Source organism: Indicator indicator, chromosome 1 (genome assembly GCF_027791375.1).
Source record: "Indicator indicator isolate 239-I01 chromosome 1, UM_Iind_1.1, whole genome shotgun sequence".
Taxonomy (NCBI): Eukaryota; Metazoa; Chordata; class Aves; order Piciformes; family Indicatoridae; genus Indicator; species Indicator indicator.
In genome coordinates, this window is record NC_072010.1 from 77,940,799 (window position 1) to 78,055,529 (window position 114,731).

At 38.4% G+C, this 114,731-nt stretch overlaps 1 protein-coding gene across 1 annotated transcript; it reads right to left on the minus strand.

Annotated features, from left to right (window-relative positions):
- Positions 1-19,111: 19,111 nt before the first annotated feature.
- On the minus strand, positions 19,112-98,804 carry PUDP (pseudouridine 5'-phosphatase). Its single transcript, XM_054384417.1, has 6 exons — positions 98,703-98,804; positions 91,839-91,935; positions 90,394-90,606; positions 71,577-71,795; positions 61,101-61,330; positions 19,112-19,288 (listed from the first exon to the last, which is right to left on the minus strand). Exons 1-6 carry the CDS (start codon positions 98,802-98,804, stop codon positions 19,112-19,114), a joined length of 1,038 nt encoding a protein of 345 aa, XP_054240392.1.
- Positions 98,805-114,731: the final 15,927 nt, after the last annotated feature.

A 114,731-nucleotide genomic window follows, 5' to 3' on the forward strand; every position in this document is an offset into this window, starting at 1 on the left:
GTGTGCTTTTCTGTCCCAATGGAGATAATCTTTACTAGATTCACACTTTTACGACCTATGGGCTAATGTTAAAGCTGTTGGGCATTTTTTACCATGCCCTAAAATACATACTTCTTTATTTTTAAGTAATTTTCCCCTGCTTCTCAGATTGAGATGTTAATATTCAGCACACACTTTGCTTTATACACAGTGTATTACATGCCTCCATTGAGAATTTTGTCTTTCATGATTTTTGTAATAACACTCAAGTTTTTATTGCTAAAGTGTACTTGGTTTGTATGCCAGTAACATTTCATTCAATTGTATCTCTCTGTCTTTCCCTAGCATGATTGCTATGAGTTATCATAACTGTCATATCACTTGCATTTAAGACAGTGTTAGTTTTGCTTCCTTGAAACATGCACAAGTATGTGATGCATACCTGTACCAGACAGGAAAGGGGCAATTCCTAAAGACAATATATTGCAAATACACCTTAGTTTATAAATATGTGTAGCTATCTTATTTAGCAATTTTTCTTTTCTTTTTAGAGATGTATTTATGGATAAAACCTCACAATAAAACTGCAGCTATTGGCTAGGATTACAAAGTAGGTTTCTTTGGAAAATTAAATCAGTATGATCATGGTAAGTATAACTTATCTTTTTTTTTAATTACTAATTTATTTTATTTATTTCAGTCCTGGTCACAATATGTAAGATAAACTTTTTGTTCTACCTTTAACTCACACATTTCACTCAATTTTTCTTCTTAAATTAGATTAGAATCTCTTGAGTGGAAGCAATTATACTGATTCCTTAAATTCTCTGTCAAAGAAAGAAGGTCTTGAAACAGAGTGGAAGGAACCATCTTCAGGTTTCCCTCTCCTTTGTTGTGAAATCTGACAGTAATTTTTCAGAGCGGATGTGAAAATAGGAAGAGAAGATGAAAGAAACAAACAAAAGTAAAAAAAAGCATGAAACCTCCCCTCAAATATTTCTGTTTGTATTTCACATTATAAGTTCATGGTCATAAGGTAAAAACTGTAATTATTTTACATTTGTGTAATTTGCAATCTTTTAGACCTTTCCGTTTGCCTGCACTGCTCTCAGAAGGACACTGCCCTCGGTTACTGTAAACCACAATAGCACCATAGAGGATGTATGAAGTTGATAATCAATTATACATTTGAACTTTCAGAGTCACAGGCATATAACAAAGTCACAGGCATACACAGAAATGTAGCTTGCAGCTTTCTTATCTTCTCCAGATTTGTCTACCGATTCTAACTGACTTAAGAGACTAAACTTGCTTGAACTGCATATAGAAAGATTGAGAGGGATGTAGAAGGGAAAGCAAATGTATAATGCATATGCATCAGTTCAATGCACAGAAGTGATCTGATGAATACTTTATAAGGCTACTTTATAAGTGTACCCAGACTCCCCCAGTGTGCATTGTTTAAATTCGAAGTTTGTACATCCTGTGTGGCATACTCAGATTGTATCAACACTTCAGAGCATTTGCCTGACTGCCAACAACAGAATGTGATTCTTGCATACAATTTGCAGAGTAAAATGAACTCCAACGCTAAGATGCATTAATGTGAACTTCCAATGCTTATTGGCTCATTTCTTTCAATTCTTCTTAGTTCTTACAAATCAAATACATATGAGAATTTTTGTTACTAATAGTCACTTGATTAAAAAGTTGCAGATCTCATACACAGTTAATGCAGATGAAAACAGAGCAGCTCAGTTACAAGGACTACATCAGTTAATGTGTTATAATTTACAGATCTGCTGCCTTCTTGAAGCATTGCTCCTGAAAAATAAAAGATGGACATTACTTGCTTTCTTGAAGAAGTGTGTCCTGGTTTGGGGCCAGACAAAAGAATGACACTCACACAAATGGATTGGAGAGTGATGAAAAGTTTAAAAGGAAAAGCAATTGGTGAAACTACAAAAACTACAAAGCATAGTAACAAAGAATCCAAAAGTGTACAGAGTCCCTTCTACAACACCCAAAGGCCTCACAACCCTTCCCTTCTCCCCACCTGAGGGTCTACCCAAAACCCCCAGGGCTCTTTCTTCCTCCCCCCACTGCTAGGTTAGTCTCAGGCTGGCCAGGTCTGAGACTGCCTTCCCCTCCCTTCTCCTCCTGGCATTAGGCCCAGACAGGCCTAAGAGGCCTTGAGATACTCCCCCACCATTACCCAATAGGGAGCATCTACCACGGGAGCAGAGAGGGAAGAAAGAGGAAGAGAATGACTTTGCAGATGGATTGATAGGGTGCAGGATTTATGGGTAGAAATACGCCGTTTCCTGTGTCCACCCCTATTGGGTTGGACACTCAGGATGCCGGAGGTGTAGCTTATGTGGTGGCAATAGGAAGCACCCAGCCTGAACTGCCACAAGGTGACAGGGAGAGAGCATTTGTCTTTATGAAAGAGTGATATTTCCAGAAGCATACCTTAAAAACACCTTTACAAGCTCAGAGGAAGTTGTGTCTCCTCATCCATGGACAACCAAACAAAAAAAACTAAGCAGTGCCTGGAAAATTAGAGGTACATAATCCTTATCAGGCAAGAGATTCTTAAGTGAATTGGTTGCATTAATTTTCGGATCAAAAAAGAATTAACTATGCACTGAGAAAGATTTTTACCTTCTCAAGCAATGGTTAGCCAATTCATAACTACCATCTTCACAAGTGTGTGAAATGTACAAAGTGAAGGATACAAAATATTATGGGCAAGTCTAGGGAGCTAACCATAGGAAATATGACATGAGCATCTGATAAAGTTATTTTAATCACTGTCTAACCAGTAAAGTGAAACTTTAGTTAAATCAGAGGTATCAGGGTCTATATCCTGCAGCAGCAAGAGTGAATCCAGTAGCAGTGTTGCCAGAATGCTCTAAGAGCATAAACAAAATAATATTTGTAGGGAAAGGGGATGACTGCCAAATTAACAGTGCAAAGATGAATCTTAAAAACCTCTAAAGAGAGATATTTAACAGTAGTCTCTGGCCATTTTTCTTATAGCATGGAGAATGAAACCCAGAGCAGCAAGTCGATAAAGCTCCTACTTAGCAAAGGTGTGGCCTGGGCTTTCATGCCTGTGCAAACTAACACACAGTTTCAGATCTCAGATCTCTCTTTTGGGAGCTGCCAACAATGAAGACCCTGTGACTCTTTTGGATCTATGAAAATTCATACTGCAAATTCAAGCATCTGAAAAACTGTAGATTTTAGAAGATCCACTAGAGAAGGTTTCCTTTTCTGTTTCTACTGGTGAGAGCAGAATCAGAAAAAATCTCTCAGCAGAACATTTTGAAATCCATAGTCCTTTGGAGAAATATGATATTTTCTATGGAATTCTGTGCTACAATAGTAACATAATTATCTAGACTAAAATACATGAGGCAGGTACACACTCAAGGACATAATAAATGCATTATAGAACAAAGGTGAAATGTCACTGTAGCACAAAGAAGTTAATAGAGGTGATTCTCTGAAAATCTTTCAGATCTGAGTGAGGTAGGGAAGGAGGTGTCAGTTTTGCCCACTATATTTTTTTCCATTTTTTCAAGTCAATGTCTTTACCGCTCAAAACAAGGTGGAAGGAAAAGATTACTCTGGAGAGTAACATAATTGCTTTTTAATTCTCTTGCTTACCAAAAAAAAAAAAAAAAAAAAAAAAAAGGTATATTATGAACACATGTAGATATGTAAGGTACATACATATGCATAGAAATATAGCATTATTTAGGCTGGAAAAGATCATCAAGTCCAATCACTAACCTAGCACTGGAAACTCTATCAGTAAATCATGTTCCTAAGCACCACATTTATACATCTTTAAATACCTCTAGGGATGGTGACTAGGTTTTCCCTAGTCATTCTGTTTCAATGCTTGACAACCCTTTCTGTGAGCAAATTTTTCCAGATGCCCAATCTAAACCTCCCCCTGTCACAACTTGATGCCATTTCCTCTTGACTTCTTGCTTGTTCCTTGGGAGGAGTGACTAAGTGACTCACCTCACTACACCTCACTAGAGTGTGAGATGGTCTCCCCTTATCCTCCTTTTCTCCAGACTGAACAATCCCAGCATCCTCATAATACTCATTCTCTACACTCCTCGCTAGCTTCACTGCCCTTCTTTGGAACTCCACAATTAGTCAGGATTATTGGTAAATGATTGAAAATGGCTTGATGAGCACTTCCACCAGCTCACTCAGTACACTTGGGCGGATCACATCAGGTCCCATAGATTTGGGGGTGTCTAAGTGGTGCAAAAGGGGACCTTTGGATTATAGGGGCTTCACTCTCTTTCCCATTCCTGTCTTCCAGCTCAGTAGACTGGGTATCCCAAGAAGATCTTGTCTTACTATTAAAGACAGAGGCAAAGAAAGTGTTAAATACCTCAGCCTTGTCACTATGTTTTGCCCCACATCCAATAAAGGATGGTCCTCCTTTTGTTGCTAATATATTTATAGAAACATTTTTTAATGTCTTTTGTGGCAGGAGCCAGGTAAATTCTAGTTGGGCTTTGGCCCTTCTAATTTTCTCCATGAATAACCTCATGGCATCCTTGTAGACCTTCTGAATGGACTGCTCCTTCTTCCAAAGGTCATAAGCACTCTTTTCTTCCCCTCAGTACTATGTAGTATTTGTTATTTGAATTATGAATGATTTAAAATAATGATATATTAACCTGTTGAAATTGAATATGACATAGGGAGTTTGATAACATTTAGCATCCGTGGTCCTCATTCATCAAATTTTTAAGTATCATTACAGATTAGATAGACAAAATATTTTCCCCTTCTCATCAGTTCTGGTATGACTATCGACAGCATTTTTAATTGTTTCTTCTTTAATATAAATAAATAAAATGTTTGGGAGGTTTTTTCCCAAGAAAATAATAAAATTAACCCTAGAATCCTTGCTTCCTCTCCCCAGTCATGCTTTTCAGCTTTAGTTAATGTCCTATTAAAAGCAACTGCAAAAGGATTAGTCATTTCATAGAGCTTTTATGTCATTGCTTGCATAAGATCATAATGGGGGGTTGACCTTTTAATTTACTTTGCTATTTCTTTCTATGAAATGAAAAGAAATGATGTCTTGTTTTTCTTGAGCGAGGCAAATCTGGTGGCTATATTGCCACCACTGTTCTTGGCATTCTTGAGAGCAGGGGCATTTCTGAAATTCCTATTTGGACAAAGAAACCCCACAAAAAAACCAAACCCATGAAAATTCATTGTCAGGGTATTTTCTGAGATACTAGGCTTTACATATTAAGTCTTACTAATTTAGGGGATGTAAAACTGAATTTAAGTTGGAAAAGAGAGATTGTATTTTATAGTGAAAATGCCACAATAGAGTGATGTGTTTCTAATGCCCATAAAGAAAGATGTTTGTCCAGATAGCTATGCTATACTTTTTTAAAATTACTGAATTTCTTTTGAGATTAATTAATATATCTGTTAGTAAAAAATCATGAAGGACTATGCTTGGCTGCTTTTTGTTAATAAAAATCATCATTTAGCAGACCTGAACATGATGTAAAAGGATTTTTCAACTGAATGGTTCAATGAGAGTGAAGACTGGGAACATTTTTCAGCAAGGACTAAACAGCTCCTAAAGTCCATTTTCATAGATTATTAGGCAAAGTAAAATTATTGTAATCTTCGGATATGACCTATTCCCTTGCAGACAATTAAATATTTCCCTGAATTAGGTCTCATATGAATTAAATGATTAAATAAATAACCCCACAAAATTTTTGGTTCTGATTCCAACATTTTTGAGAAAGTCAATTCAACATACCACTGACAAGTTCTCTTAGCAACAATATCCTGTTCCAAATAGGCATACTTTCTAATCTTAATTTATCTAGCTTCAAATGTAATACTTCTCTCTTACAAATACCCTGCTACACTGAAGAGCTTCTTAAAGTTACCTGTCCTACAGTGGTGGCACCAATTAGCCCACAGGCTACTCTCTACCCCTGCTTCACATCTCTTGGGGCCCTTGTGCAAGGCTGGCTCCAGCCTTTGTGCTCATGCTCCTCTTCTCACACACCCTGGAGCATGGGTGCCCTTCTGGACAGGGGAGGCCAGTATGGCAAGTGTCTTCCAGGCTGGGGGGCAAGCATGGCTCTGCTGGAAATAGGGACATATGTACAAGTAGGTGGTGTATTCCCAGTTCTCCCTTGAAAATTACTGTGTTTCAGGGTCCCAGAGTGCAGGTATTGTTCAGTTGTGTAATAAGAACTCTTCTAGACAGGCTGGCTGAGCCCACCTGCTGGAAGGACCCACACTGCACACACACACATGTATATATTCTCAGTACCCAACCTCCACTTCGCTTTGGTGTAGATGGGGGGACAGGGTGAGTTCGTGCAAATGTTCTGTGTGCCCATTTGTGTTACCTGTTCAGCTACCCATTTACTGACCTGTACTATACTGAACATTGTCTGTGGTGTGTACATGTGGCCTGTGAACATGTGCCTGCTGGGAACATACGCTCAGCCTCTCTGCTGGTTGGAGTTGGAGGCATGAGGCTGCAGCTGCCTCCCCACTGAAGGATTTGGTAGGTCCTAATGGATATGTCTGCTTCTGCACTGGATAACTCATTTCCTTCAGATCCATCCAGTGTGATCTTGAGTGGTTTTGAAGCTGTGGCTTAATAGGACAGAGCTCTCTATCCTGTGGGAATGGACTACATTCATAAGTACTTTGCTAGGAAGAACAGCTAGTAACTTGTTAATTTTTTCTGGACCAGTATTCAGTTATCCTTCTGCCTCCACTTGCTTTTTCTCTGCTGTAATATTGTGGTGGTTTGGCTCTGGCCTGGAGGCCAGATGCCCACCAAAGCCGCTCTATCACTCCCCCTCTTAAATGGACAGGGGGAGAGGGGAGGAAGAAGAAAAAGAAATTGACCAAAGCTAATAATAAGATAGAAGCAAATTTAATAACAATAATAGTCAAAAGCAATAGACCGCGTAGAAGCAAGAGAGAGATGTTAGTCTCTACTTCCCATCAGCAGGACGATGGTCGGTCTCGGGAAGTAGGGCTCTCTAAGCTTGGTAGTTGCTTGGGAGGATAGACGCCATGGACCAATCCCCCCACTTCCTTCTTTTACTTCATTCTTATATCTGAGCTGACGTCATATGGCATGGAATACTTCTTTGGCCAGTCCAGGTAAGCCAGCTCAGCCATGTCCCCTCCCAAGATCCTGCCCATCCCTCAATGTACTCTTGGGGCAGGGAAACATTGAAAAGACATAGCCTGGGTACTTATTCAACAGTAGCCAAAACATTGCTATGTTATCAACTGCTGCTGCAAAACACAGCACTGGAGAATTAACTCCAGCTTGGCCAAACCCAATACAAATATGCATCATTTGAAGACAGTATCAGTAATTATTTTTGCCCAGGACATTCACAACCTTGATAAATAGCTCAGAGTCAAAAACTGATCATTGCAACTCAATTTCTGTAGCCTCTTCACAATGATTCCTGCTTATAATTACACTCAGCTACAATTTAGATAAAATTTAATAAACTTTATGTATAGCATGGAGATTTTTATTTATTGTTTTCCATTATTTTAAAGACATTATGCCATATCAGATAAGAACAGAAAATCAAGAATATTACAGCAGCAGTATCTTTACAAGTCAAATTTGTAATTGTCAAAGAAGCCCTCAAGTTACTTTGACAAGATCTATTTTCCAGAAACATGTGTTGCTTTGCATTAAATTATTATCTTTTAATTCTTTATAAATTGAGTCCCACATTATATGTTTCTTTTTTTGCCCCTCAGACTAATTTTACGATGACAAGTTTATAATTAAATAGGTTATTCTGCTTATTCTTTTTAAAATATTGGCACAACATTAATTTTTTTTCTTCCAGATGTTTTTCTGAAGGTCCTCCACATGCCAACACTTTTGAAAATCAACAGAACTCCTCTGATATTTCTGTTATAATTCTGTGATGCAAATTACAGAGACATGCTGATGGTACATCCAAATGAGAAGGAGAAAGAGCTTAACATCCTTCAGAGTCACTTTTGTAATGGAAATTTTTTTATTATCAACTATGGTGGGACTATATTAGCTGGATATTTCTCAAAAGAGAACAGAACTACTGAAGGAAACCTTTTACTTTATCTAATGATAATTATTGTGGACTCATTATATTTTATGTTATTCTGTGTTCAGACACAAAATAGTCATGCCTCAAACAGAAAACTACACACACGTTTTCTTTGCCAATTTTCTACTCTGAAATACTTGAGTCTATGACTTAGGACAATGTGTTGAAATCCTTACTGTGATGGGCACGGATGGCAGCTATCCCAGGAGGTATCCTGAAGCTCCACATTCACATTAGCATCCATCACATAGCAGGGAAAGGAGCAGAAACATTAGTTTCACTAAAGGAGCTAAAGGGCTGCAATTACATTCAGCTTACTTCACTATTTCTTTAACTTTTACATTGCAGTTGGTCACATTTGTACTGGAACAAAAATGAAAAAGCAGCTGAGTCAACAACCTAAACAAAACCCATGGATCTTAATCCTAATCAGGGAATCTTAATCCTTCTCCATCCACCCTGAAGTATGCACTGCTCCTATCAACAGTGCAAAAAGACAGCTCAACTGCACTGCTTCCATTTACCCTAGCTTTATGAGGCAAAGTGACTTCCCCCCCCCCCCCAATCTTTAATACTTTTTTATTATTCTGAGATGCTAACTTCTTACTGTGTTGATCAGAGGGAGTATACATAGTAATCCTAGGTGATTAAGCTCCATATTTGAAGGGATAAAAAAGAAAGAGGGATAAAGCAAAAAGGGATAATAGAGCTGTCTCTTTGTAAAGGGAATGGACAGCTAGAGATTTATGTTTATTGTAGATTTAGAAGCCTTTTTCATTTGTTTGGTTTGGTTTATCTTACAGGTTTTACTTTATTTTATATTAGTTTTTAATCTTAATCAGAAGTTTGTCATTGTAAAAAATTTACAGCTATAATTAAAAAAAAAAAAAGAAAGTATTTGAAATATGGGTAAAACATAGCATTTGGGTAAATTTGACATTTTCCTTTCAGTGGTCATTAGTTGTGCAGTTATAGTATTTCTGAAAGCAATGGTCTTCTAAAAACTAATTAAAAACTGTTTACTTAAAATATTACAAATCAGTATTAAAGCAATTTTCCTCTTACAAAAAATAATAAAATCCAAATGCATCCCTAATATTTTCCTAATATTTCAAATCCCTGTTTGCATTCTGGCTTACAAGTTTTTAACTTTTATGATGCAGAGCTATATTTTTGTCTGCATTTCTTAATTAATTGCATCTGCAAAGCTCATGTCTGCTGAATGTTTACATGAGTAATCAGCTGTGCAATCAGATGACTAAATGAGCTGAATAACTCAACTAGTTTACATGCACTTCCAAAAAAACCCTGCAAGTACAAGAGGGGAAAAGTATCACACTATCATCAGTGAGCTATAATCAAAGACTTCACAGCTATGCTTTGGACTTTAGGAAAGGATATAACTCTGAAATGGTGATGATTCTTACTTCAAGCAATTTGCACATGCAGACAGTTCCGCTCTCCTGACACAAGGAGTCTGTGCACTGAAGGCAGCTACCGATACTGAAAGGGATTCAGCGATGTCTGATTTGCCATCTGGCTGCTCTGCAGTGATCAGTCGGTCACCAATAGTAGGCACATTTTGCTCATAGCTGTTGACACCTTTTCCCTGTCTTTCCCTGCAGACAACATGACTAATGGCAGATATTTTGTCATGTAGAAGCTCTTCTAGCATACAACAATCTAGTTATTCACCCTGACTGAAAATGACAAGTGTGGCCATGGGTGGACTTTGTATTTCCAGGACTTTCGGTGTGTTAGTTTTAATCTTCAACATCTAAAGTGATTTGTGTTCGGACCACTAGAGATAACTCTGCCAGCCTGCTGGGTTGCAAACAGAGAAATCTGAAAATGAGATTAATGGTAAAACAGAGATCTAGGTGTTGTTTCCCTAAAAGACCCCTGGATGAGGTAACAAATTTTACCTTTTGATAAATAAATCTCAGATTGTTTTAAATTTAATTATTAGAATGCACTTTCCCCCTTTTGACATTTGAAATAGTTTGTGTTTCTCCCTGGGTACCTTTTAAGTCACCATCTGATATCAAAGACAAGGTCTCTGTCTAATCAGACATAGTTACTTGGCATTCTTGAAATCTTCACTTTGAAATGGATTGTCTAAAATTATATCTGACATTTCTTTGGACATTTTACTTATAAGTAGATGAGTTATCAAATAAAACTGATAAGAACTGTACATTTTTACTTTTAATACAGGTACAAGCCTCAAATATATACATATATATATATATATATATCTGGCAAAACCTGTTTTTTTTTTTAATTATCAAGGCAGATAGGGTATTTATCCAGATGAACATCCATACATTTCAAGAAAGCATTTATCTTAATAACTTTTATGTAAAGCTAACAGAACTGCAATGTACTGTGTCAACAATGACACTTCCACTCTGGAACCCAGAAGAGAAGATGGCATTTAATCACAAGTATTAGAGTCACATATATATTGATGACTACTTACCTTCAGAGATTAATTCCTATGAGCCATAGTGTTCAACCATGCCAGGAATACTAAACCCAAATGTTTGTATGTGGCAGGGTGAGGGGAAGAAGGTAGAAACAGAGGAGAAAGGGAGATGAGCTAGAAGGAAATTGCCTGTATATACTTGTGTGATGCATAGCCCATTTAACAGAGGATTTTATGAGATGCTATTACCTGTACCTCTCACGAGAGGCCTTTTTCTCTCATTCCAGCCATCACAGTCAAAATAGAAATGTGTATTGCATCCTTTTAGTCTTATCACTCCCACTGAACAAGGTAGGAAGAGGTATCATTGTATGTCATAAATCATCATAGTCTGCAAGAGTTGTTTTAAATTTTTCTATAGAATTATATAAAAAATTCTATGACAATATTAATTTTCATCAATTAAGTGTTAAGTTTGTCTAGCATCATGGTAGAAAGTGGATTAAACAAGCTCAGTGCAAAGCAGTATTAGAAGTCTTCAGTAAAACTCAGCCCTCCTGCAGTCAGTGTTTTTTCTAGTCTCTTGATGTTCACCAGCCCCTAAGTGGGGCTTAGAAACAGTATGTCTGAGAAAATACATTTTACCAGCACTTGGAGCAAATCCAGTGTGTAGTGTGACATACTGCTGGTTTCCTTTTCCCTTTCCCTATTTTCCTCCCTTCCTTTCCTTTCTTCCTGATTTCACCATTCCCTTCAAGAAAATTTCACAAAGGTGTGAACTTCACTAAGGATAAAGCACTCTCTGCTGAGCTTATGAGAAGTATTAATTTCCTATCAGATACAGTAAATGGTTTTCAGATGACAGGTGTGCACTAGCTCCTATCATGTGGATGTCAGAAAGTCCTTCATATCAAAAGCTTTACAAGCTGTTCCTAATACAGTTGAGTCTTACTAGAAAATCACAGTTGAAAGGAGCTATGCACCATATGCAATTTCATAACCTGTCTTCCTCCAATCATAACCACAAAAAAAAATTAACAATAATTTGATAAGATATCCATGGAATGTCCTTAGTACACTCCGGACAAAAAAAAAAAAAAAAAAAAAGAAAAAAAAATTCCAATCACAAATTTCAGTTACCTTACATGTTCTGTAATTTTGATAAAATGATTACTAACCAGAGCTATATAACATAGGCTAAAGAAATATGACAGGATGAAATGATGCAATTAATAAATTCCCTTACAGTAAGATTTGCTTTAGAGAAGGAAAAGAAATCCACCAAATTGCACTGAAAAACATAAAGTTACTTTCCTAATGTTTTCAGTCTGAAGAAAGTGAATGCCAGGGGGTTTACAATGTTTCAGATGCAGCTATCAATGAGAATAACATTGAGGACAATAATCAATAAGTTTACAAGGCTGCAGTCATAGGCCACCAGGAAATCCATTTTGACTTAATCAGCTTTCCAATTTTTTGGGTAAAATATAGCACTTCTGGATCATATCCAAGCAATGCAGACACAGCAATAAAATTATTTAATACAGTTTGCCCGGTCTTCAGATTTTTAAATCAAGATAGCATCATAACAAAGATTAACATTTGGTTTCCCTCATCTTGTGTACCTCATTCCTGTCTTTTTCTTGGCAGGGCAATGAAAACTGCGCCCTCTATACTTACATCTGACTTACAACATTCATGTCTCTGTGGATATGCTTCAGGTTAAATGTGTGAAATATTTGTGTGTGATAAAACTGCAGTTTGCTGTAATTACATTCTGCCACAACAAAAAGACATTTCACAAGCTACAACACTATTGAATGATTCTCAGCATTTTCTGAAAAGAGAAAACATTCCTTTCTTTATTTTATCACCCAGTGTAGTGCTTACCTTCTATTTTTCTACCAATGTTCAGTGCTTAGAGGTGCTGAGTGTCTCAGCTGACTAACTAAAGAGCACAAAAAGATGTAGTTGGGGGCACCACTGAGAGCAGTGGTTACACTGGTATGTCACAGAGGTGCCTCTTTGCATTTCTGGCAACGCGTACAGATAATTTGCTTCAGCGGAAGCCTAACTGCATTTCATGTATTTTTGTGTACCTCTAAAGTTCATATACAATGAAGAAAACCGTGAGAACAGAGATAAAATTTGTGTATCTGAATACGTTATGCCAAAGCAATACTTTGGGTAACAGCTAGAAGAAATTCTGTCCTTTTCTTGGTCTCAAGTACTTGTTCTGGATGAATCAGAGGAGGCTTAAAATGGTTGATGTGTAGGTATCTTCCTCTTGCCCCTGCACGTTTCTGCCTTGCCTTTGGAAAAAGTTATTAGGAATAAAACTATTTTGTGGAACCATCATGTTTAGAGTCTTCTCCAAGAAAAGATGTGTTTTTGCATGAGGAGCCTCCATCTCTGAGTGAGGAGGTTGTGGTATGTTTACCTGACTATTAGTTGTAGATCTGCATGATCCCTTACTAAACATGTTCTTTTCACAGAAAGTAGGAGGATGACCTGGACAATGAACCTCTAGTTTGAAGTTCCTAATTCTTTGATGTTATCACATTTGAACATAAGTTAGCATTTTTGTCTGCAGTCATACAGTGCTTTGGTTTGGATACATTAGTTGCATTGCCCGTGATCAAGGTATGTAGGTATTAATAATCAATTAAATTCCTAGCAAGACATGCAGATGATACAGAGGCAGCTCCTTTGCCACATCTGCAGGTACATAATTAAACCCCTGTTCTACAACTTACAAAGTTCTTTAAATGAGAAGGAGTTGCTGGCTATTGCTGTTGAGGTTCTTTGTGAAATGAGGAGTAAATGACACCACCACAATACACTTTTGTTAAGTAACCATGGTATCATGGATGAAAGACAGTTAAAAGTCTATTTCCAATACCCTTTCTATGAGAAAATTGATGTAGTTGCCACAGGGCTGTTGAATTCAAAGAAATGAAGCATTCACTCCATGAATATACAGTCTGAGCTAAGGATGATGGAGAAAAATGGTATGTAGCAGGTTTTCCTGAAGCTGATGACATATTCTTCCACTTTGTAGCTGTTGAACTAATGAAAAACTTTTAAGTCAAAACTGATTTCACAACCTTACTTGAACTATCTAGTGATATATTTTCTAGATTTATTTGTGCTCTGATGCTTGTCAAAGGTGACAGTTCTTTTTTGATTCTATATTTCAATTGCTTCATTTTCTTTAGACCTTGGTTTTAAGGAATATGCTTCAGGAGTTTGGCTCCTATCTCTGTAAATCTCAGCGCCTTATAACACTGTCTTTGAATATGTTTTTGATCTGGGGTTTGCTTCTGTTAATGCAAAGATTTTTCCCTCCATAATTTCTGTTTTTACATTTTTGCTAAGAACAAGTGGAAGACTTAATTATTGTTTCCTCTTAATTTCATTGGAATGTTTGGTTCTAGATGGTTTATATCATAGGTTGCTTCCTTGTCTCCAGCTCCTTTATTCTAACATCATGTTTTTCTCCATTAAAGAATGTCCTCTCCACTGTTTTTTGAATCAAAGGAGCCTTGGATATTGACAATAATCCTGTTGATATTCCACTTCATGTTTTGGTTTCATATTGCAGATATTCTGGGTAAAGAGCTGCAAAGAGAAAGACCTCAAATGCTTTCTCCCTGCTCAGGCTTGTTTTAATCAAAAGAATGATCCAACTCCTATCATTTTGAATATGATGGTATAGGTCAAAGGGCTGAGGAACAGAAGAGACCAACAGTCTATCTCATGCCATTCCCTACCCTCTAAAATACACATATAGATATACATTTTAATTTTTGTTGTTGCTGTTGCACTCAACCACCTGGCATGGGCACAGCAGCTGGCACACTGAGTGAGCCCTACTGCCAGGGAAAGTTCATCAGCACTTGGAAGTTCTGTTACAGGGTTTAGTTTGAGTTCTTGTCCTCCTTCTGTTCTCCATTTTGATAAGGTGATTAGATGCACAAAGGGAAGCTTAACATAAAGTATTGGTGGCAGTCATGTTTCTCTTGGGACAGAGAAGTGGTCTGAGAGAGCACCTTTTCCTCTTCTCCAGCCTTTTCATTTATTTCCACTAATTTGTCAATGTCAAAACACAAGTAGTTCAGTGAAGTTACAAAGTGGTAAAAGAGAAACAAACAAATGGAAACACAGTTATTAGATAAAGGTTTCTGCTTTTTCCATATCTTTTTGGTTTGCTTAATAGTATCCTATTATTAACATATTGCCTATGGTACTGTGGAATTCAGTGTCTACCTAGTGGTTTTGGTGTCAAGATTAAAAAAAAAAATGTAGAATTTTTTATGCACAACTAATATCTAGAGCTAGTAATAATGTAGAGAATTTCAAGGTTCCTTCCCTAGTTGTTAAAGATACGGATTAATTTTAATGCAGTGGATTGTATGAATGCAGTTGTAATTTTTTGATGAAGACATTTTTTGGACTTTATGCAACATGAGCTTGATTCTAGGCAGAGGTTTTCATGGTTTAACTATAGCATTCTTGAGAAAGACATCTGGTCCAAATGAAGGATGAACATCTCAGCTTGTTCTCATCTTTATTTGTAAAAGGCATATGCCAAGCTTCACAGAAGTTAGATTGCATTTTGAAATTAATCCTGTTCCAGTGCACTGAATTGTCACCTTAACATATTTGACACAACTCCTATTTATGTATATGTTTGCAGCCCAGAAATTCTACCAAGATAAATCCAATTCGAGTTCAGAAAAACGTAAAACCTAATGCACTTCTGAGGCAGAAAGGATTTAAGTGTATGACACTTCATACACTTTGTACATTACTTTTTATCTTTTTTTCTTTTCTTTCTTTTTTTTTTTTTTAATAGACTTTCATGGGTAAATTTAGCTCCGTCTTTTTGCACTCATCCTACTTTACAATGGTAAAACCATGGTCATGAACATTTTGCATTTATTCTGCAGAGGCTGAAATTCTTCTCAGATTACACCTGAAGTACATGTTCTATATTAAGCCAAATAAAGGTAAACGTATCCTTAAAATTAAGATGGTGCTCACTTTCTATGCTTAATAAAAATGAATTAAGCATGCACTTAAGTATTTGCTTGAATCGAAGTCTGGTTGTTGAGTTAGAGTTTTTGGACTAGTTTTTAACAGTCCTCTTCATACAAATACAGATGGAGAATTCAAATGTCCTGATTGCTCACATGTCCTCATGATCTGTAGCCAGGATCTGGCATGATGTTTTTTTTTAGTTCAGTTAGAGCAGGACTTCATCTCGAAAGCAGCAGATGGAAGGAAGGGAAGGGATCCAAGTTTTTGATTCTTTTTTTTTTTTTTCTTTTCTGAGCAGATGTTATTGAGATGATCAAGCTACAGAGCCACAAATCCAACCAAGAACTGGGTGAAGAAATATATACAAACATATGTTTATATTTGGTATACAGTTAGTCAGGCAGGCTACAGTCACCTACTGCTGACATGAATATCCACCTTGCATATGATGGAGATGACAGGATTTTTAAAATTACTACAGAGGAAGAATTTAATTTCGTGTATTCGATTTTTCATTCACTCAAGAGAAAAAACAATCACAACTCTGATATTTACTTTAACAGCAGTCAAATGGTTCAGCACAGGACCAGAAAGTTGGCCAACAGGAAGCAGTAAAGTACATGGAAGGGAATTTTACTAAAAAGAGGGGAGATTATAGCATATGGCTCAGGTTCACAGATTTCAGTTTGGGCAAACAATTTCACTGACAACTGCCAGGTGGAATACTAAATGCATGGAAAGACAATTGTATAGATTAGGATTTATTAATGACTTAAGAGGTGATAGTTTTCTGTCTATTAGTTCTCTGCACGATATAAGGGAAGCAGGATGCCCCTGCTTGCTGCAGAAGGGGTTGACTTGGATGACCTTTGGAGGTCCCTTCCAACCCAGACCATTCTGTGATTCTGTAAATTAGAGTTGAAGGATATGCTGATCTCATCCTTATGGTCACGATGAAGTAATTCTGATTTAGTTAATGATCTATTTATTAATGTCTCTAAATCTTAAAAAAAAAAAAATTAAAACTATGATGACAGTTCCTTAGAAGAAAACTGAAAATGAGATGTGCTTCCTTTTATTAAAAAAAGCCAAACCAAACCAAAACAAAAAACCCAGTTAAATTAAATATATGCAAAGCTTTGAAGAAGTTACTAATTACAGCTTATAAAAGCTTGTTCTACCTAGTAACTTCCTTGATGGAATTGAGTAATTATGAACAAAGAGGATCCCAACAGACAGCTGTTTTACACTTGAAAGCCCAGAATTACTGCTCTATAGAACACTTGGTGTTATATTACATAAGTCAAAGGAGGAATTATACAGCAAAATTTCTGCTGTCTTGTATGGAAAGACCAGAAATGGAATTTGTATTAGATGGGACAGGTTGCTGTCGCTGTACAAACACTGATGACTGCAATATCCAAAAACATAAGAAAATAATACAATAAGCAAAATATCTAGGCTGAAACAATATTTACTAGTCTAAAAAAAAAATTAAAAAATTCCAGATCCGTAGGTGAAAAGCATTTAATTGCAAACCATTATACTATACATACTAAAAGTTTTCTGGTACCATCCAGGTCATATTTGACTGATCATACGGAATAAACTTTTCTTAATTTTTTTGAGGTGTGAACAGATGACAAAACCAGGAAGTAATAACAGTCTACATAAGAGAAATAAAAGCTTAATCCAGTAGGAAAAAAATGTAAGGAAATTAATTTTGAATACTGCAAGGTCTCTGATTCTTTAATTTTTGTTCCTAATTAAAAAAAAAAAAAAAAAACAAACAAAAAACTAAAATAGTTTTAATAGTTTTACACCAGAAATGCTTAGAGAAGAGTTTTGTGAGGAAGGTCATAGATAAAAAAGATGATAATTTAAAAAAGTGAGGTCAAAGAAGTCTTCTCATAACACATGGAAATTCTCTTATTTGACATATTTCATACTACTTGTATTTATGGAGTTAGACATTTAACCACAAATGTGGAATACCTTATAGACACTCAATTAGAAATTCAGTTTTCAAAATGATGAATACAGTCATTCAATTTAGAAAACAGTTATAAACTCCACATAATATAGCTTTCTTCAGTTAAAAGACACTGCTTCCACCATGTCATAGATGCACTTGCAAATTCCACCCAAATCTGTCTACACAAGTTGCTTTTTCTAACCAAACCCTTACCTTGTCCTGACGATATCAGAAACAGATTTGTATTTGGTTTGCATGGTAACATTTTGGTAGTGGAGAGGCTACAGGGGTGGATACTGAAAACATGCTGGAAGCTTCCCCCACATCCAACAAAGCAAATGCCTGCTCTATGACAGACTTGCTGCTGACTAAGCCCAAGCCCATCAGTGACAGTGGTAGCACCTCTGTGATAACAAATTTAAGAAGGGGGGAAAAAGCCTGCACAGCAGCAATTGTAGTCAATGAGAAGAGTGAGAATATGTGAGACAGTTCTGACAACACCAGGTGCCGGAGCAAACATTGCACTGCAGTTCATAATGAAGATTATCATGAGGCAGCCAAAGAAGTGAGAGGAGCAGCTATGCACCAATAGCCCATGCAGGAGCAGGTGGATGCACGCAAAGGAGAACTGTGACCTTGTGGGAAGCCCACACTGCAGCAGGCTCCTGGCAGGACTTGTGGACCAGTGGAGAGAAAAGGTCATGGATGGAGCAGGTTTGCTGAAAAAACTTGTGACCCCATGCGGACCTACACTGGAGCAGTCTGTTCCTGAAGAACTTCAGCACATAGAAGGGACACACATTCTGGAGCAGTTCATGAAGGACTGTCTCCTTGTGGGAGGGTACTCATGCTGGAGCAAGCGAAGAGTGTGAGGAGTCCTTCTCCTGATGAAGTCGACATGGCAGAAACAACATTAGATGAACTGACCCCAATCCCCATTCCCCATCGTCCTGTGCCACTGAATGTGAGGAGGCAGAGAAATTGGGAATGAAGTTAAGGCCAGAAAGTGAGAGCTGAGGGGAATATGTTTTAAGATTTAGTTTTATTTCTCATTCTCTCTGATCTGATTGGTAGTAAACTGATTTCCCCAAGCCAAGTTTGTTTTGCCCATGACAGCAACTGGTGAGTGATCTCTCCCTGTCCTTATCTTGATCCAAGAGCTTTCTGCTGTATTTCCTCTCCTCCATCCTGCTGAGTCAGGGAGTGAGAGAGCATTTTTGGTTGGCTCCTGGCATGCAGGCAGGGTCAACCCACCACACCAGAAAACACTATGATGTGCAGAGAACAAGGCTGGATTCACTTCACAAGGCAAAATGCTGCTTTAATTTAGCATTTATCATGAGGAGAAATTATAAATTTTCCAGTCAAATTTCAAAAGTACTGTGTAGAAGACTTGGCGTTAACAGGATTTTTGTGCTCTGGTTTTGAGGAGGAGAGGTAAAGATGCAAAATAATCATATAACAAAATTGCATTCCACTTTCCTATTTTTCAGTCAAGTGCATCATCATAGATATTAGGCATTAATCATATGCTGGTAAACCAAATAGTTCTGGTTTGAAATCCTCCATGGAGTTCAGCAGTAGTGTTGCCTCCTTTTTAAGATCTGGATTTAATTTTTCATCTGGAACCATAACCACTTGCATTCCTGCTGCCAGGGCTCCTTTGACTCCAAGTGGTGAATCTTCAAACACAAGACACTATAAAAGAAGGAGGTGAAGGGAAAACATGAAATAATAATGTTACTATGAACTTTTAATTGTTTAAAAGATTGAATGATCCCAAATAAAACTTGAGAAATACAATTCCCAGCTTAGATACCCCTAATTAGAACAAGGACAAACTCCTCAATTTGAACATCTGCATGGTAATTAACCTTACATTAATCTCAATTCAAAAAAACATGAACACACTTACTTAAATCTCAGCAACTGGTTATCCAGATGTTCTTAAGTGATTTGTTTTACAGGGATGGGTTTAAGCACAAGCTTAAAGTTAAGTAAGTACTTAAATACATTTATAAGCAGGCAATTTTACTCTTCAAGATCAACTTTACAACCTGCAAAACGGCGAAAGCAGTGCTTTCACTTACAGGTGTGGAAATTCCTACATACACAAGAGGGGAAAGATAACACTACTTAGGCCAGTATTAGGCCTCTAGATGAATGAAGAGTAAGATAGAAAACACTTGTCAGAAGAACACTGTAGAACTCATGTTTCTAGAGTACGTTACAGAATATGTGCAATGAAACATCTCTTCCTGACATTACCCACTCATGAGTTTGAATTTTTTGTCATGGACAATCCAAAGCAACCTTTGGCATCCAACTGAAAAATCTGACTTATAATGACAATGACTTCTGCAATACAAACTCAGTATTATTAGTGCTGCTTTTACTACTGTTAACCAAATTACTGCCACAAGTAATTTCAGTAACTCAGCACAAATATTGGAACGGTTAGTACAATTTTCCTCACACTCTTCAGACAGTACAACCCTGCCTTGTGGGAAACTGTGGCAGGTCCGCAGATTCCTTGCCTGGGAAAGAAGAACTTAACCTTGGGCAGATTACTGTGTAGCAATAAAGATATGGAATGTCCCAGAGATGCAGGCGGTTTGCAAGGACGAAGAGTGCCTGGGAAACTGTAAGATAGAAGGTTTGAATCCTCCCATGTGTGGTTTAACATAAATAGCTATTACCATAGTGATATAGCAATAACCAATAAGAATATTAAAAACAACCCATTAACCAATTAGAAGTAGCCACAATAGCATAGAAAACATACAAATGTGTGTTGTTAATAATAATAATAAAAAAGGCTCTTTTGTGCTACTCTGTTGATGAATATAAGTGTGTACGTGTCTCTCAGTCCGCCACAACAGCAACATCTGGTGACCCCTGATGTGATTTGGATAGACCACTGGCAATTGTGGTGGTGGCGGAGCCTGGTGAAACTTGAGAGCAGAGGGGAATCTGAGTGGTCCGGACCTCAACTTACACACCTATTAAGGTGAGCCACCAGGAACTTAATGGGACAGAATTTAACAAAGGAAGAGGACTTACTCCTCGGAACCTGGAAAACGCTCCTGAAGTGTAGAGGTGTAGAAGTTAGTGACTATGAACTAAGGAGGCTGCTTTTATGGGGTAAGCAGCAAGGATTTGAGTCCTCCTGCAGCACTGCCTTTATTTAGTATTGCTGCATGGCAGAAGCTGGGTAGTCATTTATGGGATGCTGTAACGAAAGGAGATAAAGAAGTTGTAGATATGGCTACTACCTGGTGAATACTTAATGAAACGCTAAAAGATACCAAGTGAGAGCAAGATAAAAAGGAGGAGGAACTGAAAACAGAGATAAAAGAAAAGGGAATTGAGTTGGGTGTGGGGGAGATAACTAAAGCGTTAGAGGGAATGCCAGCACCTTCTGCCCTCCCCGCGACCAGCTGCCCAGTCGCTCCGTCAGCACCGGAGGAAAAGGGTGCTGGTGAGCAGAAATATCCTTCTCCTAATGAGCAGCTCAAGATCTCTATGAAGTGGAAAAGTCCCTGAGACTTTGCTCAGCTGCCATTGGTCTATCAATCTCCAAACGATTAGCTGAAGGAGCACTTGACAAAGGAGGAGTGTAATGAGCCTAATGACCCCCAGACGCAGCAGCAGTTTCCTCCCTCGCTGTCTGACAGTGAGGAAGAAAGCGAGAAGTGGGCTATGCCCGTGGCTTACAAAAGACTGTGGGGGGAGGAGGATGTCAACCTCCTGGTGTGTCTACTTCATGGACTTTGCCCCCCTGTGGCGTAACTGTGACCCCTCGATTGCCAGCGAGATTTTGGCAGGAGGTTCATCAGAAAGCTGATGGAGAGGGTGATTGGGACTTAGTGGAAAAGCTGGAAGTGCACATTCAATCACCACTCCAGTGCAGACACATTCCCTCATGAGTGTTTCTGATGACTTTAGTGAGCTTGAGCCCTTGGCTTTTCCAGTAGAAAAGGTGGCTCTGGGGACTGGTCAGCAAGATAACCGCCAAGTTTTGGGCTGGAAAGTTGTGCAGGACTTGCGTGAAAGAAGGAAACTGTTTTGAATACTCTTAGGGATATTGTTAAAGATCAGAAATAAACCATGACTCAGGGGCAGAGATCTGCCTTAGAAGCCTTTCAGAACTTCTCTAAGTAATATAGGAACTCTACTGGTACCTCTGCTCTTCAGCAGATGCTTTTTTCCACTACTAAGCACCTTTTCTCTGTCACTAGAAAAACAGGGTGTGATCTAGGGATCTAGGATAAGATCAGAGATAAGTTTTGGGACTGTGCTAAGAAGAAGAGTAAGATCAGAGAGATTAAAGCAGTGCCTGACACTGAGGCTGCCTTGGAGAAGCAAGTGGGAAACATTGCCAAAGAGTTTTGTGTGCCTTGGGAAATCCTGCTGTGAGTGATGTGCTGACAGCTTGCACACATCAACATCCAGAGACTTTGGCAGTGGAGGCTTTTGCTGCTTCTCCCCCAGCCTTTGATTTTTCAAACAGAACGGACAGCAGTGTGGAGCAGGGGGAGGAAATGGCCCTTGGTTGGGCCATTACGAGCCCTGATCAGAGCAGCAGTGCCAGCCACTGCAGGGAGCCAAGCAGCGGCAGCGGCGGCTCCCACAGTGGCTTTGGCTTGTCCCACAGCAGAAGAGGTAGCAGCTGTGGCTCCCATCGCTCTCGTACACCAGCAGCAGCAGCAGCAGCGTTTACAGCCCTTCATTCTTTAAAGAAACGTCACTCATTTTTTTCATAGCCAAGAAACTAGTGAAAAGGCAGCTTTGGAGCTGAAGGCAGTATTCATGCAGTCAGAACCTTCATTCCAAAGCTTGAAAATCTGCACGTTTCTGAAGATAACAGCTTGTGAACAACAAAGAAAAAAGAGTGCTTTCTCCGCTGCCGTTTGCCACTCCTCACCCCCCCTTCCCTCCCTTTCCTTCTCCCCTCTTTCCTTCTCCCCCCTTCCTTCCTCCCTTCTTATCTCACTCGTTTGCAGCCATTTACAGTCTGCAGAAACCTGTTCTGATTTTAAAGTAACAGTGTTAAGTTTTGTCAAGAAAGGTATTTCACCGTTTTGTGAACGCGAACTTGATATATATATTGCTTTTACCATTATTTCTGATTGTAAGGGATTTGGGAAATTTATTATTTTAATGTTTGCAATCGTTGCATTTTCACAATAAGCATAATGATTAGTAAGTATTTATAAGACAAATATGGTACTTGTAATAAGGTATGTTAAGTGCTATAGATAATAAGGATTGCTTTTAAGTCTTTAGTGATTTAGTTAAAGTATGTTCCCTAATCAATAAGCATAATACTGTGTAAGTGCTACTGGGTAATGGAATAAGCTGTTTATGAGTTCATAGGTTAAGGGGATTTTTTTCCTTTTTTCTGGTTCAAACTTCTTTTTTTTTGGAGTGTGCTGGCAATTTCAAAAATAGCTCTCTATATATGGTAAATAAGTTCTCGTTTTGAAAACTGTGTTTTATATAATATACCATCTTCTTTTTTTGTTGTTTCCCTGCACATTACTTTGATGGTTTAATTGTCACGTAGTTCTTTAAGTTTTTAGGACTTTTTTGGTATTACCATGACTTAGGAGTTTATTTTAGGAACGTTATAGAATGTTGTTTTGGGTTTTGTGTTCACAAAGGTTTTAAGATAAGGATTATAAGAATATGAAAAACTTTTTTTTTCAATTTTTTTTTCTTTTTGATACAGAGCTTTACCCTAGAGAAAAGTAAAGCCTAGGAAAGGGATTCATCTTTTCCCACCTACAGGTTTTCCTGATGCCAGCATGGCAGAGTCCACCCATATCATGATCTGCAAAGATCAGCTCTGCAAACATCTCAGCTGACCATGCAGGAGTCAACACACGGGCAGATCACCACAGCCAAATGAAGGCTGTTAACTGCATTGTAAATCAGCTAACCACTAAGACTGGTCACAGTGGCTGTTCAACTGAGATCAGAAGCGTTAATCCGAAGCTGATCGCATGAGTGTCCCCTGAGGAAACCTCTCATTTGGGAGTGAATGTCTCAATGCCTTAATGTCATGTAATTAGGGAATATGTTCATGTGGATTTATATGTTAACTCACCAGAATGTTATAGTTAATAATGTCAAATGGTTACTCAGGAAAGACTTTCTGGGATTTTAAAGTTGCTGTGGACTGAGATCCAAAGGCAGCATTCCCCTTATTATGTTCTACATATTAGGAGCCACATGACCGTTCCTGGGTTTTTGGTGGAAGGGAATGTAAAAGCAGATGCACTTGTATCACACGTAGCAATGGGATCTACTCCACATATTAAACAACAAGCCATAGCTTCCCATCAATTTTTTCATCAAGGCTATCGTGCCCTGAAGCCTCAATTTCATTTGTCCAGTACTGAAGCCTGTGCTACTGTTGCCACATGCCCTGACTGCCAGGGCCAGCATATCCCTCATTACTATGGGATCAACCCCAAGGGGTTGCGAGCCCTCCAGATCTGGGAAACAGATGTTACTCATATTGCTGAATTTGGCAGGTTAAAATTTGTTCATGTAACTATCAATACATTTTCCTCAGTCATCATTGCTACTGCTCATACAGGAGAAACTGCCGAAGATGTCATTTGCCACTGGCAGCAAGCCTTTTCAATTGCTGGAGTACCACATCAGATAAAAACAGACAATGGTCCAGCCTACCTATCTGGTAAAGTTAATTCATTCTTGCAATTGCAAGGTGTCACTCATGTTACTGGTATTCCCCATTCCCCCACTGGTCAAGCCATTGTTGAACGTGCATATGGCACACTGAAACGGCTTTTACAAAAACAAAGAGGGGGAATGGTGGGGATTCTACAGAGGCCCGGTTAAACAAAGCTATGTATGTTTTAAATTTTTTTTTGCAGCTCAGTGATGGTTCCCAGGAAACCCCAATGATATGTCATTTCAATTCTTTGACCACCACCAGTGCAGTAACCTCAGGTGTCAAAGCAAAAGTTCGGCATCTACAAACAGGTCAATGGTCATATCCTTGTGGATTAATAACCTGGGGCAGAGGATATGCTTGTGTCTCAACAGGTTCTGGACCACGCTGGGTCCCAGCAAGATGGGTTTGGCCGGTGCTTTCATCATCCTTTGGATGCTGACTGCAGTAGAAGCCTTGCAGATCCCGAAGCAGCCACAGCAAAATGTGTGGGTCACGCTTGCCAAGGCCACAGGACAATACGTGCTGTGCCTCTCTGTATCGACGCCTGCCAATCCCTTCAACACCTGCCTGGTAGGCATACTGGTGAATGGGTGGAAGGACATCACTGAGAAAACTGAGCCACTGAACTTGAAAAGATCATTTTACATGTGCTTCTTGATACACTTCAATATGATACATGGGGGACTTAAAAGCTTTCATGGTTTTGGGTGGGAAGGATTTGAAAAGACAAATTTGACATTAGAATATATAGCCAAGGGTTGGAACAATTGGACTCAGTACTTTCCCTTAGCTGAATTAGAGCCTCAAGAGAATATTATGTTAGCATCAGTAAAAATGGATTACGGTGTTGTATTTAACTTTACATTGGACAGAGCCACAAATATCCAGGACGTTACTCCAGAAGGGAGGGGGTACAGAAATTATACCACATGGTGCAATCAGACTGAACTCATAGAAGTGAAGAGGCATTCTCATCCTCGTCGTCTGCCTGCAGGTGCTTTCCTGATTTGTGGGGATAGAGTCTGGCTGGCCCTGCCCTCACGAATTAGGGGAGGACCTTGTAGTCTTGGTCGTTTAACCATGCTGACATCAAATGCTTCTATGATTTTTGATCATTTTAGAAAAAGACAAAAGCATAACTTTCATGCCTCTGAAGCAGATTGTGCTGATAGGGTAGAATTTTGGAGGGTAGAGAAACACATTGTAGCAAGTATATTTTCTGGAGTTGGAACAGCACATGCTTTAGCAAGCCTGAATAAATCAGGGTGTTGGCTAGCAAAACGGAGTAACACCTGTCTCTGAAGGAACTCCTGTTGGATGTGAATTCTGTCCGACATGCTACTTTGCAAAATAGACCAGCGATAGATTTTTTTGTTTTCAAAGGGATGTGTTGTATGAACCTGTCAGATCATTCAGTATCTATACATAAAGGAATTCAAGAATTGGAGCAGGGGATAACACATTTATGAGTAGATAATGAGGGATGGCTTGAAGGATTGTTCAAGGGATGGGGAATTACAGGATGGCTCTTCTCCATCATCAAATCAGGGTTGTTGATTTTGGTGATTATGATGGTGGTGCTGTTAATGTTGCCTTGTCTGCCTAACATGCTGCAAAGGGCCCTGCAGTGGGCAGCCAACACAGCATTTTCGACACAGTTACAGAAAGGGCGAGTTGTGAGAAACTGCAGCAGGTCCACAGATTCCTTGCCTGGGAAAGAAGAACGTAACCTTGGGCAGATTACTGTGCATCAATAAAGATATGGAAGGTCCTGGAGATGCAGGTGGTTTGCAAGGACGAAGAGTGCCTGGGAAACTGTAAGATTACCTTGCCAGTAATAAAGTAAACCTTGGCGATTTAGTGAGCTAGTGGTATCACATCAGTCTCTTCTGTGTTCATTTCCTTTAAACAATCACTGAATTCCAGTTTGAACAGTGTGATACTGTGCTGATGTTGGCTGGGTTAGAGCTAGTTTTCACAGTAGCCGGCATAGTGCTGTTTTGACTTTGTGCTGAAAACAGCATTGATAAAACAGGAATGTTTGAGTTGTGCTTCCACAGCATCAACGCCTTTTCTGCTTCTCACACTAACCCACCAGTGAGTTGGCTGAGGGTGCACAAGAGGTTGGAAGGGAACACAGCTGGGACAGCTGACCCCAAGACCAAAGGGATATCCATATCACATGACATCATCCTCAGCAACTAAAAGCTGGGGGAAAAAGAAGGAAGAGGGGGATGTTCAGAGTGATGGCATTTATCTTCCCAACTATTACGCATGAGGGAGCCCTGCTTTCCTGGAGATGGCTGACCACCTGCCTGCCGATGGGAAGTAGTAAATTAATCCCTAGTTTTGCTTTGCTTGCACATTCAGCTTTTGCACTACTTATTAAACTGTCTTTGTATCAACATTTGAGTTTTCTCACTTCTGCTCTTCTGATTCCCTCCCCCACCGACTGAGGAGGAATGAGAGGCTGGGTGGTGCTTAGTTGCCAGCTGGGGTTAAACCGAAACAGTCATTTTCAAATGCTGGTCATTATCAATATTACTAACTACAAATATGTGACCAGCTGATCCTGATAGATCCTTGGAACAATTACTGATAGAATGGTCACATGGTTCTTCCCATAGGTTTTGTTTTTAATACCTTAGTTTGTGACCCTAAGCACCCTGAAGACTCTGAAGACAGCAGATGAAACTCTGACAGGCTCTGCCTTTTGAAGAGTAAGCTTAAATGTTGCATAGGATAGCATTATCTAGACCTTTCAGAGACCTTTTCTAATGCAGCCCATACAAAGAAATGTACTTCACTGCTCTGACTTGAAAGACCTAATTGACTTCCATGATGCCACTAAGCTTACGGTACAAGAGGAGCTGATGATTATGGAAGGCAGTATGCATAATGAAAAGCTTAACTAATTCCCTGGAACTAGAAGCAATTAAAACTCTTAATTACCAAAGAAGCCAGGCAAATGACCCATAATTACAGTAGCTTTAATGCTACAGGAAGCAAGTGTACTAGATCTTCCTCTAGTCTTTCCTGCTACTGACACTTATTGTCAACAGCAGAGCAACATTTTTAATGGATGATGAAAGGTTTAGAGCTTCACATACAGAACGGATTTATTAACTTTGCTGCACAGAGATGTTATAAACTGTTCACTGTCCTGGCCCACCCAGATACTATATTTAGAGGTATGAAAGCAGCCAAGTTCTTCCTCACTTTGCATAAGTATTGCAACATCAGCATTACTCCAAGTGAGAGAGACAGATGAGATTTATAGACTTCAGCTGAGGTTCTGGCTGGTTCTCTGCATTATTTCTAAAACTTCTGTCAGTGATCAATACTACTGCTATGAGATGTCTCAAAAGGTCATACTAATATAGGACAGTTTTTGCTTTGGAATGAACTAGATGCTTTTAAAAAGTAAAATAGTAAAGTATACTAATATATATTTCACACCATGAATCTTGAAAGATACAAATGAATCACTTAATGAAAGGAAGAAATAATAAAATCACTGCAGCACCGCATTACCTCACCTTCCTACAGGAAATTTAAGAAAAGAGTGTTAGTTAGGCCTTTGGCACATACAACAGGCCCTCTAAAACCTATATAATGTAAATCTCTGCATGGAACATTGATATTACTAAAAGAGATATATGCAAGTGTTATTGCTATTACTGCAAACCAAGAATTCTGGTAGGATAAAAGATTAAAATCAGTTTTCAAATTAAGATTTCAAAAAGTCTGTGCAAATAAATATATATCCACAGAGAATTCTTACTGAACAAATATCTTTGACCACATATGACAGTGCTGTATCAACTCTGAAACACAATGAAGGATGAGACTAAAGATGGTATAATTTATACACATAGAACTGCACTGCAAATTAAACATTACCATCTATTGCTGTATAAAGAAAGTTGAAAAGAAAATTTTCATCACCTTTCAAAATATAGCCTCAAGTTATTTCCTATTGTATTAGGAAAAAAAAGTCTTGTTTTCTGGCTCTGGTCTGGCCCTGCTAACTTAATCTCAGTGAAAACATTTGCAGACATCGGGACTAAAAAGTACACTTTATCACTTTGTCTTTGAACCAGAGTCTTAATGGTAACAGTATCAAGTATTTAATTCCCTTTGGTAGGAAAAGTGAGAACAAAAAGAACTGAGCACTTTCTTCCGCAAATATTTTCTTTTAATGTATTATTATTACCATTACATTGTATTCCCCATATGCTTCATATGGGGAAGCTACTATGGAATTAATGAGACAATATTAAACTGCAGTTTTCACTCTTCTGTTATCCCTGTGACATGCACATTGTGGTCTGTTCAAACTGAAACCACAATGGTTAAGTCTTTCAGTGGGCAAAATACACTTAGAACCCATTCAATCTCATTGAGTCTTACACAGAACTAAAATAATATTACCCTGCCTTCTAAGGAGCTACTGACAGAATGACTCTCCCACAATGCATACAACTTCATTGCATATATGTATTCTGACTTACGAAAGCCAACAAACAACAAAACACAAAAGGCATTCTGGGAACAAAAGTGGTTAAAAAATAAAGAATAATACTTAATTTAATTCTTCCCTCCTGCTGAATGAAATCAAAAAGAGAACTGTGAAATTCCGAGGTTTCAAATCACAGTTTCAAAAAGGGCTGGTAAGACCCGGGAGAGGTTGTCACTATGTTTATTCTCCACCTTCTGACCAGGCCCAGTCTCCTTTGTGAGAAGACAAAGTAGAACGTTACTGCATCTTCTCTCCTCAAATGACATAGAAACATTTGGTATCAGAATATGGCATATTATGTTTGGGGCTTCTTACGGACTGCATATTATAATTCTGCAACTTATTTATTTATTATTGATTTTTCTCCTTTATGATAAAATCAACTGGTCATAAGCATGATGTGTTACTTGTAAAATCTGCACACTGGACTCATTTGGTAACCTTATATATTAATTGACATATACACACACAATGCAGTCTTCTCTAAGCATTTAAGGTCTGATTCAAATTCCAACATATCGCTAAAAAAATCCACACTGATTTCAATGCACATCAAAGTGAGCCTAAAAGCAGGCTGCCAGCAGCTGATGTTGATTTCAGAATTACATTGTTCATCTCTGTGAACCAGGAGGTGGGCAGATTTTCACTTCTGCAGGTAACTTGTTTTTTTACTTTCCTCATTGTATAAAACTAGCTGATACTCTGTGGTCATAATTCAAAACTAAATAATGTCTAAGAAATAAATTATCAGTCTGAAAGATACTACTACTGCAAGCATGGGGTTTGTTTTGTTCAACAACCTTTATCCCTACTGAATTAATTTTTTCAGATTTTTAAAATAACTCCACTGCTGACCAACTGTGCTACTAGTGTGAGTGACCCAGGAATTTTCAAGAACCATAATGTAATTCAGAATGCAACACAGACCCCACTATATCCCTCACAAATTGTTGAGATGCTGTCCATTATTTAAGGGAGGTAGTTGCAATTCACAGAGAGAGAGAAAACACCAACAACTTCACAGTCATGTCATAACACAGATGCTGGGCTATTTTTTAGGTAACCTGTGTTTTCTTTTTTCCTACGCTTTGATATACAAAGTATCTAGGAACAAGGGGGAAATGTATTTCTCGGTGACCCATTTACAGCCACAGTTACTTAAACATTATTGAATAAATGCATTTTAAGTAGCTACACTATTTGTAATTTTGGCCTCCCACTGTGCAAACTCTCCTAAGAACTAACAAAAAACTCAATAATGAAATAATTTAATTAATGTTTCTTTCCTAATCTTTGGAATTACACTCTGCCCAGAAGTAGTGAAAACTCTCATTAGTAATAATTAATTAAACTTACTTTTATTTTAAGGACATATGCCAATTTTACTAGTCAGGGATAACAGAATTGTATTATATATGCTGTTTAAGAAAGTCATGCAGCTTACAGCCCCATGACTTACTTCCATTTAAGAAAAACAGAGGTCAAGCCAAGATGTAAATGCTATAACAAATGAACAAACAAGATGGGAACTTACAATCAAATTAATTAAACGTCAGACTATCCAGAATACTAACTACCAGCCACTACTCCTTATGATTCAATGATTCATATCAAGAACTGTTTGGAAACTATAGGCACATATGATTTTTAATTCAGATTTTTATTAGGAGTATACTGCAGACCAATACAAGAATCAAATTATTTACTAGAAAGCTTGTATGATAAACCAAAAGAAATTGTCTTTATTCTTAAAAGAAAAAAAAAAATGTTGTGTCTGTGCAACTGTATCACATCACATTTCCATCTCTTACATAAATGCCACTTTACATTTCAGCCCACACCAGCAGCCACTCTCTCACAAACCAGTTCACAGGCTCTTGTCTTAAGGTGGACCAGAAGTAAAACAGTTTGGATGGGGAAGAAGGAAGAGAATTTTCAAATTTCTTTCTTGTTCTGAAGACTTGATCAAGTGAAAGAAAGTGCTTATGTGAGTGACAGTTGGACCCAGACACTATGGTTCTGTGAGGCAGGGAGAAGGTCACATTTACATGTGGGGATACTCTGATCATTCCGGATGGCTGGAGCACACTTTTCATAGAGGACTGTGTGTTTAGAGTTCAGCACATTGGGAACTTTGTATGGCAACTTGTATTACAGGCATCCAGAAATTCCCAGGCATTTCTGAAACAGTGTCCAATTATCCTGGCAGCAGAAATCTAACTCAATCAGCCACAGCTTGGATTAGCCATAGAAGAGAATTGTTCTTTTACAGAGAACATCAGGCAAATACTCAAGATAGTCTCTCCTGAGGTTACTCATAGTGTGTAAGATGCTAAGGTTTTATGTCATTTACCTCTAAAAAACGGCCTATAAAGGAATCCTGTGCAACAAAATAGTTAATTTGTGATGCCTTTCCTTCCACACAGAAGTACCTTTACTCAAACCAATTACTTTCTTGGCATTAAACATACAACACACTCAAGTAACTGCACCTTCCATGCAGAGCTCAGTACTGTAGCAGAATTTACACAGGAAGGGATCTTTGGAGGTCATTTAGAAACACTCCTGTTCAACAAGCGTCCAGACAGAGCAGGCTACTTATGGCCTTGACCAGGTGAGGTTTAGGTATCTTCCAGGATGCAGATTCCACATACCTCCTGGGAAACCTCTTTCCATACTTCACCATCCCGAAGGTGAAAACTGTTTTCTGAGCATTTAGCAGGAGTTTTTTGTGTTCCAGCTTGTGCCTGTGACCTACTGCACAACCACTCTGCACCTCGTAAAGAGGCTGCCCCCATCTCATGAGCAAACACATCAGGGATTTGTTCTAGGTATATCTGAAGGAGAAGCTGCTCTGATGAATCCAAATTCTAGGTCTGACACTGAGACTGCACGTATGTATCAGAAGTATTTTTTGAAGTATTTCCTTTTTACCACAGGGAATGTCTACAAAGTCACAGGCGCAGCACTGCAGGCTGACAACAGCAGGCCTGTTTCCTGTAACAAGACACCACTACTTCCTATGACCAACTCAGGAAGTGCTGCAGAGGACAGCTGGTTCTCATGGAGCAATTAATTTTTTTTCAAGTGGCATAATTTTTGTGCCAACAGTTTCTTTTTGTTCTATAAGGGCTGTTTGACCAGTGTTACTTTCCTGCACAGAAAGATCAACTTGCATACTGAAAATGTAGTATCTTAGAGACACACTTTATAGGAGGATTAAAGAAATTGAAGAATCAAAGAAGAGGAATGAACTTAAAATAATCAGCAGTAGAAAGAACCACGATAATCTGAAATAAGCACACTATTTTGAAAAAGAAAATAAATTAACGCCATAAAGAGGTACAAGCACACAAAGCTTCATGCGTGAAACACAATAGTCCAAAGACAACTCTGAGTCATTTTGGGGACATTTGCTAAGCCAGAATTACTTCAATGTTTTCTTTTGAACTCACTGACAGTCAAATTATTATTTCCACTATAAATATGAACTTGTAAAATAGCAATATATTAACAGTAATTAATTGTTGTAAATTAGGTGTTCCTGCCCATGGTAGAGGGGTTGGAACTAGATGATCCTTGCGGTCCCTTCCAACCCTGACTGATTGTATGATTCTATGATTAGCCTGCCACATCTATACTATATACTATATGCTTCAATTTAATATATTTCCATTATATGCTATAAGATTTAATTCCATGTACATGTAACCAAATTAGACCATTTTCTCTGTATGATTCCATCTGTTTCCTAGTGATGGGAGCTGTGTTTGTGAATCAGCTCTACACCCTAATAGAAAACTATTCTATGAGGCTTATAAACCAGAGAACCACATAACTGCTGGGAAAGACCAGGCAGATTGAAAAGAACATAAATCCTCCTTTTCAGGCAGTGTTTGAATTAGAGAGGCATTTATCCCTTTAAAGTATGTGTTATTCCTGACATGCCTTGCATTTGGCTAGAGCAGGCTGTATGTGTCAAACCACAAAATGCCTGTGCAAATTTTTGCAGAACCTGCTCTTTCCACAGAAGCTCAGTTGTAGGCGTGGGACTACAGTTATCAACATCATAATTCTGAAATTTATTTTGCCATAGCAATCTAAAAATACATCTGAAATTAAATGCTTCATTATACTGATAATCAGATCTATTTAAGTAACTGTCCTCATTATTTTAAAAGATGATTTCTCAGCCTTTTAGTTGGCAAAGCTGCTTTGATTGTGCAGGCAAACAGTATCACAGTATCACAGTACATCAGAGGTTGGAAGGGACCTCAAGAGATCATCAGGTCCAACCCCCCTGCTCAAGCAGGATCACTTAGGGTAGTCTGCACAGGAATGCATCCAGGTGGGTTTTGAAAGTCTCCAGAGAAGGAGACTCCACAACCCCCCCTGGGGAGCTTGTTCCAGTGCTCTGTCACCCTCACTGTAAAGAAGTTTCTCCTCATGTTGAGAAATCTTCTATGTTCAAGTTTGAACCCATTGTTCCTTGTCTTATTACTGTGCACCACTGAAAAGAGCCTGGCCCTCTCCATTTGACACCCCCCCCTCAGATATTTACACACATTGATGAGATTCCCTCTCAGTCTTCTCAAGACTAAGCAGCCCCAGGGATCTCAGTCTCTCTTCATAGGGGAGAGGCTCAAGTCCACTAATTATCCTCCTGGCTCTTCGTTGGATTCTCTCCAGCAGGTCTATGTCTCTCTTGAACTGGGGAGCCCAAAACTGGATGCAGTATTCCAGTGTGGTCTCAGCAGGGCAGAGTAGAGAGGTAGAAGAACTTCCCTCAACCTGCTGGACACACCCTTCTTGATGCATCCCAGGATCCCATTGGCTCTCTTGGCCACAAGAGCACATTGTTGTTCCATGGAGAACTTGCTGTCCATCAGCACTCCAAGGTCTTTCTCTGTGGAGCTGCTTTCCAGCAGGGCAGCCTCTAACCTGTATTGGTGCCTGGTGTTGTTTCTTCCCAGATGTAGGACCCTGCACTTGTCCTTATTAAACTTCATGAGGTTTGCCTGCACCCAGCTCTCCAGCCTGTCCCGGTCACGTTGGATGGCTGCACAGCCTGACAGGTGTCAGCCAACCCCCCCCAGTTTTGTATCATCAGAGAACTTGCTGAGGGTACTCTCAATCCCTTCAGCCAGGTCATTGATAAAGATATTGAACAAAACTGGACCCAGTACTGATCCCTGGAGGACACCACTTGCCACAGGCCTCCAAGTTGACTCTGTGCCATTGATGATGACCCTCTGAACTCTGTTGTGGAGCCAGTTTGCAATCCACCTCACTGACCAGCCATCTATGCCACATCTCCTGAGCTTTTCTATGAGGATGTTATGGGAGACAGTATCAAAAGCTTTACTGAAGTCAAGATATATGACATCCACTGCTCTTCCCTCATCTATCCATTTGGTCATAATTTCATAGAATGATATCAGATTAGTTGTAGGAACATAGCTAACTTTGAACAGCTTTTGAGAGGGCTATGTTTTGTCTTTGACTTGGAAAGAATGTAAACATCTCACAACTGAAAAGAAAGACTAGGCAGAAGTTGACTGGGTATGTTGAGAAGCTTGTTTGTCAGTATTAACTTATTGTATGCTTTGCTTGGACCCATGTCAGTGGAAGGATAGCCAATTGGGATGTGACAGCTCTTGGGAAATCCATGCTGGCTACTCCTGATAACCTTCTTTTCTTCCATGTGGTTAGAGATGACCTCCAGGATGAGCTGCTCCATCATCTTTCCAGGGATGGAGGTGAGGCTGACTGGTCTGTTGTTGCTTGGGTCATCCTTCTTGCCTTTTTTCAAGACTGGAGTGACATTTGCTTTCTTCTAGTCGTCAGGCACCTCTCCTGTCCTCCATGACTTTTCGAAGATGATGGAGGGAGGTTCAGCAACACTATCAGCCAGCTCTCTCAGCACTCGTGGATGCATCCCATCAGGGCCCATGGATTTGTGTGTCTTTAGATGGTATAAGAGATCTCTAACCCTGTTCTAACTGACCAGCGGAATGTCCACATCTTTCCGGTTCTGCTCCCTTGCTTCTAGAGACTGAGGTTCCTGAGGACTGGTCTTAAGAGTAAAGACTGTGGCAAAGAAGGCATTCAGCAACTCTGCCATCTCTGCATCATCAGTTACTGTATCTCCCCTCTCATTCAGCAGTGGTCCCACCTTTTGCCTGCTCTTCCTTTTATCATTGATGTATTTGAAAAAACTCTTCTTGTTCTCTTTCACCCCTCTGGCAAGATTCAGTTCCAGGAGGACCTTCCTTGTTGCATCTCTACATTCTCTGGCTATATCTCTATAATCTCCCAATTGACCAGTCCTTTTTTCCACATATTGTAAACCTCCTTTTTATTTTTTAGTTTTATTAAGAGTCCCTTGCTTATCCATGAAGGGCTTCTGCTTGCCTTACTTGATTTTTTTTCCAAGGGAATACATTTCTTTTAGGCTTGGAGGAGGTGATGTCTGAATATTTACCAGCTCTCTTGGGTCCCCCTTCCTTCCAGAGCCTTAGTCCACTGGATATTTCAGAGATCAGAACTCGTAATTTCTTTCATTTTCTCTTACCACTGTAACCTCAAAGTTAAAATATTTCTATAAATATGAAAATGAATACAGTCTTAAAATTACTTTGCATGTACAAAGCTATTTAAGTCTATTGCAATATATTTCAAAACAATTCTGTCAAAATTGCCCTGATAATATAATCTAGATATCTAAAATACTGCACTGAAACTTTATTTTTTTTAATGCACTGATGACCCACAGTAATCAAACTGTACCTCTTTTTCTATTAGACCTAGCTATACCAGAGGAGAGAATACTACAAGTCACCTCAATCACAGGCTATCAGTTCTTATTTTGACTCAAGCAACCTTACAGGCAGAATAGGAGGTCATTTTCAAAGAAAGGAATAAGGGGCATATGATATAAGTGAATGTTTTAGATTAAACAATAAGCAAAAATAGAAAACCATGATTATTAAGCTTGGGGAAGGGTCTAGCAAACAAGTGTTAAGAGGAATGGTTGAAAATACTGGGGTTGTTTAGATTGGAGAAAATGAGGCTGAGGGGAGACCTTATTGCTCTCTACAGCTACCTGACAGGAGGTTGTAGTGAGGTGGATGTTGATCTCCTCTCCCAGATGACAAGCAATAGGATAAGAGGAAACTGCCTCAAGTTGTGCCAGCTGAGGTTTAGGCTGAATATTATGTGGGCTGTCTTAAACCAGGACACCAGGGAAGTGGTTGAGTCACCATCCCTCAAGGTTTTTAAAAAACATACAGATGTTGTGCTGAGGGACATGGTTTAGTGGTGACTCGGAAGTGCTGGTTTAACAGTTGGACTTAAAGGTCTCTTGCATCCAAAACATTTCTATGATCCTATTTAATTCTGTGTATGTGTGTATGTGCATAAATATATCATGCTTATATGGTCTCTATACAGATAGTCTCTACCTCTCTGGCCTAAGAAGATTTATTCAGTTTAATATAGATTAGAACTAACACAGCCATGATGCTGACATAACATTAATGTTAGTTTGGGAGTATCAACCATGGTATCAACTAACTATGGTTGGAACACAGCTTTCACAATGAGAAACTTCTTTTGGGTACCAAGTTCTTCAAATGAACAAGTTTATCATTACCTGTGTTCTCATCAGCTTCTTCTTAATATCATTTTTATTTAAAAAATCTCTCGTCTGTGTATTTCAATTAGAAACAATGTCCAGATGTCAACAGGGTATAAAACTAACAGATGGCAGCTACAGGCAAACTACCACCTATCTGCTTGTAAATCAAACTCTCACAGGCAAAGTCCTCAAAATACTGCAACAGGCCATATGCTTAAATGAAAACTACTTGTTCATCCAACACAATAATGATTTTTATATTAAAAGCAAGAATCACCACTTACCTAATGAATCCACTGATCTGAAGCACTGTGTATCTGCTGACATTAAACAGTTTGAGTATTTGGAAAAGGGATGAGGGTTGGTTTCCTATGTAAACTGAAGGTGTCCATTTCTCAGTGATGGAATTGTTATTCTAAAGCTTGTTACAATGTTATTGTGCTACTATGTATGGATTACAGATGCCCACACATAATATACACATAGAAAACAATCAAATGATACATAAATATCACATGGACTCACAGAATCACAGAATTCCAGGATGATTCCTGAACTTCCTCTGCAGGCCACTTTTCTGCTCAAGCTGGGATACCTACAGCTAGTAGTGCAGGACCATATCCAGGCAGTGTTTGAGTATCTCCAAGGATGAGGACTTGACTGCCATTCTGTGTAACCTGTTCCACTGCTCAATCACCCTCTCAGTAAAAGAGTATTTCCCTATACTCAGATAGAGCCTCCTGTGTTTATCTGCATCCATTGCCTCTGCCCCTGTCACTGGGCACTGAAGAGCCTGGCTCCATCTCCTTGCATCCTCCTTTCAGGTATTTACACATACTAATAAGTTGCTCCCCGAGCCTTCTCTTCAAATTATGCAGTCCAAGCTCACTCAGCCTTTCCTCATACAAGAGATGTTTCAGTCCCTTAATCATCTCTGTGGCCCTTTGCTGGACTCCTTCAAGTACTCCATATATCTCTTGTACTGGGGAGCCCAGAACTGGACACAGTACTTCAGGTGTGGCCTCATCAGTGCTGAGTAGAGGGGTTGGATTACCTCCCTCCCTCAACCTGCTGGTGATACTTCTCATCAGCCACCTTTGCTGCAATGACACATTGCTGGTTTATGGTCATCTTGGTATCCAACAGCTATTTATAGTTATCTTTCTGAAAGTATGAAATCAGTTTTCTTTTCTTTCACATTATCTACACATTCACAGGTGCAGAGACAGCTAGCACTATAATAGAACTTCTCAATTTAAAAGTTTGAATGACAAATGTGCAAATGATACAGACAAAACGTGTTGCTAAGTGACCATTAGGGAACCTATGATAAGAATATAAACCTTTCCTTTAGGAAGTGTCTCACTCACCCCGATACTGATACAGACATACTTCTTCACAGTTAAGTCAAAGGCAAATTGCATTCTCTACAAATTCTTGCAGTCAATTTACATACAAGGACCTGAATGAGAATTGGTGTGTGTATTACACATACGTACTTTGGGAAAACACTAAGTTATCTTTGCCTAAATACAGTCCAACCCTCTTTTTTTCTTCTAAAATTGAATTATGTGCATTTATATGCAGTAAGACTACCATGGCATACTGCAAACAGTGATTTTACGTTGCTCTAACCATCACAACACATGACCTGAAAGAAACAACCTCTAATACAGCAACATGATCAGTTCAGAAATAGACACTGCCACAGGTATTGCCAAGAATCTGGATAAATTGACAGGCAGCTGAGTGCTACCAGCAGCATTTTGCTGATAACTTGGAAGCTTCAGCTCCCACATAGCATATAAGGATTCCCTGGGGAAACAAGACTGCAGAAGGTATGTCAAGGTAACAAATTATCACTGCCACACAATCCACTGAAAGATATGTTCTGGCTACCCAGTAAAATATGCTGTGACTACAAAAAAAAAAAAGACAACAGGCTATGAGGTGAAGAAGTGAGACAGTATCAAACACCATGATTGAGTATATAGAAAAAAACTTGGGTAATTTTTGCCTCCATTTCTTTCTGATTAGAAGTCATAGTGTTTTCTCTCTATTATAGAACCACAGAATGATTATGGTTTGAAGAGATCTCTAAGATCATCGAGTTCAACCATCGACCTAACACACCATGGCCATTAAACCATGTCTTGAAGTACCATGCCTATGTGTTTTTGGAACACCTTCAGGGACGCTGACTCTACCACTTTCCTGGGCAGCCTGTTCTAACGCCTGACCACCCTTTCAGTAATTAATTTTTTTCCTAATGCCAAATCTAAATATCCCCTGGCACAATTTGAGGTAATTTCCTCTCATTCTATTAGTGGATACCAGGGAGAAGAGACCAAAACCCAGCTCACTACAACCTCCTTTCAGGTATTTGTAGAGAACAATGAGGTCTCCCCTCAGCTTCCTCTTGTCCAGACTAAACAATAAACAATAAACAATCTCAGTTCCCTCAGCCACTCCTGATAAGACTTATTCTTCAGACCGTTCACCATCTTTGTTGCCCTTCTCTGGACAAGCTCCAGCAACTCAAGATCCTTCTTGTAGTGAGTGGCCCAAAACTGAACACAGAATTCAGGGTGGTGCCCCACCAGGGTCTAGCTGAAAGATTAATATGAATCTTCTCTTCCAAATCATCTGTGGTTATGAAACATCACATTACTAATAAGTCTAAAAACCATCTATGGTGCATTAGCAGTTAAGACTGACGAGTGTGTTTCTACAGAGAGGGATCTGTACATTCTCCTATCTAGAAATACATAAATATATATGCATACACATACATGCATACCTTAGTTTATGCAGTGGAAGTGCTTATTTTTGCATACAGGAAAAAGCATGGAAGATGCAAAAAGGGCAAATAGGGAAGCTTGAATCACACCCTGCCCAACTGCTCCCAGGCCTGGCACCAGCCTACTAGAAGTTCATCCCTGTGCTGCCTGAGGGAGCGGTAGGCTTAGTGGCAATGGTGACCCTTGGTGCCACAGGAGCATCAGGGGGGGCTCCAGATAGGGCCAGACTTATTCAGATATGCCAGCGCAAGAGGCCCCACAGCTTGTGGTACACCATGAGGACAGAAGGGGCTGGTGAGAGGTGAAGCAGGGGCCATGAGTCCACATGCTTGGCTGTACCTGAGCCAGCCAGCACAGACTCTCCTGTCTCCTCTATCTAAACTCCATTTCTGATTATTTTTCTAGGCAAGGGTTTACTTCTGTGCATGTAAATGTGCATAGAGGTCTTAGTGCTAGCCCTCCTGTGGGACCAGCAGTCCCCTGTGCCCACAATGTAGCATATGCAGTGAGGTTGGGTGTGAAAGCGACCATGCAAGTGCTAGTGAATCACAGAATGGTCTAGGTTGGAAGGGACTTCTGAAGGTCATCTTGTCCATCCCCCATGGCAGTAAGAAGGGGCATCCTTAACTAGATCAGGTTGCCCAGAGCCCTGTTGAGCCTTACCTTGAATATCTCCAGGGACGTGGCCCCAACTACCTCCCAGGGCAACCTGTTCCAGTGTTCCGCTACCCTCATGGAAAAGAAAGTGTTCCTAACACCTAATCTAAATCTACTCTTCTCTAGTTTGAAGCCATTGCCCCTCGTCCTATCACTACAGGCCACTGCAAACAGTCTCTCTCTATCCTTCTTGTAAGCCCCCTTCAGGTACTGGAAGGTTGCTATTAGGTCTTCCCTGAGCCTTCTCTTCTCCAGGATGAACAACCCCAGCTCCTTCAGCCTGTCCTCGTAGCCCTACTCCATCAGGTCCATGTCCTTCCTATATTGAGGGCTCCAGACCAGTATACAGTACTCCAGGTGAGGTCTCACCAGAACAGAGTGGCAGAATCACCTCACTTGATCTGCTGGACATGCATCTTTTGATGCAGCCCAGGATGCAATTTGCCTTCTGGGCTGCAAGCACACACTGCCTGCTCATGTCCAGCCTCTCATCCCTCAGCGCCCCCAAATCCTTTTCTGCAGGTCTGCTTTCTGTCACCTCATCCCCCAGTCTGTATTGGTAGTGAGGATTGTTCTGGCCCAGGTGCAGGATCCTGCACTTGCTCTTGTTGAACCTCATGAAGTTTATGCAGACCCACCTCTCCAACTTGTCCAGGTCCCTCTGGTTGACATTCTGTTCCTCTGGCCTATCAAAAGCACTGCTCAGCTTAGTGTCATCTGCAAACTTGCTGATGGTGCACTCAATCCCACTGTCTATATCATTGATCAAAAAATTAAACAGTACAGACTTCAAGCCATTGACCACTACCCTCTGGATGTGACCAGGGGAGTAGGATGTTGTGGGAGACCATGTCAAAGGCCTGTTTTGTAGGTCATCAGCATAAGAGTCATGAGGAGAGAGGTTGCCAGTGAAGACTGAGGCAAAAAAGTTGTTGAGAATCTCAGCCTTCTCCTCATCCATTGTTGCTAGTTCCCCACTGTTGCTCACCAGGGGATTACGTTTTCTTTAACCTTCCTTCCTGGTTAATGTATCTGTGGAAGCCTTTCTTGTTTTTCTTTACAGACCCTGACAAGTTCAGTTCCAGCTGTGCCTTGGCCTCCCTGACCTTGTCCCTACACTCTTCCCAGGATGCCTGTCCCTTCTTCCATTTCCTATGTAGTCACAACTTGCCCTTTAGTTTGACCAGCAGGTCACGATTCAGTCATGATGGTCTCTTGCCTTCCTTGCTTGATTTCTTACATCTGGAGACTGAGATATCTTGTGCTCTATGCAAAGCATCCTTAAAGATCTGCCAGCTCTGTTCTGCTCCCTTGTCTCTGAGAGCTGTTTCCTGGGGTCCTATTTACTAATTCCTTGAAGAGCTGGAAATTTGCTTTCCTAAAATTTAGAATCTTGCTTCTCATGGGCTTCATACCCCTCAGGACAGTGAACTTAGGACAACACATGACTGTTGTAGTCCAGGCTGCCTTTGACTTTGACATCCCTGATGACCTCACTTGCATTTGTGACCAACAGGTCATATAAGGCATCCCCTCATGTAGGGCTGTTAATTTCTCGTCTTAAGAAGTTGTCATCTAGGCACTCTGGGAGCCTCCTGGATTCCCTACAGCTAGCCGTGCTACTTTTTCAACAGATGTTGGAGTGGTTAAAATATCCAAGAAGGAAGAGTGCCTGTGATTGTGATGTCTCCTTCAGCTGGAGTAAAAAGGCTTCATCAAGAGGCTCTGCTTGATTGGACACACTGGATGATCTGGGAAGTAAGTGAACTAGCCTGGGAGCTGGCAGCGCTGGCTCTTGGAGAGACAGGATTGACACAGGGTAACCCTGACCAGATGCTGTAGAGATCATCCTGTCTGATAAAACCCCAGAACAATAGTGTGGAAGACCCATAAATAAATGGCACTTACAAATAAAATGAGAGATAGAGTCAACTGGAATAGGCTTGAGACCTTTGCTGTATTTATGAAGAAATGCAAAAATGTGGCTGGTTTGCTTGTTTTTGTTAAGCAACACAAGCTTTTAATATATCTAGTCATTCAGATCTTGGACTGAGATTTATTAACTTGTCAAACAAAAGCAAATTTACAACATATATAACTGCAGCTCATTTCAGAACATTTATTGCTCTGTAACTAGAAAATCCAGATTCTCTTTAAACAATCTGTCCCTTCTCCTTGAAGCAAGAAGGTAGACATGGTAAGAGAAATAAATTCTAAATGAAAGAGAAAGAAATGTTTGTATAAATAAATTTATAGAGTTAGAAAAAATATAGAGCTAGAAATTAAAACAGACTTTTACAGTAACTACCTCTACTGAAAAAAAAAATATTTGGTGGCAGCAACTTATTCCAAACAAAATCAAACAGAGCACAGAAATGAGAAAAAAAATTAAATTAAAGATGGTAATGTTATTGAAGGGAGGCTAGCCTCTGCCCAGGAGATGATGTGGAACACCTGCTACATTTGGGCAATATGAATGAGAGTGGAAGGAGAAACAGAACAAGCCCACAGCTCCATGTTTACATAGTGTATTTTGTGCTGGGCAATTCCCTAGCCATGAGTGAAAGCTAAAAAGAACTGTCAGGTTTCTGCATGCTTGTCAATTTTTTAAACACAGAACAACTCCAAGGAAATCTAAGTAAGCGTGGAAGGCTATTTGGCTCATAATTTTAGTTAACAGTATCAGTTGATTGTGAAATTCTCTTACTATTGAGTATCATATTTCTCAAATATGCAAGGACTATATTTGAAAAGTTAATTACTCATTAAAATTAGAAAAGAAGGAAACAGAAGGATGATGGCAGATTTCAGGAAGTCCAGCAGAGGGCCACCAAGATGGCTGGAGCTACAGCAACTTGCTCTATGAGGAAAGGCTGACAGACAGCTGGACCTGTTCATCCTGGGGAAGACTTAAGGAAGGACAGAGTAGCTGACCAGTATCTCTTGAAGCCATTACTGAAAAGAATGAGACAGTCTCTTTGGCAAGGTAAACAAGAAATGATGATCTGAAACTAAAACAGAATCACAGAATCACACATGCATTGTGTTGGTAGGGATTCTAAAGGGTCATCTTGTGAACCCCCCTGCAGTGAGCAGGGACACCTCCAACTAGATCAGGTTGCTCAGGGCCCCATCAAGTTTGACCTTGAATGTCTCCTGCAATGGAGCTTCAAACACATCTCTGGGCAACCAGACTGGTGTTTCACCACTCTCCTCGTAAAGAACTTTCTCCTTACATCTAACCTAAATCTAGCCTGCTCCAGTTTAAAACCATTGCCCTTCATCCTATTGTTACAAGCCCTTCTAAATAGTTCTCTTGTGGCCTTTCTGTAGGTCCCCTCCAGATATTGAAATGTAGCTATAAGGTCTGCCTGCAGCCTTCTCTTCTCCAGGCTGAACAGCCCCAACTCTTTCAGCCTGTCCTTGTAGAAGAGGTGCTCCAGTCCTCTATCATGTTTGTTGCCCTCCTCTGGACTCGTTTCAGCAGGTCCATGTCCTTCTTGTGTTATGGGCCCCAGAGCTGGACACAGTATACCAGGTGCGGTCTCACCAGAGCAGAGTGGCAGAACCACCTCTACTGATCTGCTGCCCATGCTTCTTTTAATGTATTGGCCTTCTAGGCTGCTGGCTCACATCCAGTTTCTCATCCATCAGTATCCCCAAATCTCTCTCTGCAGGTATGCTCTCAATCTCATCATCCCCCAGCTTGTACTGACATTGAGGATTGCCTCAACCTAGGTGCTGGACCTTGCACTTTCGCTTTCTGAACCTCATGAGATTGTCCTTAGCTTCTCTAGCCTGTTTAGATCCCTCTGGATAGCATCCCATCCTTCATTCTTATCAACAGCACCATTCAGCTTGGTATCATCTGCAAATTTGTTGAGGGTGCACTCAATTAGGCTGTCTATATCATTCATGAAGATACAGACCCTTGAGGAACACCACTTTTCACCGGTCTGTATCTGGATATGGAATCATTGACCACTACACTTTGTATGCAGTCACCCAATTCCTTATCCACTGAGCACTCTGTGCTCCCATAAACTCACAGGATTGTTCAGCTGGCTCTTCATTAGTGCTCGCATACCTGCCTGCACTCAGTCACTGACACTGCAGATGCATGGGCCAAGGCTGTGGCCTCTGCTCCTGTACTGGGGGCTGGCACTTGGTTTTACCCAGTTGCCAGCACCCAGACTCTCACTCCCCACAGCTACTGTGTTGCGGGTTAAGCTAGATGCCTTTAAGAACCAGAGAGCTGACAGTCCTCCAAGAGACTAGATAAACACAGGAAATTGTAATCTATGTTATTTTATTCCGTAAGCCCTGCATCTGCTATATAAACTGGTTACAGACAACATTCGGTCCTTTCCTGCCTCTCCCTCCCTTCCCAGTGCAGATCTCTTTTCACTTGCAGTGTGGGGGAGGTTTGCTGCCTAGCTCAGCCTTTGCAAAGCTAGTTTTGTAGTGGAGCCATAAGGCTTAGCTTGGGGGGGGGTGGGGGGGGGGGCGTAGGGAGGAACGGTGGGAGGCCTGGGGGGGGCATTAAAGCCCGGCTTGTTGGAAGGATTTTGGCTTAATATGCTGGTTGTAAGATGAAATGTGAATTCTGGTGTTTTGCATTCATGTAAATAGTGTAAATAGTATATCCATTTAAATTTCCAATCCTGTGTGGAGCATTTTTATTTTACACCTTTTGGAGAGGGATAAAATTATTTTCCGTCCACTCTAAAACCAAACTCGGACACACTGACACTATTGGCACACAGGCCTCTGCCTGGCGCCTGACTCCAGGTGCTGATTACACACACATGGAACAACTAGGGTTTGGGGAAGTTACCTGTGGTGGGGCTGTTCCTTTTCCTGGACAATGGGTGATGGAGACAATCTTTTTAGGATGGGAACAGACTTTTTAACAGGGGCTGTTGTGGCAGGACAAAGGTGGATGGTTTGAAACTAGAAGAGAGAGATTTAGACTAGAGAGAAGGAAGAAATTTTTTTCCTCCTGAGTTCTGGGACATGATCTGGAGCAGGGAGGGGTCTGACTTGAACCCTGCCCTGCCCACATGTGGCTCACTCAAGTTCTGGGGATGAGCATGATCTCCATGTCATGGACCACAAAAATTATAGTAAATCAGAGATAATTCAACCTGATGGGGCTCTGTTCCCTGGCTTCATAATTAACATGTTGCCTTTTTGGGTCCCATTATGAGACCCCACCTGGAGCAACAGACCTATCTTCTCAGCAGAGGAGACACATAGACCTGTTGCAGCAGGTCTGGAAGCCACAACGAGGGCTGGAACTCCTCTGCTGTGAGGACAAGCTGAGAGAGTTGGGGCTATTCAGCCTGAAGAAGAGAAGGCTTCAGGGGGACCTTTCAGTATTTAAGGAGGCCAATCAGAAAGCTGGGGACAGACTTTAAGCAGGTCCTGTTGTGACAGGACAAGGGGTGATGGTTTTAAACCAAAAGTGGCAGATTTAAACTAGATAGAAGGAAGAAAATTTTCACACTGATGGTGGTGAGACCCTGGTCCAAGTTGCCTAAAGAGTTGGTAGATCCCTGGAACCATCCTAGGTCCCATTGTTTGGGGATCTGTGCAACTTGCTCTAGTTGCAGATGATCCTGCTCACTGCTGGGGAGTTGGACTAGATGAGCCTTAAGGTCTCTTCCAACCCAAACCCATGGTCCTGTGAACAGATACCATTCATCCAGGAAGTGGAATGGGCAGCATTCCACTGGACTGACTGGGCAGCAGCAGGGCACAGCCAGAGAAGTGTTCACCTATTTTGCCTTTTCTATTCCTCTAGCTCTCTAATTCCTTGTAATAAATCCTCAGAAATCCCCAAATGCTCTTCTCCTGCATCCCATACTCTTTGCCATACCTCAAGAAAGGATCTCACCTCAGTCCAGCCCATCACTGGTACATGTTTATCTGGACCCCAGGAAGTGTGCAGGCTTGCACATTCACATGTGCTTACAATGCTAAGCACGTGTGCTATACATTTGCCTTGGCCATCTGGACCCCAGGAACTGTCCAGGTTAGCACATTTGCAGGTGTTTAGCCCATTGTCTGGGCTAGGGCATGGGGTTTGACCCTTCAGGACGTGCGGATCGGCCTGTGATGGGCTTATGGCTCTTGTGCTGAGCCTGGGAGCAACTGGGCAGGGTATGATTTGGATTTCCCCACCTGCCCTTGCCCCTTTGAGGCTCTCCTGAATCTACAGATGGATTTTTATCACATAATGTAACATCTGTGTCCTGTGCCATTTCTTTCTTTGGCTCTATTCAATTCTATGCAAGTTTATGCATCACATGCTGCTTGATTCCTAACATGCAAGACCAGGAACCCAAGTAGTTTCTTTCACAGGTCGTTATAGCAAGATTCTGGCATATGATACACTATGTTAAATTTAGAAATAAATAGGAGAAAGAGAGAGGCTCAAATCAGACATCCTATTTTTTCTTGCTTTTTGATGCTGCTATTATTCCAATGTTCAGTATGATCCTAAAGCAATATAGCACAGCATGTCACAAGTAGTATTATGTCTTCATACTGCCAAGTAACAGAAATCCTTTTATTAAAATACAGAATTCTGTGATGGATTTCTTCATCCTTGGACTGACATTGAGCCTGAAGCTCTTACTAGTAATCACTTTACACAAAGCCAGATCACATACTCAGACAGAGAATCTAAGGACTCAATCCAGAGAGTTTTAGAAATGGTGTGAAAGTTGGTGAGACTGAATTGTTCCTGCAAAGAATGGATACCTTTCAAAATTGGAGACAAACTACTCTAAAGGTGTTTTATGAATAAGCAACTTACAGAAAAATTTATTTATCCTTCATTAACACTTTATTAAAATATTAGCAGTTCCACAAAACAGAGGAACACTGAATATGAACTATTTTAAAGAAATTTAAGGCTCTAATGTGCTAACATCACAGCTGTAAAGAAGAGCTATAAATGGTATCAGTAAAATAGTCTTCCAACAGCCTACTCAAAGTCAGCCATCATCTTTCAAGTATACTTGCTCTTCAACTGATTGCTGAGATGCTAAGAAACAAATAATAAATCAAGCCACAGGAGAAAGCGACAGTAATAAATTGTCCAAATGCCTTAGAATTACCAGCTAATACCAGACAGTACAGAAGATGAAGCTCTGAAATCAGTGTTTCCAAAGAAAACCCCTCTCAGAAACATGTCAGACTATGTACTGCAGATGACTTCTTTCCACTATCTTCATGAGATTTTAAATTTAGACATGTAGCATCTTAAATGTTTGAATAGCTTTTTGCTGTAATGTTAGCTCTGTCACATCATTTATGAAAGCTCTTGAGACAGAAAGCTTAGTCTCAAAAAAGTAAACGTTTTTATTACTTCAGTATATACATCATTAACTACTCTACTGTTTCCTCACTCTTCATCTACACTCCCTAAAAACTGTTTGGGAAAGCGTTAAGGACAAACGGGCTACTGCACATTATTAACTCTTCATAATTTATAATGAAACTATATAGATTACTTAATGCAGACACAAATTCAAGTTTTCATTTTCACCTTCAAGGCCCTGTATTATCTTACCCTCAATTACTGCATGTCTTGCTTTTATTTCCTTCTACTCCCTAGACATCTTCTATCCGTCCACTTAATTGCATTCTTTATCTCTTTCTCCCACTTTCAGCTATACGCCTTATATCATGCTGACCTCTGTGCCTTGTACAATCTCCATGCCTACACTCTTCATCCTTCTTCAGCAGTATCTTTAAAAATACACTCTTTCAGGAATCACTTGTACATTCTCTTCTTCCTCCCCTTCCTATTGCTGAGCTATTAACTGAAATTTGTCTTGCTTAAACCACTTTTCCTTCATGCTGGACCACTGCAGCTGAAAGTACAGCTGAAAAGTGTCTGATTCACTTCTTAATTCTATCAGAAATAACCTCTGTTAATTCTTTTAACTCTGAGGAAAATTGAGGGACAATACATTTAAAATAGAAATCTGGAACCTTGTTCATTAAAAAAGCCATAACGTTCATCACATAAATGACAATCAGTGCATGTGTGTGTGTGTGAGGTAATTAGTTTCTACAAGCTATATCAGTACTTATAGTCTTAGATGTTTATATTTCACAGTGCTCCAACTGCTGCTCAGAGCACCTCCATGCCTATTATTCAATGTACATACATTTGATGTCTCTTTTCCCTTTCTGGGTTTAATCACAGTGAGTGGCATCACACACAAATACCAGGAAACTCAAGAGCATTCCAAGGTCTAGTAATGGTCATAGCAAGGTGGAGTTATATTCCTGACTCCTAGAATACCTGACTGCAGGACTCTCAGCTTCAAACACCTGCTCTACACAGTATAACTCTTCATGGAAGTTCCCATATGACCATTGTACTAGTTATTGTTATTATTATAAAATATTAGCTGTTGAGGAAAACACTAAAATAATTGCAAACATTTGTTAAGAAAAAAAAATCAAATCTTCTCAATGAAAATTTTCAGGCTGAAAAGTTAAAAACTCACAACTGGAAGTAGTCTTCAAAGGACATATCATAACTAATACTAAAACCACAGATGCATTCTAGCTAATACATAAGATCATTCTTTGTAGAATAAAAGATTCTGACGGCATTCTCTTGGGATAACTGCATTGTGGAAAGTGGTATGATAAGTTACATACTATTATGCTTTTCTGCCCACGGCATTTTTTTTTTCCTTTTTTGAATGAGTAATATTTTGAGTCTGTAATATCTTTGAAGCTCAGGACAACAGGCTGCAACCCCTAATGTTTCCAGTCCTTAGTCTGAAGCCGCAGGATGCAATAATGTGTTCTGGAGATAGTAAGTGAATGGATCATTGTGACCAGGTATCTGTTCAAGAGAAAAAGGACAATTTTCTAATGTAGGAAAAGATGTTCTGCAAGAGAAGATATTTTCAGTAATGGATGAAATCTCATAAGCTAGTCTTTGCCCATCAGCAAGACCCTGAGGCTTTGAAGCAACTAAACTATGAAGTGAAGGAGTTACTAACATTTAAAAAAAATTCCCATCACCATGCTACTGTTTTAGAAAGTAGTTGTTGATACATTTTTAAATAATTCTGGTGTTACTCAGGGAGTTATTGACTAGTAATCCTTACTTCTATATTTTCTAAAATCTGCTAATGACAAATTTATGTAGGTTAACTGGGGTAAGAAACTTGGAGTGACAAGGTAGTCTACTTGGCAGTCAAGTGTCAAATGAAATAAAATGGCCATGAAACATAAGCAATAACTATTAGCCTGAAAAAATAAATGACACATACATCTTGTAACAGTCAGTTTAAGTACTGGACACCACTGCAGACAGCTCTCTGAAAACTCAGAGCTTGGGTGATGTATATATATTCACAGACATATATAATGGTGTCTCATCTGGAATACTCTATGTACTGTATGCCACAGGCATTAGTGTATGTTAAAAATATTTTTCATATGGAAGGTTTGAAGAACTGTAATTAGAATGCTTAATAGTAAAAAAACCCTGAAACAACAGAACAACCAGCAAATCACCCACCATCACCCTCCAGCCCCTCAAAAACATTCAAAACACAACACTTTCAAATGGTGAGAGTCTGACCAGACTTAGAGTCTTTTACTTACAGAGCAAGAAATAAAAAGGGATGAGTAAACCTTAGAATACTGAGTGGTAGATCAATTACTTACCTTTATCACTCATAACAAAAACGAACAAACAAGCAAAGAAAAAAAAAGAAAGAGAAAGCTGGCATTCAAAGAAGTTAAAAGGTAAGAAATTCAGAATATATGCAAAAGATTTACAGAACTCAGTATCTCAGGCAGTCATCAGCACCAAGGAAAAAAATGAATACTGTGAATGAGCTACTAAAGCCCTTTGTGCTAATGGTGTTGTAAAAAAAGCTCTTAATTACTTGATATGGAGAAACAGAATTTAAGTGGATAAATTAAACTTCCTCTAGCTAAAAGGCAATTAGTAAGCCTCTGGCATTACCTGTAATCAGAGGTGGTACCCAGTAAAATGGACATTGAAGCGAGCATGAACAGCAATTCCTATATTCAATATTATTTAGATAAAAATGAAAAGCTTGTTTTGTTGGAATTGGAAGACAGCACTTCTACCCATCTGAAATTGTTTCCTGCTTTAAATGAGAATCACTTCAGCCTTACTGAAGCTTAACTTGAACCATTTCCTTCTTGGCTTTGAATCACACTATTATTCTAAGATAAAGAGATGCTGGAATGAAAATGTTAAGCGTTCCTTTTTGAGCAGATAAAGCTGTCACTTCTTCAGTTCCTGTGTGTGCTACAAGGTCTTTTATCTTTAAACCACCGGTCTATCACAGTAATAGTAAAAACAAAAATTCTCAAACACTGTTTTATGGAGCACACTTTGTAATCACCTTGTGTAAGTGCACTTATTTTGTGATACAGCAATCAGCTTGAGCAAAATGTTTTGCCGTGTTTGCTGGTGTTAACCGATGGTCCTGTATGCAGGTTTTCTGCAACTGTGCCAGAAATTCAGACTCCTCTAACTTCTTTACCCTACAACAGAATAAGCAGAACCCTACCATGAACAAAAGATCTCTGAAAATTACCCTAAACTGCATCTCCACAAAGAGCAAGTATCTTACAAAACCCCCCCTGAACAAATACATAAAAATTTAAAATAAATGAACCGTTCCACCCCCAGCCTTAATGCATTAAACTAACATATAGTTGACCTTAGTCTTTCAAAGGTATCCTGAGGTTTCCTCACGACAATATCTTACAAAGAAGCAAACAAAAATACTGCTATCAATGCAATTCCTTGTTCTTCATTCTTTGTCGTCAAATTGTTGAAAAACATTGCTACAAGCAGCTCTGGGGTGATTACAAAGGCAACTTGAGATACAGAGAGAATAGGTGCATCATATCTCTTTTTAAGAGAATTTATTCATGTTTTCTATAACCCAAAAGACATTCAAAACTGTGGTTGGTGGGTTTTTTTTTTTTTGGTGTTTGGGGTTTTTTGTTTGTTTGTTATTTTTTGTTTGATTGGCGGTTTTTTTGTGTTTGTTTGGGGTTTCTGTGGAAATTAAAATCTAATTATTCAATGACTGCTCTGGCATCTCTCAAAAATGCTGAAGGTCTTGAAAGAAAGAAAAGAAAACTCAGTAGGCAATTTATCATAAAAGAAGGATTTTCCCCCCTCTTTTTTACTACTTATCATGCATAATTAATACGTGATAATACCCACAATGAATTCCCTTAAACAATTAGCGACACATCTCCAGTGACCAGCTAATCTGAATATAATGCTTTTAGATTTTGGAGGTGTACCAGTTTCTTTGTGCTTACACACTCACCTCACGTAGAAGCTAAGAAGGCTGCAGAATATAATTTCTTATTCTGCATCACATTTCAACAAGTCCCTTAGCAGCTACTTGATATATTATCAAGACAAATGCAAGGAAAAAAATTAAAAAAAATATTCCTGGCTCCACACCCCTCAAGTAGGGTACCCCAAAGACTAAGAACCAATTATAATCCCTCTTTCCTCTTCCAATCAGGTATGCTAAGTGAAAGCAAACCTTGACCAGTTTTTTTTTGCATGGAATATCAATGACTTTTTCATCTCCGTAAGACAAATACATTCATAAATAAACATGCACTGCAGGAACAAGGGCAATGTCTGGAACACTTAGGAGGTAAATTACTTCCAAGCTATGCAACATCTAATTTTTCTTCCTCAAATATTTAATAAAGACTGCCAGTATGGGGGGGTGTAGGGGAGGGAGGCAAGGGGAATGGGGTGTGCAGACAAGTACACATGCCTCAGGATAAGACAGAGAATCAAAATCAACCATGTGAACTGAGAACATGACATCTGTAAACAAAACAAAGAAAACAACTTTATAAATGTCTTCTCCATTTAATTGTCTTGTAGGTATAAAATAGTGGGCTATTTTGGATTTAGGGAAAATCCACATGTGTGTAGCAGATGTCCAGAAGCCATAGATTTTTAGATTTGGCAATATATCTCACATTCTTGTCTCTATAGTCATGTTCATTACACTTTTAAAACTGGAAGCTGAGCTTAATAATCACAGATTTCATTATCAAGCCTGGGAGACACCAAGAAGGGCTACATGAAAAATATCACATAAAACATACATTGCACTAGAGTGCTGTGAACTTTGCATTCCAAGATGTAAGCTAGGTCAGTTTTCAAGATGGATGTCTTAAGACATTAAACTTTGCACAGTCCAGTATCTACTTACTTTTTGACTACTAGACAATTTAAAGTAGTAACTTACTAATAATTTAATCCACTACATTTGCCCAGTATCTGCCTGAAATCAATACCCGCTTCAATAGGAGTGGGGGGAAAACGTAAGAAAAGTCATATTGGTTCCTGTTGGTGTTATTTTGTGGTGCCCCACAATAGCAGGAATTCAGGATTCAGGCCAGAAATACATACTAAATATTCAAATCACAACTTGACATCAAGAAATAAGCCTTCAGTTACACTGCAGATAAAGAAAACTGAGGTTCAACAAGACAAAGTGCAAGGTCCTGCATCTGGGTCAAGGCAATCCCAAGCACAAATACAGGCTGGGCAGTGACTGGCTAGAAAGCAGCCCTGAGGAGAGGGACTTGGGGGTGCTGGTGGACAAGAAGCTCACCATGAGCTGTCAGTGTGCACTTGCAGCCCAGAAAGCCAACCAGATCCTGGGCTGCATCAAGAGAAGTGTGGCCAGCAGGTCAAGGGAAGTGATTCTCCCCCTCTGCTCAGCTCAGTACTCACCAGTACCCACCTGGAGTACTGCATCCAGTTCTGGAGTCCCTATTACAAGAGGGATCTGGAGGTGCTGGAATGTGCCCAGAGAAGGGCCACCAGGATGATCAGAGGGCTGGAGCACCTCTCCTATGAGGACAGACTGAGAGAGTTGGAGCTGTTCAGTCTGGAGAAAAGGCGGCTCCGAGAAGACCTTATTGTGGTTTTTCAATATCTGAAGGGGGCCTACAAGAAAGCTGGGGAGGGACTTTTTAGGATATCAGGTAGTGATAGGACTAGGGGGAATGGAATAAAGCTGGGAGTGGGGAGATTCAGGCTGGACACAAGGAAGTTCTTCCCCATGAGAGTGGTGAGAGCCTGGAATGGGTTGTCCAGGGAAGTGGTTGAGGCCCCATCCCTGGAGGTGTTTAAGGCCAGGCTGGATGAGGCTCTGGCCAGCCTGATCTAGTGTGAGGTGTCCCTGCCCATGGCAGGGGGGTTGGAACTGGATGATCCTTGTGGTCCCTTCCAACCCTGACTGATTCTATGATTCTAAAGGCTTTATGAAATCAGGAAAAAATTCTAGTTGAGAACCTTCCTGAGCAAACCATGTGGTAACTAGGATGATCTTCAAGAAAACCCTAAAACTGGAAGACCGAACTCCTTAGGCTGAAAAGTGCTCCAAAAGCTGTCTTCCTCATTTTTTTGAGGAAGTATTCCAAGCAACAAAGATGATAAGGATGACCTTCTCTTCTGATCTCTTTAAAGAGAAAATAGAACTCCCACATTGCTTTTAGGTTCTCTAAGGAGCCCATTTTTCTTAACATTTTAGCAATGTGCTGGGACTACTTTTCCAATTATGCTTTACAAAAGACTAACTGCAAGAGATGTTTAGTTCCTGAGAATCAGACACAAGCAGTTAAATTGGGCAATTTTGGATGTACACATGAAAGTGAAAAAAAATAAAAAAAACCCTCTAATACAGAAAAGGAGGTTCCTACTGAACTTGGATTCTCATCTTGCTTAGGAGGTAGACAAGTAGAAATGTCCTGTTCTGAAGTCAATAGACATATCCCTTCAGATTTCACCTGCTGTCCACTCTCAACATTTAAGGGTATGTCTGCATGGAACAACTAAACACGAATGATGTGACATACTTCAGTCACCTCCCAATCACGCCATATACAGCAATGGTAAAAATTGACATATGTGATTTAAATTTGTCATGGGAGTGAACTTTGCTTTCTGCTGCAAACTAAAGTATGCTGTGTATATGCAGGAGCAGTGTTTCAGTTTCCTGCAGCACTGAACCCAGCAGTCCCACCATCTCCCAGGCAGAACCACCCTCACCATACAACACATTTCTGCCAATAGCAAGTCTTCTCTGCTGTTCAGAAGCTGGCCACTGTGCAGCACAGGATGCAAGGCTTACAAAATTAGAGAGAGCACAAACTTGCAGGTAAGGAATTCCAAAGGCAGACTTTGTGAGCCTAGTGAGAAAATGCACACACCAGAAACACTCAACTATCCCAGATCTTCAAACGGCACACTAACTGCCTGGCTATGCAGGAGTTGGCACCAACAAAGAGATGACATATGAAGTTCCTTATTTGCTCTAACCTATCCACTGCCTAACTTTAATTAATTAATGAACTGTAATTATATCAATAGTGAGAAGAAAGTCAAATGGCTTCCAAAAGGAAAGCCTGAATTATGCTTTCCACCACAAAATGCCCTGGAAGCTAGAAAGAGTCGAGGAGCAACACTGATCCCTTTTCACGTAGTAAGTGGCTGCCGGCACATGCTGGATCTGCTTCTGTACAGACCACTGAACAGCAGTGATGTACTGCACATGATTCTTCACCTGTCCCACTGAATGCAGCCTAATGCTTTAACAGTCAGCTGTACTATGATCATTACAATCACAGGCTATATCACTGGGAAAAAAAAACAAGTATCAAGCAATAAGGTAGACAGACTGGTAATAACTGCTAAAATTGTGAGTGTGAGGAAATAAGACAGCAGAGCTTGGGTAAATCACAATGGCTTAAACCATGAACAACTGTTTAGAAGAGTGTTTCAGCTGAGGAAAAATTGGTAACATAGGACTATTTAAAGGACCATCTAGAGCCAATGTTGAAGAGACAGCCATTGATGTAGGTTTGAACTAAGCTGAAAAAGGTCTATGTATGTTTACATTTGATGTCTTTATAATTTCTAAAATAAAATGTCTGATTTGGGGTTTGTAAATATTCAGGAAAGAGTTTAAGGCAATTTATTTATAAAATGGAAAAGGGGTAGATTTTTGATGACTAAAATATGTGATTTCAACAGCAGGAATTCCAATTTACAGCTCAGCACACCACCTAGAACAGCTGTTCATGACTTTGTATTTCTGTACCTTACTTAAGGTATTATTAATAAATTACATCTCTAGAAGTATATTAGGAATTACAGAAACATCACTAAGAAAATAACTGTTTATATGAAAGTCGTAAGTGAAATACATACACTATATGCATACACTAAAAGTGTTGCAGTTGAAGGAGAAAAAAAAAAAAAAAAACAACCACCCTAGACCAGGGGAAAAAATGGAAGAGTAAGAAATAAAAAGTAGGTTTTGGCATCCTTTTATCACAAGCTGACAATAATAACAGTCACATTAAGTGCTAAATCAGTCTTCTTCACCCTGTTTTCCTTGTATAATATAGACTAAAATTACAAAATGGTCATAATGTTCTGAATCTGTTACTCTTTTGCTACATATTTTGTAGCAAAAAAGCCTCAGAAAATTTCTCTTTGAACTTCCCTTTCCTATGAAATAAAAAGTCTACTGAGACTCATAAATCCTAATGCCATTTAATCAGTCTGAAAAATTTTAATGAGCTCTCACTAGATTTGGTACAGAGATTATTCATAACTATGGCATCAATTAATGAATTAGAAATGGAAGAAAGTACAAAGAAATAGTGCTTTAAATTAAGGCGATGATTTATATCCCTTGGAACTTTTTCAATAGAACAGACTGGTTCTTCATAAGACAGTTAAAACCATTTGTATTACTACAATCTTTTCCTCTTGTTAAACAATGGGTATAAATGGTATTTGTTGTGAAATTGTCACTACCAGTCACATCCTTCATTTTACAAAAAAGCTATAGACAAAACCATCAAAACACTGGAAAGAAAGTCCTTGACTCACCACATCCTCAGGTAGATAAATAAATAATTTATGTGTTTTTAATGACATGAGTATATTGGAAATATGTATAAATGCTCCGAGTTAGAGTCATACCTGTAATGAATTTAGTAGCTTAACATTTTTGTTAATATGCTTCAAGACAATATTGAAAAGTTATGGTTGATATATACATATATATATGTATGTATGTTTTGTATACAAATACACACAGAAACATACAAACAGCAAAGTTATCATGAAGTCTTCTAAAGTAAAAATTAATATTGTTAAGTTTTATAAATTCTAAAAGCATGATTTTAATTTGAGCCATTTACATCAAAATGGAACAGAAAAATATTATTTAGAAAAAGTACTTTTGTTTCTCTTGTTTGGTTGGTTGACTTTTTTTTTCCAGATCAAATCTGTGAAGTGTATCATTGAATCAGAGAACGGTTGAGGATGGAAGGGACCTCTGGACCTCAACATGTCTAACATTCCTGCTCAAGCAGAGCCACTTAAAGCCTGCTGCTCAGGACAATGACAAAATGGATTTTGAGTATCTCCAAGCAGGAAGACTCCACTCCCTGTCTGGGCAACCTGTGCTTGTGCTCAGTCACCCTTACAGTAAAAAAGTGTTTCCTTCTGCTTAGACACAGCCATGTAAGTTTGTTGTGCCCACTGCCTCTGGCTCTGTCACTGGGCACCACTGACACGAGCCTGTCTCTCTTGTCTTTATGCTCTCTCTTTGTGTATTCATGTACATTAATAAGCACCCCTAGAGCATTCTCTTGTTTTTGTTAGCAAACTGCCCCACCAACCAAATCACCAATGATGATGTCAAAGAGGACTGAACCCTGTATTGACCCCTGGGGCATACCGCTGGTCACTGGCATCCAAGCAGACTTTGTGCTGCTGATCACTACCCTCTGGGATCAGCTGTTCCATTTTCAACCCACTTCACTGTTTGCTCATCTGGCCCATACATCAACAATTTCTCTATAGGATCTTATGGGAGACTGTGTCAAAGGCCTTACAGTAGTCCAGATAGACAACAGTCACTTCCTTCTCATCTGTCAGGCCAATCACTTCATTGTAGAAATTTATCATGTTGGTGAAGCATGACTTCCCCTTGGAGAAGCCATGCTGACTGCTCCTGATCATTTGCTTGTCCTTATGGTGCCTGGAAATGGTTTTCAGGATTATCTGCCTCATCACCTTTCCTGTGATTGAGGTGAAGTTCACCAGCCTATAGTTCCCTGCATCCTCCTTCTTACCCTTCTTCAAGATAGCAGTGACATTAGTTTTTCTTCAGTCTTTGAGCACTTCTCCCAGTCTCCACAAGCAATCCAAGATTATCAAGAGTGGCTTTGAAATTTCATCTGCCAGCACCTGCAGCACTTGTGGGTGTATCCCATCAGCATCCATGGATTTATTCATGTCCAGCTTGCTTAAGTATTCTCTGCCCTGATCCTCTTCCAACAAGGCTACATCTTCCTTGCTCCAGCCCTGCCCTCTGGTCTCTGGGACCTGGCATTTCTGTCTTGCTACATTCAGCACTTCAGTCATTTTCATGTTTTGTGCAGTGAAGTCCCCCATTTCATTCAGCAATGAGCCCACATTTTTCCTAATCTTCTTTTTGTCTCCTATGCACTTATATAAGCCCTGGTTGTCTTTGACATCCACTGGCATATGCTGAATTTACCAAACTTCACAGTGGTATCATCAATGAAATTCTGGTATTGCTACTGAATCACATTTTAAAGATTCCCTTAAAAGGAATACTTGTAAACATTTGAAACATAGCAAACCACTAACTTACAAATTCTAGAATAATATGAAATGTATATATAGGTCCAAATTATGATGGTATAAAGGTAGGAAAACAGTTCAAACAAAAATACTTGGATTTATTTCTTTCAAGTAAATAAAATGTGTAGAAGGGAGTGTTTTGAACATTCTGGCCTGAAATTTCTTCAATATTCAATCACATATATTTCCACATATGTACATCTACAGGTGTGTTGTGTACTTGAGAGCAGATAAAAAAAAGTAATAGACAAAATTATCAATATTTAATGTGCAGACCACATTTTGATTACCTAACTGATTTGATTCATCTGACAGTGCACTGCTTCTAGTGTTGGAATTTCATACAAAACTTCATGCACCAGGAGACATAAGACCTAGACTGAATCTGCAGAGTGTACCTAGTTTGAAATTCCTGCATTGCGCCTTGATCATTATGTTTATTAAGTTCCTTGTTAACCAAAGAGTGCAACCCAAAAGGTCAACATTTAAATTTCCAGGTGGACAGTTATGGCATCCCTCAATGACAGTAGACATCATACTCATTTTCATATAATTTCAGAAGTGTCTGTTTGTAGAAGTATGCCTGGATGGCAATGGCCACAGGCTGGTATGTCAATACAGGTATATTCTAGGTTTGGTCTTCTATGGCTATATTGTATTTTTCCCTTGGAGCAGCAGTGAAGTTCTGAAACAAATATGACAGTCTTCAATTGCTACATAATGGTTTGTCTCACTTGATAATTTTGGTGTGTATTAGGTTGCCTTAACAGGAAGTTGAAGTGGAAGTCCTCTTCAGGTGGATATCAAGCCTTTATGTAGGCTTAAGCCTACATAAAGTTCCGATGAACCTTTTGCAGCATTCAGCCATGAATCAGAGTAAATCTAATCCAACAGAAAACATTAAAATCACATATAGCATAGATGTATGGGCCTAATCGCCAAACACATTGCTTTAATAATGTTTCCCTTGAGTCAAATTACTTGCTTATGCAAACATTACCTATACCACCTGATATTTTGCTGCAAACTTGCAAGTTAATGATTAGTAACATGAAATCCAAACCAACAGTTCGACTGAGTTCATTGCATGAGAGTAAACATTGCAGAAGCCATCACTATACTGCAGTTAGTCAAGAATGTGTCAGATAGAATTGCAGGTACTGTTTTGTTTTACTTCTTGGGAGTTTTGTGCATGTGTTAAATTCCTACACTTTGGCATTTGCGACTTTTGTAGATGTAACTACAAAAAGGCTTAGCTGAATTACCTGTACTTAGAATTCTGAATGCTGTAAAACTTCATGCAAAAGAAAAACATGTTTATGCTCTTCTTCAAAGAAAGGTTAAACAAAGTCACTACACAAAATTACCATGAACACGCCAAAATTTTGTCTAATATCTTCAAAGTTTAAAATTATTAAGTGGAATACAGATGCTACTATTGTCTTCACTTATTATTTAATTGTTAACACAGCTAAGGCTACTTACTGCTACAAAAATAGCTACATCACAGTGTCACTGTGTTTGTTGTTGCCTGGATTTTTTTGGGGTCATTTGGTTTGGGTTTATTGGTTTTTTTGTTCTGTTTTTGTTCTTGTCCTTCTCAGCTTTCACCACCTTATGACTTTTTTGAAATAGATCCAAATAAACTAAGAGGCTCCTCACGTGAAATAACCATTCATCATTGATACAGTTGAGATTCCATTTCCATACCACTCCTTCAGATACCAGTTATGACTCAGTTTTATATAAATTCTCAATACTTTCTGCTCTTTTACTTTCTGTATTACAGAACAGCTCACAGCCACATGTTCAGCCAGTTGAAAGCATACATTATGCACCTCTCATCCTGACTCATAAAATCACAAACATTACAGGAACATAACCTGGTATTTTGCTCCCTAGATATACTGTGAAGCAAGTAAGACTTTCTTTTTCTTTTTATGAAAGCAACATTAGGCTGTTATTCAAACTTCTTTTCAACTCATCTTACTCCCTCCAAAACCACAGACTGCTTTGCAATACTTGCTCTCAGTTAAGTATTAACATATTAACATGTTCAAAATTCATAAATACTTGACTATGTGAGATTAACAGCCTCGTTGTTCAGATTCTTCAAATCTGTAATATATCATGTAAACAAGGACTACTCACACAAGTACCTAACATGTCCATATAACCACCATCTGCATGAACACGATCACATACACTTTGTGTATTTTTTCTGAAGATCTAGATTTCCAAATTATGTTGATGCACATGCACAGAATGTCAAGAGAAATTGCAACAGCAATCAATGAATCAATCAATAAGTAAATCCAAACCAGTTTAGTTAACGCTGTTCATAATATGCCAAACTGCATCAAACTTAGTCCATTTTATACTCCCATGCAATACAAATAATCATTTAGACTCTGGGTGACAACTTGAGTGGCTGCAAAATCTTAGCTAATCATTCTGTATGTATTTGTGTAATCTTTTTCCTCAATACTCCTACTGAGAAAACAGTGATCACAGTCTAAAACACCAAAAATTGTTCTTTAAAAATTAGTATCATGTTATTTTCTGCAGTAATGAAACTCTAAAATTTAGAACTTATGTTTGACTCAGGACAGACAAGAAGAAAAATATTTTAAGGAGAAAGGTAAGTTAACTTGAAATAAAAATAAGGACATTATTTTAAGTAACTCAATCTATCTTTAAAATATTCCCTCAAGAGATTTCTATTTCAGAATCAAGTTTGGAAAGTTTTACATATATATGAGAGAGAAACTAACAGTTCTACTGTTTGGGAAAATTTGTTCAAGCTAATCATTTTTTTAATCAGAAAACAAGAATTATGATCTCAAAGTTTTAGAATGCAAGAGGAAAGAGATGGCTTAGAAAAAAAATACATGCTTTCTTTACATAGGAGTATCTGTAATGTTTAGGCGCTTAAGTGGTACATCAGCGACAAATGATGAAAAATAAACCCACCTATGTTTAAATAACTGTTTACAAACTTTGAGTAGTGAAGTTAAGCCTGTAGATTTATGCATAGAGTGGAAAATCGTTACACTTTCCTACCACTCTACACTAGCATGTGGTAAATCAGAGCAATCTGCATTACAAAAATTATACGTAGTAGGACAAAACAATGTATTCAAACAATCACTTCCTTCAATAGCATAAGCATCTTTGAAAATAGAAGTTGTTAATTTTTATAATGTTTATATTAAATTCTAAGTATTTATAACTTAAAAAAAAAACAAAAACCAAACACCACAAAAAACCCACAACAAAATCACAAAACCAAAACCAAACAAAACCCACATAAACAAACCCTAAACAAACAAAAACACAAACAAAAATTAATCCAAATATAGTTCAAACAGAATACTCTTAACTTTTCCATGACTTTATTCCCTCTTTTTACCTTCTCTGGAGGTGCAGAAGGATGAAATCTCTTAGCACAAACTAGAAATGCATCAGGATTTGGCTTGCCATGCTTCACCTCAGGGTCATCTCCCAACACAATATGATGAAAAAGAGAAAAGAAGTCTTTGTGTCTGGTTGTTTTCATCTGAAACGTGGCTTCAGCTGAGCTGGTGGCAACAGCTATGGGTACGTTGTGTTTGTGTAAATGGCGGATCAGCTTATCAACTCCTTCAAGACAAATATACACATGCAGGTATATGTATTAGTATTGATATATAAATATAGCATATTTAGCAATATCTCAACAATGTTGTTTTCCTGAATATAATAACCTATTTTCAATCAGTCAGTGTAGAAGAAAAATCTTGCTATAACTGAAATGCTCCTTCTCCACACAAAAATCATGGAACACTCCTCAAGACATGCATTTGTTCTGTCACCAAACGATGCTTTCTCAAAATATGCCGAAAATGTGTTCAACATCATCGCACAGATACACTCACTAGAAGTTCATTAAGTAATGACCCTGACATTATTTCAAACTCTCTGTAAGTAAGAGAGAAGTACACAGGAGAACATTTTCTTTTATCCACAGCTATTCTCCTGAAAAACAAAACAAAACAGAAATACAGTCTTTTCACTGAATGGTATAGTTTTCATTTCTGCAGCAGATATCCAACTGGCTTAAACTAGCCCCTAAAAGAGTTCAGTTTCTCTCTTTTCTAATTACGAAAGCAAGTAACACTGGGCCAAGAGGGGAGCTGTCAGTCACAGTTGTTAATAGCAGAGCTTTATCTATTGATGCTGTGAACCCAGAGTAATGAACACCTCAAGCCTAATGGGTAGAAACTTCAATTTGATACAGTCTTCTAGGGAAGGTTAATGCAGTGAACAGTGAAAACACAGCAGACTGTGTAGGAGGAAAACATACTTCATTATTTGGTGCAAGTGTTGAGTCTCTCAGTGCTTCTTGGCCACAGCATTCTAAATGCTGGATACCTCTTGCAGACAATCACTAGTGTCTAATGGAGAACAAAAGTGGATGTACAGGTCTTTACCAATGCAGAAAATTCCTCCATTTTTGTAAAAGAATTTTAGCTCTGATTCTTGGCATGATTTCAAACCGTTTGGCACACGATTCTAGTTTCAAGCAGATAAATCCCTAGTTGATTTGGACTCGCCAAAGCAAACTGAGAACAATTCTTGGTCTTCATGTTCCATCTGCATGAATTCTATTTTTCATGCCTGGTTATACTAAAGCTATTTCCTTACTCCAGATTTGCTGTCATACTTGCATCTGGTCCCTCCTCCTCCAAACATTCCTACTCCTCCTGTTCATTTAATTCTTTTATTTGCCACCCCAGCACCTCTGATTTACATTCCCCATGTGATTCAGTCTTTCTGTATTTACTGAAAGGAATTTATTCTAAATAATCTACAAAATTGAGCAAGGTATATGTGTGTGAAGAAGTCTAAAGATTACATTAGAAGACTTTTCCTGTGTCCTATGCCTTTGCTATGATACAGTTGGTTTCTTCTAAAGTTGTGCTCTTTTCAATTCCTTCAGTCCCATTGCATCACAATTTTAGTTCACTTGAACTGTATTTTTATTCCACATTTCTACAGGAGTTAGCCAGTCACAGAAAAGCACTGTTACAGAAGGTTGTTTCTCCACATTCTCCCTTGTATTCCCTCTGCATTTGCCATGGTTTCAGTGTGTAAATTTTTGTGTGTGCTTCTTTTGTTTTTTCCTTTTGGCTTCCCTTGTTACAAGGAAGATAAAATACAGCTGTCCCTAATAGTTCCAGAGAGAAAAGATTTACATTAATCAGAAAATGCACTTAAATAAAAATATGCTATTTAAAAGTGTATGTCTGCATATGTGTAAACATAGCAAGATAGCTTGGAAAAAAGTATCAAGGGGAAAATCAGCTGCATGGAAAAATGTTAAATTGTATATGGAAGAATTGCTAGTATAACTTAACAAGCTCAAGGCAGCAGCAGTTGAAAAAAATATTTTCATCACAGTTTTATTTCTTTGTAAAAGCTAGAGATCAACAAAATAATTTGTTTGCATCAATTACTACCAATATAGTTATAGATGCTTTGCCACCACATCAGATTACTGACATGATTATTGTAACAATTTAGCATGTAATTCTTCATTAGAAGGTAATATTTTTCGTAGTATTTTTCTTGTGCTTATTTTACAGAGAACATAAACGGAATGGGAAGTGGGAAACTGCTTTATAGATCTGTAAGAAACTTTCCTTTGCGTACACATTGTCATTATAACGTATAGTCAGATAACTATGCAGATTTTTTTCAATCAAATGAAGATTTTAGTTACATCAAAACCAATCAAATAAAAATTCAACAGCTATTGAGAATATAGGGACAATTCCTGTGAACCTGCTAACTTCTACCTTACTTGCAGGTAAGAGACTGAGGCCCATCCTACGCAGAGGGGCTCACCTACTAGGGTTCCTGGAAACAACATCCACAGCTCTTACTGAAAGCTTAGCCACATGCAGCAAGTTCTCTTTCTTTCCTCCTCTTATTTTCTTCCTCTTTTTTTATTCTTTGAGAATCTTTTCTTAAAATCCAAAAAATAAAGATCAAAAGAAATAAGGATCTATCTTTCCTCCTAAGGATACACTCCTAATCTGTGACACATCTCAGGCAGTATAATGTAAATTCTTCAAGTAATAATAACAAAATCAGGAATAAACATCCTATAATGCTATGCTTTATTTCCAAATGTACTCTTTAACTTCAAATAATCAAAAAGGTAAATACTGTTTCTTTTCTCTTCAAACATATGTTTAAAGTCTTAGAACAGACACGAAAGTTTACTATACTCTAAACGTCATAATAAAATGCCAGTGCCCACTGGAAAGAAAAACAGGTAAAAAGTATTCATAGTTTAGTTACAGAAGCTGAAAATAAGAAAGATCAACCTCAAATGTCAGCATCTTTAAAAGCCAATTAATCACAAATGTCAAACAACTTTGGGAAAAGAAAGAAAACAAACCAAAACAATAGAAAGGAGCTATTTTGTGTAAAATCAGAGATAGATTTTAAAGGAAGAGATAAGTACTTTTGTTCTGAAACCTAGGGGTAGAAAAGTCGTAAAAAAAAAAAAAAAAAAAAAAAGAAGTAGTATTCCCCCATTAGACTCACAACATGATGTCTGTTCTCTTCACATTCAGCTGAAAACACAGGGAGTAATATATTGAAATCAACTGACAAACTAAAATTAAGACTTATACCTAACAGTATGTTAAGACTTACACTTAACAACTTGGCCTGTCACTTCTTCCTTTTCATTGACTAATACAAACATGTACTGAAATAGTTCAGGAAACCAAACAATGATACGCTAAAATGATCTAACAATACTATTACATGTTTACTTATATACTATCACAAAACCATTTTCTACATGATTTTTTTTCCAATTATCATAAAATAACTTTATAATAAAATGCCATTATTCATTATGAATTGAAAATTAACAATACGTAACTTCCAAGAGATAATTCAAATTGGTGGAAAACAAAGGCAGCTTTTATTTTCCTTTTAGCTTTATACAAACACAAGCCCTGTGTCATATGTTGTTCTTCTGAATGGTGAACAATATGTAAATTTTTGCCTTATTTTATTCGACATACTTTCAGATTTTTGTATTATCCCTTGCCTTGTGTTTGTCTACCACAGAAAGGAACACTGTTCTTATTTTACATCACATCTGGAATTCCAGATTCAGACCTATTTCTTGCAAAATGCCTCCAGACAAATGTAAAGATAATATAAAGCTCTTCTATATTTTTCTAATATGTCTCCAACCAGGTAAGTTGCAGAGCTGGTGTTTTTAAGACACAGTACTATTTATCACTATCCTCCTCTGATTCAATCGGTGAAGTGGTGGTGGGTTTGTTGTTTAAATTAAAATGGTTTTGTTCCACACACACCCCTGTTAAAAAAAAAAAAAAATTAAAAAATAGAAGACTCTTGCTGTTTAAGCCCAGCCAGCAACAAAGCAACTACATAGCCACTGGCTCACTCCTAGCCTCTCAAGTAGGATGGGCAGGAGGAACTACAGCAAAAAGCTTCCATGGTCAACATAAAGGACAGGGAGTCTTCCCCACTACTGAAGCCCTGCCAGAAACAAACCCAACAAACTTGTTCACCAACTGAATGATTTCTGGTGTTCATATTTCTGCTTGCGGATGATTCATGCGAAAGCATAACTACAGCCTCCAGGAGTTTTGCGGTTTGCCCCCAATTTCTCCTTCCCATCCTACTGGGGGATGGAGGAGAGACACAGTTGTGAGAATGGCTTCTTGGGGCTTGGCTACACCTAACACCACAAGTTATTTCCAAGATTTTACTTATTAAATTCTCTTGTCTCCCTCCCCAATTAGTTACTGCTTACTTGACTATTAATTCAGTTAAATTCCTGTGCTATTCTTATTTCTTTACTGTATTTTGCAATTGCAATATGTAAGTTGACCACTAATTAACTTTAATTGTTGAAAAGATACTGATTCTCCTTAATTCAATAAACTACCCAGGTCACTCTCATTTCATTATTTAACCATGGCTATAATTAGTCACACTTATTTTATTGTCAACTATAATCATAAGTCAAATGAAAAATTCTCTCCCTGTGGGTTTGGTTTCTTTTTTCTTCTTCATAAGGAACATGCTTTTTTTTTGAAAAACGGGCTGGGTTACTGAAACATGCCACAAAGTTCTTTTTTATTCAAGAATAGGACCCATATTTTATGGGCAATCTAATCTTTCCCTATGTATATTTTATTGTATGTATAGATATACATATATGCTTAAGTCTTCTTGGACTTTGAGCTGCTTACACTGTTGCAAAGAAATACTCATTTTTGTTTTTCTTTTGTATTGTGTTTGTTCAGTGTGTTAATTTACTGCCTCTTTTACCTCATTTCCCTTTTCCTTCACTGTGTATGATTCATTTCTCTCACCCTGCTATACTTTTGGAGCTTATCTACAGTATGTAACCCATGCTAACATAATTATAGTTGCTAAGTCTTGTAGCTGAGATGCAGTATAATCTGCAGAAGAAACAATACCGCTATAGGCTTTTTTTGAGAATACTGACTTGATAAGAGACTTCTGCACTGTACACTGAAATTTCTGCTGGAAGACTATACTGGTCATCAAGTGCTTTCTTCATGTAGCTCACAAATTATGAGCCCTGGGAAGAACTACACTGTCACAAAGCACTTTCTCCTCACAAATTATGAGCCCAAGTACAACTTCACAGTCTTTTTGCAGACTCTTTCAGCACTCCCTTGAAGATCTTAATTTACATCACATTGCTGCTCCTCATTCACCACCAGGTACATACACTTAGCTTTCTACTCACACCAACAGCATGAGAACAGAGAACATCTGACCTCTGGGGTACCAAAATCAAAGATCTTTAGAAATCCTTATTACATCCACTTCAGTTTACTTTAACATTACACAAAGAAAGCTGTCTGAGAGCATTCAGTATGTATTAGGAAGAAAAGACTTACTGCTGAGAAAAAAAAGACTAAAGGAAAGCAAAGTGCTCAATGCATGTGTAAATTATGTACATGCATTGTGCAAACCTTGTATGATTCCTATGTGGTTGTGCACATATGGAAATCTTAAGGATAAACACAGTCTCTGTATGAAAATACTACTCTTTCAAAATCATTTATAGTTCCTAAAAATAATGCAGTATCAGACTTTGCTTTCTTTAATCAAGGAAAAGTTAACGTTACCACTCAGAGCTTTGTAAAGTTGATTAGAATTCTAGTCAATTTGATGATAATTATTCTGGTTCATAAAATCTCAGAAGCCTCTGAACACTAAAATCACCTGTGACGGTTTACAACTGTCTTTTATCTTCACAGAGTTAGAGCAAAGAAAGATAAAGAATGTAAATAAGTTACTTTTGGGTATAAGAAAGAAAAATAATAATTGCTCTAAACACTTCCATTGGATAGATAGAAATGTTTAAGAATCCCTACTCAAAACAAAGTTGGGGCAGTCAGGGTCTGAGTTCACAACTTGCTGGGCTGTCTGGCTGCTTCTTCTTCTCTTCTGGCTGAAGATAACACACTGACCTTGGCAAGCTAAGTTTAACAGCCTCTCTGCTTCTTAACTCTCTGCCTTCTGCCAGGGGGGTTTGGGGACTCCTTCTGGACTGAGGGGCGAGGCCCCCTTTTGGGGGAAGCAAAGGGAAATTGGTTGTGCTTTTTTGTTGATTGTACATATTTGTAAATGTTGTGAATAGTGTATATTTGTACATATTCATTGCATTTCATCATAGATTGTAGATTTGCTTGTAAATACAGCTTTCATTTGCTTCCAGACTGAGTTAGCCTGGTTATTGTCGGTGTGGGGGAACTTCAGCACTCACACTGTTACAATACATATACATCACCCAACAAAGAAAAAAAACCCAAAGAGTCTCACATAGAACAATATGTTGCCTGTTCACCCAAGTCACAAACTGATTAAAAAGTATTTTTCATGTAGTTTGGTGTTCTTCTACAGTTGCAAACCCATCAGCACAGCACTATTCATTATCTACACTTGTTCTCAATTCTCACAGCATGAAGGTGACAGTGTGACAGAGGTGTGGCTATCCACCACTTGGTATAATTGGCATTAATCTGACGAGACTATGAAAACTCCAAATTCACTTGTTTCTTTTTTGTTCTGAGATATTAAAAGTACTATCTGCAATGGCATATTATCTTTTCCATCAGCTAAATAAGTGGAGGTGCAAACTAATAACCTACTTCCCAATTTGGAAGGTAAGCGTCTATTAATAAAGCATTGTATCTTCTCATCTTATTGCTCCCTAAAAAGTACCACAGAAGCTTCTGCAGAAACTCCCTGTTCAACAAATCAGTAATTTAATTTTGGTCTGGCATATCAGACCATACTGACACATCCATGGCCATAGAACAAAATGTTAAGTACTAAATTTTACAGAATTCAGAACCTCTGTCAACTGTGGTGTTGACAGTTTTTGGGTTTCAGTCCTTTAGGACAATGCAAAGGTCACATTTTTTTGTATCACCAAACCAGCATCATTCCAAGTTTGGAGCTAGCTACTAATCTCTATGTGTTACAGCCTGACTGAGCCCAGCAAAGCAAAGCAAAGCAAACATGGCAGGAAATCTGCGTAAGTGCTAAGGGCACAACATGAATGAATTAAGAAAACAATAGTTAAGTAAACTAGACTGCTGGTTGAATGGAACCATTCCAGAAAAAAATATGTATGATTTCACAGTGAGTTGCCATCAAAATTAAACTGTCTGGGGTTTGTTGTTTTTTTTCCTTTGTAATTTCTGACTGGATTAATTTGATATTAAAACTACACTATGAAATTACTTCCCTATGTCTGCAAGCGAAAGACAGCTGTACTTGAATTAGAAAATCATTTCCACATCACATTCTGCACTGGCTTAACAGGAGCTGCAACATATGTTGTCATGGAAATGACCCAGGTATGGAAAATATCTGAAAGGTATACACGACCACGCAATAATGATGATGAACCAAAACCCCCAGAGACTGCTCTGAAAGAACAGCATTAATCTAATAACCCTGACATGATTATAGCAACTGTTGGCAGTTCTGTAACACTGAGTTAGGTTTTTCTGGTTCTGTGTATATTCTGGGTTTATGTTAAACAAAAGCACACCTATATACATGTATAGGTAAACATACATAGGTATGGGTTTATTATCTATCTAATTATTTGCTTTCCTGCAACGTACCACTGCATTTGCAGAAACAGAAAGCCTACTATGTTCCCCTTGAAGATAACGTCCGTACTCTGACAGAAATATTTAGAACAGTAGCACAAGTGGCCATCCTGTCATTTTGTCAGTATTGTCATGGAGTAATTCTCTTCTGCAATGAAATAAAAACCAGCCTTCCTTAAGATTCCTTCAGAACTGAAAACAAATCCATGAAAAACTCTCAAACAGTCATCAAACAGTAAAATTTCACATTAGAAACAGATACATCCTCTTCATAGATTAAATTTGGATTTTGACCATGCTCTGATATATCGAAGCTTGTCAATCAGTTCAGCTATACTGAAATACTCCAAATTCCGTCTTCAACCACTAATGTCTCAGAATTGTTACACATTAAGTAGAATGGATGCAATATAGCATGTCAAACAAGGAACTGCTTTGCCAATCATATCTTTGTACAACTTCCATGCCATCCTTAACAATCGCTGACATACCTGTCAATTACTTGATCTGGGAATTAACAGTTATAATTGTTGACACAAATACGTGCATTGCTCATTCTATGACAGAAACAAGCGCTGCTTTGCTTGAGTCACTTTTTCAAATATCATTGGTCGACACTCAGCACTGCTCTCCACCAAGCCAGAAAAATAAAACCTCACCTGTCTAAAAACTGTCAAAAGATAACCAGAGCCTCAGCACATCCGAGTCATCCTATACTATTAATAAATGACAGTTAACTTCCACTTCCCTTTATTTACAGTCTTACATCTTATACAAGTCCATTCTTAACATTAAGAGGTAGTAGAATAAATCCTTAAGGATTACATACATAAGTACCTTCAGAAGTCACAAGAGGACAGAAGTATCAGATTTAAAAATCTGGTTATCCAGATAGAAGAATGAGTCAGTCTTTAAAGAAACTAAATAGTAAGCAGTTGGAGCCACTTCTTTCTAGATCATTAGCTGATTTTCAACCTGTTTTTCTCAAAATTCATGGCAGATTCATATGCTGCTTCCAGGTAAAGTATAGATCTTTTCTCCACATGATAACCCATGAGCATAAAGTATTTAAGTTAACATCAGTTCTGCGTTAGAAATAGCCTGAACATTTATTTAATTGAACTAAAAAGATAATCAGCTGAACAATTCTGGTGATGATAAACATATTTACTTACTTGTTCCAGGTAAGAATTATGCTTGTTTCATGTACAAAAGTTCAGCTTCAGTGAGCCCAGAATTCACCTTTTGAACATACGAATAGTGCAAAACTTCATGTTTCCTTTGGGTAATCTGTTCTACCACCTTGCCTTTCAAGACAGCTCAGCCACACTATCCATTGCCTGGGCTGCTAACATTACAGTGACTCCTCTCTGTGCCTCCTAACATTTCCACCTAGTCTGCTCATCTGGTATTTTTAAAGCACAGAGTAGGTTTTTTTTCTCTTTGTATTGTAAAACATATAGCTGCAAAGTTAGGCTCAGATGTCTGATGTGAAAAATCAAATCCAGATCCCTCCATCTTCGTTGTTTTCTGGGAAAGTTTAACTAGAGTTACAGTTTTAGGTGGATCTAGAAGTAAGAGGCAATTTGGAAAATAACACATATGAAAGAAATCAGAGGTAACTAAGTTGACTGCACAAAATACTCAAGTTTTTACAATGCATTAAAGAATTACATATTTCTGCTGCTTGTTATTTATTGCTCACATACCACATTTTACAGTTTCATCCTTTAAATGTATTATGAAAGCTTCTAAAAGCTAAAATATCATTAATGTGCTGTATAGACCATCAGAACAAACAAGAACATTTTCAAAGGAAAAAAATTGTAACTTGTTATAGTGACATACAGTTATTTCACTTCTAATATTTTTTTTTATTCTCCTTCCTCTTCCTTAATTGTTATTTTTTTCCTTAAGAAAGTATTGGTATTTGCGCCAAGCATTTTAACATTGCACAAAAATAAACAACAATCTTATCTTTAGGGATTGGTTGTCTGGCATGGCTGAGGATTTTTCTCTAAGCATTTCACAAGTAAATGCAATGGAATATAAAAGTGTGAGTTCACATCACAGGTAAGATTTATCGTCTTGCTAATACTGAGGTACCTGGCTTAAGCTACTCATTTAGGCCTCCTGCTCAGTCACTGGTAAAAGGTATGTATCTTCAGAAGGTAACGAAACTTAAGTGTACTACGATATCCTGAGAAAACCTTCCTCTCCACTTAAACACAGCTGGTTCAGACACCATGCTTATGTTTCAATGTTCAGGTTAGGCAACATTAATCCCAGCTGAAACAACCCATTGGCCTCATACACTTGCCTGAACATTTATAAGTGTATTTGTGATAAAGCAAGTCAGATTATGTTCATATCCAGAGAAAATTAACTTGCTGAGTTACACAGATGGCAACAGCAAATAAAAAGAATGTCTGGTTTACAAAACAGAATTCATGCCCATTTACCTGATCTTTTTTCTTCTTTTAAAACATATAGGAAAAAAAAAAAACAATGGTTCTCCAAGTAAAATAAAGAAGTTTTTGGCACCCTTTAACAAGTAAAACATCTCTTTAACAGGTAAATAACAGGTAAATTTGAGTAAAACTTGCTAAAAAGAGAATGATGAAACTGCTCTATGGAAGGCAGATTAAAGAATTCTGCCTTGGTTAGCATTTAGAACATACCTGGCATCAATTCAGCAGTATGGAATATCTTCTCCTGCTTCGTTTTACTTTCATGTAATAGTTCTTCTTTGGTTATTGGAAGATCTAGAACATCTCGAATAATCTCTGCTCCCTCAAGGGCTTTTTTACCCATGACCAATGATTTTACATCCCAGGTATACGTCTTTCCAAAACGCCCACAGATCTCTTCAAACACTACTGTATAGAGACGTTCAGTATCTGCCAAAAAAAAAAAAAAAAGAAAAGGATTAAAACCATGTACAGCCAACTGAGCAGTCAGGTGTTTAGGACCACATGAATGGTCAAAGAGTGAACTGCCAGGAGACAGGGGGTATATCAAAGCGGACAAAATTGCCACCCTTTGACGCTGTTGTGGTAGACAGAGCGACACGTACACACTTGTAGTTTTAAACAGAGTAGAGCCTTTATTGCTTTTAACAACACATATTTATATGTTTTCTGTGCTATTGTGGCTACTTCTAACCGGTTAAGAAGTTGTTTTTAACATTCTTATTGGTTATTGCCACATCGCTATGGGCATAGCTATTTACGTCAAACTACACAAAAGTAAGATTCAAACTCTTTATCTCACAGTTTCCCAGGTGCTCTCCCTGTCCTTGCATCTGTATGTCCGTCCTTGTATCTCTTCTGCTCTGGGACTTTCCAAGTCTTTATGGATACACATTAATCTGTCCAAGGTTAATTTCTTCTTTCTCAGGCAAGAGATCCACAGTCTCACAGTAGTTTCCCATAACCCTTTATTTGCAGAGGGGAAGCTAGACTTCTAAGATCATCTCACAGGTATCTAGGTTTTTCAAGATGTCACTTCTGTTATGACTGAGGATCACCAAAAAAAACCCTATCTGTACCTGCTCCTTCATCATCTTTCTTTACTACACAAGTTAGCAAGCAGTGTCTTAATTAAAATTCTCTATTTATTCTCTGCATGAGAAAGAAAGGAAATCTGGTACTTGAGGGATGTCATTACATATTCCATGTAAATTGAAAAAAAGAAGAAAAAAGAAAAAATATTTAATTATTTAAGAATGTCTCTGAACGGAAGCTTCAGAGTGCCTTCAAAGACACTACAGTCATTATTATAGTGCTGCTGGCACCTCTGCATTTACATGTGATTACTCAAGCAGAACACACCCTCTTGTATTTCCAAGGGGTTTCCGGCAAGAGTAAACTTCAGGCTGCATCTTACCAGTAAAACTACCAGCTTTTATGTCAAGGGTGTTTTTAGTTCTGAAACTAGTATTTTATAAAATACAAAACAGAACAAGCTTTAACATAGATATGGTGAAAAGGACAGACTGAAGAAAGAAAAGTAGAGCCCATGGCTACAATATACGCAAAGACCTTCCCTGTGGTCTAACAAATGTTTAATGCTCAGCCACAGGAATATGCTTGTCCTGAGACCAGGAGATAATTCCAATCTGAAATCAAATGAGAAACATCAGGGCTGTTTCCCACCATCACACCTTCCGTCATGGGAGCACACAGCAGTGCAGAAGACATGCCTGACAAAGCAGTCCGTGTTTCCCTTCAGTAACTAGAATTGACATTGAGCCAAAAGATCAGCTAAAGACCATTGTCCAGGCAGCAGACCCCTCTCATTACAGACACTACATGTTTCTGGCTTGTTCAATTACACAACTGAACCAATTCTTGGAATGTCCACATAACTGAGAATAACTGGGTATCAAACAGCAGTACATTCACCACAGTTCCAAATGGTATGTGAACTGTCATGCAGTTTAGGAAACACCACAGCCAAGATAAAACAAATACACCTATCCACAAACTTAGAAGGCTTTGCTGGTGATTTTGGTAAAGAGTTAAAAAGAAGAGAATGGGAAACCAATAGCCTCTGAACAGTAAACTCAGAATGGAACAAGGAACATTCTCTCAATCCAAAGAAAAAATCAAGATATAACTACTCTCAGTTTATCATTTACAGCTCCATGTCAAAAAATAAGAACTAATTCATTATGACAACCTACTGAAACATAAAAATACAACAGCTTTATAAGGGAGCAATAGACTATACCACTGGATAAAGCATGGTGCATAATTCATTCCCCATTCTTTTTCCATCCTTACTATTTCTTTCCCTGGGAATCTGAGACCTTCCTCTTAAGGTATCAGAGAAACGAAACTAGTATAGAGCAACGCAATGCAAAAGACTACCAACTATACAACTGCCCCTGGAACAGGCCTGAAATTGCAAAAAATTAGTTTAAACCATCCAGAACCACTGAAAAATTAGAGCTGAAGGTTTCTGAGTAAGCAAAACAATCGAGGGGAAAAAATGAAAGAAACAAGCCCAGAACAGTATTTAGTAGAAAACTATCTTCCAATTTGTGACAAAAGGTCAGTCTCACAGTTCCCTCCCAACATAATTCCATTCACGCTTTCGTTGAAAGAAAGCCAGTTGAAAAATGCATGACTATAGTTGTGCTAAAAGCACAAAAAAAACCCCAGTTTAACATCAGACCTCAAAATCAGTTACAAGAGCTTAAGAAAGTGAGGATGAGGAAGGCACACAACAGAAACTATGCACAACAGTCTAAGTGTTACAGTACTAATCCACAAAATGAGATTTTTCAATCTATTCTAATGCCTGAGCCTACTTCTCTAATAAACCATGAGATTCTTTTTTATGCAATTATATTATATACCTGCATATAAACATGTGACAAACTATTTATATGCTTGTATATATAGCATATAAACACATATATGTGTATCTATACACATATACATAGTGCATGTGTGTGCATAGTATTGTGCTTTAAAGGGAAAAGCAGACTTCTAAAGAATAAAACTCAGATCAGTGCTACCCAGTGACTACAAATCAGCCTGGATCCTGTTGGCTTACGGGCTCATTAAAGGGCTATTGGTTCAAACCTCTTAGCAAATTAGGCCTCCCCACGGAATAAGCAACAGATGTGTTCTATCCCTTGCTTCAGAATTCCCCCCTCATTCCTTCCAAAGGAACATCCCTAAGAACTAAAATGGTATGTAAATGTATCACCTTACAGAGACACCCACTTCACTGATTTCATGCATGCTATACTAAATTTTTTTGTGCAATACATGAATTTCAGGGCATGTAGTGTTCATATACCCAACCAATCAAGTGTTAAACACAGTCAGGCCCAACCAAATGCCACTGTGGTATTCATGTCTTCTAACTTTTGACTGATCTATTCACATAACCAGTAACATTTAAGTTAATTTTATTGTATCTTGGAAATTAAAAGAAAGTAGCTTCTATTAAAAGAAATAGCAAGCACCAAGTAACAACTATTTTAAAATAATACATCAGTTATAAAGAGTAAGTCATACAGTAAACCATTTTATGGAATTGATAAGTTATAACTTCCAATGACAAAGAAAAAACTAATCACTATAATTGCTGAAAATTAAAATTACTGCTTCAAATTTGAGTAATGATTTGCAAATCATTATATTTTTGATTAGCACTTAGAAAAATCCACTGAAATGATCCATTATTCATGTCAGTAGGAAGCAGGTAGAAGTCTGTTTTGGAGCTTTAATTTTTGCAAAAAAAAAAAAAAATTCTCTCTCTTGTACTAGACTATTAATGTAAATACATTCCAAGACACATGAATATGTGACACAGTGAGAGCCTCATTAAGTCCAGAGAAACACACTGCCACTGTCTAACCCAATGAAATTGCTGTCTGTCTGTTTGCCCTTCCACAATATGAGACAACTTAACATGAATTTAAGTTACTGCTAACAGGCTTGAAAAGAAAGTGAGTTTGGTGCCCAAAAAATAATAGCTTAGAACTCTTCCAAATTGGGTATCACATATTTGCCCCTCTGGTCTTACATTACTGAGAGATTCTTCAATGGAAGCTACTGAGGAAGCCAATTTCTCATTTTATATGCACAAAAACATTTTACTTCGATAAGGAGGGGAAGAAGCTTCTGAAGAAATTCAAAAAGCTTATAGTTTATATTAATACAGCAGACATATCTTATTGCTATCTTGTATTCGCATAAGCACTTCATCCTTTTATCCCCCTTTAGAGGGGACTGTTTCACAGGGAAGTGAAAAATAGTTCACCAATAAACCATGGAAACACTTCTGACATGGAGTTGTAAACAAATACTCCACCACCAATACAAAATAGCACATGAAAAGGAAAAAGAAGTCTCTCTTTCAATTCTGGAACATGAGGGAAATCAACTTTGAAGTGGTAGGTGATATGTCTTAATCAAAAACATTCTAAAACTACTTACTAAACACCAACTATGTGACATCAGCTCATTAGTTTAAAAATGGAAAAGCTGTTCATTCAGAGATGCTGCTTGATCTGCTTTCTTAGGCATTCATACAGACCATCAAAGACAGAACTACGCCAACAGCGGTTGATACAGAGCCTACACAATCGTGCTTGTTGGGCAGAAAACTATGGCCAACAGAGATGCAGCATCTTAAAATGTTTATGACAAGGCCTGAGTCAGGTAACAGTGACACCGTCATTAGCCTATGAGCTACTATACCAAGGCAACAGGGTTATACATGGACTGTTCTCATCCAGTGGAGCTCTGGGAAGAACAGATTATACCATGTTCATGAGAAAGCTAGCCCTTCACCAAGGTGTCATCTCTTCTTAATACGTTGCTAACAATTCATGCAGCAGTTCTTTGACCTAAAAAAATGCAAAACCGTGTTAAAGGTTTTCTTTTGAAATGGTATGTTCCAAGGCACTTGGAAAAAACTAGCACACACAGTGGTAGTAAACTCAGTATGGAACAAGGTGTTCCATGTTAAGGGTTGGAAGAGACCTCTAGAGATCTTTGAGTCCAACCCCTCTGCCAGAGCAGGACCTGTGTAGGTTGCACAGGAATGCATCCAGATGGGTCTTGAAAGTCTCCAGAGAGGGAGACTCCTCTGGGGAGCTTGTTCCAGTGCTCTGTGACTCTTACAGTAAAGAAGTTCTTCTTCATGCTTAGGTGGAACTTCTGTTCTGTAGTTTACATCCATTGCCCCTTGTCCTATCACAGGGCACAAGTGAGAGGACGATGTCCCTTCCTTCTTGACACCCAGCCCTCATATATTTACATACATTTATTAGATCCCCTCTCAATCTTCTCTACAGACTACTAAAAAGCCCCAGGTCTCTCAGCTTTTCCTCATAAGGCATATGCTCCAGACCCTTAATCATCCTTGCAGCCCTCCATTTGACTCTGTCCCTCTTGAACTGGGGAGCCAAGAACTGGATGCAATATTCCAGGTGGGGCCTCACTAGAGCAGAGTATGGGGTGGGGGAGAAAAACCTCCCTTGATCTGCTGGACACACTCTTCTTAACGCACTCCAGGATCCCATTGGCCTTCTTGGCCAAAAGGGCACATTGCTGTTCCATGAATAACTTCTTGTCCACCAGAACTCTCAGGTTCTTCTCCACAGGGCTGCTCTCTAGCAGATCACCTCCTAACCTGTACTGGTGCAGTTTATTATTCCTTCCCAGGTACAGGACTGTGCACTTACCCTTGTGGAACCTCATTAGGGTCCTCTTTGCCCAGCTCTCCAGTCTGCCCAGGTCTTGCTGAGTGGCCACACAGTCTTCAGGTGTACCAGCTAAGTCTCCCAGTTTTGTATTGTCAGCAACATGCTGAGCAGAAACTGTCCCCTCATCAATGTCATTGATAAAGATGCTCAACAGGACTGGACCCAGCACTGATCCCTGGGGGACTCCACTACTTACAGGTCTCCAGATGGACTTGGTACCATTGATCACCACTCTTGGCACTCCATTGTGTAACCAGTTCCTAATCCATCTTGGTGCCTGTTCTTCTAGCTCCTACTTCCTGAGCTTACTCACAAGGATGTTGTCAGAGACAGTGTCAAAGGCCTTGCTAAGATCATGGTAGACTACATCCACTGGTCTCCTTGCATCTACCCATTCAGTTACAACATCATAGAAGGCTATCAGATTAGTCAAACATGATTTCCTCTTGGAAAATCGATGCTGACTCCTCCTGATAACCTGCATTATGGAATGTAAATTTCATAGTTTCGGGAAAAGGAGTACTGTTATTTGAACAGAACTGAAAGATTTATTAACATCTGTGTGAGCTCCTTTACTTTTATCCAAGGAAAGAGCTAGTATCTATAAGGCATACTTTATTACACTTGTGATATGGTACAACACTTATTTACTGGTCACCTTATACCCATTCATGAGTACAAATATAGTCTCTCTGAATGATACAATTCCATGTTGCGCTTCCCTCTAAAAAAAGAATGTCATGAAAGAACAAGGTCTGCAGGAATAGGTATTGATAAGCACTATCAAATCAGCTGCCAAGTCAAGAAGACTCAAACAAGATGAGGATTTCAAGTATTTACTGAGAACATTTTCTAGTAAAAGTAGATCAAATCTCAGTTGGGCCTAAACGTAGTTTGTTTTTGGTTTGTCCTTGCAAAATCAAGCCTTCACAGCATAGCATGACTACTTTAAAGAAGTGGGAGTGCAGAAGAAAGCTAAATGTAGGATCTAACCTAGAAAGAGTGAATGGGTACTAGAATTATTTTTTTACTGTAACTCCTTTAAGATACACAGGAATAACATTACAACATCAATGAAACATAATTTCTTGTACAATCTTGTACAACTGGAAAATAAAGCAGAGAACTGAAGCTCACAACTTCAGTATGTGAGATACTATGAAGAGAAAGATAAACTACCAAAGAGTGCAGAGAGGAAGAAAGCATTAGGCCTTTCTTTTCTTTCAATACAAATACAAAAACATTTGGCTCAAACAGGAATACTTGTTTTGGTCCTCTGAAAGCTGCAATTACAAAAGAAGGAAGAAAGAGAAAATGTGAATCTATTCCATGCATTAGAATTAGAAAAGGTGAATTAGTATTAGAAAAGGTGAATTTATCATTTTGTATTATTGCATGGAAGAGAGGCAGGGGGAAACAGGAAGATTTCAGTAAAGTGCAACTTTACTCAGTATAATCCAGACAGGAACCAGCTACAGATTCCAAAATGTTAACTCTTAAAGCCAAGAGCTTTGGTTAGGGAAAAATAAGGTCTAGTAAGAAAATTTTGACACATTTTTAAGGTTCTTTTTTTTGACAACTTCAGAGTTAGTGAAAAGCCACTCATGACCTTAATAGTTATTTTATATGGAAGAAATCCTCTCCTTCGTATACATATACACCTATGAAAAGGCAACTCCTGTATCTCTAAACCTTTATCCAGGAATTACAGAGGTTTGTAGAGCAGAGGAAATTTCCAAACTGAAATAATATTAATTTGAAAGATTTTGAAGTCTGTAAAACAAACACATACCTAGAACAAAACGTAATTATCATATCAGAAAGCCTAATACTATGATGAACACTTCACAGACTTTCTTCTATTTATCAAATATATTTGCGATAAAACCAATTCTGACAGAATATATCCAAGGAATGATGTCCAAGGAATGAAAACTACAGGATTTAGAGCATAGTCTTAGAAAAACTTTAACAACAGAATCAAACATACAAAAAGAAAATTCCCAATGCTATGACACTTCCCAAGATGTCATCAAGATTCAGGAGTTCTCCAAGAGACCATGATGTCATATGAAAACTGCTGTAGAAGTATGTTTGCAAGTGTAAGCATTGGGGTGAACTCTTAGATGTTAACACAATAATAAATTCAGTCATAGGCTACTGCTAAACCCTGGGACCCAGAAGCACCCAGAAGAAGGTCAGACAATATTTCAAATCTTGTCCCAACATATGTGGACTGCCTGCTCTCTCTACCACCCAGCCTTACATAGGAAAATAATGGTCTGGACAGCAGTAGTGACACTACAGCAGACTCCAGAAACCTCTCTTCTCACAGCATTTCAAGGATCAGCCTGGACAGGGGTGGTTGTTTGCAACAGATCACAGCTGCTCGGAAATTGTGTAGTGGGAAGTTTTCAGAAGATGCAGTTGTTTCTGAAGGTAGGAAGACTCAAGTAACAGGCAGGTAATGAACATGCTGAAAGGTCTTAAAAACTTTAAATATCCCCAAACCTATTTTTCACTCTGTAAGAGGACTCCAGGTGATTTTAATGTAACAAGTGAGATAAAGATGCAAAACTACTGTTTTGTTTAACATAACCCTTAAAACCTACAACTGTCATTTTATCTTGTTATCCTATAGTGTTTCCAAATGCACACTCGCAATTCCTGCTCTCTGTAACGAGACTCAAAAGAGGGAAGGGGAATAGTTCAGTTCCTTTTTGAAAAATTCAAAGCTATGATCAACAATACACTATGCAAAGTCAATGGTGATTTTAAGAAACTAAATTTTACAATACTGTACAATTTGCTACTGCCATATAAAAAAGTTTAAAATTCTAGAACAGAAAACCTGAACACCAACACTACTTCTTGCTCTTTACTCTTAGATTCCTTCATTCATGGAAAATGAAGACATTCAAATTAAAAACGGGAGAAGGATAAATATCATAAAAATATGATCTACAACAATAATAACATTGCAAGTTACTAGGCAGCAGAGTAGCAATTAGATGTACTACAATACCTTAGTGGCAAAAATATTTTCATTTTCCTGAGATATGTTTCCCATGAAACAAAGGTTTTAATTTTTAAAGACTAGAAATGTATTGCATGTGTTACACTCTTTGTGTCTCTATCTCCCCTGAGCCACAAAACAAAGAACATTTTGTTAGTCCAATAACAATATAATGCTAGAGAGAGGATTCAGTCCTAGCATAAAAAGATTCACCATTTCATATGGCATAATTTTTTGCAGTAATAGTCTTCAAGCAGAGTGATGATATCATTGAAGGCTATGTCACTCTATAGGCATGAATGGGTCTACTCTTTTGCCCTGAAGAGAGAGGTCATGTATGTAACTTACAAAAACAAAACAAAATCTTCACCAAAGAACAATTCATTCAAATGAAATTATGCCTCATTGTACTCACACTTCACCTTAAACTCATTAAATTCTCCTACATCAGACCTTCTGATTCACTATAATCCAAATTATTCCATTAAATACATTATTTTCCACTTCATTCTTCCAGTATTAGTGCAAATTTTTTCCTCTTCCTAAGAAATGTTTCCAAATTACCAGGACCAGCATCAAACTCATATGAATCCAACAAAGATGCTTCCTCTCATGACTGGTCAGTAAACAAATAAAGGTCTGTTAGTTTGAGTACATACTCCATGGAAGCTTACATTATGCCCAAACGGACCAGTTAAAGCAGAACACAATTTGAAGGACACAATGTTAAAAACATGCCCTAACATAAGCAGGCAATTTTCAGCATATAGCCACAATGAAAGAGAACCTGAGTGAACTAATACTTATGCACAGCAGACAATCAATGCCCAGGAGTGAACAAGAAGGCTGAGCTCCTTGGCAGCAAACCCAGCCAGTTCAGCACCGGCAAGCACAAGACTGCTGCAAAGGACAAGCATGTCTCCATCCTTTGGAGAGCTGAGGTTACACAGGGGCTGCTGGAACTATTACTCCAGGTCAGAGAACGTGTATTAATGAGCTGGGAGAATGAGACACTGTGTAACACCCTACGTGTTATATAATGACACAGGTCATGAGTTAATTTCTATGGATCCTAGATAGAAAGACTGGGCTGACAAATAATAAACTGGGCTTTCCTCTCCATTGTCCTGCATTATGCTGAGACAAACTGCATGTGAAACTTGTCAAAAAAAGAACCACACCCAAGCACAGCAGAGGAAAAAAAGTGCTGGAGTGCTGCCCAAAGGAGTTTTCAAGAACCAGGAATCATAGAATCACAGAATGGCTTAGGATGGAAGGGACCTAGAGACAAGCTACTACAACCTTCCTGCCATGGTCAGGGATACCTCTCAACTACACTTGGTTGCTCGAGGCCTCATCCAGCCTGGCCTTGAACACCTCCAGGGAGGGGGCACAGGAGACACAGGAATCCTGGAGACTGTGCCATGTGGACACTGCAGTGGGATTACACAGATGTGCCATGGAGAAATGTCTTTTCTCTCAAAATACACCCCAAGATCATTCACATCTTGTGCTTTGGTTCAAAAGTCAAAACATTTATTTCTTGAAAACCCTTCAGAAGCACAGTTTGCAATCCAGCTGCCTTGGACCTTCAACATGCTGCAAAGTAAGAAGGTGCTGGCACTCAAACCTGTGCATGGCAATGGAGCAGGAACTCACAGTGGTACAGGAAGTCTCTGCTTTACCAACAATGTTTATGATAAAAAGAATTTAAAAAAATAATTAAAAGCTATGGAAGAATAGCAAATATACATAGATACAGCAAACACTGATACCAGCAACATGTGTGCTTCAAGAAGCAAAATATTGTCAAAAAAACCCAAACCAAAACAAAAAAGTTGTCACCCATCAAAAGCAGAGCCACAAGAAACAAACAAGTACTCCTCACTGGTAACTGAAGGAAAGGAAGTGAGATAAAAGAAGCAGGACGGTCTTCTCTTGTCTAAGTACCAGGAAAATTTTTGATAAAGATTGGCAGTATATTAATAAATTTTGGCTCAGAACACTGGTGTTATTGTTAAAGGAGAAGAAAAGGATAAAGTAGCATCGAGCCTGTCTTACTGAGTAAGGTACAAAAATTATTTTGGTTAAATACTTCTCAGTACTCTTGTGGAAGAAAACAAGGATCAGTACAGAAATATGTAACAGAAGCAGCAACAATCAGTAGCAATCTCCACATTGTGTGATAGAAAGTCAGGTTGTCCACTAAAAGCAATATATAAGAAGTTTAAAGGGAGAATATATTTACCTTAATTGTCTTTGTGTTGTAAGTTAACATAGCTCCTGCTCTTTAAAAAAGCCGTAACAGTATTGTGAAAATCATTACGGTCTGGTGCCAATTAATTAAAAAAAAAGGTTACAAATAATAGCAACAAACAACAAGCATCCTTCCCAATACCAGAAATATAAATGCCAGTATTCAAGAATAAGCAAATTTAATAAGAGCAGAATTTTGCTGCCAAACTGTCCAACTCCAGACAAATTAAGGTACCCTTAAAAATTCCTCTCTCAAGAGCTCAATTAGACAACTCACAACAAGGCTACATGAATGCATTGCAATTACTCAGAACAACAGCTTTCAGATTTGGGCCCACAATGGCAGTGTAACTACTGCCAGTGTGCAGAATAATAAATCCAGGGTTGTTAATGTTGTTTTTCTTCTTAAGCAAAAAGAAAATTGGAATGCAGTAGCTGGAAACAGTATTATTATAAGGGAAAATTCTATGCACCTTTTCTTTGTGTGAAATTCAGTTCCATTTATGACATCTTATTATTTACATTCAAAACAAAATAATTGGAACTTCATGCATAAAACAGTGCACATAGCCAACAAATATAAAATCTTGTCATCTACAAACAGATTTGAAAATTTGCATTTAGGCACAGAAAGAAACTATTTTTTATAAATGGTCAAACTGCTGTGTACATCTTTACTAATCACTAAACAGAACCTTTAGACCCCCCAGCACCTTCAAAGTACACCTCTCAACTTGCTAAATCACAAAACCACAGAATGTTAGGTGTTGGAAGGGCCCTCAAAAGATCATCTAGTCCAACCTGCTCACCAGGGCAGGCTCCCCTAGAGTAGGTCACACAGGAACACTTCCAGGTGGGTTTTGAATGTCTGCAGGGAAGGAGACTCCACAACCTCTTCGGGCAGCCCATTCCAGTGTTTTTTTCACCCCCACAGTTAAAGCTTTTCCTTATGTTCGCATGGAACCTTCTGTGCTCCAGCTTGCGCCCACTGCTCCTCTGTCCTACCATTGGCCATCTCTGGAAAAAGCCTGGCTCCATCCTCCTGACACTTGCCCTGCACATATTTATAAACGTTAATGAGGTCACCCCTCAGACTCCTCCAAGCCAGCTCGCTCAGCCTTTTCTCATATGGGACATGTTCCATTCTCTTAATCATCTTGGTGGCTCTATGCTGGACTCTTTCAATCAGTTCCCCATCCTTCTTGAACTGAGGGGCCCAGAACTGGACACAATGCTCCAGATGTGACCTCACCAAGGCAGAGTAGAGGGGAAGGAGAATCTGGACCTACTAACCACTCCCCTTCTGATAGGCCCTCTATATAACTGAACGTGTACAAGTCAGAAAATGAAAGCCATTATTGCTAATAGCGGAAATTCAAAATCTCCTTGGATTAATTTATTTAATACATGGGTTGGTGGTTTTGTTGGGGGGTTCTGCCTTTTTTTTTTTTTTTTGGTTGGTTGGGTTTTTTTCTTGTTACTGTTTGTTTTGTTGGGGGGGTTGTTTTGTTTTGTTGGGGTTTTTTCATTGTTGTTGGTTTCGTTTTTTTTTTTAAATCAGATGCTTTAGATTTGGTGCAACTACCAAATAAATAAATAATCACCAAAAATACATTGCATTTGTATGTTATTTATGTGCAATATTAAAATAAAATCGTGGACCTTGCAGCTTGAGAGAATTCCTCTGTTAACTCCCCAGGGCAAAAAAGATCATTGCTAATGCTGCCCACTGCATTTTGAAATCTGGTAACCATTACAGAAATTTAAAACCTCCTGTTCTAAGATGCTGAACTAAGCTCTGATCCTGGATTATTTTAACCACAAACAACAGGCAACCATGTGGATGGACAATTTGAAAATCAATCATGGGAATAATAGAAATTAGACTCTAGGTTAGTATGTCTGCCAAAATTTTCCTTGCTGTTAAATTAAAAGGCTAGTTTTCAAGCATATGACAAATCTTATTTACTCTATTTGTGGTTAATTCTCTATGAGGAGACGTTTTACCTATCTGCAAAATTTGCTCAAGAAACTTTTATGAGGTGTTTTCATATAAAAAATATCTTTAATCTATTTGGTTTTGCAGCAAAATAACAGAACTCAGCAGTAAGGAAGATTTTTGTTTCCCTTTTCATTCCCCAAAATCAGACAGAAATGGAAAATGGCAAGAAAGTAAGTTTCTACTATCTAGGAGCAGAAAACAGACCTTCAAGATTGCCAGTTTATAGCCTAAGAAGATTAATTCCTGCACTTAAGCCATAATAGGGAACAATCTAGAGAGGACTGATGTTTAGTTGAATTGGTGCTATTTCTTTTGATACAGAATAAATAGGAAGCTGTTTTAACCTCCCATTCCCACTGTAAAATAAAAGACAGCATGCACATAAGCAAACACCAGCATGGATCTCTCACCAGTTTTCCTTTAACAGCAATATCCTAGGCAACATGTGCAATGAAACAAAAGCAACAGTACATTTTTGACTTGTGCAATGGGTAAGTAACACTGGGAAGAAAGAAAACACACCAAAACTCTTGTGAATCTCACAACATTGCAAAATGAGTTTAACTGCAAGTTAATTTCTCCCATGTTATAGACCAGAGATTACCTGTATGACCAGCCATGCAGGAGCTGCAGCACATAAAAATACAGCAGTCTTCTTCACACAAAAGAGAGCTGCTGCAAAAACAGCAGCTTTTGATCCCAATTGCCTGATCTCCTCTCATCCATCTGCAAATGGTCAGAACCAGCTATGCCTTGTACAGTCCAACATTTGACTTATGGCAAAGGTATCTTGCATAACTAAGCTGCTTCAGAAACCAGCTCTCTTTTAGATCTGCTTGAATACACTGACTTCGCCTAGAATCATACAATGCACTGGGTTGGAAAGGACCTTTGCAGGTCATCTAGTACAAACTCCCTGCGGGAAGCAGGGACCTCTTTAACTAGATCAGGTTGCTCAGAGCCCCATCAAGCTTGACCCTGAATGTCTACAGGACCTCCCTGGGCAACCTCTTCCAGCGTTCCACCACCTTCATCATAAAGAACTTCTTCCTAATGACCAATACAAATCTACCCTTCTCTAGTTTAAAACCATTGTCCCTTGTCCTCTTGCTACGTGCCCTTGTAAACAGTCTCTCCCCAGCTATCCTGTAAGGCCTTCAGGTACTGGAAGACTGCTATGTGGTTTCCCTGGATCCTTCTCCAGGCTGAACAATACCAACTCTTTCAAGTTGTCTTTGTAGAAGAGGTGCTCCAGACCTCTGATCATTTTTACGATACTCCTATGGACCTGCCCCATCTTGTGTTGAGGGTCCCAGAGCTGGACACAGTAGTCCAGAATGCCACACCAGGTGGCATTCCTATACTTCTTCCAAGACACCTGTCCTTGCTTGAACTGCCTATGCAGTTACTTTTTGCCTTTTATTTTGACTGCCAGGCCTCAACTCAGCTATGCTCCTCTCTTCCCGTCCTTACTTGCTTTCTTACACCTGGGAATCAAGACCTCCTGCACTCTATGGAAAGCATCCTTAAAAAGCATCCTTAAAGATCTGCCAGCTCTGTTCCTGATCCTTTGTTTCCGAGGACTGTTTCCCCAGGTGGTCCTACTGACTTCCTCCTTGAAGAGCTGGAACTTTACTTTCCTAAAATTCAGGGTCCTGACTATGCCCCTTGTCTGATGCATATCCTTAGGACTGTGAACTCCACCAGAGTGTGATCATTGCAGCCCAGGCTACCTCCAATCTTGACATACCTGAGGAGTTCCCTTGCATTGGTGACCATCAGATCCAGGTCTTAGCACGGAATCACAGGAAACATCCAGTTGGAAGAGACCTCAAAGACCATCCAGTCTGACCCTCAACCCAGCACTGAAGGGTCAACACTAAACCATGTCCCTAAGTGCCAGGACCACACTCTGCTCAAACATCTCCAGGTCCAGTGACTCCACCATTGCCCAGGGTTTGATAACCCTCTCCATGAAGATAGAGTTCCTAATATCCAGCCTAAATCTCCCCTGGCACAGCTTGAAACCATTTCCTCCAGTTCTGTCGCTTGCTAATGAGGAAAAGAGGCTGGCCCCCTCCTTGCTCCAACCTCCCTTCAGGTAGTTGGACAGAGTGATGAGGTCTCCCCTCAGCATCCTCTTCTCCAGACTGAACAATCCCAGATCCCACAGACTAAGATGCAGTTTCACAACACTAAGGGATACCATCCAAGTGTCCATCAAAATGATCACTATTCCTAACGAAAATTTAGACAAAAATAAGACTAAAATTGCTATACTAAGGTGTCATGTTCTCTGCATGTTAACTTAGCTTTAGATCAGCTTTAAGCACAATGCTAAGATATATCTTTTCTTTGCAGCAGTTTTCCAAAGTTCATTTGTCAGTTAGGAAAAGTTAATATTATACATGCAGATAGCAGCGAGTATAATTTCAAATGTAAAGCATCTTCAGCCCCCAACAAGTTTAGGCACAGATCAACATGGGCAACACTCAAACCTACCTGCATTCTGGTGGTACGGTAGCTGTTGGCTACAATTACGTAACAAAACCACTTGTCGTAGCTCAAAATACAATGTATGCAGTAAGTTGAGGAGATAGACCCTTGGAGGCCTTATTCTAGTTGTATATTTTGTACAAATTCAATAGATTTTTTCATTCTGTATCTTGAGAGTTGGTTTTGTATTGTTTTTATAGCACGCTAAAATGCCAGATGCAGACACTAAACAGTACAACTATAACAGAAATATTTATTTAGATATCAAATATCTCTGGGGTTTCTTTTGGGTTTTTTGAAGAATTTTAAGCAGCTAACCCTCTACTGTGTTATGTATGTATCAGATAAGCACACACATAAATTGGTTTAACAATTTTAATTATACTAGCAGTTAGAACAGTAGTCTTCTATTGTACAAGTTCTGAGCATTGTCAGGATTTGAAGTAGAAAGGCAAGTAGAAATGTAACACTACAAACATGTTTGCCTTTTTTTTAAAGTACACCAGTGCATCGAAAATTAAAATGTAGTTACTTTTTTTTTCCTCTGGTTTATACTACACAGTGAACTGACTACCACTTATAAACTGCATTGCTGCATATGTATAATAAAGCAGAATGTACCTGTGGTACTCTAGTACAAAGGCAGGTTTTAATACTGCATCTGGAGTTTCCTACAAAAAATAGTCCATCAATTAATTTTATCTATTAAATAACAAGCTGTCTAAATGTTCAGTGCACACACGTCACTTACTTATTAAATAAGAGCATTACTTTCCAGTGTACTAATTTCCTGGCAACTGAAATAACAGATGAAACCCCCAAGACTTCATCTAACAGCTCAAGGGGCTAGGGGAGGTGATTCAAAATGAGAAAGCCCTAGAAGGAGGGTGAACCACATCGATTGTAAGAGCTGAAAAAAATTATGTAAGATAACTCTTCAGCTAATGATATAGAAGGACTCCAAACAAAAGGGATTAAGTATTTCACTAGTGATTTAGAGGCAAGAACTTCCCTGTTGAAGGTAAGCTGATATATGAAGGTGAGATGCAAAGACAATTTAATCACTCTCAATTATGTTAAAGAGATGGGGGAGACCAAGTCACAAAAGATCAGACCCAGCAACACTTTCACATTGCCTAGCCTTAGCCACTAAAGTATATAGGGTATATAGTGCAACACTTGGATTGTTTCCAAAGAAGTGCCTCAGACCACATTTAAGGATTTTATGCTCACAGTTATGAAGCATTCACAAATATTTTGGAAATATTCCTATCAGAAGCTATCCTACCTTCCTTAACCAGAAACAAGTAAGTCAGCTATAGAAAGCAAGTTTATGGCACATTAGATCAATTTAATCTTTAAGTTTTCGTTGTTTATAGATGAATTATTTTATTTTATAAAACCAGAAAGGTTTAGATGATGTCTTCCAAATACAATTACACATATTTTCACACACTGTTGTGAAAATTATTGCAAAATCCAAAGCTTCAGATTCTGAAAAAAAGGTATTGAGCTATTGAGGTACTTTAAGTTTAAACAGTGTAGTTTCAGATATCCAGTACCACAAGCTTCATTTGTGCTCTTTCAAACACAGTAATTTTATGTAGATTCCTATAGCTTCTAGAAATATGGATATAATTATGTTTATCATCTTCCATTAACACTATGTGACACATTAAAAATTTTGTGATGTTTTAATCAAAATTCTATGATGTCCTAATCAATCACCAGGATGCGGAAGGCTTCGGGAGGGATTCTGGTATCTAGAAAGCAGATACTAGAGCTGAAAAGGTTGTCTGGAAGGAGCACATGTTCCTAACTGTGGTAAACACTACTTATTTCTCACTAAACACTGAAATAGCTCAGTCACTGTTCTGCACAGCCTGTTGAGAGCACAGATGAAACAAACGGAAGCCATAGGTCTAAAGTGCTTGAAACTATTGGTGATAGTGGGAGTAAAGCCATTTTTGCTTTAAACCACAATAACTGAATTGCCTTCACCTGTCATATCCATGAAAAAGGGAAAATTGCACATTTCTTGGAAATCGAGTAATTCATTAGACTTCACAGCAGGTTTTCCAGAAACTGCAACAAGTTGGGTTTTGCAGAAGGCATGCATCTAAGGTTCACACTTCTCAGGAATTCACCTGCATTCAAAACTGCTTCCTGTGCAATAATCCACATGGATTATTAAAAAAAAACTAAGTTATATGCAAAACTACTCCATTATTCCACAGCAGACACGCAGCAGAAGGTTCTGATTCTGCAAATAGTTAAAAGCCGATTAAATACTGTTCTAGTCATAATAACTTAATCAAACTTCAAAATCCAATCTAGTTGTAGCATAGGAATCGAGAGATTACAGAAAAACCCTGCAAAGATGAAAGTCTACCGATACAAAAATTAGAAGATGACGATAACAGGGGTTTCCAGAATTTTCAGTAGAGACTGCAACGCTATATTCTTAGAAATATTCTCTTGTACCCTGAACAGCAAAAGCAACCCCCGGACTCCTCTCAGCCACCTCCTGCAAACCTCCATGTGCCGGGGTAGTGCCACAAAATCATTTCGATTAGAAAAGACCTGTGAGATCATCTAGTCCAATCATTAACCCCGCACTGCCAAGTCTATCACTAAACCGTGTCACTAAGCACCACATCTACACTCACGGATGGTGATGTAATCATTTTCCTGGGCAGCCTGTTCCAACATTCAGCAACCCTTTCGGTAATAGCCAATCTAAACGTCCTCTAGTACCACTTGAGGCCATTTCCTTTTGTCCTATCACTTGTTACTTGAGAAACGAGACAGACACCAAGCTCACCACAACGTCCTTTCAGGTAGTCGTAGTGAGCGGTAAGGTCTACTCTCCTTTTCTCCAGGCTAAACAATCCTAAGTCCCCGCAACCGCTCCTCATAAGAAAACCCAAGGGCTCCTCCAGTTCTGCAAACCAGGAACCCCTCATTTGTCATATTCCTTTTATTTGGCTTTTAAACTCTAATCTCGCCCCCCGCCTCCCTCCGTATTGCCACTCTAACCTTCTCCACCATAAACAGTAAGCGCTCTTTTCAGTCTCAGCCCCGGATCTTTTAATTTGGGCAAAATTTGCCACTGAAGGCAGAGAGTGGCAAGACGAAAAGAGGGCAACAAATCGTTTCCTGCAGTTTTATTCCATTCAGCCTAGGTTAAGCAACGACGCCCGGGGCGCGTTGCATATCCGCCCAGAGCGCGAAGGCCGTGAAAGATCGACCACAGGGGGCGGGCCAAGCTACGCCAGGCCAGGGCGCCCCAGCACCTTCACCGCTGCCGCGACCCCGGGAGGCGCCTCGGAGGAGGGGCGGCGCCTCAGCCGTGGGGATAGGAGGGGGCTGCCTGCCGCCAGCTACCGTCCCTTGCCGCCTGGACTGAGGGGACAGGCCTCAGAGCACAATGGGATCGGCTAACGCGAGGTGGGGGCAAGGCCATCGCAGGGGAGGGGGCTGAAGGCTACACACCCAGCAGGAGACCGTCCATGTCAAAGATGAGGTGAGTGACTGGCCGCAGGGCGACCGCAGAGGAGGGAGCGGACATGGCGAGACCGGAGCAGCCGGGAGGCCGCGTGGCAGCGGTGGCGCAAGCGCGCTCCGCCGCGGCGGCGGGAGCCGAGGGGAGTGGGGCCCCCGCGGGGCTGGGCTGGGCCGGGCCGGGCAGGGCAAGGCCCGGCGCCGCTCGCGAGTGGGTGTATTGATTTTAGGGCAGCCGTTGGGAGGACCGGTACTCGCTGCGGGTCCATGTTGGGGTGGGCATGGCGCGGGTGGGCTTTTCTGTTGGGTGTGTTGTTCTGTTTTGGAAACAAAGTACATTTTTCTTCGTGGGTCCTCTTCTGGTGGAGTACTTGGCTTTCTAAATCCCGTCTAGTACTGCTTACGGGAGGGCCTGGGGATTTGATCGCGTTTTGATGTTTTAACGTCAAAACTTTTGCGTGCCTGTGTAGAGATACACAAGGATGATTTTATCTCTGGATCCTAATTTGAGCCATAAACAGAAAACAGCAAATCTATGTAAAACTGTACGGAAAATGTAAAATCCCATCTCTTCGGGTTCTGAGTGTGTGAGTCGTTTTGGGTGGATTTTATTTGTAAAACATTGAGGAAGTTCTGAAGCTCAAGAAGCAAGCCAGTGTTCTTGAGACGAAGCAAAATCTTCCTGCACAGACACATACCTCATTTTGCCTAGGCGGTTGTAAGGAAAAAGGTAACTTTCCTCACCAGTCATCCCTCTTGTATTTTTTTCATGCAGGTAACTCACCGTTGGTAGTTTGGATTGTTGAAATAACGACTGCAGAAACAGACATGAGCTGTAATATTAGGCTCCCAAGGTGACATAGTGGCTTGAAGATTTGTACTGCTTTGCAGTTCTGTACGAAGGCAATGGTTAATTGCGGCGTCGCATGTGTGAAGTCTTGTCTCTTTTGTCTGTAGGTAGGCCTCTCAGCAATTTATTTCTTTCTGGCAATGCCTTCCTTTGAATTGGCAATACTTTACTGTTTTGGCAAGTGTGGTGATGTTTTTTTAAAACCCAAACTGCTACCACTACATACTTGAATTTTCATTTAGTCTCCTTATGCATCTTACACCCAAACCCTATCCCCTAAAGAACTCTCACCCTGTGATTGTGAGCAATATAGATACAAAGTCCTCATACTTTCTTCTATCTTGGAATTAAGAAGACAAATAAAACTTGCTTGGCCTTTATTTGTACCTTTTCAATAATAAAACTTGACTTGCAAACAAAGCTTTTTTGAGTTTTGAGTTGGTTTTCTGATTTTTTTTAACTTGTCTCATTTTGCAATGATTGTATTTGATAATGCATCTTAGATCCTGCTTTTGTAGGCTATGAAAAGGACTGTGCCCAGTGTCTTAAATACCTTTTACAAGTGTAATGTGTAGTCATGAAATACCTGCATGAGATTTAAGAACATGGATCCTTTGCTTCAGGCCAAATTTTTCTTGTAACATTACAATGTGAGCATTAAAAATGCCCAAAGTATTTTGTTTCTGCAATAAAAATTGTGCAACAGGTCAATATTCCAGCTTTGTTTCAGACAGCAAATGTGTTAATTTCCTTAGTAGTTCACTTAAGTGGAGTCTTTCTTAGAATAATAGAAAGGGAAAATTCTAAATACATTGCGTATAAAGATGTTAATTGCAATACTTGTAATGGTGGTATTCTGCTGTTTCAAGAATGTGTTTCTACTGTAAGAGCATTTGCTGTCATGGCGAATAAGAGTGTGAGTAATGAGGTTGTATGGCAGTTGTAGCTGAGGGCAGATTCATCCACCTTCTAATTAACAGATATTCTGAAAAAAACATCTTTAATTGTATTTGCTGCCACAGTAACACTTGTAAACAAGTACAGAAAGAACGAGCTAACAAGAAAAAGCTCATCCATCAGGTTTTCATTGTGTAATTAAAGTGTAAGTATTTTGATGATGTTTCCTCCAGCCCCCTCAAAAAGGAGACATTTTCTAGCATGTAAACTATCAATTCATCTTGAAAACATAACCTTATGCAAAACTTTAGAATATTTGAAGTGGAAATAAATGCTAAAGACCGTTAGGAAAAAAAAATAAAATGAAAGTGTAATACAGAAGATGAACTTTTGTAGGATTAAGTGGCCTGTGTTGCAAATTTTATTGTGCACTATTCAAGGTCAGGTTACCTGACAGGCTGATGACCTCAATTATGTTTGCTTTACTCTGGTACATCGGTGATAGTCAGTGTAATGTTAGCTTACTTGATTTGTCAAAGCTACATTGGAACACAGGAATATCTTCCCAATATAGACAAACTCATTAGATTTTTAGATCATGACTAAGTCTTATGAGCATACGATGTCTTACGATGGATGGAAGGTCCATCAGAATTTTAAGTCGTGATGGAACATAGTTTTCTAGATGTGGAAGTATTTGAAAGTGTTAAGTTTTACTTGACCTGTTTTACATACCTATCTCAAATGTCTCAGCAGTAGTATTTATTTTGTTATTGGTTGTTTATTTAAGAAGAGGTAGAAATGAGATTGAGAATTATGCAGTTAATTTTTTTATTTGCTACCTTTTTTAATTTATTTTAAGCCTATTTCAAGTGATGAGGAATTCAGTAATGTCTGAGCTGAGGGAAACATACTGTGGTGGAGGTTACCCTGAGAGCCAGTAGTTACTTACACACCTGTGAACATGATACATGCTTATTGAGAAGGGTAAACTTGGCTAACTGATACGTAATCATGCAAGTCTGCAGAACACAGTTAAATTCATGCACATTTTCAAATTGGCTTGTTGACTGGGCGTATGTGATGGTTTGAAACTGTCTTTTTCATTTTTCCTTGCAAAGTTCAAAACAGAGAAAGTGAAAGAGTGTAAATAAGTCACTATTGGGTGTAAGAAAGCAAAATACTGATTGTTCTAAACACTTCCATTGGATAGATAGAAATGTTTAAGAACTATTACCCAAAACAAAGTGGGCACTCTGCACATTCTGCGTTCTGCAGTGGGGGCAGTTGCTGGGCTGTCTGGCTGCTGTTTCTTCTTCTCTTCTGGCTGAAGATAACACACTGACCTTGGCAGCTAAGTTAACAACTCTCTGCTCCAACTAAACTCTGCTTTTCTGTCCAGGGGGGTCTGGGGGGAAGCTCCTGGGCGAGAGAAAGGCCCCTTTGGGAGAGTCCCCTTGGGGGGAAGCAAAGGGAGATCGGTTGTGCTTTTCTGTTGATTGTATATATTTGTAAATGTTGTGAATTTTGTATATTTGTATGTATTCATTGCATTTCATCGTAGATTTTAGACTCTGCTTGTAAATACAGCCTTCATTTGCTTCCAGACTGGGCTAGCCTGGTTACTTGGTGGTGGGGGGGGGAATTTCAGCTCACACCGACACAGCATATACCAAATGAGATTTAGTAAATTTTCACTGAGTTCTGAATTGTGTGGTCTAACATGGTACATATACATTCTGGGTATACAATACAGATTTTTGAATGGCTATAAGCTGCCTATAGGTAGCCCTTCTTACCCCAAACAAATTTATTTTGTCTGCCTCTGCAGTAATATGTTAAAATCACTTTGTTTTTATGGTTCTTGCATGTGAGATAAGGTGAAAATACTAAGGTGCATATCCATGGGGTTATTAAGTGGTACACAGTCTTCAGCCATTTTTAACCTTTGTATGTTTGTTTGGGTTTTCTTTACTGTAAAGCTAAAAAAATTTCCACATCACTGAAACTTAGATGACTAAGTTCTTTTCCTGGAGAGCATAAGCTTAAGAGACTATGCTTAAGTGTTTCCTCAGGTAATATACTTAACTCAAAAGTTGCAATTTCCCATTTCCCTACTTCATATTTTGCTCAAAACGTGGGTTCAGTTGCATATTTTCATACCATTGATAGGATAGGAGTGTCATGTACTATGTGTTTCACACAGAAATTATGGACTTTATTTTTTGTTCTCCAGCTGCCTTGGCGAAGAGGATAAACAGATTGTAAATCCATTTTGTCTTAAAAAAGAATCTGAAGTCTTAAATAACAAGGGATCTAAGAAATTTTTAGACATCAGTTGCAGTATTTGTTGATGGGATTGTACAGCACAACAGTTTATGAAGCTGGGAACTGAAATCTTAATGCTGTTTCAGGGCCTCTTTTTGTCTCCTTTGGAGTCAGTGAGAAACATTTTCTCTCCTTTATGGTTTGTGAACTATCTTTTTGGCATAAACTTTGGTCTTCTGGTAAAATACCAGCTGCACACAGACGAAGTATACAGGTGATTAGCAGTGTCATTGTAACTGAAATCCTAAAGTGCTTAAACGATATAGGTCCTGCTTAGCTATAAACTATGGGAAAGATTAGGGCAGAAGAGAGAGGATCTGAATTATAGCTTGTTTTGTTTTTCCTGTCTGATATGGGCTTCCTCTGTAGGATCATTTGCAACGTTTATCTAACTTCATATTGTTGCAGGAGCTTAAATACTCTTTATGCTCCTGTTTGTTTGTTGTTCTTTTTTTTTTCTTGTCTGCATGCATTTTTTTTTTGCTTTTTTTTCATTTTACAACAGTTTGATTGTTGCACATCGTAGGAAAAAAAGTACTTGTAGTGTCATATGGAATACACATTCTGTCAATCTTACTGAATAAGACATCTTCTGTGTTCGTAAGCTCAACCTCTTTACAGTCAGCAGTAGTTACATCTTCAGATGGAAAAGAGAAATGAAGAATTTGAGTTACAAGGTCTTTAAACCGCTGATCTGTGGTGCTGCAGATTCACTTTTTAAATGCATGTTCCCAGCTCAGCATACAAGTTGAAGATTTGAATCTCCAGAGCACAGACATTTTGTGTGCTTTCTGGATGGATGCATGCCCTTCTATTTTTGTGTCTACTCAGAAGAGTCAAGTAGATAAAGGTGCTCACTGACACTCAGCCCAAAATGTCTACATGGTTCGAGTAAGCATGCTAATCAGGCTGGGTAGCCTAGGGAGACTGTTGGAGGCCAGCTATTGTGCTGTACCACAACCCTTTTTTTGCAACGATTCTGGCAGTCCGCGTGCCTAGTTCTCTAGCCGGAGAATCTCGAATAGCATGCTGAGATGTATGAAGTATCAACTCTGATCAGGAAGCTGAAATGGTAGGATGGGAGATGGACAGGAGCAGTGCCAAGCAGACTTAGCCAGCTGCTTCTTGAGTTCCTCTTGCAGATGAATTGTATTAGATATGTAGGCTGTTCTTGACTAGGAAGGTTGGGAATTCCATGGCTTCAGGAGTTAGTGTATCCCCTATCCAAATTGTAATTACATTTTTAGGATTCCTCTCTTCCCTCCTGAAGTCACTGCTCTGTCTTCCTGCCCATACGTGTAGACACACAGAAATGCACTGGTAATATACTGTTGTGGACAGCCAATGTCAAATATGCTTTGTGAGCACTAGCATGTAGGGCCCAGAGTAATTTTTGGATGAAGAAATAGTCACTTTAAGCATACGTTTACATACCTTGAGGAATTAGATGCAGTGTGTTGTAACAAAATACATGTGAAAATTTTGTAGCCTTTATTTTATTTTATGCCTTGAACTAAAATACCCTTACCAGAAGATAAATACCAGGTACTTGTTTTCATAAAACATTTGTAAACCAGGAAACACCATTTGTAAATACTGATAGGTGCTGTCAAGCTGGTGAGACCGTAATTTTTTATTTTTTTTTCCTAAGCCAGCTAGCTTCGTCTTCTAAGTACATTTCAAACATTGCACCTTTGGTTCTGTAGGGTGAATGACTACTCACAGTGACACAGCAGGACTGAAAAATTCTTAGCTTTCTCTTTCAAGTGCTTCTGTACAGGTAAGACCACAAGAGACATTGAAGATCTCAAGTTCTTTAAGACAGACTTGTTAATGTTTAAAATGTCTGTCTAGACATCATGTGTAAATTTTCTAAATCTTTCAGCGAATCCCTACTAGGATATCCCATGTTCCTCTGTTCTTCTACTTTTGTTTATTTAACAAATTTCATCCCTTTAACTTTTCCTCATAACTTACAGTTTTAGCATTTAGATTGCTCTTGAGAATTCTGGTTTTTCTTTATCCTTAGAGAAGTCCAGCACTCAAGTGCATTTTTGTAGCTCTGAGTTTTATAACTGACAAATAGGAAATCCATGTTTTGTGGACAGACTTTTTTAGTCCCAGATACAGCATGCTTTTGGATTAACATAAAAACTGAATTACCATTTGCCATAGTTTTATTTTGTTCACCACTGCTGTCTACAACTACCTGAAGGGAGGTTGTAGCCAGGAGGGGGTTGGTCTCTTCTCCCAGGCAACCAGCAGCAGAACAAGAGGACACAGTCTCAAGCTGTGCCAGGGGAGGTTTAGGCTGGAGGTGAGGAGAAAGTTCTTCACAGAGAGAGTGGTTGTCCATTGGAATGGGCTGCCCAGGGAGGTGGTGGAGTCACCATCCCTGGAGGTGTTCAAGAGGGGATTGGACGTGGCACTTGGTGCCATGGTTTAGATAGTCATGAGGTTTAGGGTGACAGGTTGGACTCGATGATCTTTGAGGTCTCTTCCAACCTTCTTGATTCTATGATTCTATGATTTGTAATTCTTACAAATATTTTTTACTATTGATGCTTAGTCAAGTTCTTCCCCTTTTGTATCAAGCTGAAAGATAAAAATGTTTGTTGCCACTTGTCCAATTTTAAATTTGTTTTATGTATCATTTCTAACTGTATCCTCACTAATTAAGAATAGTCACTATTGTATTTCACTGGAAGAGAGTTTGAAAGATTTTTCTGCATCTTTAAGAGAAATTATCTTGCAAGCCTGAAGAAGCAGTGATCTGCAAGAAGCTGTGTTACACAATGAATTGTTGTATCACTGTTTCAAAAATGTTGCATGTATTAGTGGCTGCTACAAGCAATAGGGAATATTATATTAATTACTAGATTTGACAGCCTGGTGCCATAATCTATTTTCAATGACATTTCCTTTTTAGATCAAAAATTGTGCCCTCATCTATAAAAATAACTTTAATCCAATTTTCCAAAATTTATTAACAAGACTTCTAATATTAAGATAGCTATATATCCCAATTAAGTAGGATGTGCTGTCTGGATACTAGCCTCCTTGTGCTGTGGTCATGAAATGAGATAGGTTGAGGCTATGTTATTCACACAGCAAGCCTATGTGCTTCAGGAAGCACAGAGCTTCACTCAGTAGGTGTTATTCTTGTCACAGAATCTCTAGAGAAGACTCTTCCCAGCGTCTTCTGGGATGGAGTCTACACTAAAGTTATTTTCAGTTGGTGCAAATACAGTAAAACCTTGTCTACTTGCAATTTTTTGAATGTATGTAGCTGAGTAATTGCTTCTCGAAGATCCTTGCAAAGGATGGGGACCTGCACATTCACCTACTTTTTCTGACTTCATCACATCCAAGGAATAAAGTACATTTTCTGGTAAAGCAAATAAAACATGTTTTTCCTGTTTGTTCAAGCCAATGTTTCTTTAAAGATCTTGTTCTCTTTGTGACTTAATTCAAACATTTATTGATAATCAAAAACTGTGGTTTAGTGACTACAAAATCTGGATCTTTATTCTTACATGGCATAGCCAATATGTTCTTCTATCTAAACTGCTATAGATAACTCTTAACTAAATTTAAGCACAAACATGAAAAAATACCTTAATCATTTGACAATGTCACAGACCATGTTCCCTACATAAAAGCCACTGAGACTTCCTCAGAACTAAGTCCTCTTGCAATCCACAGATATCTAAAGTTTGTATCAAGATTCTCCTACATCCTGTAGCTTTTACGGCTACAGAATTTTGAGGATGAAACTGGTCACTAGTTTTTTATAACTAAGCCAAAGAATGAATGAAGTTTAAACATTTTTTTTAATTGAAGATTTGTTATAGGAAAAAATATCCTTTAACATCCAATAATCCAGTGGTACAAAGTGCCTAGGAACAGCAGGGCTCTGTCTTTTAATTCTGGATATCTGTGACTTTCAAACATATCTTCTGAAATTAAATTATATGAATTTTGTTAGAACAAAAGTTGACAAATATCCCTTGTCCATTTTTAGCTCTGTTATAGGTGTATTTCATTTAAACCGTTAGGTTCAAGCTTGTATTAGCAGATTTATATGGAAGCATAAGTATGTTTAGATGTGCACCAACATTCATCCAGTGTAAGACAGCAGTGTATCATGTTTTGATTTTACAAAGATCTATGTACTGTACCTGGTAGATGAACAGTTGGTGGTGTGATTAAATTCAGTCCTTACCTTTTGAAGCTTTGGCAGAGATGTGTTGATGAACGGAGACAAAAGGTCTGCCTCACTGCAGTTCTGCCTTTCCATTAGAATCCAGTAAGTCCAGTCGTACATCCTTCTATCTCCTTCTGTTCCCAAACAGTATTTAAAGCATAATTTCCTCTACCAATTTTATGAGTTGAACCCTGGATGTTTAAATATAAGTAGATACCATATCCCAGCAGGTGATCAGAAGACCAAAGTATCTTAAAAAAGTTTATAACAAATTAGGAAAGAGATAAACAAAGTATTCATATCCATGTGTGTGTGTATTTGGGGGGGGGGGGGGGGAGGGAAACAAACAAAAACCACAAAAACAAACAAAACCAAAAACAAACACAAACAAAAAAAAACCCCACACCAACCAAGCAACAAGCTGCAAAAATGCCTGTTGGTCAAAGCAGATAATGTAATCCATTAAGCAACATAGATCTGTACCACAGCATTAGAGAATACATTACTGCGTAATGCAGTGCTCTATTTACCGTAGCCTAAATGAAACCTCCTTATTAGCATTTCAATTTTCTGTCCTACTTTTGCTTTGAAGTCATTCAGTATTTGTCACTTTAGCACTATTTAGTGATTTGTAATCAAACATGGAGAAGAAATCCAATCAAATACCTGCCAGCCCCCTCCTCCCCTGAAGCCCCACCTTCCCCACTAGTCTTCATTCAGTGCTTAGATTTGGGTAGGAGAGGGGGAAGATACGTGTTTTTTCACTCATTAATTCATCACATTTTTTTGCATACTGTTTTCATTGGAATTAATAGGTGTTTTTATATTGCATTTTGGTTTTCCATATGAAATGCCTAGAATCGTCATGTTACTTAGCACAGACAAGTCTTCAATCCTATATTTTGGCATACATATCCTCCTTGTATCACTACTGTCTTCTAATTTGCTTGATTACAAGTTTTTTAATTAATGTTGCTTAATAATAATTTGTTTCAATAAAATTTATTGTAAGTAGGTAGTTATTATACATCTTTGAAGAGTTCATAGGGAGCTTAAGTAGAAATGAAGGATCTTTTCTCAATGCCTTCTAAAATATTCATCTAAAAATATATAATTATTCAGAGATTAAAAGCTAGCTAATTATTTTAAGGAGCTTGACAACATTTTTGTAATTCTCTTTATTTTCACTTGTTAGAGCTTTAATAACTACAAGATAATAGGTGTGGAGTTTTTCAAAGGCTTAAGATGGAGCTAGCATTTCCTATTTGTATTTGAGATAGGTAAAGGTTGGCAATTTAATGTTGTTTCAAAGTTGTTTATGGTAGAGAGAAAAAATGGAGGACAAAACCTTTGAAGAAACTGTGCTGATTTCTTGAACCACAGAAAAACATATTTCAAACCTTGCATTTAGACAGTTATTCAAAAACATTGGTTCAGTTTGATTTCTCTCAGTCATTATTAGTGTCAATATTTTGTCTTGGAGGAAAGAAAAAAAGTATTACTCAAATTGAAGACAAATTCTGTTAAGTTTCACTGACATCAGTTGTTGCACATGTTTGGATATGCATATTCCTCTTCCTGATCAAGTTTCCATGTGGAAAACACATAAATTGGGGTAGATGGAGGAGGATAATGTGTAAACATTAAAAGTTCAAGAAATGATTTTTCATATTAGGATCCTTGGACTTACTAGGAGCAGTAACTTTCTGGCAGCACATACTGTTTCTAAGATGATGTGTAGTGAGCAAAGTGGGATGGGCCGTGCTGTAGAGTATTTACATAGAATTACTAAATTGTTCTGTGCATACAGTGGAAAAATTTGAAAAACAGTGAACTGAAATTATGCTTAAAAAGGTGTTTTAATGCAGTTTCTCAGTAACTGCTATGTAGATACCATTACCACGTGTACAGAAGGCAGAAACACACCTGAGATTCTGGCACTGCCCTCATTTTCAAAACGCAAGATACAAAGTCACTAGCAGCTGAAAAGCCTAACAGGAGATCTTCAGAAACAAACTAGCACTGGTGTCTTGATTAGGTATGTGTATTATAAGCATTCTGAAAATACGTTGAGGTTGTTTGCTACCAGTATAGTGCCTTATCAAGAAATCTTGTCAGTGTTGTGTAAGAAGAAGTTGTCTTTTTCAGTGTTGTCCTTCTCCTCCACCTTTCTGTTTCAGTTCGCATGATTGGACTTTGTACCCTTTACCCAATAATAACTGTGCAGCCATCTTGTTTGAAAACTAGAGGCAGGAACTGGAACGATTCCGTGCTGCAAGGTAAAATGCCCCTCCTGCCCCAAAGTGTGTTTTATATATATATATATATATATATATGTGGTTTCATTGCAAACATTGAGGTCCTATGTAATTGGAATGCATATTCTTTCACAGCTCAAAGTAAATTCTTCATAATTCTTCATGACAGAAAATTTGCAATGATGAGAAGTAGTATATATAGTGGATTCTTTCCCTCATTAGCTGAATGCAATCTATTTTATATAAGAAAGAAAAAAAAAACATATAAGAACGCTAATACTGTCTGTCTACTCTTGTCTGTAAGGTTACTATCAAGTGTAGTGGCAATTTATTTTGTGACAAAATGCATTTCATTATTAGGTATTGCAATAGAGTAGACCATTCCCTGCCTGCAGTGAGTTAAAAGTGTATAAACTTCACTTAAACTGTGAAAACAGTTTGAAATAAAAATAAAAATAAAGTAGGGTGTCTGAGCTAGAACATCTTCCATCTTTGCAGTGGTGTTTTTCCTCATGCCATTTAAGCTCTGGTTGTTTAAAAAGTAATGTTAAAAGTGTCTGTATTTTTGATAACAGACTCTGTTTCAAGAATCAAATGGATATGAATTTTTAAATAGTAGTGGAGGGAGTTAGTTTCTGAAATAAGCTTGTAGTTTTGAAGTGACTGGTTTGTGTGCAGTGTATGTAGCCTGGCAAAATCCATTTGCTTCAAAAGTGGAAGTCTGCAAGATTTAACTGTAACCTTTTAAGTGATACTAAATAAATCTAATATCTTCCTTTGTAATATCATACACATCCAACCTGCTAACTAGAGGTTAGCAGCTACTGAGAAGACAGTATCTCTAAGAGGAATCACCAAAATGGAAGGCAAGAAATAATAAAGAATAAGGAAAAAATCATCACTTCTGAATAGTCTGTCTGCCACACTTGACTACATTTGGGCAGCCACACCAAGACAAAGAGCATTAAGGAAGAGAGGCCTATTTGACCAAAACAAGTGTTGAACAGAATCTAACCACACATATTGTTTGTTACGCAGTTTTGTAATGACTCGTTAATAATATGGATTCCACACGTCCTGTTTTCTCCCAAACATGTGTTTTGCTTCTGCCCTTAGGGCTCTCTGTAGGTGGATTTTAGGAAGTTCAGGCTTGTATTGAGGTGTTACACCCCAGTCAGACCAGCAGCTGAAGCTATTTTAATACCAGAAGACCCAGTAGGAAGCACTGTAGACTGCTTGCTAGGGAGAGGAGTTATGGAGAAGACAAGCAGAGAGACACAGCAGCATCAAGAGTAAAAATGGTAGAGTGGCAGTGATAAAAGCAGTACCTGGGCAAGCAGAATTGGAGACATTGAGGAGGTGCATCCAAGAGGTATTCAAGTCTGAGTTCGGAATTACGGTGTATTAATATGGGGTTCTTAAATAGAAAGGGATGTGGAATAGCTGGGGCCGTGGTTTAGGAAGATTAGAGCAGAGTTTGTGAGGTATCTTGATTGTATGAGAGGAATTTTGGGGATGAGGAGGAATGAAATACAATTAATTTAGTATGAGAAGAGGCATAGGAGAAAGAGAAGACATATGAGATGGATTGTTTGTTAAGTGCTGAAAGACTGGTTATGGCACTCTGTGCTGTAAGCGTAAAGATGTGGACTGCTTCAAGTACACAATGATGATCTTGGATTTTTTACATCCTAACCAAAAGTTTTAAATTAAAAGGTAATAATGTAAAAGTGATCTCGTCTTCTTTTTTTTGCCATGCTAAAGAATCAGTTTAAAATAATAAATTAATAAATAATAAATTTAATAAATTAAACAATACTCATAAGGAAATCTTAAGGCACAGATCTCAGACAGTCCTATTTGCTTCTGATGTTGTCTTAAACTAGCTAGAGTGGTGCTTGTATGGTGTTGTATGCAAACATGCTTTGTGCAGGAATCCCAGAAATCCCTGGTGTTACAAAATGTATTGAAGCAGAACTCAAAGTCAGTAAACTAGAAGGCAACTTTATCTATTTTTTTTGTTTGTTTGTTTTGTTTTGGTAATGTATGTGTTCTGCACTGCTGACAGGACTGGCAATTATCATGAAGAAAATTAAAAGCTGTTGACATGGATTAGTCATAGCTGCAGAGGTGTCACATCTCCAGTTCATGTAAGTTATTATAATATACATCAGGATATGATAGAAGTTGTCCAATAACAGGAATAAAGTATTAATTCTGGAAAATGCATGTTGGACAGAAGGAGTAAAGTCTTCTCTTTCACTAATGAATAGGATCCAGCATTTAAAAACAAAAGGTTGTGTTGTACCTAAAGGGACAGTATGAAGGAAAATTTAATTTCTTAAAAACTTAAAAACATTCTGATATGACTGAAAAAGAGTCTTACTTGTTTCAGACATACTTGCCGCATACTCTAGTCCAGGCCAAAAGATAATGAGACCCCTGGAGCCATTGCTGAGAAACTACAAATGCTAAAAGGAAGTGTGCCACAAAAAAGTGGAAAAAATACTGTTTTGAAATACAATTTTATGCTCTGAAATGTTATACAAAATAAGATAAATATAAAGTGAATTCCTATAGCCTTGAACTAATGATAATTTTCATTTATTTTGTATGTTGGGATTTTACCTCTTAGCTCCTATGTGCAAGGGGATGGTGTTCTGATATAACAGGAAGAATTAACAAATTTCCTAGAGTCCCTGTGAAAGAGAGAGAGAGATTTAAAAAAGAAGAGCAGGGGAAGGGCAAGGAAAGGAGCAAGAGTTTTCTGCTTCTACAGGGCAGAAGGAACCTGGTCACCTTGTAGCTTACATTGTTGTTTTCCCTGTATCAGTGTAATACAATATATGCATTTCTTCACTATCTGTTCACATTACTTTTCTGTTACCCTCTTACCGAATTTTAGGTAGATACTTTTAGTCTTAGAATTATTTGCCATTTAAGGTATCCTGCATTTTAAGACTTTCATTCTAATTCTTGCCTAATCCTCTGATGTTTATGTTCTCCTTCAAATATTTTGCTTCACTAAGTATATTGACATTTTTTTTTTCTTGTTAGGGGGGGGTAAGTCAGCTATTCCTCTGTAAACTTACTGAAATAAATAAATTATTAAATCTTTGGGATAAAAAGTTGGCCAGTGTATAGACTGATTTTATAAATGTCTTTGCCCTTTGAGTTGCACATTTTTTAGAAGATTTTGATCTATGTAATTTGCAGTCAGGGAAGCATTATGCAGTTCACAATCCTTCTTTTAATAATTGTGCAAGTATTCTTTTCAGAATAATTATTTTTCTCATTTGTAAGATCTCCTAATTTCATGATCCATGTGTTTTATTTCCAATAGTTGTGTTTGATTTTTAAACTGTTTTGTACTTTTAGTGTTTACAGTGAATAATGTTAGTGCAGTATCTCTGCACTAGAACTGGTTAGAAAATGGCTTACTACCTTATTTTTTTATATATTTATGTATATATGATTCTGAAGCTTTTGCCCCTCCCCCTGCCCCACATTAACTGGGGCAAAATAGAAATTATGAATGGATAATTCTATTCACTTTGTGCTAGTTTTGCATCAGGTTTCTAACATGCAAGATTTGAGAGAGAATCTTAACCTTGTTCAAAATAACATAGTAAAGATATCTTCATGCCCAAAAGAATAATAAAAGTGATTTGTTTTCACCTTGTAAATGTTAAACAGGCTATTTTTCTACATGTAAAAGTAAAGGAGAATAATTAACTTTTAAATTGTGACATTGGTAGGTGTTGGTCTCTTTTCCTTAGTAATATATGATAGAACAAGAGGAAATAGTCTCAAATTGCACCAAGGGAGAGTCAGATGGGATATCAGGACAAACTTCTTCACTGGAAGAGTTATTAAACACTAGAATGCACTCCCCAGGGAGGCGGTTGAATCTCATCCCTAGAAGTGTTTAAAAGATACATAGATGTGCTGCTAAGGGACATGGTTTAGCACCAGACATAGTAGTTAGGTAAGTCGGACTTAATGATTTTAAAGGCCTTTTCCAGCCAAAACAATTTTGTGATTATATGATTTTATTAATCTTTTTTACATAATTTTTCATGAGACACATTCATTACTATTAACAGAGTGAAGACATATCATTCTCTGAATATTAATTGTATGACAGAAGTAACAAAATCCATTTTCCTATGTTTTAGAAATTGTAAAGAAATTTGGTTTTCAGTAAGCTGTTACACTTAATTCAAATATCTCTTGTGCAAAACAAAACAAAAAAAAAAAGGAAGGAGAAGCTATTATTTTATGTCTTGAGAGCTTCCTTAGACTAGCACCATCATTAAATCAGCTGATCTTGAATTATTTTTTACTTAAAAAGCTTTTCAATTTCTGTCCCTGATAAAAGGCATACACTTAGACTCTGGGTGGATTGGATCACAGAAATAAACTTTTGGCTAATGCAAGTCAGTGAGAGTAATTTGCCATTGGATCCATTTATTCCTTTTCATTTTAAGTGTGGTGGGTTGGCTGATTCTAACAGCCAAGTACCCAGTCTCTTTCTCACTTCTTTCTGCCCCTTCTCCAGTGAGATGGGAGAGAAAATAGGAGGAATACGAGTGAGAAGCCTCATGAACTGAAATAAAGACAGATAAATCACTTACTAACTACTAACATGAGCAGAACAACTTGGGGAATTTAACTCAATTTATTGCCAAGTAGCATAAATATTTAATTACTGTTTGGGGTACTGGGAAACACTAGAAAGGACAAATATTTAAATATGCAGGAGAAACAGCTTTCCTCCCACTTTTCCTGGCTTAGCTTCAGATGCCTCTCCTTTACATTTCTGGTCACCACACCTTCACTCCAGACATCTCCTCCTACTGTGTTATTGCCATAGGTTGCTCTCAGTCCCTTCTGTGAGGCAGTGGGTGGTGAAGGAGGACCAGGTCAGTGCTTAGCCATTTCCCTCTGCCACTCCTTGTTGCTAATTTTCTTTACTATCCTGTGGTGTGGGCCCTCCATAACCTGCAGTCCTTTAGGGCAACTGCTTGCTGCAGAGTGAAGCACCTCCTGCTACTCTTGCCTTGTTGTTCCCTCCTCTTCCTCTCTCTCTGCCCTCTACAACCCTTCTTTCGGTGTTCATTCCCCCTCATTTTTTTTTTGCCCTAAATATTTGTTCCTGAGGTGCCACCGGCTTGGCTCATGGAATTAGCTCTGTCCCGTAGTGAGTCCATTGCAGAGCTGACACAAACTGTCTGTGTTCAAGACTGGTCTTTTCTCACAGAGGCCCCCCCTGGAGACCCCCACTGCCAACACATCAACACCTGTGTCCAATACCTTACCGTGAAAAAGTGGTGTTGGTTTCCACAGTTTAGTAAACCGAGATAATCCAAATGCAGATACAAGCGATCCTTAGTTTGGGGAGGTGTGCTTTTATTCTTATACACTAATATTTTTTCTAATACATGTTCTTTCTAATAGTGTTTCTGGGAAAGAATGCAAATGTCAGACATAAATAATAGCCCAGACACAACCGTTTCCTCTTGAATAGCTTACCTACATTTTAATACAGCTGATCTCTGCGTTGGCAATGGGACACATTGAACAGTGCCTTGTGGGCAAATGGAGGGCCGCATGCAGTACCCCTTCTCCATCAAATGATCTGAATATATCTATATTGTACAATAAGGATACCATTACTCTATTCTTCTCCTACTACTTATGTGACAAGACAAGCATGTGTAGCACTGTCTCCTGATGAGAACAAATGCATCCCCATGGTGTGATGGGGATCAGAAGAACATGTGTGATAGGAGTAGGTGCATTCCAGTGACATGACCAATACGCACACTATCCATGTGATTTGCTGGATGGTGCCCATGCATGTTAACAGACTTGTTGATATTATATATCAGGAGCTAAAGTGTTTTTTTCTTCTGTGAAAAGAACCTCAGGAAAAAAGGGAATAGGATCTAGTAATGACTGTCCTGTCACAGGATGTTTTGGTTGCCCTGTATGTGTAGCCCTTAGGCAGGAGGACAGCAGAGACAAGTCTGTGAACCTAAGTCAGGTTGAGCTTCCAATCTGTTGGTTGGTCATTTCTGACAGCAGCTCCCATGAAATCTCGTCTGGCTTGAGTTACAGTGAGGAATGTAATTTGTATTCCATCACAACTCTTGTCAGAGAGAAAGTTTCTTTGTCTGAACAGACTTATGATTGTAACCTGAATACAGAGGTGGCTACAGCTTACATCAATCAGAGAATTGCCAATATTTCTGTAAAATTATCCTTGCTCTTTGATGTAGTCATTCTTAGATCAAATGTCTTTTGTTTAAGAGTAATGAAAGATTGGTATGTAGTCTGAAAAGGAAAAAAATGTATCACTTGGAGGAAAATTTTGCAATTAAAACTAACAATTTTGCAGCTAGTTCTCAGTTTTCAGTGGAATTACAGAGTTAGAAACTGTTACATGAATGAGATTGGTAGAACACATTATATTAATTAAAAAATGTAGTAGTTGTTTTTAATCCAGAGTGGGTTTTTTGTTGTTGTTTGAGTTTATTTATTTATTTAATGTAAGTATTCCTTTTGTATACACTTAGTCTAAACTAGAAGTTTGGGCTCTCCTTCCAGTGTGTGGAAAAAGATCATGACCATCACTTTCAAAATTTAATTATACCAATCTTAAAAAAAGATGAATCATCCTCTTAAGGTACCTGTCTCTTCCTATTAAGTAGAGATGAAGTCTAGATAATTAGCTCAGACTAAATGCATAACTTTCAGATTAATACATTCAGACAAATTGGTTTGCACCATGAGTGCCTAGGTAATATAAGCCATCCAGACGTTTAAACTCTACGTGGGTAAAATGAATATTGGCTGAATGCAGCCTTTTCTCATTTTTTTTTTTTAATGGTACAATCAGTAGCTGTATTGAGAGCTCTTGAGTGTTCTCATGATGCAAGTATAAATAACAATAGAGCTGTTTTATAAATAATAATTTCTCTGAGAACAAATTAATGCAAACGCAACCTCTCTTTTCTTTAAATGAAAGAAACTTTTGGAAATAGTATAACATACTGGATTGTTTTATTGATGTGCTACTTGCTAGCTTCATGTAGCAAAGAAAATACAACTGTCTATTTTGCTGCAAGTTCTCTGGTGCACCACTTTGACTCTAAAAATGGCTGTAGGTAGAAGAAAATGCAATTATATTGTGTTACAAAATCCAAAGTTTTGATCTTGACACAGTCCAGAGGATGCCAGGGAATAACTCAGGGAAGAGATGGGTTTTTTGGGGAGCTTGTTTTTTTTTTTCTCCTGTTAGGTTTCATGTTTTCCTCTGAGAGGCATTTAATATCTACCATTTCAGTGAAAAAGGCTTAGAAAATGCTTTCAAATTGAATTAAATTAAAATCTAGTATTAGGTGGTTGGCCAATTATCTTACTGTCCCTCCAAAGACAAAGCAGGACTTACACACCAACCTTCACATTTGTGCAGTGTGTCTGTGAAGGTGGTATCTTGTTGGAGTTTAGTGTCTTACTCCAATGTTATGTGTAATTAGACTTTTTTTCCCTTCTTTTTTCACATTTTTTTCTTAATTTTAAAACATTTTATGGATTATTACCTTGAATTTGAGTGGAAATTTGGAAAAGCCAAGTTTGGCTATGGTTGGCTATGATTGAATAGACTGTGAGTGAGATGAAGCTGCAGCTTATATGTTGCTGCAATTCAGATGGGCATGGTGAAAATTGTAATTCCATATATAAGTCTCACAGTCCTGCTTGCTTATTGTAAAAACAGAAGCACAGAATTTGAGTCACACAAGTTTTTCTTCCTCATATCCATTTGACCCTCTTGAAAAAGGAAGTATCAAAAATAGTCATTTCAGACATCATCATGCTCTAATACATTAAAAAAACCCTGACTCAACAGCTTGCAAAATTAATAATTAAATTAGATATCATGCATGAGTTTAAGCTCCTAAATTATGGAAGTGTTGTATTAGAAATATCTTATTCTAATAGACTTACACATTAAAAGAAATAATAATAACATATGTCAATAACTTTACACATGTTGTCAGTCAGTGTCATGTAATAATTAAAGATGTTAATACAGATTTCAGAAACAAAGATTTCTCATCTCTCTGTTCTGTCAACATCTAATGGTAAATTTTTCATAGAATCATAGAATCAGTCAGGGTTGGAAGGGACCACAAGGATCATCTAGTTCCAACTCCCTTGCCATGGGCAGGGACACCTCACACTAGATCAGGCTGGCCAGATCCTCATCCAGCCTGGCCTTAAACACCTATTATAATGTATTTGCACTAAACATAAAATGTATGCAGAGAGATACAGACCTAAAATGCTTGTCAAGTGATGAACTATAAAGACAGAGAAGTTATATCCTTCAAACGTGGCTGTATATTTTAGTAATGTGCAATTACTGAATCTGAAAGATTTCTTTTACTTTCTTTTAACTGTCTCTGGTTTCTTGGAAGCGACACAGACACTCATGATTAGTTTTGGTTTTGCTTGTTTGTTTGTTTTAATTAAAAGATTTTTCTCTCTCAGGATGGTGCATAACTGCAAATAGGATGCCTGGCTGTGTTATCTTACGGTTTAATTTTTTGTATTGCTGACCAGAGCCCGTATTCAAAATTTAAAATTGAGTTTCTAATGAGCATTTTGCTAACAGAAGGAATATTATGAAACAGTAAACACAGAAAAGAATATATGCTCTAATATGTGTATGTACTCATAGTGGTCTTTCATTACAAATAAAATAATAGCATTTTATCACAAAAAGAAATCTTATCTTCCATTCAGGTTATAATTCACTACTAGAAATGGTATTTATTATTTGTTAATACTGCCATTACACTCTGTAATTTAGTTGAGATGAAACTACTGAATTCTTGTGAGAGCGTTTTAAAAAGATAACTAAATTGAAATTCTATCTGATGGAGGCAGTGTGGCTTCATTTCTGTTTGATTCAGATCCAATAATTAATTATGATTGAACAAGAAACATGATTATTTGTTCTGGTGTTTTTCCCAGCTCACGTTAAGTGAAATTTCTGACTCACAGTGAGACAACTTGTAATAAATTAAATACAGATTTTCATTTATGTACATAGTTATTTGAAGATGCAAATAGACATTTTTCAGAAAAGCATTCCAGCTTTTTTATGACACAGGTAACAGTTTTGAGATGCAGAGAGACCCAACCCTTCTTGCCCATACTGAGAGGGCTGAATGCAAATCAACTCCAGCCTGGGAAACAAGTTGTCATCTTAATTTGGCACTGAATCTGAAATCCTTAACCAATAGTTAGAATGGATGATTCCTGTGTCATTTAGGCTTTTCGAGAAAAAAAAAAAAACAAACAACCCACCAACCAGGAAACAACTAACAAACAAAAACAACAAAAGAAAACCCCACACCAAACCAAACAACTAATAAGGATGTCAAAAGTGCCTGAACCTGAGGAAACAGTAAGAGCATGTCTGGCCTTGAGGACAATCACATTACTGAGCATGATTTACCAGTCATACGTTAGGCTACTGTGACTGACTTTTTGCAGGGTCTTAGCTTATTGCAAATGCAGAGACATGATTGTCTAAAAGAATTAGCATGAGGAGCAGGCCAAAAGTATATAGTTTTATTTCTCTTGTTGCAGTCATATGGCATGAAAGATCCAACAGATATGACTGACTTTTAAGGGAGGAATTAATTGAGAGATCTGAAAAAATCTTAAGCCATTACCAGAAAATTGTTAATAGTATGTAATATTGCTTCACTGTTTGCTACTATTTTTCATGAAGCTGAGTAATTTTTCTCTTTTCTTTGCAGAATCATCAGTATGGAGGGCAGGTCTGTCTTCTAGTTTGTGTGCAGTATAACTGTTATGACTCTTAGGGAAATTTTTGGAGTTCTGGCATTCAATTAAGCCAGGTAATTTTTTTTTTGTTTTGCTTTGTTTTTTTCCTTTCCTACCACTTAAGGATAGCGCAGCATTTTTTAATGAGGTAAGTATCTTTAAATGTTGCTTGTTTCATCAGAAATTACTATACCTTCAAGGATATATTAAGCATTTTCTCAACGGGCTATATTACTTTGAAAAAGTAATTTGGAGATAAATTGCTTAATCAAATGGAATAAAAATACTGGAATGATTCCATTGGGATGAGGGGTTTGAAAAACTTTCATGGCATTGTTCCTGTCAGAGATGCATGTGTGTAGTAATAAGGATAAGGATGAAACAGCTACCCATATCTTCAGCCAATTATCCTGAGGGGAAAAAATAAACATAGACAACTTTGCAGCCTCTATATGATCTGCCAACATTTTTAATACAGAAAAATAAAACTTAGAAGAAGTGTTTGTAAATCCATATGAAATATCAACAAACAGTGGATTATATCTATTATTTGCTTTCATCCGTTTATTCTTATACATTTATACTGAATTTGTTTTAATAGAAATTGAAAATATATATTTAAATCCTAAAAATGTAATCTGATCATACCTAGAAAGAGTAGGGCATGTGTGTAATGTGTATACACACCCACATACACGTGCAGATGTGTAAATCGACACATCTGTGTATTTATGCATATAGATAGTTTCATATATGATTAAAGTATTGTAGTTTGAAATAGCATGTATGAACTCAAATTCATAACTACCTCTTGTTGTAGAAATTAAGCAGCTTTTAAATCCATTCAACTCAGAACAACCTTTGGAGTAAAGACGGTACCATTAGTCCTATTATCTCAAAGGGAAGGTAAAACAGAGATTAAAATTTTCACTTATGTGTCCTGTGTGCAGTTAAGGAATAATGTTACCACCTGAATCTATAATATGTAAGCCTTCAAAGCTGAAGCCTGCTGCAGGAATGTTTAAAGGATGTTGTGGAAGTAAAAAACAAACAAAAAATTCAAATTGGTTTGATGCAAAACTAAAATAGAACGAAAGTTAATTGGTTCAAACTGGACTAAAACAAATTTGTGAAAGTAAAATGTTCCATGGGGAGCTATTGAGTACAGTGCTTTCATCCAAACAACCCCAAATATTGACTCCCAAAGGCTAGAAGGGTGCACTGGTAAAAGAACATACTTGCCAAAGTTTAGGTTCTTTCTCTAAGCATTAAGAGTGACTGCTGCTGGAGACCAAATACTAGCTTAAGCGGAAAATTCATCTTACTTAGTGCCATCATTTTCCTGTTAGGTCTGCACATGCCTGTCTTTTCACTATTAAAACCCTTGTTGTGACACAGTTGAGCCTCAGTATGCTCAGAGCTTCATTCTTATGTCCTTCCCTTTTTACTCCTCCAAATTTCTTTGCTGTTGTTCATTCCACTCAATTTCATCCATCTAATTTTTCTTACTTTCCATGCACATCCCTTCAAAATGCATTAATCAAAATCTCTTCTGCAGAGAGAATACATGAGAGAAATCAGAATTGTTTAGATTTTTTTTTCTGTTTCCTTGTTGATTTCACTTCAGGGGCATGATGTCAGGTGAAGGCAAATAGCCCAATGCATGAGAGTACGTAGATGTACTCCTTCAGAGCAGAGGAGTATCCAGCAGTATTGTATCACAGACAATTTTTAATGACTTCGTTGTTGACTCATAAACTGAGAAACAGAGATACTAAATGAGTCTATCTTCTGCAGGCATAGATCCACACAATAACATTTTCATCTACTTCACAAATAACTGTGATCCAGTTGATATTGGACACAGCTATTGCTTACTTTGCTGTGCAGATTCATTCAAAATACTGTATGAAGAGACTGTACAATACATAGAAGATTTTAAAGTTTGACCAAGGTGGTTACTTTTTTTTTTTTTATTTAAAGTATTTTGGTGAATGGGTTATTTTCCTGCTGGTTTCTTTATACAGACTTGAAATCCCATTTAAATCACATAAATCACTTAATTTCTAAGATATTTCACTCATTTTTTACATTTCTTTTATTCTGGAAAATAAAATACAGCTACTACTCTGGTTTCCACCAGTAACTTTGCTGAAGAAAAGGCGAATTAATTTGTCCTGTTCATTAGTGTCTACAGACCCCATACATACTCACTGAGACTACTCTCTATAGATATATACCTTCTAATTAAAGCACAGGATGCTTTTTTTTTCTACCAGTTGAATTACACCTTGGAATTCCTGTCTGTAAAACTTGAGAAAACAGCTAGCTTTCTACCTTTATACTGATAGTCTTATTAGTAGCAGGAGATGTATTTCTATGTTTTATTCAAACATGAAATCTACAGGAAAACTGAGGGTATTCAGTAATTCTGTTAAATAAATGTTGAGATCCTGTGAGCATCCATGCAACTCTATATGTAATGTCACCAACATTACCACCAAGGTCCCTATTATCAAGGTCCTTGAGGCCCTCTCATTCTGAACATGGAGTGGGAACATAAAATACAGTAGCAGGTTGTTCCTGTCCTATGGGGTTAGTGTAGTATTTGTTCTCTCAAAGTACATGGGAAGCAACCCACACTTGTTTATCCTTTCAGGGGGAAAAAAAAATAAATATACTTTACAGATTTAATGTCTGCACTGGGGCAGATGCTGCAGAGCATCATTAGTACAGTAATTTGGGGAAGGCTTGGTTCTTAGATGCATCCTACCACGCAGAAACTTGTTCAGTGTTTTAGTCTTAAAAGTTTGTTTATGTATTTTCCATGTCTGAAACTAAATAAATTGCTTCACATGGAGTAAACCAGGTAACAATCTGTTGCCTCAGCATTAAGGCTGGGATCTTCGAATGTTGACAGCTGAAGTCTAAACCAGAAAGGTTGCCATCAAAGTGAGGCCAGTGGGTGATAAAGCATATGTTAAGGAGTAAAAGCCAGCTAATGTACTTATTAGAGTTTTATCTGTATATGAACAAGCACTGAAAGAGTTAAAAACAATTTGCACCTATGCTTTCTGATAGGATGGCAATAATGAAGGCTGAGAATCAGAAGTCACAGTCTGTGTTGGTTGAGCTCCACTATTTTGATGTCTTCTCACTTGTATCAGTCTTGCTTGTATCAATGTCACCCAGGCTCCTTCCAATTAGTTCTCTTCATCTCCCTTACTCATAACTCCTCAGCTCTTTCATCGCAGACAGTTCAAGTTCTCTCACCTCCTTTCCACAGTTTGTTTTCCTATTCTTCCTCTTGCTGTGCCTCCCAGTTTCTTAAACCTTCTACAGTTTCCTCTCACTTCAACCTGCAGTTCTCATTCCACCTGGATCTCAACCTTCCCTTCTTGCTCTTTATTCAAATCAGTGCAAACTCTTCTAGTTCTGACTACTTCATCATCTCTACAGATACCTTTACCCATCACACCTCACTGATTTATGAATCTGTCTGCCTTGATGTCTGGTTTCTTTGTACCAGCTTTTCCAGTTCTGGCTTCTTTATCTTCTCTCCAGTTACTTTCATATACTGTAACTCACTCATTTGCAAGTGTTTTATTTCTTGACCTCCTGTCACCATTCTCGATGGGAATTCTTTTTTCTGCTTTCTTTTTGTACACTTTCACTTTCAAATTTCTACCTCACTCTTGGTTTCCTCCCTTCTTGTCCCAATATAATCCAGAGTGCAAGTGTGACTCATGCTTCATCTGCACTTGAAAAAGACTACCTGCATCCAGAAAAGATGGAAATATTACTAGTGGCAAAAGGGAGAGTCTCTGTTCTTTTTTTGATGTGTATACCTGGCACAGTCCAGCACAGCCTGGAGGCACTCAATTTCATTCAGAGTGTAGTCAATGCAGTTTAAAACAGAGAT

Excerpts from the sequence above, each read along its gene's own strand:
- PUDP (XM_054384417.1), bottom strand. The coding sequence starts at position 98,804 with ATGTACGACTGGACTTACTGGATTCTAATGGAAAGGCAGAACTGCAGT. Across the intron at positions 91,936-98,702 it reads CTCTGCCAAAGCTTCAAAAG|AAACAAAATACTTTGGGCAT; the intron begins GTAAGGACTGAA and ends TTTTTATTGCAG. Across the intron at positions 71,796-90,393 it reads CATGGACGGTCTCCTGCTGG|ATACTGAACGTCTCTATACA; the intron begins GTGTGTAGCCTT and ends TTTTTTTGGCAG.